At 42.1% G+C, this 144,179-nt stretch overlaps 2 protein-coding genes across 2 annotated transcripts; one reads left to right on the top strand and one right to left on the bottom strand.

Moving 5' to 3' along the window:
* Positions 1-40,853: 40,853 nt before the first annotated feature.
* Positions 40,854-75,295, bottom strand: LOC103104874 (uncharacterized). The gene is made up of 3 exons (XM_056800636.1): positions 75,053-75,295; positions 73,646-73,767; positions 40,854-44,702 (listed from the first exon to the last, which is right to left on the bottom strand). The coding sequence occupies exon 3, from the start codon at positions 41,955-41,957 to the stop codon at positions 40,854-40,856; it is 1,104 nt and encodes a 367-aa protein (XP_056656614.1). The 5' UTR covers positions 41,958-44,702; positions 73,646-73,767; positions 75,053-75,295.
* NUAK1 (NUAK family kinase 1) lies at positions 51,683-133,775 on the top strand. The gene is made up of 7 exons (XM_001374620.4): positions 51,683-52,290; positions 86,579-86,699; positions 104,270-104,421; positions 106,407-106,472; positions 124,288-124,407; positions 125,683-125,815; positions 129,041-133,775. Exons 1-7 carry the CDS (start codon positions 51,973-51,975, stop codon positions 130,180-130,182), a joined length of 2,052 nt encoding a protein of 683 aa, XP_001374657.1. The 5' UTR covers positions 51,683-51,972; the 3' UTR covers positions 130,183-133,775.
* Positions 133,776-144,179: the final 10,404 nt, after the last annotated feature.

Genomic DNA, 144,179 nt, shown 5'->3' with positions numbered 1-144,179 from the left:
CCAATAAAATGGAAGCTCCTTGAAGGCAAAGACTACTTCATTTTTGTCTCTCCCTCCCTTGCCCCCAGAACCCAACTGTGCATGGCACACAATAGGTACTTAACAAATTCTTATCTAGCTGCTTGATTGATTTCACCCCCTTCCTTTTCCAGTGCTGAGTATGGAACTATGCTCCATCTCTGCCCCTCTCAAATTGCAGTTGGTCACTTCAGTGAAGTCTGATGTTTTCCAGTGTTATTTTCCTTTACATTAATGCAGCTATTATATAACTGTTCCCTTCGGTTTCTTTATTTGGTTAAATATATCCTTTTATACAAGTCTTTCTATATTTCCCTGAATTCCTCACATTTGTTATTTTTTTTGGCACACTAATAATATTACATTACATTCACAAACCACAACTTATTGCCATTAATGTGGTTCTTGTTTCTTTGTCTGTCTGTCTGTCTGTCTGTCTCTCTCTCTCTCTTGCTAACAGTCACCATGATTATTTTGATAAATATATGTAAGCCTTCCCTCTGTCTTTGGACTCAGTGAGGCACATGTCCAATATTGTTATCACTATTATAGGTTAAAAGATACACAGTTTAATGTCTGTTCTGGGATATTTCCAAATGAATATTCCAAATAATTTGACCAATTCATAGCTCTACCAACAGTGCATTAGTGTGTCTGCCTTGCCATAGCTCCTCAGACATCGACTCCGTCTTTTATCATGTTTGTCAATATTATGGCTTTGAGGTAAAAGGTCAGAGTTGTCTTAATTTGCATTCCTCTTATTACTTGTGATTCAAGAGTATTTGTTCAGGCAGCTGCTAATAGTTTGGCATCTCAGAATCCCTTCGTCTACCTTTTCCAGACAAGTGATCACCTAGCTTTGGCTTGAAAACCTTCAGGGAGAGTTTCGTAATCTTTCAACCTCAACCTTTCTCACTATCTGTGCTGTAAGAAATGACGATGGTTTCAGATGAACTCGGGAAGACTTGAATGAGCCGATGCAGAGTGAAGTGAGGATGGCCAAGAGAACAATGTCTTTAATATCAGCATTATAAAAACAAATAACTTAAAAAACTCTTAGCAATGCAATAACCATCCATGGTTCCAGAAAATGAAATATAAACATCATCGTGAAGATCACTCATCAGGTCATCAGGACCAAAGTTGTCTCTGCCATTCTGATAGGAAGGCTGAAGGTCAAAGCAAAAAACTCCTCCCCAAACACCCATTTGAAGATGACTCAAGAGCTCAGCCAACTCTTCATTCCCCACTAGCTGCACTGCTTGGATTTGACTCTGCCATCATCATTGGGCTCTTTTGCCAGGTCCCATTTCCCCTCTTTCCCCTTTTCAACTTGTTTTCCCCCATTAGACTTTTTGAGTTTTTAAAGCAGGGACTATCTTTCCCTCATTTGTATCTCCAGAGCTTAGTATAATGACTGGTGCATAGTAGGTGCTTGATAAATGTCAATTGAACCATGTTGTATTATGCTGTATACACTTGCCAAAGAGGTGATGGACTCAGAGTGTTGAATGAGACATACTTGTTTGGTTTGTTTGTTTTTGGATGAGACTTGACTATGCATATTTGTTAAAAGGTTCTCATATTTATTTCTATTTTCCAAGTGAGGGCAAGAGGTGAGAAGGAGAGAAAAGAAAATGTTTAATTAAAAAAAATCATGTTGAGAAATGTTTAGCCTATTCATACTGACTTTTTACTCTTTCCTTTCTATCCCATGCCTTTCTCTTTGATGACTAAATTCTCTCTTTTTTTGGGGGGGGGATATTTTATTTAATCAATTTAGAGTATTTTTCTATGGTTACATGATTCATGTTCTTTCCCTCCCCTCCTCCCACTCCTTTCCATAGTCAACGTGCAATTCCACTGGGTTTTACATGTGTGATGACTAAATTCTCAGTGGTGATGAGATAACATTACATATCTATTTCATTTTAATTTTTATAAATTTGATTTTTCTCATTATATAGATTTTTTTATTTTTATAAAACCCTTACCTTCTATCTTAGGATCAATACTGTGTATTGGTTCAAAGGCAGAAAACTGGTAAGGGTTAGGCAATACCGGTTAAGTGACTTGTCCAGGGTCACACAGCTAGAATGTATCTGAGTCCAGATTAGAACCCAGGATCTCCCATCTCTAGGGCTGGCTCTCAGTCCACTGAGTCACCTAGCTGTTCCAATTTTTATGTCTTTATGATTAGGTGTACAAATACATGGAGGTAAGCTCTTTGAGGTCAGAAACCATGTTTTTGTTGTTGTTGTTGATCTTTGCAGTGCTCAAGCCCCACATGGTGCTTGACACACAGTAGGCATTTATTAAATGGTGACTGAATTGGATTGATTCTCCACCACTAGTCAGGACAATGTTACATTGCCCCTTCATCAATGGATCAATCAACATGCTTTCATTAAATGCCTGCGAGGTGCCAAGATTACAGAGCCCAAAACAAGAACAATCTCTGACCTCAGGGAGCTTACAGTCTGACGAAGAAGACGAGAAATGCATCCATCGGTATACAGTATATAAAATACATAACACGCACTTACTGGATAAGCTGGAGGGGGAAGGCAATAGCCGATGGGGGGACCAGGAAAGGATTCCCCCGGAGAGGCAGTCTAGAGTTGAGCCTTGAAGGAAGCAAGGGAGGCTGGGAAGATGTTTTCAAGATTGGTGTTGGGGAGGTCGGGGAGAATGGGTGGACAGCACTTTTTTGATGCAGCTCCCTTTCCCTAACACTTTCTCCAGCTTCCCAATGGCTGGCCTGGTCAAGCTCCCTCTCCCTAGGGAGCCAGATTGGTTCCTGCCTGACCTATGGGGAATAAAAAGCCCGAGCTACTCCCCGACTGGGTGGGTGAGGGAGACCCTGTGAGTCGCTCTTCCGTGAGGAGACTCTTTGGAGTTGAGAGGGATGACGAGGGGCTGCTCTCTTCCAGCTGTATGCCCTGGGTGTGTATCCTGGCTGCATCTGGGCAAAGCGGACCCTCTCCTTTATTAAACGGTCAGCACTCCCAAGTGCTTCATTGCATCCCAGGACCGAACCAGAACTAAGCCAGTTTTGGAGGCAGAATCTAGAACATGGTGCCAGCCAATGCAAAGCCACAGACATGGAAGATGTGTTGTCATGTGTAAGGAACCTTAAGAAAGGATGTGCTCAATGGATAGAGAGCCAGACCTGGAGATGGGAGGTCCTGGGTTCAAATCTAACCTCTGCCACTTCCTAGCTGTGTGACCCTGGGCACTTAATCCCAGTTGCCTATCTCTTACCACTCTTCTGCCTCGGAACTAATACTTACTCTTGATTCTAAGACAGAACTAAGGCTTAAAAATCAAACAAATAAATGAATGAATGAATGAATGAATGAATGAATGAATGAATGAATGAATAACTAAATAAATAAACAAACAAACAAGTAAATAAATAACAGAAGGGCTGCATGCAGGATGTTTAGACCTCCACTAAGAGGCAATGTTGTGTGGTGGGAAGAACAAGTCTGGGAGAGCTGGGATGTCTTTCTATTAGCTAAGTAGGCAAAATGACCTTTGGCAAGTTACCCTCTCTGGACCAAAGTTTTCTCACCTAAGACTGGACAAGTGCATCTCTAAGGTTTCTGCCAGTTCTAAAATTCTGGTTCTCTAATGAATTTAATCAAGTAGTTGTGAACGGGAATTAGTCACCAGAATAATTTCCCTTACGCCAAAATATGCTTCCTGAACTCAGCTGGGTGATGGGACCTCGAAAGTGGTTACTAGTCCTTAAAAAAAAAAAAAAGTCTTATCTTGTTTTCTTTTCCTTTTCTTACACATTTTTAGGACTTAGCCAACCCCCTTTGCCTCAACATGTGTTTAAAATTAACTTCCTTTTAAAAACTTTCCTTATTACATCTCACCCCAGCTGTCCCACGCTATTGGTTGTGACTCCCTTCACTTGAAACCCCTGGGTATTCTTCTCAGATGTTATTCTAGTTCTCAGAGGAACCTTTGACCCCAATCTCTCTGAGCAAATAAAGATCCAGAAAGTCCCTGGCCGACAAGGCACATTCTCTGCTAGGAGCAGATCCAGTATGAGCGAGGACTGGGGACAATGATAGATAGATATGTGCTGAGGCCCCTCTGGCTGTGACATTTGATGCCCTAACATTCCATGTTCTGACATTCTTTCAAAGGATTCTTTGAACCCTGAATTCTATGTTCTAAGGTCCCTTTGAGCTCTGACATTCCATGTTCTAACATTCTGCATTCCCACATTCTATGTCCTAATGTCCTTAGCACTCAGGTCTTACAGGTTCCTTTTCTCTTTAAAAAATAACATTTATTTATTTTAAAAGCTTTTCTTTTTAAATTTTGAGTTCCATATTCTCTCCCTCCTTCCTACCCTTATGCCGTCCACTGAGAAGGCAAGCAATATAATATCAATTATACATATGAAATCGTACAAAACACATTTCTGTATTGCAATAAGAGCAAAAAAGAAAAGGAAAATTATACTTTGATTTGTACTCAGAGTTCATTAGCACATGTGCTCTCTCTCTCTCTCTCTCTCTCTCTCTCTCTCGCTGTCTCTCTCTCTCTGTCTCTCTCTGTCCTTCTGTCTCTGTCTCTGTCTCTCTCTGCCTCTGTCTCTCTCTGTCTCTGTCTGTCTGTCTGTCTGTCTCTCTCGGTAGATAGCATTTTTTTCATCAAGAGTCCTTTGGAATGATCTTGGATCACTGTATTGATCAGAGTAGTTAAGTCTTTCACAAGTGGATCATCATTATAACATTGCTGTTGCTGTGCGAAATGACCTCCTGGGTCTTCTTCCTTCACTTTTCATCAATTCAAAGAAGTCTTGCCATATTTTCTTCACAAAACCATTCCTCTTGTCTTTTCTTCCAGCACAACAGTACTCCATCACAATCATATACCACGACTTGTTTAGCCACTCCTCAGTTAAGAAACATTCCCTCACCCAGTGGAATTGCTCATTGGCTACAGGAAGAGTAGGGGAAAGGGACGGAAAGAATATGATTCTTGTAACCAAGGAATAATGTTCTAAATTGACTAAACAAAATTTTAAAAATTAAAAAAAGAAACATTCCCTCAATTTCCCATTTTTTTTTGCCACCACAAAAAGAGCTGTTATAAATATTTTTGTAAAAGTAGGTCCTTTTACTTTTTCCTTCATCTCTTTGGAGTACAGACCTAGTAGTGTATTTCTGGGTCAAAGGGTATGCACAGCATTTATAGACCTTTGAGCATAGTTCCAGATTGTTCCCCAGAATGGTTAGTCCAATTCCCAACTCCACCACAATTTATTAGTGTACCTATTTTCCCTCATCCCTCTCAGCATTTATCATTACTAATAGCTGCAAGATGGTACCTTTGAGTTATTTTAATTTGCCTTTCTTTAATTAATAGTGACTTAGCACATTTTCCATATTACTATAGATAGCTTTGATTCCTTCTGAAAATTGCTTTTGACCATTTATCAATTGGAGAATGGTTCTCATTTTTATACATTTGACACAGTTCCCTATATATTTGAGAAATGAGGTCCTTATCAGAGGAACGCTATAAAATTTTGTGATATTACTTCATTGGCTGTGGTACCTTTCAACAAAACATAGTTTCCCTGATGATCTCTTTTAATTAGGTCTATTTTTTCTTTTGTTTTATCTGATATCATGTCACTTCCCCTGCCTTTTTAACTTCAGCTGAAGCTTAATATATTCTGCTTCAGCTCTTTATTTTAGTTCTGTGTGTCTTTCTGTTTCAAGTGTACCTCTTGTAAGCAACATTCTATTGATTTCTGGTCTCTAATCCAATCTGTTTTTTTGTTTTATGGGTTAGCTCGTCCCTTTCAAATTTATAGGATTTATAGGTATATTTACAAACTTTGTATTTCCTTCCATCCTATTTTCTTCAGTTTATCCTTCTCTCTCTCTCTCCTCCTCAAAAGTCTATTTTGCTTCTGAACACTGCCTCACTTAATCCACTCTCCTTTTTATTTTAATTTATTTAAAAACCTTTACCTTCCATCTTAGAATTAATTCTGTGTATTGGTTCCAAGGGAGAAGAGAGGCAAAGGCTAGGAAATGGCAGTTAAGTGACTTGCCCAGGGTCACACAGCTGGGAAGTATCTGAGGCCAGATTTGAACTTAGGACCTCCTATTTTTAAGCTTGTCTCTCAATCCACTGAGTCACCCAGCTGCCCCCACTCTCTTTTTTTATCACCCCCCCTTCTCTTTTCCTCTTCCTGTCCTAGTTCTCTATTGGGTAAGCTAGATTTCTATACCCAATTGAATGTGATTACATATTCTTCCCACTTTGGACCAATTCTGAAGAGTGAGGTTCAAGCATTGCCTGCCACCATCTTCTTATTTTCCTCTCCACTATAAAAGCTCTTCCATGTGTGCTTCCTTTATGCAAGAAAGAAAAATTTCCCCATTCTATCTCTTTCTTCCCCCTTCTTCTAACACATCCTCTTTCTTACTCCTTTATTTATTTTTTTGGAGATCATTCCAGCATAATGAATTTATACTTGTGCCCTCTGTCTATATAGATTCCTTATAACTACCTTAATTAAAAGTTCTCAGTAGTTATATATAGCATCTTTCCATATAGGAATAGAAGCACTTTAACTTTATTGAATTTCTTATAATTATTCTTTCATGTTTGTCTTTTTAAACTTCTCTTGAGTCTTGTGTCTAAATTTCCTCTCCAGTTCTGGTCTTTTCATCAGGACTTGAACATCCTCTGTTTCAGTAAAAATACACCTCCCCCCCCCCAAAAAGATTATACTCAGTTTTGTGAGATAGATTATCCTTGGTTGTAATATTCCCATCTTTGCGTTCCAGAATATCATATTCCTAGCCCTCTGCTCCTTAAATGTGGAATAATATGTGAGCCTATGATCCTGACTGTGGTTCTGAGATATTTGAATTGTTTCTTTCTGGATGGTTACAATATTTTTTCCTTGACCTGAGAACTCTGGAACTTGAATATAATATTCCTGGGAGTTTTCACTTTGGGATCTCTTTCAGGAGGTTATGGGTAGATTCTTTCAATTTTTGTTTTACTCTCTGGATATAAGATATCAGGGCAATTTTCCTTTATAATTTCTTGAAATATGGTGTCTAGGCTCTTTTTTTGATCATGACTTCCTGGTAGTCCAATAATTTTTTTTAAACCCTTATGTTCTCTCTTAGTTTTAAGGCAGAAGAGTAGTAAGGGGTAGGCGATGGGGGTTAAGTGACTTGCCCAGAGTCACACAGCTAGGAAGTATTGGAGACTAGATTTGAGCCCATGACCTCCTGCCTCTAGTCCTGGATTTCTATTCCACCTTGTTACCCTTCTAATAATTCTTAAATTATCTCTTACAGATCTGTTTTCCAGGTCATTTGTTTTTCTGATGCAATATTTCACATTTTCATCTAATTTTTCATTCTTTTGACTTTGTTTTGTTGTTTCTTGATGTCTCATGGAGTCATTAGCTTCCACTTGCCCAATTCTAATTGTTAAGGAATTATTTTCTTCAGGGTGCTTTTATACCTCTCCCCCCCCCCCCCATCCAATTTGGTCAATTTGACTTTTTAAAAAGTTTTTGTCTTCGGTAAATTTTCATGCCTCATTTACCATTGGACCAGTTCTGTTTCTTAAGATGTATTTTCTTCAGGTTTTTTTTTGTGTGTGTCTCTTTTACCAAACTGTTTATTCTCTTTTCACATTTTTCTTATATCACTCTCATTTCTTATTCCAGTTTTTCTTCTAAGACTCTTCTCTTTCTTTAACTGTTATAGGAATTCTTGGAGGCCTTAAGTCCAATTAGCTTTTTCTTTGAGGTTTTGTTTGTAGCTGTTGTCTTCTTAGTTTATTCTTGGTCTTCTCTACCACAATAGTAGCTTTTTATAGTCAAGTTCTTTTTTGTTGTTGTTGCTCATTTTTTTCCAGCCTATTTCTTCATTCTGAATTTGATTTTAAAGTAGGATTCTGCTCATTTGGGGATGGAGAGGCTCTGTGCCAAGCTTCAGACTTTTTTGTACTGCTGTTTTCAGAGCTAGTTCAGGGGTCTGCAAATTTTTGGCGCTTTTAAGGTAGTGTGATCTGGGGAAAGATGTGTTTATTGATCTCCTGGTCTGTGCCCTGGTCTTTACCAAGGAAGGGTCCCTACTTTCCTGTAGAAGCAAGTACTTTTGACCTTTGGATTGTGACTTGACCAGAAGCATTCCCCTTCATTCTAGAACTGTACCACAAAATGTCTCTGGATTGAGATCTCTCAAATCTGCTGCTGCTTCTGCTGTCACCACCTCCAAAACTTACTGCTGGTTCTGTTGCTGTGCTCCAGTCTGGTTCCCACTCTGGTGTCACAAACCTCTCCAGCTGACCTCCCAAGTTGCTCTAAGCAGGAAAAATGTCTTCCTCTGACCTTTTTTTTTTTTGTTCCACTGCTCCAAAGTTTGATGTGTTATTTGAAAGTTGTTTAGAAGTAAATGTTAGGAGAGCTCAGCTGGGTCTTGGCTGCACTCTACCATCTTGGCTTTACTTCCCCTCTTTAAGAGATCCTATAAGTTTTAAGAACCTTCAAAGTTCTGACATTCTCTTTTCTATGGTCCTTCCCAATTTTGGCATTTTGTGTTTTAAGGTATCTCTCAACTCTGACATTGTTTTTTTGTGGTCTCTTCTCTACTCTGACATTCTGTTTTAAGATTCATTCCAGTTCTGACATTCCATGTTCTAAAGTCCCTGCTAGAGCTAACTTTCTATATTATGCTGGAAAGAACACTATGTTGGGAACCAGGAAATATCAGTCATCTTATCTGATCTGTGGCAGTTGTTATGTCAGCATGGACAAATGACTTCAACAGTTTGTGCTGTGGTTTCCTCATGTGTAAAATTAGGAGGTTGGAGATGATTCTGGGGGCCCTTTTGAGCTATGATTTCATGCAGCTAACTTATCTTGCTTCCAAAATAGCAATTGCATGTATTCTGTCATAGCTACCACTCTAGCACAGACCTTCATCACCTCCTACCTGGACTAACATAAGAGTCTTCTAATTTTTCTTTCTACCTCAAATCTCTTCCTAGGTTAATCCATCCTCCACTCAGCTGCTATTATAGATAAGAGAGGGTTAGACCATGAGAGGAAGGTTTGCAAGGGAGAGTGGCATGAGATCAGTAGGAAAGGATTCTGGAATCTTGAAAAAAAGGGGACTAAGTGAAAAACTCAGAAGCAGGGAGTCTCTCTGGGGGTTTGCTGACTGCAAGCATCTAGGAGGCTTTGTTGCCAAACTACCTGGTTTGGTACCTTTACCTGTCTGTTGCTGTTAAGACCTGTGATTCCAGAGAAGATTATCCTTGAACTACAGCTAGCCTGACTCAACATCCTGTCAAGTGCAGCCATTGTGAGTGAGATCTGAGTCCATCTAGACTTGGGATCTTTCCCTGGGCCCTGCTAATCTTGCCAAAGACCATTATCCATCAATACTTACTAAGGGTGGGGTTTAGTCCAAGATTAGCTAGATCAAGGACTAGCTAGATCAAGGACTGGGAATTTTAAATAACTGAGGTGAGGAGTAGTGTAGACCAACTCTGTGAAGACTCTCTATGAAGAGACATTTAGTTCCTGGGGACTTTTAGTTAGAGAAATTTGTATCAGGGTTACCTTATTCTTTTTTCAACCTGTCCCTGTTGAATTAAAATACTTTCCTGTTACTGAGTGGTCTGTGTGTTGATCTTAGATTAGGCTCTGCCCTAGTTTGAGTTTCTGCTGGCCTTTCAACTCACAGTTAACAACATGATACTGACCCAGTACAAATCATCCTCTCACATCTCCAAACCCACCTCCCTTTAACACTGCCAAAGTGATTTTTCTAAAGAGGAAATCTGGCCGTGCCACCTCGCTATTTGATGAGGTCCCAGTGGCTCTCTGTTGCCCTGAGGATAAAATATAAAATTCTCTGGCTTTTAAAGTCTCCCCTAATTTTCTAGACTTTAGTAACTTCCACATACCAAGATGACTCTAACCTTGTGGCTCCTTGAATAAGACAATCCCTGTCCTCAATAGATACCTTTTTATCGCCTCTATCTCATTCTTGGGATCCTCTCCTTCCTTATCTTTGCTTCAATTCCTTCAAGACCAAGACTTAGCTCGACTCTTCCCTTCCTCAAGAGAACTTTCTTTGCCACTAACCCCCACTACTAGTACTATTCCTCTGAAATTGCCTTCCATTTACCCCATTTGTGTCTTGTTTGCAAGTAGTTATTTTCACGTTGTCTTTCCCAGTGGAATGCGAGCTTCTTGAAGGCAGGGGCTGGTTTGGCCCTTCTTTGTTTCCCAGTGCTGAACAAGTGGCCAGCACATAGAAAGCACCCAATAACAGCGTGTTGACTGTCATCATGGATCTCGGTCAGGGCTGGTCTCCCACGTGGTTTTTGTTATTTTTGTGAAGTTGGCAAAAGACCTTCTGCTCTGCCGGCAGCCGCATGCACTCCACCACCGTTCCAAGTGGACTTGGATGTTTGTTATTAGCAGGGAATCCAAGTTCTCTGGTTCTTCTCCTCTTCTCCCCCTCACCCTGGGCTGTCAGTGAACCGACCTTATTATTTCACTCACCATCAATAATTGACTGCTGAGCAGTCTCTGGAGCCAGCTCGTGATTCCACCTGGCACCCTCGGGTTACTAAGGACCGAAAGGCCCCCTTCTAGGCTTTGGGGAAGAGAAAGGAAATGGATTCTGGCCCAAGAATCCATTCCAATAAGTATCTCTTTTTAGCAGGAGAGGAGAAGACGCTTCATTTATCACAAATCCCTGCAAGTCTCCCCCCTTGCTGAGCTGTGAACAGGAGGAATAGGATAGAAATGGTGGGGCAGGGAGATCGTGCTCCAGCTCCTCTTGGTAGGGAGCCAGTCACCCAGGGTGGGCAGCTCTCACCCTAACTGGGAGAACACATAGCTCTTATTCATTTAACTAACTATGCATATCCTCTCAAGGAGAATGGCTGGATTGAGAAAGCAAACCAGAACCAGATAAAGAGCCTAAACGCTGACATCACTAATCAATCAATTAATCACAAACATTTGCTAAATGCCTACTATGTGCCAAGCTCTGAGAATACAAAGAGAAAAATGAAACTGTTTTTTTTTTTAAATCTCAAACAGCTTACATGTCGAGGCAGGAAATAACATGTATTACATACCCACATACATATGCATACATACATACTCCCTTCGTTTTTCCCCACCCACTTTACACATTAAATTTGGGTCTCCTCAAAGAGGATTGTCTCAGTGCTTTGTGAATATATACCCCTAAAACTGTAACTCCTGAGCCCCCACTGGTGTTTATCTTGTCTTTTAATAGGCAGAGGACAAAATTAGGTTAAAAAAAAGTCATTTGCTGAAGTGGCATTTTATGAACAGTTCTAAGAAAACTATCTCCCCCATTCGCTTGGGGCTTATTCTTTCATAAAAACATAGAATGTCGCTTGGTAGAGTCCCCCCCCCCCCCATTTCATATAAGTAGAGGCAAACACATATAAGTATCCGAGGCAACTTATAATCCTATTATCACAAGGTTCTCCAGATATTTTCTTTTGAAATCTTTGTGCTTTTCTTCATGGGCCAGGCCATGGTATCTCTGCTGGGTGAATCACTGTATTGAGTCCTTATTATGGCTCCTGGCCTGAGCACTGACTATGAAACTGAGCCACAGATGACCAAAAGGAGTCTTGGCCCTGGTGCCTGGGACCTTTTATGCAGAATCTCACTCCAGGAACCAGACTCTTAGCTCCTCTTGTTGGCCCGACTTGATTGGACTCTGCCGATGTTTTTTGGGCCTGATATTTGCTGGGTATCACATCTCCTGTGGCCTTGTGCTTCTTTTATAAGACATAATTGGATGGGGTAGAGGAGAGACAAATTTCCTTCTCTCCTGACCTCCAAGATGCATAAATGAGAAGGTGAGGAGTGAACTCCTTAATGGTGCTCCATTAAATGGCATTCTAGCTCCATGTCTGGTTCTCTTTTCAACTGACACCACAATTCTATTCCTCTGTTGTAAGAGGCTCTCTGAGGCTATCCCTAGCCAGTGTCTCTTCCATCCTTTCCTGAGCTCTAGTTCTGCACCACCAACTGCCTTTTGGATAGCTCAAATTGGACATCTCAGAGAAAGAATCCTCTAATGTTATCTACTGGATCTTTAGAGGTTTCCACCCCTTCTATTTCTAAGGAGGAGGAAGATGAGCCTTGCCAAGGAAGACTTGCTGGAGCAAATATGGGGACATGAAGGGTCCTGAAAGATGGAGGACAGTGGAGGAGCAGGGAAGGGGAGTGAGCAGGAGGTGAGTTGATGCCACCACTGAGACTGAAGTGGCAAGGGAGGAAATGTTGAACTGCTCATACAAAGACTATAGTCAAGCCATGTGAACAAGCCATGTGAAAGTCAAATGGAACAGATGAAGAATGAATAGCTGGAACAGTTCATACTGCTGAGAATAGCACTGGTAAATCTTCTCTCTCTCTCTCTCTCTCTCTCTCTCTCTCTCTCTCTCTCTCTCTCTCTCTCTCTCTCTCTCTCTCTCTTCTCTCTCTCTCTCTCTCTCTTCTCCTCTCTCTCTCTTCTCCTCTCTCTCTCTCTTTCTCTCTCTCTCTCTCTCTCTCTCTCTCTCTCTCTCTCTCTCTCTCTCTCTCTCTCTCTCTCTCTCTCTCTCTCTCCTTTCTCTCCCCCCTCTCTCATTTTTCCCAATTTCTGGTTTCTTATAAGTTTGTTTTGCTTTCTATTTCACTTGATTTCAAAACAAGTTTATTTAATATTAAATAAACGAGGTTAACTATTTCACTTCTGATTTATGTATTTCATTAATCAAATGAGAAGAGGGGGGTATTAGATAGTAAACATATCAGAGAGAGAAATGGGAGATTGTTAAGATTAGTAGGAGACAATTAAGACATTGTACATATCTGACAGAATGTGTATATGAGAGAGAGACAAAGAGAGAGACAGAGTGAGACAGAGAAATAAGATAGAGACAGAGACAGAAAGACAGAGGGGGAAAGATAGAGAGATAGAGAGAGAGATACAAAGAGAGAGACAGATGACAGACAGACAGAGATTGCTGGGGTTTTCTTGTCTGGGGGTTTGAGTTAAACAAAAATAAAATACTGTGGATTCACATTATCATAGTTTCCCCAAAGCAGAGAAAGAATAAGTGAATCTGGAACATCCTAGGTAAAAGATAAATCAGTATTTCTGCTAGGCATGAGGTTTCTAAGTAAGCTAGAGTCAACCTTTCTGAGTCAATTGCTCCTAAGAGAGGTTTGAAAGAAAAACCACTGTTTCCTAGACAGAACCAAGATCATTGATCTGATAGGAAAGTCATCCCTGAAGGGAGGAGCTGGGAAAGATTATCTCCACTCACACAAAGGTGGGAACAAGGAAGATCTGTTCAGTAGCTGAGCACCTTTTCTCCCTACACCATCTGTCAGACTTGTAACAAGGAAATACTATTAATCAAGACGAATCAACATACTGGCCATGCCTGACAAGTTTTGCCTCATTCTGTACCTGTAAAATTCTGCCCCTCTAATGAGAAGTAGTTTACCATCTGTCCTTCAAGGCCACAAATGGTCACTATGTAGAAAAGTCTTTCCAGGCTGTTTTCCTTTATATTATTGTGGTGAATGACTTCTTGTTGGGGAGTTTGAGAAGAGATGCCTAATTAGTTAAGTTTGGGGACCCTTTTATCATAGAGACACTGATTCTATGACTCGTCTGTTGGCTGGTTGACCTCTCTCTTAGTCTTTGAAGAGGTACTGAATCATTGGTCTTGCATCTTCAGCAGTGAGAGCTCCTTTAGGTGTAAAAATAGGAATTCTGCAAAAAATTGAGCTTTTGTGGAATGAGCCTCTGTATTTAGTTTTTTTGGGTAAGGCCATTTAAAAAAAAAAGCATCAGAGGTTCTGCATGCAAAAGGTGCTTAACAAAATATTTGCTTATTAACTTACCGTCCTGATTCTTTTAAAACCATGGCTGGTTCTCCTATTGGGTAAGAAATGGGTTTCGCAGCCACAGAGTGGATAGAATATTAATTTCATAATTATATTCATCCAAAGTGGAAAGCTGCACAGCTGTCATACTGTGTGTCCTGCTGGAGAGAAAGCAGGTACTGGGGGCTGCTCACATAGGTTTCTTTTGGGTTTGAGGAGGAGAATACCATAAAGTTTTGCTTCAAGAAGACAAATAGATTTGGTTTTACCTCCATCCACTTGATGGCATTTTTAAAAAATTCAACTTAGTTCAAAAATCATGTATTAAATTAATGCTATATGCTAGGTACTGTATTAAATTTGGGGGACCCAAAGACAAGGAAATAGTTTCTGCCCTCAAGGATTTTCTATTTTACTGATTGGGAGCTAGTCTTGGGGTAAAAAAAAACCAAACAAACCTGAATTCAGCGATTCACATCCAGAGAAAGAACTGTGGGAGCAGAAACACAGAAGAAAAACAATTGCTTGATCACATGGGTCAATGGGGATATGCAAATATCAATAATAAAGAAATAGGTCTGGATCAATGACACATGTAAAACCCCACGGAATTGCACATTGGGTCTGGGAGGGGGGTGGAAGGAGAGGAAGGAAGGAACATGAATCATATAACCATAAAAAAAATTCTAAATTAATTAAATAAAATGTTCCAAAAAAAAAAGAAAGAAAGAAAAAACTTGAATTCAAATCTTGTCTCAGACATTTACTAGGTATAAAACCTTGGTCAAGTAACAATGCCTCTCTAGAGTTATTTCCTCATCCATAAAATGAGGAAGATGGATTCAATGGCTTTTCAGATCCTTTCAACCCTCTAAATTTATGTATACACGTCAGTAAATACAAAGTAACACTAAGTCATTTCTAGAGAAATGTAGTGTAACCCCAGTCCCAAAACCCATTGGTACGCACTTTCTCCTTACTAAGTTCCTTGCCTTGAGTAAGGGGCAAAGAGGGGAGGGATAAGAGGAGAGGGTCTTCATGTCTTCAGCACTCAGCATAGTGTTTGGCAGCTTGTGAGTACTTAAATCCTTGTTGAATTGGGCACCATGATTTCTAAGATGCTTTTAGCTCCAAGCCCCAGGCAGAAATGCTCCCCCTTGATTGGGTTCTGTCGGTCTGATTAAAGATGGATAACCAGATGGAACCAGCCAGCCCTAGGAATCTGTTTCCTCGTCCCAGCCTCTCGATCCATCCCCAGATCTTGGTCAAGGACCTGGGCAGGCTGTAGAAAGTTCAAGTCTTAAGGTTCATACGCTGTCTCAAGTCTGGGGCATTCACTACAGCACTGTAATTGTTAAGAAGGGTGTGTCCTTGTTTTCCCCTCTGCCATCTTTCACTATCCCTGTGCTTTTCCAGGCCAAATTACCCCTTCTTGGCCACCACTCCTTTACACCTACTGTCTCCCCCAGGAGAATGGACACTCCTTGAAGGCAGGGACTGTCTTGGCTTTTGGCTTAACCCAGCTCCTGGTACATAGTAAGTCTTTGATAGGGGCTTTTCCATTCCTTGCTTTCTCTATCCTCTAGATAAGTCATTGTTGCCACAAATGAACAAATGTAGATTGCCCTCTCCCAGACAAAAGTGCCATCCAGACAGTGACCGATGCTGCCCAGAAGTCCTTCGGTTTCTTCTCGCAGTTTAACAGACTGCAGAGGTGAAAGCTTCCTGGACATCTTTGGGGCTTTTTTGAATCTCACTAAATGGAATTCTTCTGGTCCAATAGGCCAGGGAGCAGGGGGGGGGGGGGGGGGGAAGGGAAAAGGTCCAGCACCAGGGGCCAGGGAAGGATCCGAGGAGCTGTCCAGCTTCTCTGCAGCTACGTGCTGACCCCACTTCCCCACCTCGGTTGTTTTGTCTTTCAGTCTTCCACAGGAGGCCATGCAATTGGTCACTCATAGTCTGTGCACAGCTGCAGGAGGTCACATTCTGCCCTTCTGGTCTGGGTTGCTTTCATTTAGCCTCCTTGGGGACTTGGCTTTCAGCATGGCCCAAGGCTAAAGCTATGTCTCTTTTGGGGAGGGACAGCGTGGTTCAAATGTTGAGAGGACAACTCTAGGCAGGAAACTCAGCGCTCAGATTTTTAACCTCTTAGTCAATGGTCTGTAGCAAGATGGCCCTGTCCCTCCTCAGAGAAAACTATTATTTCCCCAAAATGTAATAGTTTATTCACGTGAAGCAGCATGGAAGGAAGACCTCGGTTCCAGTCCTTCTTCTGACATATCCTAGCTGAGTAACCCTAGGCAAATCACGTAAACTTCCAGGACCCCAGGAAACTTTTGAATTCTGTAAATTAAAGATGAATGGCAAATCTGCAAGCAGCAGAGAGTTTACAGCCCAGGAATTTCCTATTTGGATAAAATCAGGAGGATATATCCTCCTTCACAGTGAAAAAACCACACACACACACACACACAAAAGTAAAAAATTATAATTCATGTTGTTTTATCTAGGGAAAAAGGCACTGGGCAGGGAGCAAGAAAAACTGGATTTGATCCATATTTGGAAACTTGATGTGTGACTATGCAAGTCCTCCCAGAGCCTCAGTTTCTTTATCTGTAATACAGAGACAACTGCTTTGTAATGTCATTTTGAGGATCTAAGAAATTAATGAACAAGAAAATCTTGGCAAATGTTAAAGTTCTATACAAGTACAATCACTCAGCCAGAAGGATTTTATAAGCACCTATTAAATGACAGGCACTGTGACAAAAACAAAGCAGCTTTTGCCCTCAGAGAGCTTACATTCTACTGGGGAGATATGACATTTAAGCGGTAAATAATTAAGCACTAATACACTGTGTTACTTGGCCCTTTGAGGCCATGGAAAAAAAAGTGAATTATAGATTATTGCTGTTGATGGTGGGGCTTTTAAACCCTTACTTTCTGTCTTAGAATCCATACTAAGTATTAGTTACCAAGCAGAAGAGCAGGAAGGGCTAGACAATTAAGGTTAAGTGACTTGCCTAGGGTCACAATCCTGAATTCAAACTTGAACCCAGGACCTCTTGTCTCCAGATTTGGCCAGTTGAGCCACCTATATGCTCCTCTTCTCACTTTTTTTTTATTTGATGGAATTGAGATGGAAACAGTCCTGGTGATTACTACTGGGCAGGTAATTAAAATTCCTAATTTTTGTGATTGAATAACATTATTGGAGTGTATACTCATCTTCTGATTGTTGCTATTATTTTGTAGAATCTACGTGGTGCAATGGAAAGAGTGTCAGGCTTGGAGTCAGGAAGATTTTTTTTTTTTAGTTCAAATCCAATCTCAGGTACTTGGGAGCTCTGTGACCCTGGATAAATCACTTAACCTCTGCTTTAGTTTCCTCATCCTGAAATGAAGATAATAATAGCATCTACCTTCCAGTGTCGTTTTGAGGATCCAATGAGATAATCATTGTTTGGCACTTAGCACAATGTTAGCACACAGTAAGCACTATATAAATGCTAGTTATTATTGTTATAGTAAGAATCTAGGAGGTTGAATGGGATTCAGAGACCTTATAGTCTGAGAATGATAGCAATTGCAATTGAAGGGGAACTTGGGAGATCATTCAGCCAACAGACATTTATTAAGTACTTACTGTATGCCAGTCTGCCCTTCAGAAGCATGCATTTTAATGGAGGAAGACAGTACCTAAGAGAGAGTTGAAAGTTTGGGAATGGAAAACTGGAAACAGGAGCAGAGCCAGAAGAAGAATCAAGAATGGCCAGCTTGGACCCTCCCCAAATGAAGGTTCCAGATGGAACTCTCCAATTAAAGAAGGAAGCCAGAGTGTCAGAAGGGGCTCCAGGTGTTATAGGAAGGGCTCTTCATTTCCATCAGTAAGTAGTCTCGTGCCAAAGGGCTTTGGGTCAGAGGTATGACATATGGTAAACTCCAGTGTGTGCTTGGTGAAGACCATACCCTCTCCCAAGGACTTTCAGGGACAAAGTTGTTGAACCCAAATGCATGGGCAAGGGGCTAGGGGACACTAGAGCCATGGGGCAGGTGGTTGTTTTCATCAGTTAATGCATTGGGGGAAGGGGGGGCTTGTAGAGGCAGTTATAAGATTCAACAGTAGGCAGACCATTCATGTTTCGTATAGCCCCCCCTCTCTACCTCTTTTCCTCCTGACCCTTCCATCTCACATTAATAATATCAGGCAGGGCGGCTAAGTAGTTCAGTGGATAGCCAGACCTGGAATTGGGAGGATTTAGCCTCAGACCCTTCCTATCTGTGTGCCCCTGAGCAAGTTGTTTCACTCTGTTAGCCTCAGTTTCCTCATCTAGAAAAGAAACTGGAGAAGGAAACAGCCAACCAGTCCAGTATCTTTGCCAAGAAAACTCCAAATGAGGTCACAGAGATGGACGTGATTGAAACAACTGAACAACAAATTTTCGGGAAGCTTTTCCTCATGTTCCCTTATGTGGAGTCTAGATCTGCATTTCTATTCCCCCCCCCCAACTACTCTTTGGGACAAAACAGACCAAATCTATCCCTTCTTCCTTTGGAACACACCTCCATGGACTTGACTGTAGTTGTCATGTTTCCCTTGAATCTATTTCTCCAGCTAAATATTCCAGGCTCCTTCGGATGATTTTCCTGTGGCACACTCGCAGAGCTCTTCACTCTCACAGTTGCTACTCTCTTGACATTCTCCAACTCATTACCATCCATCAGTTATGGCTCTAGAACTGAATACAATAGGGAGAGGATAAAGGCCAAGACATGGACATAGCCATTGGCTCCTTGGAATTATAGACCAAGAGCTGGAAGGAACCTTAGGAGTCTCCTGGTCCCAACCTCCCCATTTGACAGAGGAGGAAACTGAGGTCCAGAGATGGAAAGTGACTTACCTAAATAAGTCTGGATAGGAACTCATGTTCTCTCACTCCAAATCCAAAGCTCTTTTTACTGTACCACAAAACTAGTAAAATGAAAACAGAGAACCCCACCCCACCCAGGGGAGAGTGAGCTTTCTGAACCACATATTGTCATTTGGCTCAATCGCTGGGGATCGAGATGTGAGCACATAAATGAAGACCAGACCTTAGTCCCCCAAAGATTGTCAAGCCAACCAAATAATGACCTTCTTCTGGATGGAAGTAAGGGAAGTTGGGGCAACGATAGGATCTGGGGAATTCATGCCTATTGGCCTGTGCTCTGCGTGTAATAATATGCTCTGCTTGGATCAGCCACATGCTTTCGGCCCCATTTCAAGTTCCTTATTTATTATTATTTCTCAAAACTGCCCCTGGGTTCTGTTTCTGAGAAATGACTTTTCAATTACACATTGACAGAAAGGTATTTTAATGGCTGAAAAATATTGCCCATTGTCATTTATGTTAATCCTTTGGAACTTGCAGTGAATATCAGACTCTGTCTTTGGAAAGCATGCACTGTCTCATGCTGGGCTATTGATTTTTGTTGTTGATTCGTCTGTTACAGTTTTGTCTGACTCTTTGTGACCTCATTTGGGGTTTTCATGGCAAAGATAATGGAGTGCTTTGCCATTTCCTTCTCCAGCTCATTTTACAGGGGAGTAAAATGAGGCAAACAGGGTGAAGTGACTTGGCCAGGGTCACATAGATAGTAAGTGTCTGAGGCTGGATTTGAATTCAGAAAGATGAGTCTTCCTGACTCCAGATCTAGACTCTATCTATTGTTCCACCTACCTGCCCTAGGGTTATTGATACTTTTGAGAGAGAGTTAGAGAGACAGACAGACAGGCAGGCAGACAGGCAGAGACAGAAAGACAGAGACAGAAAGAGAGAATGAGAAAGATATAAAGTCAGAAAGACTGAGAAACAGACAGAGAGACAGAGATACAGAAAGAGACAGAGAGAAAGAGGAGGAGGGGGAAAGGAAGGGGATGATTATAGAAAGGGGAAAAGTAAAGGAGAGAAAATAATCTTTGGAGAATTAATATTAGAGAAGAAAAATGGAAAAACTTGTGTGAATATAGCTCATATAATTTCATGTAAGCAGATAATATTATATAGAAACCAAAGAACTGTTGATTTAATTAATCTATTCTCTATACAGGACTGGTTCTGATTTGGACACTGAGAGATCTATCTGAGAGGTCACTATTATTTTTTTTATATCAACTCTATAATAAGACTGAAGTAGCTTAATTTCTCCAAATGCCTCATGGTCCTGTCCATCTTTAACATTAGAGAACTGGACTAGATAGCCTCTGAGATTACTTAGAGCTCCAGAGTTAAGATCTTATGAACTTCCCCAAGTCTTCATTTCTATATCCTTAAAAGGAGAGGGTTAATGATCCAGAACAATTTGGAGGGACTTATGAGAAAGAACGCTATCCACATTCAGAGGAAGAACTGTGGGAGTAGAAACACAGAAGAAAAACAACTGCTTTATCACATGGGTTGATGGGGATATGATTGGGGATGTAGACTCTAAACGATCACCTTAGTGAAAAATATCAATAATATGGAAATAGGTTTTGATCAACGATACATGTAATACCCAGTGGAATTGTGCAGCAGCTATGGGAGGGGGTGGGCCTCTGAGATCCTTTCTAGCTTTAAGTGGGTAATCCCAGGATGAGTTTACCAAACTAAGAAGTATGTTCTAGTGGAAAGTATAGTAGGCTTCAGATGAAAAGAACTTCAAATCCCCTTTGATATTTACTAGTTGTATGAGCTTGAGATAGTCCCTTTACCTCCATGGGCCTCTGTTTTCTCATCACTAATCTAGACCAGATGGACTTTACCAGCTCTAGGTCTAGGATCCTCTGATCCAAAATAAAATGCAATTGGAGGAGGAGGTAGCCTGGTCATGTAAGGAGAATAATAGCCCAAATGTCTCCCTGTATTAGAGTTGTCATTCTACTGTGATATATTAATGGAAGGAGAAGATTATTGGACTATATAAAATAATGAAATGAATGTTTTCAGTGAGATATTTTATGTTTTCTTCTATTTTGTCAGTCTTTTGACTTTGCTTTATTAATTCTTGCTGTTTTGCAAGATCATTGACTTCCATTAAGGACTGGTTTTCCTTTTCAGTTTGGTCTATCTTGCTTTTCATGGCTTCCAGCCATTTCTCCAATTGGGAGTTATCCTTTAAACTGTTATTTTATTTTTGAACTATTTCCCACTTTTCTTGCCAGAAGGCTTCCATCTTTTTGGTAAGCTCCAATTTAAATTCTTCAAGAGCTTGTGGACAATTTCCATTTTGGGAGGAAGGTTTTGGTGCATTTATTTGTATTTCTTCTGTATCCTGGGGTTTTGCTCCATAAAAATTATTCAGGGTCAACCCCTTCTTCTTGTTTTTCTTGGTGTTGGAAAGTTGTTGTTCCTGGGCACTGTTTGCCATTACTGTGGTGGTTTTTCCTTCCTTTTCCAATGAGAAATCTTAGTGAGATGGACAGGCTCTCTGTGTATTGAGCTAAGGAGCAAGGATTTTGGCTGAGGCCAGCTCTCAAGTCTCTGCAGCTTCCGCTGTTTGCTGCCCTTCTCTGTGCTGTCTCTCTGCTGGTGCCCATGGTCTGTGCTCCTCAGCCTGCTGGGGCCTCAAGTCTAGCTGCTCTCAGGGGTAGGTCCATGGCAGTCTCAGTCAGCTTCCAAGGACCCAGAGGTTCCCCTCACTTGCTTCAGAGGTGCCCCTCACTCACTCACTGATTCTAGTATGCACTGACTCTGACTCTGGCTCTGTAGGTGGGGTGGGGGAGGGTGGATCAACTTGCATTTTGGTGGAAGCTTTTTCATCCCATTATAGTGTGGAAATGCCCAAATCCCACATGCACCCTACTCTAGAGTCCCTTTGTTCATATGAATTTTCTTTTTCTTTTTTGCTTTTTGAGTTAGTCTGTATTGGAAGGTGGTGAGGAAAGGAAGAGTCTTGTGTCTAGACTGCCATCATGTTTACCCAGAAGTCCTGAAATGAATGTTTTCAGAGGAAACTGGGAAAATTATTATGATCTATTGCAGAATGAAGAGAGTAGAACCAGGAGAACAATTTAGAGAGAGATAGCAACATTATAAAGAAAAACCACTTTGAAAGGCTTTGGAGTTCTGAGTGGCACAATGAAAAAGCTTCTGTCAAAAAGAATGAGGAGCGGTGCCCTACTTTCTTTTGGACAAAGAAGTGAAGAGCAGAAAGAGACACATGTTTGGGGGCAGGGCTAATTTGGGAATTTATTTTGATGTCCCATATGTCTTTGTATATCTATCATTTGTCTATATGTCTACCTACTTATCTATCTCTATCTATCTGTCTGTCTGTCTGTCTATCATCTATCTATCTATCTATCTATCTATCTATCTATCTATCTATCTATCTATCTATCTATCTGTCTGTCTGTCTGTCTGTCTATTTATCTATCTATCCATCTATCCATCCATCCATCCATCTATCTATCTATCTATCTATCTATCTATCTATCTATCTATCTATCTATCTATCTATCTATTCATCTCTCTATCCATCCATCTATTTGTCTATCTACCTACCTACCTATCCATCTATCTATCTATCTATCTATCTATCTATCTATCTATCTATCTATCCATCCATCCATCTATCCATCCATCTATCTATTTATCTATCTATCATCTATCTATCTATCTATCTATCTATCTATCTATCTATCTATCTATCTATCTATTCATCTCTCTATCTATCCATCTATCTATTTGTCTATCTACCTACCTACCCATCCATCCATCCATCTATCTATCTATCTATCTATCTATCTATCTATCTATCTGTCTGTCTGTCTGTCTGTCTGTCTGTCTGTTTTTCTATCCATTCATTCCCCCCTCTCTTCTATCTTAGAAGTGATACTAAGTATCAGTTCCAAGGCAGAAGAGCAGTAAGAGCTAGGAAATTGGGGTTAGGTGACTTGCCCAGGGTCACACAGCCAGGAAGTGTCTGGGTTCACATTTGAACTCAGGACCTCCTGTCTCTGAGTCTGGCTCTCAATCTACTGAGACACCTAACAGCCCCTATATAGAAATAGGGAAGGATTTATTTTGGGGGGTTGTTAATTTGCTAAATGGGAGAGAGAGTGGAGGAATGTGTTCTTAATTAAAAATACTTATTCCTTTAAAAATAACTGGGTCTTATTAATATCTTAAAACATCTATGCATATCTGTATGTATTACTTGAAGAATAGAACTAACTACAAAAACCTGTAAGCAGGTTTGAGTCTTGAACTCAGGCCTTCCGGTTCCCTGTCAGCCAGCCCCTTGCTGGGCCCAGTGCTGCTGAAGCTCTAGTTAGGGCTTCAGAGACAGGCCCTCCAGGCCCCTGCAGCCTGTGTCACCCTGGGAACCATCCTCAGCACTCTGGCCAAGCGTCCGAGTCCTAGTTAAAAGAGCTTTCCCACCGAGAGTGGCAGACGAAGCTGCTTTGGCCGCAGCTCTCTCTCTTTGTCCTAGACTGACTCGGTCCCAGCTCGGGGCTGCGGCTTCCCCGGTTCCCATGACTAATGCTGCTTGGTACCTTTCTTCTGTGAAGCAGCATCCTTGGAGATCAAGGCCGCCCCATTGATGCTGGCAGGGAGGCGGAGAGCAGCCGCCAGCGACCCTTTCGCAGACAGCTGGCCTTGGGCTCCCCCTGCCTCCCTCCTCCCCCCTCGCCGTCTGTGTGTGAGCGCATCTGAGCAGGCGAGCCTTTGACCCCGTCCTTCACAGCCCGCATACATGTGGAGGCTGCCTTTCCTTCGTGGTGGCCCCTATTCTTCAGCCGCTGCCCCAATTGGCCCGAGGCCTTTGTTCACATTAGCTGCCCAGCCGCCCCACTGCGGCTCAGTCCTGGGGGCTCAGCTCATCTAGGAACATCTGATGATAAGAATTAGGGCAAGAGGGAACCTTAGAGAGCACCTCTCCAACGCCATCCTTTTATGGCTGGGGAAACTGAGGCCCGGAGAGGGGAATGGATTGGCTCAAGGTTGCCATTCTTCTTTTGCTTCTAGTGGGGTATAGCGGGAAAAGGATTGGGCTTAGAATCAAGAGGGTAGGGGGCAGCTGGGTAGCTCAGTGGATGGAGAGTCAGACCTAGAGACAGGAGGTCCTGGGTTCAAATCTGGCCTCAGACACTTCCCAGCTGTGTGACCCTGGGCAAGTCACCTAACCCCCATTGCCTAGCCCTGACCACTCTTCTTCCTTGGAGCCAATACACAGTATTGATTCCAAGACAGAAGGTCAGGGTTTAAAGAAAAAAGAATTAGGAGGGAGTGGGGAAAGGTGTGTGATTGTAGCTAAGTTGCTGAACCTCTCTGAGCCTTGCAACCAGAGAACACCATTCTTTTTTTTTACCCTTCCCTCCCACTTAGCCACGTAGCTGCCTCCCTCATGCTCTTTCAATGAAACCATGGTGCTGCTCTCTTATTACTGGTTCTTTTCAAAAGTGGGAGGAATGGGGGCCATTTCTGAAAGAATTTTTTTAGTCATTTTCTTAAAACCCCCATTAGAAACAAATCAACAGGGCAGAGCTAGAAGAGACCAGAGAAATCATCTGATCAAACCTCTTTATTTTAAGTTTGTGGAAACTGAGGACCAGAGAGAGAAAATGATTGGCTCAATTGGCTCAAAAAATATTTCCTCTGCTTCTAGTAGGGTTTCAGTATGCTAGAGTGGAACCTTCATTCTGAGGTGAACCTGGTAGGAAAGAAAATAGTGATTTTAATAGAAACTTGATTTAAAAATTAATTCTAAGGCTCTTTTCCACCCTGAATGATATATAAACTAATATAAACCATATATTAGAATTTATTTATTAGTGAGCCAAGGAGCTAGCTTGAGGGTCACCTTAATTCTGAGGGAGAACATGGTAGGGAAGAAAGCAGTGATTTGAATAAAAGGTTCATTGCAATAAGCTTTATAAGACAGAGATGAAATGTAGTGGAGGGGATCATTTTGAGGCTATCGTGTGGATTAGATGGCTCCTTAGGTACTTTCCAGCCTGAGATTTTGTGTGAGAGGGTGTTCTCCTAACAGAATTGGAACAAAGAGTAGGCAGAGTAGGCCACTACCTAAGAATCAAGTGAATGAAGGCTCGCTCCATAACAGACATGTTTTTTCTCATTATGAATTTGATCAACATGAATATTTTCACATAGAAAAGACAGAAAAACAGGATTCTCAATGAAACTACAAATCTTTATTACATACATCTTGTTTGAAATTTGTATATAAATAAAAATAACATGCTATCAGTGATGTCTTGTTTATCTGAGTAAGGAATCTTCCTTATTATGAATTTTAAAAAAACCAAATGTCTATATTTTGCCCACTGATTTGGGAAGAGTTAAAGGTAAAAGAAACTCATGGTATATGAATATAATGGAATAATACTATAAATTGATTAATATGAAAAATTTTAAAACATATGAAGATGTCGATGAGCTGTTGCAAAGTAGAGGAAGAAACTGTCCCCAAAAGTGATTTAATCTCTTTGTACCTCAGTTAGGTTAAATCTAGGATCCTATAATCCCAAGTTACAACTTCTCTGGGACTCAGTTTCCTCAGCTGTAAAATGAGGATTTGGGTAGGTCTGGATTTATGATGCTGAGATCCATTGCCATTGGTACCCCTTCATCACCCACCATAGCCTCTATCAGAATTTACATCCTGCCATGGAAGATGTCACTTCACTCACTTCTCAAGTGGGTTCCTTACTACATCTTCAAAAAACACAGAACATGTCACTGTGGGACCCAAGGTCAGAAAAACTGGGGGACCCCAGGCTCAGTAGCTACAGCCAAGTCAGTTTTTCAATTTCTTTAAAGAATAAGGAATCTCTGACTGTCTTTGAAGACTTTGCCTCAAAGCCTTCCCTTTAATGTGACAAGCTCTTTGAGGCCCACAATGTCATTCCCTCTTTGTTCACCCTTGTTCTTATATCTATGGCTTTTATTTGTTCAACCTACTTTTTTCTGGAGGGGAAAAGCAGCTGTCTGAACCCTAGAGCAAATAGCAGATAACAGCACATCTGTTGTTTGCCTCTCCAGTCTGGAAAGACTTCCCTCTCCCCTCTTACCCATCCTCCTCCATCCACATCAGCCTACTCTTCCAATTCCATGGGGATAGGAGAGTCTCTTCCATTGTGTCAGGTCTGGGCATACTCACACCTCTCTGTTGACTGTGGAGGTGAACCCTGAGGAAGAGTGTTACAGAGGGAAGACCACTTTGACTGGGAAGCCAGGGAGCCTGGGTTGAAGCTCCAATTCTGGGATGATCAGTTTACCAACTATGTGTCTTTGAACAAATAATTTCGATGCCCTGGGCTTTGTCAAATGAAGGCGTTTGGACTAGGTAATCTTTAAGGTTCTTTTCAACCCCCAGTGATCATAAAGCCTTTTTTTGGAGTAAAAGGTGGCCTTTAGAGTAGGGATAGTTCAGGGGAAAGAGTGTAGAATTGGGAGTCAGAGCACTAGGTTCTGATCTCAACGCTGTTACTTCAATAAATGTTTATTAAATGCTTACTATGTGCTAGGCACTGTGCAAATCAGTGGGGGAACAAAAAAAGGCAAAAGCTAGTCCCTGTCCTCAAGGAGCTCACAATCTAATGGAGACAACAAGCAAACAAGATATCCACAAGGTAAATTGGAGATAATCAATTGGAAGGAAGGCACTAGATTTAAGGGGGTCCTTTAGTATATCATCTAACTTTTTAAGACCTCAGTTTACTCCTCTGTAAAATGAGGAGATTAGGCTAGAAGGCTTTTAATGTCCTTCTCAGTCTTAATAACATATGAGTTAATGTATCGATTTGTTTATTCAACAAATATTTATTGAGTTTGGTGCAGTTGGACTTAGAGGACCCAACTTGAAATCATTGACTTAAGTTCCAATTCCAGCTCCATTGATGACTATCTATGTCCTTGTGAAAGACTTTTAACTTCCCTGTGTCTTAGTTTCTTTATTTGTAACATGAGGGAGTTGCAATGGATGGTTTCTAGGTCAAATCCATCTCTAAGTCTACCTTCTATGATCCTACCTGTATGATGTAGGATAAGGTATTTTATTTGCCTAAGCCTAGTTTTCTCATCTGTAAAATAAGGGGGTTGGACTAGGGGCACTCTAGGGTTTCTTCCAACTCTACATCAAAGGTTCTATGATCAGTGCAAAATAGTCATTGTTGATTTTGCTGGTGATTGGCAGTTTAATGAAGTAGAAAGGTCATTTACTAGCCTGGGAGTCAAAGTTAGCCTGAGATCCAGGACAAGTCACTTTCCTCTAGACCTCAGTTTCCTCTCCCATAAAATGAGGGGATCATGGGGCAGCTATGTGTACAATAGAGCTCCGGGCCTGGAGATGGGAATTCTGGGTTCAAATCTGGCCTCAAGCACTTCCTAGTATGGGAATTCTGGGTTCAATTCTGACCTCAAGCACTTCCTAGTCGTGTAACCTTGGGCAAGTCATTTAACCTAGCCATTTGCCTAGCCATTGCCCTTCTGTCTTAGAATTGTTACTAAGACAAAAAGTAAGGGTTTAAGGGTTTTAAGAAAATGAGGGGATCATTTTATGGAACTCGATTTCTTCATCTGTAAAATGAATACTGTTGTGCAAGCAAGATGATTTCAGAAAAAGCTGGAAAGATCTGTGGAAACTGATGCAGAGAGAAATAAGCAGAACTGGGAGAACTTTGTACACAGTAACAGCAATATTGTACAATGATCATTGGTGAAAAGTTGGCTATTCTCAGCAATGCAATGATCTGGGACAATCCTGCAAGACGTGTGATGGAGAAATGCTCCTCACCTCCAGAGAAAGAATTATTGGAGTCAGATGGATGTAGACCACAGCATACTATCTTTCACATCAGTGGATTTATAGATTTATTTTGGGACTTTGGTTATGCATGAGGGTGCTCTTATAACAATGACTATGTGTGTGTTCTGCATGACAAAAAATAAAATAAAACTGTTTCTTTACACACATATTTTAGCAGGTTTTATTAAACTAAAGTTCTTTTCCTACCTCTTTCAAGCATCAAAATGTTCAGCCTTGACAGAAGCAATACAAACACTTTTACCAGTTGATTTAAACATTTTTCTTTATGCTAAGATACTTTTTCTGCCCCTTCAGCACTAAGCTACTCCATAGGAAAGGGCAATTCCTCAAAGGGATAGTATCTTATGCAAGTCATATAATTTTTGTTGGAGGTTCTCTGGGGACAGAAAGGATTAAGGTATATTTTTGAGAGATTTTCCATTTTATAGATCACTTATCTGGATTCACATAATCTAGAAACTTTCTATGTGTCCCCTTGTATTGCCACTATATCCCTTGTAAGAACATGGTTCACAAATCTCAAAGAATGAACAGGATTTTTTTTTAAGGTTGGGAAAACAAATAGAACTCAAGGCCCTCAGAAGATATTAATGTTGGGATTTGGGAGGGGGAGGAAGAAGCTAGGTGACATTGCCTACCCTTACTCTCTTCTGCCTTGAAACCAAGCATTGGAATCAATGCTCCCTAGTTTAAGAGAGGCAAAACATCCCACAAGGGTCTGTTGCTCCTTACTGCTTCCCTTTGGTTTGAGAGAACAAAAAGAGAAGAGCCAGGTTATGCTGCTGCTGTTCTATAGGAAGAGAAGCTGACATATTTAAGGCAGAAGGTAAGGGTTTGTGAGTGAGAGAGAGAGAGAGAGAGAGAGAGAGAGAGAGAGAGAGAGAGAGAGAGAGAGAGAGAGAGAGAGAAAGCATTGATTATTAGCCTTTCTCCAGAAGGCTGTGTCTCCTTAGCACTTACAGACATGCATTGAATGAATCTCCTACTTGCACCTGGCAAGTGAGGTTCCTCAGTGCTTGCCTCCTAGGGAGGAGGTCTTATGATTCCACCGGCAGCAATCGCTCCTGTGTACTGGTACTACTTCTTGTCATTATCCTTCCACTCCCCATCATCCTATTTTGTAAGGACTGCTAGATGGAACAATGGATAGAGTGTTAAATCTGAAATTAAGGAGACTCAATTCCTTGAATTCAAATCTGACACTGACTCACTGTGTGACCTTGGGCAAGGCACTTAACCTTGTTTGCCTCAGTTTCCTCATCTGCTAAGGAACTGGAAAAAGAAATGGTAAACCACTCCAGTATCTCTGCCAAGAGAGTTGGACCTGACTCAACAATAACAACAATAACATCAACAACAATGAACCATCCTGCTTTGTAGCTCACATCGCCTGCTAGTCTCAGTCACCTGTCCTTAGGTGAAACTTTCATGCTTGCTGAGCTTCTCCATCTTAGCTGGGGATTCGGGGACTCCTTGTATCTAGCTCTCATGCTGTCAAACAAAATGACTCAATGTCTGGTTGTCTTCAATGTGTTACAGTTCTATGGACCTCCTATCTCATAAAGGCATGCCCAATCTCTAACACCATGCAGCAGTCATGTCGCCTAACCAAAGGTTCGATCTCTTTTCTTTTCAAAATCCCATTTCAGCTTTCTGAGAGTGCCTTGGGCAGGGAAAAACCAAGCACAATTCCAGTTGTAGATGAGGTATCTAGCTGGCACAGTGAAAAAATCCTTGGAGTCAGGAAGATTTCGCTTCAAAATCTGTTTTAGATAGCAAATTAGTTATAAGAAAAAAACTTAATCTCTCTCTATTTTCTCATGTACAACATGAAGGGGTTAGACTTAATGGGCTCTCAGATCCTTTCCATCTCTAAATGTAGAGTCTAGTGAGTCCCTTCCTGCACAATAATGATAATAATAATGCACTATACCTTTTCTCACCTCTTTACAGAGGTGGCTAGGACTATGAATGTGGGTGGGATCATTATTTTTTTTTATCAGATTCAATGTATTGATTGGTTTGGCCAAAGTTTTTTTCCTTATTCTTTTTGCCTTCTTTATTACAAGGGATGATGGCTCACTAAGTAGGGGACGGAAGAGGAATACATTTGGAAATGAAGGTGATTTAAAAAAATAAAATATATCAACAAAAATAATTTTTAAGAAGAATTGTGCTTAGAATGGTATAGAAGGAAGGAGGACTTAATTACAATTGGGAACTTGTAGAACCTTTGATGATCCCAAGATTTTTCCTTAAACAAAAGGCCATCTTTTTTTTTTTTAATAGCAACATTACAGTGTTGATGCTCTAAGGCATGAGTCACGAAACACTGAAATCTCCAAAGAATTGAAGTTGTGAGTCACCCAAGGGACAGTGGAGAAGTACATAGTGGGCGTGAGTAGGCAGTAGCATGTTACCTATAATAAAACGAATAGGAGAAAAAGATAATTTCATAGAAATTTGCGACTAGAAAAGGAGGTGGGCCCAGACAAAAACAAAGGGAAGGACTAATGGACAGCAGATGTATTAGTAAGCTCCTTTGATACCCTAGCAGTGTTAAGATATATAGTATAGAAAATTGTGCTGCCCATTGGGTGGGTCCCCTTGAGGTGGACATATTCAAGAAAATAGAGGAGAGACCAACAAGATGGATCTGCACAGATAAGTTGCAATCTTTACCACTGGAAGGAGAATCCAGATGAATGAGATTGAATAAAGAAAACACACAACACCCCTGTGAGTCAGTTGGTACAGGGTCATCACCTCCTTTTTATAGGTGAAGAAATTTAGGATCTGAGAGAAACTATGACAAAACAAAGTGGCATTATTATAGATATCTTTTACTTTTTAAAGTGTTATTGTTCAAGGCATCTAGGTGGCTCAGTGGATAGAGAACCAGGCCCAGAGATAGGAGAAACTGGGTTCAAATCTGGCCTTAGGCACTTCTTGGTTATGTGACGTTGTGTAAGTCACTTAACCCTGTCTGCTTAGCCCTTGCCACTCTGTCTTAGAGTTGTTACTAAGATGGAAAATAAAGGTTATAAAAAAATTTATTGATTTTCCTTTTTTACACTTAATTTCTTTTTTCTTTAAAAAATGTCTAAAATCATCTATCTGATTTCTTCCCTTCTCATTGGTTCCTACCATTGAAATAAAAGAAAGAAAGAAAAATCTTCTTAAAAACATGTATAGTACAGAAAACAAAGTCCTATATTGACCCTGTCCAAAAAATATATTTCTCATTCTGTCCTGAGCCCATCACTTGGGTGGCAGCCTTTATTGTCAGGCCCATGAAATCATAATTTACCATTACATTGATCAGAATGTTTGTCTTTCAAAGTTATTTCTCTTTAGAATGTTGATATTATTATATAAATTCTTTTCTCATTTCGCTCTATCAAATCATAATGATCTTCTTAGTTTCATCTGAAACTCTCGCTTTTTTTCTTATGGAGCAAAATATTCTTTTACATTCATATGCCATGATTTGGGTAGAAATCCCTCCAATAGGTTGGCCCCTCCCTTAGTTTCTAGTTTTTTGCAGCTATGAAAAGGACTATTACAAATATTTTTATGTTTGTGAATCCTTTTCCTAGTTCTCTCATCCTATTTGGGTATGTTACTAAGAGTGGTATTGCCAGGTCAAAGGTATATACAGTTTAGACACTTTTAGGACATAGTTCCAAATTGCTTTCCAGAATGACTAGACCAATTTACAAATCTCCCAGCAATGCACAAGTGGGCTTGTTTTCCTGCCACCCCTCTAATCTTTACTGCTTTCTTCTTTTGGCATCTTTGCCAATGTGATAGATATGAAGTGGAACCTTAGAGTTGTGCTTCTCTAATTTTTGGTGTACATCACTTTCTCCCTCTTCCATCTGAATAGTGTGATGATTAAAATGGTGGGAGTCATAAACTGTTACAGATAAAAGAGTGGTTGGCTTAAATTGTGACTGCAGAAAATATGGTTTCAAGACAGTGTCTTGTTTTAAATCAAATATAAGGTGGTCTCCAGGGGAAAATTCCCAAATATTAAATATACCCAAGTCAGCTGGGTTTTATAGAGATTTTAATTAATACAAATAAGGAACTAATGAAAGAGAGAGAGAGAAAAAAAGGAAATAATGAGAAAAAGGGCTAGACCAGCCTAGGCCAGCATGAGCCAGCCTAGGCTGAAAACCCTAAGAAAGAGATCAGTCAATCTTTTATCCACTCACCACAAGATTTGTCCAAGCAAGATTCTAGGTTCAGAGAGATACCAGCTGCCTCCTCCAATTCAGCTTTTTCCAGCTCAATCTTTCGAGACCTCCTTTTTGACCTCCTTTTAAAGGGAATTTTCTCCTATGTCACCTCCCCTAAGTTCTCACATCTACCAATCACAGTAGACGTTTTTCCAAAGGACAGACCATTCTTAATTCACACCTGAGTAGACTTAAACTTTTGATTAAGTTCACACCTGAAAAAACCTCTGAGTGTTCTCACCTCTTTGCTCCTTGTAAATTCACAAGTTGCCTGACCTTTATAGGTACTTAGCACCCTTTTGTATTAGATCTAAAAATAGGCACAGCTTAAGAACTTTTGCCTTACTATAAGTATGGGTTTAAGTATTTTTCATTGTTCAGCAAGGCGTTTCTTCCCCTAAAGCATGCTTAAGTAGGGGTGAAGTAGAGGTCTCACATTCCTGATCTAAGTTCCTTCATTGTTTAAAATGGTGAATTGTCTTAACCAAGTGTTCTGAAGTAGGGTCTGAGAATTTTTAAGGTTCACAATAGTATAATATAGATTCTTTATAATAATAAAAAAAGGGGGGGAAAAAGACAGTTTTGCAAGATGCAATTACCCATGCTCCCATGTGTAGTGTTCCATATCCATAGTGCCCTGCCTCTTGTTGATACTACTTTTTGTTGTTTCTGTGTAATATTTTGGGAAGGGGTATGTAGCTCTTAGTGCTTGGTAGCAATCCCCTGGTTGTCATAGGAAAAGAACTTGAGTCTTTGAATGAGTTTTCTTCCAAAGTTTTGTTTTAAAATCTATGAGACACTTGATTAGTTCTGAGTCAGTGCTTAGCAACTGAACTGGCCGAGGGCTATACAAGCTTCTTGAAGGCCCTGGACCTCCTGGTAAACTTTAAAAAGGACCTATTTTGGTTTTTCCTTGACCTTCTGGTTAGACCTTTAGTTTTTGAATGTGCTTCCCTCTTAATTTGGGTGAGATGAAAAGGATATATTTTGGAACAGACAACTTTTCCCCCTACAACAGGGGTCCTGCAATTTGGAACAGAGATATAGAGAAGTTCTGGGAAAAGCTCCAATTACTCTTGGGCACTGATTGTTAATTTTTTTTCTTCTTAGAATTGTTACTAAATATTAAGTATTGGTTCTAAGGCAGAAGTTTGGTAAGAGATAGGCCATGGGCATTTAAGTGACTTGCCCAGGGTCACACTGTGTAATTAGAAATGTTACCCTAAAAACTACATTTCCCAGGAGCCCACTGACTTCCTGTCAATATGTACTTCCTGTAGAAAGGGGATATATTGGGTGTGGTTCCTGGTCTTGGTCTCTTTGTTTCCTGTGGCAACTGTGGTGGAATGGGTTTTTTGAACAGGTAGATTAACCATGGGCACATGGTATTATTTTGTTACCTTTTTATTTTGTCACTTCTAATGATCATTAATAAATCTCTTAAAATATAATATTTGAAATTATTTAAGGTTAATTTTTATTTTTACACACAGTGAAGACGTGTCCAAGAACAGATTTGAACCTAGGATCTTTGATCCCCAGGCCTGGTTCTCTATCCACTGAGCCACCCCTGATAACTACATTTTTAGTCCTAGCATTTACACTTTGCTAAAAAATTGTGGCTTGGTTTATTGTTCTTAAGAACATCTGTTCTTAAGAAAGTAATGGAAAAAGTGACAATAATACAGATTAAACATAAAAGTGTGTCTTGCATGCCTTCTTTTTTTCTCTCCATAGAACCAATTGTTAAACATTTACTAGCACACTCTGATTATAAATAACTTTATTTTTTCTGGGACCTTGTTCTGTGTATATGTCCAAGAAACAGACAGATAGAAAGAGACAGGGACAGACAGAGGCAGAAAGAAGGAGACAAAGAGAGACAGAGGCAAAAGGACTTTTAAATTATGCTTTGTCATATACAGTTTCTTCCCTGGTAGTCTCATCAGTTCCCATTAGGCCTGTTATCATCATTAGAGTCATCTTTTAACTCCTAAATTATCCACTTAGTCTTGATTTTTGTCCTAAAGTCAAGTAGTCAATTGCCTAACTTCTCACTGGTTCTGCCCATCACATATTGTTTCCCCTAGAAGAATCTAAGCTCCTTGAGGGCAGGGTCTATTTTTTGCATTCCCAGCACTTTGAAAGTGCTACTACATAGTATATGGCTAATATATGATTACTGACAGACTGACTGACCATCAGCATCTCCAAATGACATGTTCCAAAACAAGTCTCATATTGTTCTTCAATTAACCTAACCTTCCTCTCTAAGAGTCCCAATTTCTGTTTTGGGTCCCATCATCTAGAACTGCCTCCTCTTCCTCCATCTTCAACTTATTCTCTATCCTTCAAAATAATCAATTACCTCAACCACATTTTTCTCTTCCACCCCTTTCTCTACTCCTATTAACTATTCTAGTCCAAATGTTTATCTATAGTCTAGGTCTCTGTTGGTGAACCTATGGCACGTGTGGACTGGAGGGGCCTGCTCCCTTCCCCCTCTCCACACATGTCCTAGGACATGTTTTATATCATCCATCCCTCTAATCAGCAGCCCAATGGGAACTCTTCCTCCTTCCTCTGTCTGGAGTAAGGTGGGGAGGGGGGGTGCCATGTGAGGGTTGTATTTTGGGCACTCGGTCTCTAAAAGGTTTGCCATTACTGGTTTTTTGGTTGTTTTTTTTTTTAGGTGCAAAATTACTTTAATCAGAGAGGGTTTCTATCCCCTCAGCACAAATATACACATTAAAAAAAAATTCAAAACAAAACAAAACAAAACACACACACACACAAGAGAACCAGAGCAGAGAGGATAGTCCTGAAGTTGGGATGGGGAGAACAGGACATCAGCAGAAATGAAGGGTCTGTTTTTCATCCATTCTAGTTGTCTTCTCTTTGGTCACAGTAGGTAAACAAGGTAAGAACAGGGAATGACTCCACTCTGAGTTAAGTGGCGTAGATGCTAGAGAAACGGGCAAACTGTAGCAATGAGGGTCTCTAAAAGGTTCACCATTACTAGTCTGGACCACAGGTCTAGAACAGGTATACTAGTGTGATCAACCAATTAGGAGATAAGAAATGGGTACCATTCCATTGTCCTCTTGTTTGCCAATTGTGGGACTTCTGCTTAACATAGCTTATCTTATCTTTATCTTTCAGCATTCCCCCATTCTTAGACTAGCTTTAGCAATAAGAGAAGAAAAAGAAATTGAAGGAATTATATATAACAGACAACGAAGGAAAAAAACTCTCACTTTTCATAGATGATATGATGGAATACTTAGAGAATCCTAGAGAATCAATTACAAAAATAACTCCGATAAGTATTTTTTCTATTTTCCAGTTAAAGAAACTGAGGCTGAGAGAGAAGTTAAGAGACTTTGCCCAGGGCCGTAAAACTACTAAGAATTTGAGACAGAATTTGAATTTAGGATCAGACTGTATCCATGATGTCACCAAGAAATATCAATCAATGGAAGACTAGGTGAGTATTTTCCCTATTTTATAGAAGAGGAAACTGAGATATTAAGGGATGGCAGTGGAGGTCACACAGCTAAATGGTTATTGGACTGGAGTCTAAATCTCACTAAGCGTCTAACATCTCTCCATAAAGGTTGGAGGCGGCCACATTTTTCTGCCCTTGAGAAGCAATTCCCTCTGAAGCTGCCCTGAATTCTGCCCACCCTTCCATCTGAGCCTTGCCCTCCTTTCCTGTGAGGACCAGCGCTCTGGATTCCACTGCTTGCAAAGAAGGAATGGAATTCACCCCCATCCCCCTTCGCCTGCCCCTAGAAAAGTGGTTTCCTGTTTGTGGGGTTTCTAAGGGGAGAGGGCTGGGGTACGTGCATCCTTAGCCGCTTGGTGGCGCTGGCGGAAGGGATTTCTGCCTCCAATTCCAGCTGTAGCTGCACGCGGATCATTCTCCATCAGTAGCTAGAGCCATGTGCTTCTAACATTAGCACTTACCCGGCTAGGCTGCTCAGTGGAGACTTGCAGGTCAAACATTTGAGGCATGCAAGCGGGAGATTCTTTTAAAGCCTCTGCAGGAGGGAGGAATCGGGATGAAGGTGCCCCTCGCTGCTCTGTCTACTTGGGCACATAGCCGATGGCGAGATCAAAGCCCAGAGACGTGTGCCAAATATTCACTTTACTTCATACCGGGGAGACAGGCTTCCTTCTCTGCACTGCACAGACGGGCAGTCTCTTTGGGTCCTCTTTCTTCTTTGTACCCCTAGTGCTTGGCAAAGTCCTGGGCACATGCTAGAGACTTTTAAGTGCTTCTTGGCAGGCTGACCGGCGGAGAAGAAACAGAATTCTTGGGATTATCGCGTGAACTGATCTTTAGGACTTTCCTTTCTGTTTAATTTGTCACTTTTGCCTCGGAGGGCTGGGTTGGTGGCCAAGGAAGAAGGTAATTATCCACAGCTCGGCCAGGAACTTTCAGAGGGAGCCAGGAGTCACCTCCCTTCTCTCAGCCTCACCCAACCCATTAATCAACAAATATTTCTGAAGTGGGAAGGACTGGGGATAAGAAGGCAAAAGCCAAAAACCAATCCCTGCCCTGAAGGAGCTTACATTCTCAGGACGACCATTCTTACATAATCCAATTAAAGGATTAAGTGGTTAATCATTAATTAAATTAAATATTGGTTAATAATTCATTTAATTAAGCATTCAATTGATGGACTAAATGTTCATTGGGAATGTTATTGTTACATATTAATGAACAATTAACTGGTTAATATGTGCTAGTCTTTGGAACTGATAACACAAAAAGAAACAATCCCCCTCCTTTTCCTTACCTTCTATTTTAGTCTCAGTTCTAAGACAGAAGAGCAGCCAGGGCTAGGCAACTGTGGTTAAGTGACTTGTCCATGGTCACACATCTAGGAACTTGTCTGAGGTCAACTATGAACTCAGGGCCCCCTGATTGGTGCTTTATCTAACATGCCATCTAGTTGCCTCCTATTCCTGATTCTTTAAGGTTTGCAAAGCTCTTGTGATATAGGAATGTAACAGAATACCCCCCCACACCCAGGGCACTAATAGCTTTAGGGATTGGGACATGATCTTCTCTGAGCTTTATAAAAAAAATTGGAAAGTGTTGATCATTTATTAACCACAAATACTTATCAACCTTGTTTTCCAGATGAGGAAAAGGGGAAGTGTGAGGTGAAGAGATCAAGGTGGGATTTGCACTCAGTTCTTTGATAACATCAAGACTGGGTTTCTTTTTACTCTTTACATAGTACAAAAAAGGAATAGCATTACATCAAAAAGAACTCTGTATTTTGAGCTAAGTGACCTTGACTTTGAAACAAGAATTTGTTCCTTATTGCTTGTATGATTTTGAGTAAGTTCCTTCTCTCTTCCAGGCCTCAGTTTCCTATTCTGTAAAAAGGATGAAAAAATGAAATTAAAAATCTAAAAAGTTTAAAATGAGGGTTAGATTAGGTTGGAACTGTAACTAGGACCAGGCAGGTAGGACTTTATCAAAGGGAGAGGAAATGTAGAGTGTGTTAACAGAATATATACAGCCCTGAAGGCTGAAACATCTGAGCTTAGCACCTAGTTAGCAAGGACAGTTGGTTAAAATAGGAAGCTCTTTGGAGAGGAAATACACATCATCTGACAGCTTCCTCGGTTGTATTACCAAATTGAACTCCTTCCACTGTGGCTGCACCCCAGGTGAAAGACCCACTTCCCCTGGTAAGGGGTAAAAAGTATGGTTGGACTGAATATTTGAGAGTTTGGTTGCCAGGAATTTAATTACTAAATTCCAATTAATTACTCAAGTCAGAATGACTTTTTATGGTTGTTCATTTGCAAATAGAGAGAAGAAATTAAGGAAATGAGAGAGAGAGAGAGAGAGAGAGAGAGAGAGAGAGAGAGAGAGAGAGAGAGAGAGCGCTGCTCCGGCCTGGTCTGAACCAGGCAAGAATTCAGAGGCCCCAGCAAGGGTTGAGAGGGTCTAGAGGATTAAATTTAACAAGGCTTCCAGCCATAAGGCCTCCTCCAAGATGAGGGGCCTCTCCAGAGGCTAGTGTCTCCAGAAAGCCAAGGAAAGGGAGTCAGTCTTTTCACTCACCACATGTCAGTCCAAAGGGAAGCAGTCTGAGATCTCAACCTGGGCTCCTCCAAGGCCAAATTCAAAGGTGAAAACCCCTCACAGGAAGTGGCCACCAAATGTAAAGGCTGTTCTTTGCATCACTTCCTGTGCCTTACGTATACCAATGGTGGCTTAAACTTGTCTTTGGCTTGCCCAGGAGGCAGTCAGTTGTTTCTGATTTGTCACTTCCTAGCACACATGGCTCTTAGACCTTCCTGTCCCACACTAAATTCTTAAGTGGGGGTATATACATTCCTGGTGGCTAAAAATCTAAAGAATAAGTAGGGTGGAGTAAATCTCATTTTCACACTGGATGGCCCCAGACTTGGTGAGCCCTGAGTTCTGCCCCGACCCACCATGGGGACCCCAAGGTCTGAGGCCCCTCCCTTCACCCTCTACCACCAAACTTGCTGTAGGTGCCAATATTGCTAATTATAAGATACTCAAGATTCTTTTCAGCACTAAAGTCTCTGGCCTGAACAACCCATAAACATGTATTAATATAATGCATAAGCACAGATGGGAAGGAACAGAGTCAGGAAATAACTGAAGCCTCAGGGAGTTTGCCATTTAGAGTTCAATCTAGGTTCAAATCTTGATTCTTTCACTTATTCTCAGGGTGATCTTAGTCAATAAACATTTTTTCTTGTTTTATTTTAATTAATTAAATTGATTTATTAAATTAATTAATATTATCTATGCACCAAGCACGGAAGATACAAAAAGAGGCACATGACTGCCCCTGCCCTCAAGGAACTTACAATCTAATAAAGGAGATGATAGACAAATCAATATATACAAAGCAAGTCTATATAGGATAAGCAGGAAATAATAGAGAGAAGGCACTAGAAGGAAAAGGGAGTGAGAAAGGCTTCTTGTTAAAGATGGGATTTTAATTGGAACTTAAAGGGAGGTAAATAGGAAGAGTTGAAGAGGAAGAACATTATAGGCATGGGGGACAGCCAGAAAAAAATGTCAGGAGTTGAGAAATGTCTTAAACTGAGAAGGGATGGGAGTCTCAAGAAAGGATATCTAGACATTTGACTGGGGCCAGGATTTTGGGTCCAGTAGTCAGGGCTTTTGTCTTAAAATTAGGAGTGTTTGACTCAACTCTCCCATTTACTAGCTGTGAGACCTCAAGTTATCACTGTGCCCCATGATCTCCCAGTTCTCATTTCACTTTGAAGTCCTTCATTTCCTAACTGTGTGACCCTGGGCAAGTCACTTAACCCCATTGCCTAACCCTTACCACTCTTCTGCCTTGGAACCAATGTGTAGTATTAGCTCTAAGACAAAAGAAAAGGGTTTAAAAAACAAATCTAAACCCATTTCCTTTATTCTTTGATCTCTTTGGGAAATAGACATACTGATGGTATTGCTGGGTCAAAGAGGATACACAACTTAAAATCCTTTGGGTATAGTCTAGCACCCCTATCTTAAGGAAAGTGTATACACCAGCCATGTTCCCTTCATCATTCCTCTCTGGGCTCTACTTCGGTCTCTCTAGATATTTTTTTCTCTCCGTCATATCCCCCTGCAGATCTCCTTTCCCTTCCCTCCTTCCCTTTTCATCTTGCTTTTATGTATTGTCTTCCCTTATTAGAACATAAACTCATCTTTTTTGGCTAGTGTTTGTATTTGTATTTGCATTGCTTAGTAAAGTGCAGGCATACAGTAAGTGTTGAATCAATGTTTGTTGTTGATTTGACTTCATTATTTATTCATTTATTTTTTACAAAGGATTGTTCAATTGCTTCTGCATGTAAATTCATGGGAAATGCCAGTAATAGAAGAAGTTTCCATTTTGAAAACGAAGGGGGCAAGATCAAATGCTCCTTTGGGCCCCTTTCATTGCCATCCCCCTTTGATCTGTGGTCTACAGGCAGAGAGAAGATGTAGGAAAATAATGTATATTAAGAGCAGGAAGAAATCTTCAAGGAACCCTAGTCCAGTTCTCTCATATGACTGAGGAAACTGGGGTCCAAGGAAGTTCAATTGCCCGCTCAGGGTCACATAAGTAAAAAGCAGTTAGTAGGACTTGCCTTTAGGTCTTCTGGCTGAAAATTCTCTGTTCTTTACAGGACATTCTGCTGTGCCAGAGGAAGAAACATCACATAGGTGCCATGAAATACAGGGGAAGGGTACTCATTCTGGTTTTGGAGGGCCTGAGTTCAAATTCTGATTCTCACACACTGTCTATCTGCGGGGCAAATTCCTTAATCTCTCTGAGCCTCAGTTTCATCATCTATAAAATAAAGCCACTAATCTAGACAACCTCTGGGGTCCTTTCAGCTATGATCCTATCAGTGGAACTCTGTATTGCAAAGATTCTTCTGGGATAGGTAGAAAGAATAGTTTCCCTGCACATTCCACAGCGTTATGCCCTGGGAAGGAGGCAGAGTTAGAAATGGTTGGTGATTATGAGCTGGTGACAGTGGAATTTCAGGGGGCAGGGGAAGAGGTGTTGCCTGGACATCGATGAAATGGGTAACATCTTACTCACTGGGCAGTCAGCTGCTCAGCCTGTCTCCACTCAGGCCAGGCGGAGAGGAGCTTTGTACCATCTAAGGGGAACGTGTCACCGCTCAGGAACAGGTGGACAGCATGCTGCTCCCGTCACTGACAGGCCTGCAACATGCCAGAAATGTTCTTGTCCTCATGCCTGTCTTTAGGAGCCGAAATCCCTGGTGACAGTAAACATGACTCAACAGAGGACCTGGCACCAAGGCTCTGGACCTACCATTTTAGTGAATATGGTGAGAGAAGTCAGGGCTACTTGAGAGAGAGAGAGAGAGAGAGAGAGAGAGAGAGAGAGAGAGAGAGAGAGAGAGAGAGAGGGAGAGACAGAGAGAGAGAGAGAGAGAGAGAGAGGAGAGAGACAGAGAGAGACAGAGAGAGAGGGAGAGACAGAGAGAGAGAGAGAGACAGAGAGAGGGAGAGAGACAGAGAGAGACAGAGAGAGACAGAGAAACAGAGAGAGACAGAGACAGAGAAAGTGAGTGTGTGTGTGAGAGAGTGAGTGTGTATGTGTGTGTGAGAGAGAGAGACAGAGAGAGACACACAGAGAGACAGAGACACAGAGAGAGAGACAGAGACAGAGAAAGCCAGAGACACACACACACACACACAGACAGAGACAGAGAAAGAGAAAGAAATGGAGAAACAGAGAAAGAGATGGAGAGAGGGAGAGACCAAGATAGAGATGGAGAGAGACAAAGAGAGGCAGATAGATATATGGAGAGAGAGATGGAGAGACAGAAAGAGTTGGAGAGAGGGAGAGAGAAAGAGATGGAGAGAGACAAAGAGAGGCAGATAGATATATGGAGAGACAGAAAGAGATGGAGAGAGGGAGAGACCAAGATAGAGATGGAGAGAGACAAAGAGAGGCAGATAGATATATGGAGAGAGAGATGGAGAGAGACAGAAAGAGATGGAGAGAGGGAGAGACCAAGATAGAGATGGAGAGAGACAAAGAGAGGCAGATAGATATATGGAGAGAGAGATGGAGAGAGAGAAAGAAAGAGATGGAGAGAGGGAGAGAGAAAGAGATGGAGAGAGGGAGAGGTGGAACTAGAGAGAGACAAAGAGAGGCAGATAGAGATGAAGAGAGAGACAGAGAAAGATGGAGAGAGAAAGAGATGGAAAGAGAGTCAAAGAGAGGCAGATAGATATCTAGAGAGAGAAAGAGATGGAGAGAGAAAGAGAAAGAGATGGAGAGACAGACAGAGACAGAGAGAAATGAAGTCTGTTTTGCTTGAGATATTTTGTCTGGTGGCCAAATTATGCAGATAATTGTCTCAGTTGTCATGAGGTTTGGAACTGGAAGAAACTTGAGATCTAATTTCCATCTTTTATGATTCCTGCTATTCCCCAGAACACAATTCTGTTCTTGATTTTTATATGAGACCTTTTCTGCCCCCCTCCTCTAATTGTTTGTCCTTTACCCCTTTGCAATGACTTTGAAATTATACTTACTTATCTTTGGAGATATTCTATCTACTCCCTCTTCCACCCCCAGAAGGAATATAAATAATGGGTCAATGAGAAGTGGAAAGGGAAAATGTATATTATTTGAGACCACTGAGCCTCAGTTTCCTCATCTATGAAGGGAGGATGTTGGGCTAGATATCATACTTTTTAAAATGGTCTAGTACAGGGATTCTTAACTTGGGATCACAGGAAGAATCTCAGTGGGGCTATGAATTTATTTTGAAGATTTTTTTTTAATAGCTGTATTTCAGTTTAATTGGTTTCCTTGTAATCTGGTATATTTTGTCTTATGCATTTAAAAACATTATTCTGGGAGGGGGTCCGTATTCTCCAGAGGGTCCAGGACTCAACAAGGTTCAGGCCCTCTGTTCTAGTAGATTGAACAATGGATTGAGATTCTGAAGAGCTAAGTTTTGAAGCCCAGCTAGTGCCCTGTTGGGCAAATCAAGTCACTTCTCTGGACTTCAAGGTTCATAAGGCCATATATCATAGGAAAGCTGGAAGGGACCTCAGAGACTGTTTAGCCCTGCTCCCCACTTCTTGTTTTATAGTTGAGGAAACTCAGTGATGCTGCTGCATTTGGGGGTGGGGAGTGGGGTAAGTGACTTGCCCAAGGCCATACCAGTAGTAACCAAGTTGAATGGGGTGGCTTTGGTCCTTTCCCATCCACCCCCCACCACCCCCCATCTCTAAATCTAGGATAATCAGGTCCCACTTCAGGGACATCAGTGAAAGCCAGGGGATTCCAGAAAGCTGGAGTCAAAGGCAACTTTTGGCACCAAAGCACTCCCTAGATTTCCTGGCTGGGCTGGCAGCATTGGCTATTCTTGTGCCAGCCCTCTGACCTTTGATTGTTCCCTTTTTCCAGGGTGGGATTGTGTTGTATTTCTGGAGCATTGCCAGTCCTTCCCCTGTGGCCTGGGAATTTTTTCTGTCTTTATTGCAGTCCTCCCAGACTAATCTCTTCTATTTTATTCACCAGGAAGAGGCTGTATTATTTCTCAGTTTCAAGATACTACTAAAAAAAATAAAAGACACAATTGAAAAGCAAAACAAACAAAACCCCAGCGAAACTTTGAACTAGGAAAGGGAAGGTGAAGGTCTTCTGAGAGGCCATGGGGTAGAACATTGGACCTGGTGTCGGAATGACCCGAGTTCAGATCCTGCTGCCTCAGTCACTTACTAGTTGTCTGACCTAGGAACACCCCCTTAATGCATCTGGTCCTCAGGTTCTTCATCTGTAAAATAAAGAGTTTGGACCTGATTTCCAAAGCTTTCATTTAACTGCAAATTGATGATTTTGTGACTTCTTTAAAAAACAAAAACAAATAAACCTTTACTTTTTTTTCCCTAGTAACAATTCTAAGACAGAAAGGCAAGGATTAGGCAAATGGAGTTAAGTGACTTGCTTAGAGTCACATAGCTAGGAAGTTTATGAAGCCACATTTGAACCCAGAGTCCTCTTGACTTTAGGCCTGGAGCTCTATCAACTATTCACCTAATTACTCTCAGTTTTATGACTTCTTAAAGAGTCTCAGAAGATCAGAAGCTGGAGGGGGCTTAAGAGATTCTACCCTCATTCTTTTTCAAATGAAGAAACTAAGGCTCACAGAGAAGTGGCTTGCTTAGGGTCAGATAGCTAGAATATGAATCACAGAACTGGGAATAAGAAGGCAATCTGGAGAGTCTCTAATTCAATACCCTTATGTGACAGAGGAAGAAACTGAGGCAGAGAGTTAATAACAAAGTCATGACAAATGCCTGTTAATCGATTAACTAGAACCAAGGTTTTCTGATTTGGGATCCATTATATTGTCCTAAGTAATCCAGAGTTCCACTGTGACCTTGTTACAAGATTCCCTTTTCACTGCTGAGTTGTTTAAATAAATTTTCATTATCTAAAATCTAAAAGAAGATACTAATTTTAGTTGACTTTTTAAAAAAAGCCAGACCAGTCAACTAATAAACATTTATTGTTGTTGTTCAGTCACATCAGTCATGTTCAATTCTTCACGACCCATTTGGGGTTTTCTTGGCAAAGACACTAGAGTAGTTTGTCCCTGGCTGGGAAAAACAAAACAAAACACAACTTCCTAATAGTTCAAGCTAGCCCAAAGTGCTGTGAATTGCTTTGGGAGGTAGTGAGTTCTCCATCATTGGAGGTCACCAAGCAAAGGCTAGATGATCCCTTGTCAAAGATGCTGCTGAAGGAACTGGTGGTCAGGTAAAGATTGGACTAGGTGGCCTGAGATTCCTTCGGACTCTAAGGTTCTATACCGTATAAGAAATGGCTTTCTTGCAGCATAGTATCATGGGAAGATGCAATGGAAAGACTACTGACTATGGAATCAGAAAGACTTAATTAAAATCGTATTACTTGCATGGCCATGGGCATGGGGGATTGAAAGCATAGAAGGGACATGCTGTGCCACCCAGGAGCAGGCTCTGTCTTGAGTGCAGAGGGATGAACTTGCATAGTGCATAGAGCCCAGAACCTGGAATCTGCATCCTCCTTCAGATGCTTCCTAGATGTGACTCCTTCCTTGGGCCCCATCTTCCTCATCTGTAAAATATAAGGGGCAGTCTCCATTGGTGGTGGTGTAATGTCCCTGAACAATTTGCAGGGATCCAGGAGAAAAAAACACCATTCATAAGCAAAGGATAAACTATGGGAGTGGAAACACCGAGAAAAAGCAACTGCCTGAATACAGCGGTTGAGGGGACATGACAGAGGATAGACTCTAAATGAACACTCTAATGCAAATACTATCAACAAAGCAATGGGTTCAAATCAAGAAAACATCTAATGCCCAGTGGACTTACGCGTCGGCTATGGGGGGTGGGGGGGAGGAAAAGAAAATGATCTATGTCTTTAACGAATAATGCTTGGAAATGATCAAATAAAATATATTGAAAAAAAAAATACAAGGGGCAGCCAAGTGTTTCAGAAGATAAGACTGCTGGGTATGGAGTCAGGAAGACTCATAATTTTTTTAACCATTTTTTAAACCATTCACCTTCCATATTAGAATCAATACTGCATATGAGTCCTAGGGAGAAGAGCAGTAAGGGCTAGGAAATGGGGATTAAGTGATTTTCCCAGTCACCCAGCTGGGAAGTATCTGAGGCCAGATTTGAACTTAGGTCCTCCTGTCTTTAAGGCTGAAGACATGTTCTTGAGTTCAAATCTGGTCTCAGACACTTCCCAGTTGGGTGACCTTTGGCAAATCACTTTATCCTGTTTGCCTCAGTTTCTTTTTCTGTAAAATGAGCTGGAGAAGGACTTGGCAAACCACTCCAGCATCTTTACTTGGGAAATACCCAGTTTGGATCATGGAAGAGTCAGACATGATTGAAATTCCTCAGTGACAACAAGAGGCAGGCATTGGTGAGATTCCTGTCCAATTCAACACCTCTTCCTCAGCTGTTAGGGCTTTTTCTTGTTAACTTCTTGTTAATTTTGTAACTGTTGATGAGTGTACATTGTCCAGGTTGTAATCACCTTTCCTACTTTTATCTCTGTCCAATGCCTGGCCTGTAGAAGTGGCCTAATAAAAGCCTCTGGATTATTTGAATTCAAGGAATAGTTCCAAAGTGCAAAGCAAGGTGAGCAACCTGGGTGGGGATGGAGTGGGCTTCTGAAATTGAGATAAGATACAGCCCTGGCCCTCAAGAAACTTCCAGTCTAGTAATAAGGTGGATGCAAAGCAGAGAGGTATTTTGTATGCTGAATTCTGACTTCTTTCTGTTTGCTTCAGCAGTATTGTTGGCTTTCCTTCAGTCATCTGTTCTACATTAAATGTCATGTATCCCCCAATGAGTTATTGTGGTTGGATGTCAGTGTAATGCCCCAAATCATATCCATCATTTACATATTTAATTTGTTTTTGACTGTTTACCGATTCTCTGTATTCCCTCTGCTTGACAATGCAAATTTCATCTGTGAAATATCTATATGTACAAAATCATCTAGAGAACCAAGGAAAAAATGGCAGCCAAAGGGAACTGCTGCTTTCCTAATTATGCTAACTGATGTCACAAATGACACAAAATGCCTCTTTGTGGGGAAAGCTAGGTGATTCATTGGATTGAGTGCTATGCCTAGAGACAGGAGGTCTTGTGTTTGAATTTGACCTGATGTTTCCTAACTGGGTAACCCTGGGCAAGTCACTTAACCCCCATTGCCTAGCCCTGACAGTTCTTAGGTCTTGGAACCAATACTCAGTATTGATTCTAAATCAGAATGGTAAGGGATTAAAGAATTCCTTTGGTTCAAGAAATTCTGATAATGTCTCTCTCTTTCTCTCTTTCTCTCTTTCTCTCTTTCTCTCTTTCTCTCTTTCTCTCTTTCTCTCTTTCTTTCTTTCTTTCTTTCTTTCTTTCTTTCTTTCTTTCTTTCTTTCTTTCTTTCTTTCTTTCTTTCTTTCTTTCTTTCTTTCTTTCTTTCTTTCTTTCTTCTTTCTTTCTTTCTTTCTTTCTTTCTTTCTTTCTTTCTCTTTCTTTCTCTTTCTTTCTTTCTTTCTTTCTTTCTTTTTCTTTTTTCTTTCTTTCTTATCTTCACCTTCTTGAGGGTCACACAACTAGGATGTGTCTGAGGCCAGATTTGAACCTAGGACCTTTCATCTCTAGGCCTGGCTTTCAATTCATTGAGCCACCCAACTGCCCCTAAATCCAGATAATTTCAAATCTATGTTGTTTTATTTTTGGAGTATGTATGATCTTAGAATCTTTGTTATTCTGTCGTTTCCATCATGTCTGATTCTTTGTGACCCCATTTGGGGGTTTTCTTGGCAGAAGTATTGTAGTAGTTTGCCATTTCTTTCTCCAACTCATTTTATAGATGAGGAAACTGAGGCAAACAAAGTTAAGTGACTTCTCCAGGGTCACTTAACTAGGAAGTGTTTGAAGCTAAATTTGAACTTAGGAAAGAGTCTAAGATTTCTTCAAACCTGGTACTCTGACCTCTGTGCCAATTAGCTGCCCCTAGAATCTTAGAAGGGAGCTTCAAGGCTGTCTACTTCAACCTCCCTCAACACAGGATTCCTCTCTACTTGATAGGTGGCCATATAAGCCCTTGCTTGGACACTTTCAGTGATGGGGAACTCTCTCCCTAGCAAGGCAACCAGTTCTATTTTGGAGAAGCAGTCTCTAATTGGAAGGATGGTCTATCTTTTTAAAAATTTTAAATATTTTTCCATGGTTCCATGATTCATGTTCTTTCCCTCCCCTAGATCTTCTTTATATTGAGCTGACTCAGACTTTCTACATTTCATACATCATGGACTGAAAGCTAGAGGATAACCTCGAGGTCATCAAGTCATTTTACAGGTAGGGAGAGCTTAGGTGAGCTGCCTGATCTTATAGCAAGGCGCCATCTGAGGCAAGCTTCAACTCCAGATTCTGAACTCTACACACGCTGTAAGCTAGCTGCCCAGCACCAGTTGAGTCCCTCTGGACCCAACCAACCCTTCTTCCAGGTTACTTGAACACATCTTGTCCCTTCCATCTTCTTGATTGTCCATGCTAATCACATTCACATCATATAGTGAAAAATATGCTGCCCCTGGAATAAGAGGACCTAGGTTCAAATCACAGCCCTGCAGCTTACTACTTGCCTAATGGTGGTCAAGCTGGCTAATCTCATCTGATCTTAGCTTCTTATTTATATAATGAGCTTGACCTGTAAGGTCTTTTCCAGTTCTAAATCTTTGACTTCTTGACTCATTCACAAATGATTTTTTAAAAAATCCTTGCCTTCTGCCTTAGAATCAATATCAAATATCAGTTCCCAGGCAGAAGGGCTGTAAGAGTGAGGTAATTGGGTTTAAGTGACTTGCTCAAGGTCAACACAGCTAGGAAGTATCTGAGGCCAGATTTGAACCCACCTCTAGGCATAGCTCTCAATCCACTGAGCCATCTCGATGCCCTCCAGACATGTTCTTGATGTGGCCCTAGTAGGGCAGAGGTCAGTGGGATTACCATTTTCTGCCATCTAGATACTTTGGCTCCATGGATGCAGTCTACAATCCCATTATTTTTTAATGCTGCTTTAGGATGATCTGATTTTGACAAGGGGTCCTTGGGTATCACCAGATTACCAAAAGGCTCCATGGCACAAGAAAAGTGAAGAACCCTTGATGCAGATCAAGAAGGAAGTAAGGAATTGTAAATGGTGAGGACAGATTACATTCCAGAGATAGGGGATAGCCTGTAGGCTAGTCTGACTAGGAGACTGATATGGAGAAGATTGGATAGGTAAGTGGGAGCCAAACTGTGGAGCTATTTAGTTGAAAAATTAAGAATTTTGTTTAATTTTGTGTCACTAGAGTGTGGAAATCATAAGAAACACTTTCTTACTAGTTTAAAGAAATTGACTGAACTTCTTGATCATTTGGAATTATAAGGGTCTGTGGACTCTTCCTATTTTCTACAGAAACATTTTAGAATGTTAGACTAGAGGAGCCTTTCTAGTCCAGTCTACCTATTTTGTAGAAGAAGCTGATGTTTAGAGAAGGGGAGTAACTTGCCCAATGTTATAGTGAGTCAACAGCAGTCAGGATTAGAACCCAGATCATCTGATGATCAGTTTAGGGGGTTTTTCTCATGAGATCATAGAGATCTCTATTCTCCCTCTTTAATATTAAAAGATTTATTATTTTCATAATGATAAATCATTTCTTATTTTTCATAATAGTGTTGGGATAGTTATGGTGTCATAGACTTGGAAAGAAAGGGTCTTCAGAGGCCCTCTAGTCCAACCTTCTCATTTTATGGATGGGGAAACTGAGGCCCAGATATCATGGATCACAGACCTGGAAATCAAAGGGATATCAGAGGCCATCTAGTTTAACCTTCTCTACTGGTACAGCAGAAGGGATGCTGGATTTGGAATCAGATGTCTTGGTCTAGTCACTTCCCATCTTTTTTTTCCTCATAAAATGGAACGGAAATAGATGCCAAGGGCTGTTAATTTTACCTTTGTAACATCTCTCACACATGCCCCTTTCTAACTCTGACATAGCTACCTATCTTGGCAAAATCTCTCATCACACCATGCTTGGTCTACTGTTGAAATAGCTGCCTGCTTCAAGTCTCTCCAATCCATTCTATATCCAGCCACCAAAGTGATTTTCCTAAAGTGTAGGTCTGGCCATGTCATCTCTCTGCTCAATAAACTCCAGTGACTTCCTGTCCCCTTCAGGCCCAAATATGAAATTGTTTGGCATTCAGAGCCCCATTCCCTTTCCAGTCTTGCATCTCCCCCCTCCACATACTTTCCAACCCAGTAACATCAGTCCTCTTGCCTTTGCTCTCTCGAGATGAACTATCCTTTGACTCAGGGCATTTTCACTGGCTGTCCCTGGTGAATGGGATGCTCTCTCTCCTCCTCTCTACCTCCTGGCTTCTTTCAAGTCCCAGCAAAAATCCCACCTCCTCTAGGAAACCTTTCTCACTCTCCCTTCCTTCCCTTTGTTGATTATTTCCGCTTTATTCAGTCCATAGTTTATTTCTAGATAGGAGCTGTTTGCTTGTTTCCCCCCTTATTAGGATTGTTAGCTCCTTATGGGCAGGAATGGTCTTTTTGCTTTCTCTGTAGATATTTAATAAATGTTTATTGACGGACACTGGAAATGGGACACTGACGAGGTGGTAGACGCAAGACTCCAAGAGGATGCTTACTTCCCAACGTAAAATAATACTGATGATTTTGAGGATTCTGGACAGAGTCCAGAGTCCTTTTTATCATGTTAGAAATAGGGATTTGACTGGTGTAGGGCTCTACCAAAACAGACTTCACCTTTGCTGGAATTTAATAGTCTTAGAAGGGGCAGTTGGGCAGCCCTGTGAATCTAGCCTTTACCCTTCTGTCTTAGACTTGTTTCTAGGCCAGAAGGTAGGGGTTAAAATAAAAAACAAACAATAATAGTCTTAGAGAACTGCTGCGGTGGTATAGAAAGGTTAAGGGACTTGTCCAGGTTCACAAAGTCAGAATGTGTGAAATCTGAACCCAGATCTTCCTGATTAGGGGAGCTCTATTCCCTTAGAGCTTCTGCTGCTACTAAAAATTGAGCAAGTCCCACTTTTCATTTCATGTGGCTTCCTGCTCACATAGCCTCCTTTCTCCTTCCTTTCCTGTTCACTTTCTAGGACTGAGGCGGTGCCCAGTTAATGCCTAAGTCTTTCTTAGATCATCACTAGATACTAATTCTAGTGGGGGAGGGGTATGTAGGAACCCTCCCATATCTATTTCCATGGCTTATCTAGGAAAAGTGTCCTGCCATTTGCAGTTGACAGAAAGGAAACTATCTTTCCAAGAGGAGCCCAGGCCTGCTCTTGGCTGCAGGAACGGTGCAGCAGCCCCTGGACCCTCTTGGTGGGGCTTGAGGGCTCTCTCGGCCCTGGAACATTAGCTTCCCCACTTGAATCCATCTGCTCAGGTCACTGTTGCAGCCTGATGGTATCGAAGCATGCCTCTGGCATGCACTCGTCCGGCCCCCAAGCAAAAGAAGCTCCCAACCAGCTGGTTCTACCTGGAAGCCTTTTGGGGCTTCCAGGAAGGGTGGCCAAGGTCAGGGTCCGGCCCCGGGTTCCTCTCCACCCTGAGACCCTCCCTCCGCCTCCTGCTCCAGGGAGGGGCTCGGGCTGGAGGGAAGGAGCCTCTTAGGGTTCCCCAAGTTCAGTTCTACAGCTCAGGGGAGGTGGGGTTCCGAAGATTGGGGTGCGGAGCCGAAGGCCTGGAAGGAGGGAATCGAAGTCAGCGTGGAGGGAGGGAGGAAGGAGGCTGTGACTCACCTCCTGTAACCATACACCCCTCCCGGTCTCCTTCTCTCCTCTATGCCCAATCACCTCCGGGCCGCCGGCCGCCGCTGCCCTCCCCTCTGCCAGCGACGCATTTAAAGGAAAATGAAAGGGCGGCCCCGGCGCCCCGAGTCCAAGCTTCAAGCTCTCCCCACCCCCCACGCCAGCCTCAGCTCGACCGTGACGGTGACGGTGCGCGCTCAAAAGGAGCCCCAGCCGGGGAGAGCTGTGTCCACCGGCAGCTAGAGGAAGCCGGGAAGACTCGGAGAGGGAGGAGTAGGAGGAAGAGGAGGAGGGGAGGAGCACTGAGGCAGCCGCTGGGGCTGGGGGCTGCATCCTCTTCCCTCCTTTTCTTCCTATTCCACCCCAAAGTCTCCATCCTCTTCCCCCTCCTCTTTCCCGGCTGCACAAAGAGCGAGCTCAGACACGCAGACCCCTCCCCTCCGTCTCCTCCTCCTCCAAATCCCGGGGGTCTCCGGGAAGGCTCCGCGGTAGCCGTCGCCGGCGGCGGCGGCGGCGGCGGCGGCGGCTGGGAGGCGGGGGAAGCCCTAGACGCGCCGGCCGCTCCTCCCCGCCCGCCCGTCCTGGGGGGCCGGGGCCAGCGAGCCGCCCCGCCCCTGAGCCCCGCCCCGCGAGCTTTCCCGGGAGGGGCCGGGGGCGCGGCGGCCGGCCAGCCCTCCCCTTACTTCCCTGCCTCCGCCCTCCCCTTCACCAACCCCAGCGGCTCGGCTGCCCCCTCCGCCACCTCTGCTGAGCCTCGGCTGCGGGTGAGCGGACGGGCGAGCGGCCGGTGCGGGCCGGGCCGGGCCGGGCTGGGGCGGGGCGCGCGACTCTGCCAGATGTGCAGCAGCAGCAGCAGCGGCCACAGCCACAGCAACCTCCGCAGCCGTCAGTGACCCTGCGCGGGCTGGAGCCGCTGGGGGCCGGGGGGCGCTGGAAGGCGCCGTTCGGAGTAGCGCTGAGACTGACCAGCCGGGGAGTCCCCGGGACCCTCCAGTTCAACCCAGCCCAGCCCACGCCTCCGGCTCGGGCAGATGGAGGGGGCTGCGTCTCCGCGGCCGGCCTGCCCCCCTCCGTCTCCGAGCTGCTGCGGCGCCGCCTTGGACCCGGGGTCGGGGGCTGCAGCCCCGGCGGGCTTGGTGCCGGGTGCTAGCACCCGGCCGGCCGGGGCGGCCCTGGAGCTGAGGAAACAGCAGCAGCAGCAGCAACCGCAGCAACAGCAGCAGCAGCACGGCGTGAAACGCCACCATCACAAACACAACCTCAAACACCGCTACGAGCTGCAGGAGACACTGGGCAAGGGCACCTACGGCAAAGTCAAGAGGGCTACAGAGAGGTTCTCCGGCAGAGTGGTAAGGGCAGCCCCTTCCCCTTTTCCCCCATTATCCCTTCTACTGGGAGGGAACTGCGAACCGAGGTGCGTGGGTCTGTCTATGTGTGTGTGTGTATGTATGAGACTTGGTCCTTAAAAACTTATCAGGGTACCCCCCCCCCCCCACATGTTTCAGTGTTCATCCCCAAGCACTTGTTACATCTTGTTTGCACATACTTGGGGGGGGGGCGCGTATTGACTCCAGCTGCAAAGTGGAATATTTGATTGGAAAACACTTGGGGGCCGAGGTTGTGCGTTTGTATTCTCTCTCTCGAACACCCATTCAGACCCTCCGGCAGGGATACCTCAGTGCCTCTTCTCCAGACACTTCTCTTCTGGTCAGACGTTACCCGCCCCCCTCTACCTCCCTAAGCTACCGCAGCAGGAGGCACACACGCGGACCGTCTGTTCCAGCATCCACCCATACAGTATGTGCACGCACCCCCTTGGGCCCTGGGGCTGCATTGCTCCTAAGAGGCGGGTGGCAGGCTTTCGGTTTAGCGGCTGGAAATGAGTGTTGGTCTTAGCCAGCCAAGCAGAGCCAGAGGAGGAAGAGCCCTGCATAGAGGGGGCTGCTGATAGTTTTGCTCTCTTTGAGGGTAGGTGGTTGCGTGGGGAGAAGCTCAAGTTTTCTGCCTCTGCAGCCACGGAGAGGCTGTATTCCAGATTCTTTGCTTTAAGAACTCCGTTTGCTCTTGGCTCCAGTGCCTACTATTGATTGTTTCCTAATGGTTGAGACTGATCAAATTTCCCGGCCCCGGCTTCCACCTTTGCTCTGATGTGTCTGATGGGTTTCTAGAACCCCTCCACCCCGCTGCTATCATTCCAAGGCTTCCAGCCATGACATTGAGCTACACTCATTGGCCATTGTGGAAAGTGACAGGCAGCTAGCTGCAGGGAGATGTTTATGTGGCAGAAAAGTCCCTGAATCTTTAAAGCAGATTAGACATTTTCATAGCTTCCAAGCCAGAGCAAGAAACTAGCTAGGAACTCATTTGATGGAGTGACCTGATGCCTGATTTAAACTTGTCGTTGCTGGGGCGCGGGGGTAGGGTGGGGGGGGGGGGGGTGGCGGGGGAGGGGGGGAGTGTTTTAAGGGGTTTGTATTCTCTGCACTGACCACAGGAAAATAGGAAAAATAAATGTTCAATGAAGTGGAATAGCTGATTTTTTTTTTTTTTGCCCTGAGTCTGCACACCCACAGTGATATGGAAAAAATGAGGTAACCATTTGGATAGTCGTGCAAGACAAAAATGCCTTTAAGTATCTGGATATTTCAGGTGAAAGGGTCTTTTTTTTGGAGGGGAGGGGATAGCACTTAAATATCTGGACATACACCTTCCTCTCTTTCACTATGCATGTGTATTCCTGTCTTAAGGGTGCAGCTAGCTGCTCTCAGGGGCCCCTTAAGGTGGGATGGTGAGCCTTGGATGTTGGGCTCAGCTAGGTTGGCTAGTAGCAGCTTAGGGCTCTAAGACTGAACACTGGAGGAGTTCGGGTGTGTTCTGTGCCACACTCGAACTACTGGAGAGGGTGCTCAGCAGAGCAGATGGGTCATAAAGATCCATGGAGGGCTTTAAGAGAGAATACATGCTTCAAAAGCATGCGTTGGCTTCTTGGAGTGGATGTGATTTTAGCTCACCTTTCAGACAATGGAAAGCTGGCTCCTTCCCCCTCCAGATGTGCAGGAGATCCACCAAAAAAAAAATAACGAATCTCATTTCGAGTTGTAGCTGGCAAACTGGGCAGTGAGGGTGCATAGATCTGGCTAGGGTTGGAGATCAGCCAGTGGGAGGGGGATGGTCTGGGGCCCCGGGAGCTCCGGAGCTCAAGACAATTGAGCTTTTTCACTATGGGGATTTGTGTTCATAGCTGAAGGTGAACAATCCTTCTCCTCCCGGCCGATAGTCCTGGGGGGAGGCGGGGGCGCAGTAGCGTGGAAGGGGTCTGTATCTTTGGGCACTCGGCTTTCTTCATGCCTATTTGTCCTTAAAGAGAGCGATTCATGCCTTAGCCACCAGGGGGTGCACTGAGAACAGGGTTGGTCTGCGCCCCGTTAGTCGGGTACCAGAGGCAGGAGGTCACTCGGTAGCCCAAGCTCAGTATTCCTGCTTACTGCTGGTTCGTCCGTCTCCTGCTTATAGGGAGTCATCATTCAGATTTATTTGACAGCTTCAATCTGTAAAGGGCGTACAGTGCAGAGGCACAGGTTTGCTGGCGTTCTTGTGGTGGATTTTTTTTTCAAAACCTTTCAAACGTATGTATGTATTTATTTAAATTTACTATCTGTCTTAGAAGCAATTCTTAGAAAGAAGGGCAGCAAGGGCTAAGCAATTGAGGTTAATCAGCTTGCCCAGGATTAAATGATTAGGAATTGTCCGATTTGAGCCAATGAGTGGGCATGGGAGGGAGGTACTATTGTTACCCCCATTTTACAGATGGGTAAAGGGAGCCATAGAGAGATAATGTGACTTACCGAGGGTCATACCAGCTAGCATGTATCTGAGGCAGGATTCAAACTTGGATCCTAACTGCAAAGCTAGTGCTTTTTACCCCATTGCACTTTGCTGAACTCTGTTTATCTGGCCACGATGCCCCTCTGACATGGTGGCTGGAGAGTTCTGGATCTGGATTCAGGGAAGTCTTGTGTTTGAATCCACATAATGGCTGTGTAACCATGGACAAGGCTCTGTGATCTACATTAGTGGAGGGAGTTTTCACACTGGGAATTCTCTGTTAAGATCACAAATCTGACTCACCCCTTCCTCTAACAACAAAAACATCACCACAGTTACTATTCCTCAGAACTACCTCATGAGGGGATATTTGAGGGGACCCGCTTTTGCTTTATTGTGGTTTAGCCCCTACCTGTGGGTAATTATCCACACAGAGTAAGCCCCACATATGGGAACCCCCTTGGCCAATGCCCAACAGCCACTGTCCTGCAGCTCAGAATTAGTTTTTGGGGTAGCGCTTCTGAGATGAGACTTGAATCCAGGTCTTCTCCTGATGCCAAGATACTCCTTGCTTTCTCTCTGTGCAAACTCAGTATTATCATCCCCATTTCATGGATGATGAGGCTTGGAGAGGTTGTGACCTGCCCTTAGTCACTCTACTACCTTATATATGAGGTAGGATTTGAACCCAGACTTCCCGGGTCCCTCTTTCCAACATACAGGGCTGACCACAGGATTCAGTCATGCCTTGGAGGAGGGGAGGCAGTTGGGCTCATCCTGGAAGTTTAATTTCTTTATGATTTCCTCTATTTGGGGATGGTTTGATTGTCTAGTTGGAGGAGGGGGGTGTTTATCCATACAGTGAAAGTTTCTCCCCCTAGGGCATTAAGGATACAAAAACTAGATCTGTAGGCGAAGACAGGCCAAATTGAAACAAGGACTGGGAGGAATTCCCAGGATGTTGTGTGTATATTCTCTGAGCTGGTGGATTTCTGAATCTGGGTCTCTTGGCTTTTTTGATGCACAATCTCCTGGGCTCCTTCGGAAAAGCAGGACAGAGAAGCCACAAATTTCTTTCTGCTTTGGACTGGGACAGGGTTTGAAGTCTGGTCTTGGGTCTCCTCATTGCCTGAGGGGGTGAGAGGGAGGGAGCAGCCCCCCTCCGGGACTGGTTTCCTTCGGGAATATCTCCTAGGTTTACTGGGACCCACGGGGACAATTAGTCAACCCTTTTCTTTCCTTCAGATGATCACAGGAGTGGGATCCTTTCACTTTACAGGGAATAAAAATGACTTGCCCAGCATCACTAAGGGAGAAAAACAAACTGGGATTTGAACCCAGCTCCTCTTACTCCAAAGAGAAAATCCTCTCAGTATATCCTGGGTTTGAATAGTCCACCTAGTAATGTCTTTATCAAAAGACAAAGGTAGCTCTCCTTGATTTCACTTATAACCAACTCCTTCCCCAACTCCTACTTTCAACAATCCAGCTCACCTAAATTTTATTTTCATTTTGTGTATAATAGTAAATAAATAATTTATTTACTTATTAAGTGCCTACAGTTCAGTATTAGCTAGGCATACAGTGGCTAGAGCACTGGGCTTGGAATCAGGGGAACTCAAATCCAGCCTCAGACCCTGACTAGCTGTGGGTCCCTGGACAAGTCCTTTACTTTACCATTGGCCTCAGTTTCTTCTTCTGCAAATAAGCTGGAGAAGAATATGGTGAAGCACTCCAGCATCTTTGCCAAGAAAAGCCCAAATAGGGTCCCAGAGAGTTAGGTACCACTGAACAAGAATACCACCTACTGTGTGCCAGGAGCTAAGGGTACAAAGGCAGAAGCCAACCAGCTCCCTAACTTCAGTGAAATTCCGCCCCCTCCCTCCACTTTTCTTATGTCCTTTTTTTTTTTAAACCCTTAACCTGCTGTCTTAGTATTAATACTAAGAATTGGTTCCAAGGCTTGGCAGTGGGGTTTAGTGACTTGCCCAGGGCCCCACAGTTAGGCATCTCCCCAAACTTATAGTCCTGGGGATGATTCTTTCCATTTATCCATTGGTACATTTAAAAAGGAACATGAAAAAATAGTTACCAGATGATGAGCAAGACCTGACTGTTTAACTGTCTGTGCCAAGAATGGGTCAAATCAGTTTCAGACATTGACCAGCTGGGCAAGTCAGTTCATCTCTGTCTGCCTCAGTTTTCTATCCATAAAATGGGGATAATCATAGTACCTACCTCCCAGTATTATGGTGAAGATTAAATCATACTGGTTAAAGACTTTGTAAATCTTAGTATAATCTATAACTGCTGGCTATTATTATTTCTTACTAAATAAATATTACATAAACATTATATAATAATAATAATTATAAATAAATAATTTTGACTAGTAAGATGGGTTTTTCACTTCCTTTTCTGTCTCATTCTGACAATGGGAGGCAAGCCACTGATTAGAGCTCCCATTTCTAAAGCAGTTTAAAGGTGAATGATAGCTGCTGTTTCTGGAAGGCTTTAGGATGGCAAAGAGTTTTGCAAACATAATCTCGTTTGCAGCTCACCACATTAGTCCTGGAAAGTAGGAACTATTATTATCTCCATTTTGGAGGTAAGCAAGACTTCAAGAATTCATAGAGACCTGGGTTCAAATCCTGCCCACAGGCCCTAGTTGGCTGGGGAACCAGAGACAATAATAGCACTGTTAGCTAACATTTTGCAGAGCATTTTAAGGCCTGTTTGGTATTTTACACATGTTTGGTTCTCACAGTCTTGCATTTTATAGATGAAGAAATTGAGGTGCACAGAGAGCAAAATAACTTGCGCAGTGGAATTTCGAACCCTAGTCTTTCTAACTCTCAGGGGTCATAGGTGCTCAAAACTACTTCTGTAAGGAAGGCAATGCAAGTACTATTATTCTATCTATAACATAAATAATATATAATACACAAGATATTTATATTACATATATTTATGCAGAATTGATGTTTATATTGTGTATTTATACTTATAAATTATTTCAATTCTTAAGAGCCTACTGTGTGCCAGGCTTTAGAGGTTACAAAGTCAACAATAAAACAATCTCCACTTTATATTCTATTGCATTTAGAAAGCTGGAAGGGATGGAGAGCTTTTTATGCATATTCTTTTGTCTGACTCTTGTTAAACCACCTTGGGTGGTGGATGCTATTGTTATCCCCCATTGAAAGATGAGGAAAGCAAGGCAGACCAAGCTTAAGTGACTTGCCCAGGGTCACACAGCTATTGAGTATCTGAGACTGGATTTGAAATCGGGTCTTCCTGACTTCTCTATCCATTGAGTCACCTGCCTGCCTCTAATCTGTTACATTTTAATTCCAGGCCTGAATTTGCCACTTTGCCTCAGCTCACTATGAACATTGGAGATGATCAATGCATGAAGACATTTATTTTATTTATTTATTTTTAAGCCCTTATTTGCTATTTTAGAACAACCCTAAGACAGAAGGACAAGGGTTAGGCAAATGGGTTGAAGTGACTTGTCCGGGGTCACACAGCTAGGAAGTGTCCAAGGCCAGATTGAAACCCAGCATCCTCCTGATTCTGGATTCCCATCTTTACCTACCAAGCCCCCTACCTGACCTGCTTCCTAAAATACCCATTTTTCCAGATAAAGAAACTGAGCCTCAGAAAGTCAGTCACATGCCCAGCTAGTAAATGTCAGAGCCAGGACTAATCCAGCCAGCGCCCATCAATCCCCCCTCCCCCCCAGCATGCTCCCCCCTCTTCCTGTCGCCCCTCTCTCTTAGTTGATGAGACTGGAGTTTCTTCCTTGGATTTCAGTAAATAATCAAATAACTGAGAACACGCCCAGTGTAATTAGTAAGGTGAGATCACAGGAAATAGCCAAAGAAGCTTTGGGTTCACAGTGGATCTTGGGGCATTTCTGGCTTCCTTGGGTTGGTTTCGAAACTTCTATTATGAAAGCATGCTGGACGTTGCCGCTGGGTCAGCTTGGATGACACAGTTCAGTGTTGATTTGCCCTTGGAGTAAGACTCAGTAGGTATCGCATACAAGTGCATTCCATGGAGGAGGGCATCACGAGATCATGGAGAAGGGCCAAGTCCCGGCTGTCCCTCCTTGTCTCCTGTCAGCTCTGGGACGCATCAGGAACCCCAGGAAGGAGCCAGAGCAAGTCTAGATTCTCTCTGGGGAATACCAGTGCCGCCATCTTGGGGCTGGTGGCCTGCTTGAAGTCCTGGATACGTGCTGGCAAAGGGATCCAGCTGACCGAAAATGGATATTTCTAGCACCAGACCAAAGTTATTCATAGCCATGGGTTGGAAAAATACAGATCTGGGAGGCTAACCAGTTAGCTGGTGCATTTGGGGGGGCGGGGAGAGCCTGGGATGGAGGATGGTTGGCTGCCACCAGTAGTGACGACCCTTCTGTGAAAGGGAAGAGACCTTAAACATGATGCGGTCTGGCTGCTTCCAGTAACAGACAAGGAAGTTGAGGCCAGGGAAAGGAAGTGATTTGCCCAAGAACATTAGAGCTAGAAGGGGGTAGGACCAGATCACCTGACTTCTAAATTGCTTAGACTTTCCACCATCCATTTCAGCCAAATGGATATTGGGGAGTTTGCTGTGTGCTCTGTTGTCTAATTGTAAAAGCTATGGTGCCCACTTTACAGATGAAGGGACTGAGCTTCGAAGGAATGAGAGGATGTTATTGGTGAGGATACTATTGAAGTGGGAGGAAGGGGAGTTAACCCCCACAATACTCACATATTTGCCCAGATTATAGAGAACCAGGAAGCTGTGGTATGGATCCAGGGCAATTTGGGCTCACTTTATCCTGGGTCTGGGTCCTTCTGGCTCAATTAATTACAATAATAGTTTTTAGGATTTTTGGTAGGAAGGTCTTGAGCTTCCAAGGAACTTCCTTTCTAGCAGCTTTTATTTTATTTTTTTTTAACTTCTCTTCAGTGCCTAACCCTTTACCTGGGAGTATTAAAATATATTTATAGTAAAAAATTTATTTGAACCTTTGGGCATTGGGGTGATACACCGTACCAATTACAGAACCACATCCAGTGCAGGGGACCTAGGTCCAAATCCTCATTCTCCTTTTCCTCTGAGCTACCTTGGACACTGAACTTTTCTTAGCCTTAGTTTCCTTGATAAAATGAGAGAAGTAGCCTAGATGGCCTTTGAGGTTCCTTCTTGGTCTCTATCAATGATCTTCTCTGTGTTACCTTGAATAAGTCACTTAACTTTCCTGGTCCTCAGTTTTTTCATCTGTAAAATGATTTTGATGGCCTCTAAAGACCCTCTTGGTTCTAAAGGATCTCGAGAAAGCCAAAGTGTAGAATCTGAAATGGAGACCCAGAGTAGCACCAATATGCTGTGGGATGGTGGAGAGAGAATCCCTAGCAGAGGAGCATCAAGGAAGGCTTTATAGAAGTAAATTCAAATTCAAGGTACTCAGTGGGTCCAAAAACCCTCAATTCCATAACTCATGAGCCCCTAGCAATGGTTCATCTTTTTCTTTTTCAGCCAGAGGATGCAACAGATTCAAAGCAGAGGCATTTAATAAGTCATAAGAAAGTTGTAATAGAACATAAACATTGAACATTCCCCTCACCCTGGAGCATATGCTTTCACAAATACCCATACTACCAGTGGAGAGAGTGGGCATGCATTGGGGACACATGGGTCCAAGGCATCATGGTTGTCTCCTAGATGACATTTCCTCTCCTGACTCTTCATGATTGCACAGACTGGCACTCTCTTGCCTCTGTCCCTACAATACTTCAGCCTCTTAGAGTCTCTACTTTGGCCCTGAGCCCACTTCAGGTTCCACCTCCTACAGGAAATCTTTCATGGTCTTGGCTTCCTTCATTCCCAGTTAAAATTCCAACTTTTACAGGGAAGGCTTTCCTGACTAACCTCTCTTTATTCTAGTGTCATCCCTTTGAATAATTTCCTATTTATCCTGCCTATACATTGTTTGTACATATTAGATTATAAGATCCTGGAGGGCAGAAACTGCTTTTTGCCTCTTTTTTGTATGCACATTTATAAAATGGGAATAATAATAGCATCTATATCACAGGGTTATTGTGAAGATCAAATGACATGTTTGTAAAGCACTTTGCAGACCTTAAAGCACCATATAAATGCTAGTTGATAATAGAACAATTGACTTTTTATCCATGTTGTATTTAATTAGGAATTCAGGCCATACCCTAGAAGACCTGGGTTCAAATCCTAAATCTTGTGGTTGTTATTATTATTATTATTATTACTGTTATATGTCAGCTGTGTTTGAAGGAAATTAAGGGGGAGGACAGGTGGTGAATAGAGAACCAGACCTGAGATGGGGAGATCCTGGATTTACATTTGACCTCATATGTTTCCTATCTGTGTGACCCTGAACAAGCCACTTAGCCCCAATTGTCTTACTCTCTTCTACCTTGGAACGCTTACTTAGTTTCAGTTTTTTTTTTTAAACCCTTACCTTATATCTTGGAATCAATACTGTGTCTTGGTTCTGAGGCAAAAGCATGGTAAGGGCTAGGCAATAGGAGTTAAGTGACTTGCCCAGGGTCACCCAGCTAGGAAGTTATCTGAGGCCATATTTGAACCCAGGACCTCCTGTCTCTGGACCTGGCTCTCAATTCACTGAGCACTGCCCCTCTTAGTATCAATTCTAAGACAGCTGATAAAGATTAGAAAAAAAAATTTTTTAAAGAAAGAATTTTTTTTTTACAAGAAAGAAATTCTAAGATTTAGAGATGAAAATGATTAAATTCCAGACATCGGGAAAAGGCACAATGGAGATATGATGTGAGTAGGTCATGATAGACCATAAGCTCTTGGAGGACAGGGAGATTCAACAAAGCAAGTTGTTTTTATAGCCCAGCGCTTAGTACAGCACCTGGCACATAGTAGGCATTTTAACAAATATTTGTGGAATTGCCCTGAATTAAATATGGTTGAAGAAATAAGCCTAGCCTGGGAAATCTGACTGGCTAGAAGACAAAGTCTACAAAGGCAGGGCCACCTCCCAGCTTTTATATTCAGTGACCCCAAGCATTAGAGAGAAGATCAGACAGACCTTCCTTCAGTAGCATTCATTTCCTGTCATTGTTTCCTGTCCTCTGAGGCTCTCCCCAGCAGACATGGTGACCCTCATTTCTTCTACCCACATGAAAGTCTGGAAGCATGTGCGAGCTAGGATGTGTTAAATATCTTCTCTGAAACAGAATGGACTTATCATCGGGTGCTCAGACAATGGGGAACATCCTATGAATTAGGAGGAGATCCTGGGCCATTGAACACCAGGGGGCTGGGCTGGGCTGGGCTGGATGATGCATCACTGTGAATAGAGTCTGGCCATCTTGGTAAAGGATCCTGGCAATTTACCAGGGACGCCAGATGTTTAATTCATGTAGAACCCTGCAGTAACCTTTAAGTGAATGTTAAAGCTAGAGATGGTGGGAGGAGGGGAGAAGGAATGGGGTTGAAGCCTCCATCTATCAGACCCTGTTATCCTCTTCTATAGTTTTTATTGCAGAAAAAATAATAAAATTAAAATTAAAGAAAAGAGCCTTCATTTTCCTGTTGCTTCCAGGAGGCATGTAGGAGGAGTGATCTATAGGTGCAATAGGAGACACTTGAACTCAAATCCTTCCTCTAACTGTGTGACCCTGGGTGAGTCTCTGCACTTCTGTTTTCTTGTCTGCAAAAGGGAGGTGAATCTCCAATCACAAGGTCCTTAGATTCAATTATTGGCAGAGAGGTGGAAAGGGATGGGGGAGATAATTGTCAGGGGTGGAGGATTAGGAGGGGGGAAAGAATCTGCTCTGATGAAATATAAAGCTTTGGTCTGTGTGTCAGTGAATGAGTTCCACAAGTATTTCTTAAGTGCCTACAATCTGGGAGAGAGCATATACATCGTGGATATGCAGAGGAATTCCAAGAGACAAAACCCCTAGCAACCACGGAATCATGAAGGGCCTTCTGGAAGAAGTGGTCCTTGGGATTTGTGGAGAGATTCAGAGAGGCAGAAGTGAGGAAGGGGTGCATTTCAGAGGTGAGGCTTGGAGATGGGAGATGGTTCTATTGTAAAAAGGGCAATGTGACTGAAATGAAGAGTGTGTGAGGGAGAGTAGGGATAAGGGATTAACTTGTGATTTTTTTTTTTACCTGAGGGAACCCCCTGAATTGGGAAACTCCCTCTACCACTTAGGCTAGCATCTCTTATGACTTAAAAGTTGTCTGGGACACCGAGAGGGGCATTTGTCCAGTGTCCCCCAACTTTTTGTTGTGCTCGGTAGTCTGATCCTTTGGAATTCGATTTGGAGTTTTCTTGGCAGAGTTACTGGAATGGTTTGTCTTTTATTTTTCCTCCAGCTTATTTTACAGATGAGGAAACTGAGGCAAACAGGGTAAAGTGGCTTGTCTAGGGCCACACAAAGAGAGGAAGTGTCCAAAGTGGGATTTGAACTCAGGAAGACAAATCTCTCCTGACTCCAAGGCCAGCACTCTCAGTACTATGGTGCCATCTAGTTGCTTGTCACCTAGCTAGTATATGGCAAGGGAAGGAACTGAACCCAGACCTCGTTGCATTTGAGGCTGGTTCTCTATTCACAAGGTTATGCTGCCTCTCACAGAGGGAGAATAATATGCAAGAGGAGCAGAATGTTCATCTGAGCCAGAATTCGGAGGCTTGAAGTGCTAGGCTGGGGAGTTTCTGTTGTACCCAAGTCCCAGATCCTCCCATTGCCCCAGCCTCAGGTTACAGGAGGAGCCATCTTTGTAGGTGTTAGAGATGGAAGCGGAGCCAAGCTTTTCCAATTGCAGTGCATGGAATTTTTCATTATTTACTAAAGAGACAGCTAATCCTCTGACAGCTGCAGATGGAGATTGTCCATCAGCTGCTTGTTGTGCGAGTCTGCCTGGGGTCTCTTCCAGCTCAGGGATTCTACTGGATCCTGAATCCCTGTCAGGTCACTCACTGTTCCCCAGCTGACAGGGAGAACCAGAGCCACTCTTGACTTGCCCAGCTTTGCTTTCCCACAAGCCTAGTGCCTGATATATAGTCAGCACTTAACACTTGCTTTTTGACATCCCACCACATTTTCTATCCTTTTATCTTGACAAGTCCATAGAGGAACTTGAGCTTTTTTTTAACGATGACTAAAGATTATGAATTCATGTGCTTGTTATTTATTTTATTTTTGAGAAAAAGCAAAACTTCTTGTTCCTTCTATCTTGGAATCAATACTAAGTAATAATTTTAAAACAAACACACATAAAAAAAACCCCTTACCTTCCATCTTAGAATGAATACTATGTATTGGTTCCAAGGCAGAGAGAGGAGTGGCAAAGGCTAGGCAATGGGGGTTAAGGGACTTGCCCAGGGTCACACAGCTAGGAAGTATCTGAGAACAGATTTGAACTCAGGACCTCCCATCTCAAGGCTTGGTGCTCTATCCATTGAGCTACCTTGCTGCATACATTTTTTAAATGGGTGCAATTTTAAAAAATGAAAATACTAAATAGTAATTATTAATTTGGGGTCCACAGTTTCAAATTGCTTTCTAGAGTGGCTGGACCAATTAATAGTACAATAAATAGTATACTTGTCTGCCTATTTTCTTTTAATAACATTTGATTCTTTTAGTTTTTCACTTGTCAAACATTTCCTTTTTTTCCCTCCTACTTCTTTTTACCTTCTAAAAAGTTAGAAAAGGAGAGAGAGAGAGAGAGAGAGAGAGAAAGATTTCCTATATTGTATAAGCAGAGAAAAAGAAAACATTCCCTATCGGTCAAATCCAAAAATGTATTTTTTAGTCTGCATTTTAGCTGGTCATCTCTCCATAATTGGAATCATGGTTGATTGTTTACTGAACAGAGTTCTTCAGTTTTTCAAAACTGTTTCCTTTTCTAATTTGTAATAGTGTAATTTTTTTCCTAGTTCTGCCTAACTTGACTCTGCATCATTTGACATTAAGTCTTCCTAGGTTTCTCTGAAACTGACTCCTTCCTCTTTTCTTTCAGCACTAGAGTTTTCTGTTATTTTCATTTTTCCTAATTTGTCCAGCCATTCCATCGATGCACAGCCCCTTAGCTTCCTTTTTTTTTTGCCACCACAAAAAGGACTGCTTTGAAATGTACCTGTTTTTCTATGATTCCTCCATCATTTGTCATTTCTCTTGTTTCATCTTTGCCATTTTGATTGATGGGTGGAAGGTGGACCTTTAGTTGTTTTAATGTACATTTCTAGAAATAGTAATGATTTTAACATTGCTATGGATCACTTGGGTTTCTTCCATAGAGTGGGGCAGCTGGGTGGATCAGTGGATTGAGAGCTAGACTTTGAGACAGGAGCTCCTGGGTTCAAATGTGGCCTCAAACACTTCTTAGCTGTGTGACCTTGGAAAAATCACTTACCCCCATTACTGCTGTTCTGCCTTGGAACCAATACATGCTGTTGATTTTAAGATGGAAGGTAAGGATTAAAAAACCAAAACCATAAAGCAGCCTGTTCCTATCTTTCAACAGTTTATCAGTTGGGAAATGGCTCTTTTACTTATGAATTTGAACCATTTCCTTATATGCCTTTGAATTGAGATGCTTATTAAGAAATCTTTTGTGTGTGTGTGTGAAATGTTTTCATCTTTATTGAAGGTCCCCAAGGTGTTGGTTTGGCCATGTCCAGAGTCCCTGGGTGACATTTTCCCCTGGCTTCAGACACACAGATGATTGGGGTGGCCCCACTGGTGCTAAGAAATCTTGTTGAAAGGATTCTCTTTTCTTCCCAGTTTTAAAGAGAAAGGAAGAGTGCTGATAATAAGAACTCTTAGGAAAGGCTTCTTTGGGTTGGGAGGGAACTGATGAATTGAACCAGGGATTCCAAAAGGTGCAATGCATTCCAGGTATGGGGGACAGTGTGCAAAAACATGGAGGTGGGAAATGGAATACCAAGTCTGGGCAACAGCATGACTTCCGGAGGAAGCTAAAAACAGCATTTCCCATTTGGTGTGCTCCAGGCACAGACATCCCTATGTGTGTGACACTGATGATGCATTTGCTGAATTTTTTTCTCCCATTAGCTTATCGCCCCCAGCCCCCAGTTTCACCAGCGGAAGGAATGAGCTGTGTGGGCGGGCAGATGGGCAGCTAGTGGCTGAAATTTGGAAGTGCAGAGGCCTGGAAGGATGCATGCACTCAGCACTTGGCCTGGCCTGAGCATCAGCTGGAGCTGCTGACTTTTTAGGCAGTGCCTGAGGAAAATGTAGGCTGTTTGGACAGTGGCCCCGGGAGATTCTGTGATGTTCCGTTTAAACTTAAAATCCCAAAGGCCTATCAAGGCATGATTGGAATAACTGGGTTCCATGTAGAATTCTAATTTTTTCTGTACTGAACATGGCAGCAAGGGGAGATTCATTCATCAAGTGACTTGGCCAAGGGCATTCCACGGGTTGGTAGAGATGTCAAGATCCCAGACGTGGAGCTTTGAAGGGTTCTTAGGAGGCATTGAATCCAATCTCTTTATTTTGCAGATGGGAAACTGAAGCCCAGGGAGTTCAGTGGTTTGGCTATGGCGGGACAAATATTGATAGGCTTCAACCCAAGTCCTCTCTCTTTAGAAATAGTATTTTTTCCAATGTATCTTTTCATTTAGGGTGAGTGACTGTGGATAGAGTTCAGGCCTCATCTTCCTGAGTTCAAATCTAGCCTCAGACAATACTAGATGTGTGACCCTGGACAAGTCACTTACCCCTGTTTGCCTCAGTTTCCTCAACTGTAAAGTGAGCTGGAGAAGGAAATGGCAAAACACTTCAGGATCTTTGCTAAGAAAACCCCAAATGGGGTCATGAAGAATCAGACAAACATCCTTTCATTATCTGGTCTTAAGATTTCTGTATTTCCCCTTGGATGAGGTTATTGACAAGGGTAACTGGACTGCCCTGGGAAGAGGCTTTTCACTGACTACCCCATATTAGGGAATGAATTGCAGGAGAAACCATATGGACTCTCCCAAATGATTGTGGTCATTTAAATGCATGGCCTGGAGGCACTCTAAAAGGCATATTATCTCTCTTCCTGCAGTAATTAAGATGTAACATCCCTCTGGAATTCTGGGGCAGGAAATGCTTCACTAGAAAGAAGCCACTCAGACACCCATCTTCTCTCCTCTGAGATTCTCACAAATCCTTTTTCCTATTTAAGTCAATAGAGGAAAATCATAGCAAATAGTGCACATCTCTCCCTCCCTCCCTCCCTCTCCAAATTCCTTTTGGTCTCAGAATGAGGCCTAATTGTACGAGCTGTTTGGATTAGCTACCCGATTTCCAGTGGCATTTGGAATGGTTGCCTTTGGCCTCAGATAGATCCTTAGGTTGGTTTGGCATTTAGTGCCCAGACCCATCCTGGGATGGATACCGGGCATCAAGGGGGGCGGATGGGACTGAGAGAAGACCCCTGTGCATTTGAATCCTTGGGTGGAGGGGAGCTTATTTTGGAGTCACATCTTCGCCCCAGGCTGGGGAGAGTTACATACCAGTTGGAAACACTAATGGCTTATAAAAATACCAGCTCAAAATAAAACACCATTATCTGTCCCTGTTGTTTCAGTTCTTTGAGGAGGAGTTGGGGGGGGGGGGAGAGGGAGGAGGTACAGGATAGTTCATTGCCATGGTGGAAATTGGTAAATTCCACATTCGATTTTTGATCCTCTCTTCTTCTTGATTGACTAGCAAGTATTCATTTATTTAATGCTTATTGTGTGCCAGTTGGCACTTCCTTCTACTGTAATAAGGGACTGGGTCATTCCCAGGGTCTTATAGGAGGTCTCCTACAGATCTTATCTCTTCTCAGTCTCCCTTGCTGACTCATCATCCATTTATATAATTTTAAAATCAGCGGGGGTGGGGGGGGGAGTCAGTGGAAGGTACAGCTGGGTAGCACAGTGGATAGAAAGCCAGGATTGGAGTTGGGAGGACTTGGGTTCAAATTTGATCTAAGATGCTTCCAAGCTGTATGATTCTGAACAAGTCACTTGACCCCAGTTGCTTAGCCTTTTTCCCTTTCCATGCTACAGTTATTAGGACAGAAAGTAAGGGTTTTTTAAAAAAAAATCAGTGGAGAATTCATAGTAAATATTGTGTATCCATTACTTTCTTCCCTCTTCTTGAAATTCCATCTGATTTCTGTTTGGTCCTAAAATGAGGCTTAATTGTATGAGTTGTTTGGATTAGATACCAATTTTCCTGTAGCATTTGAAGGGTTGCCTTTGTATTTATATGCTGAGTTCAGTAGATCCTTAGATTGATTTGGTCTGGTAACTCAGTGGGATGGCCCAATCCTTATTACTACTGTTCAGGTACCACCATCCTAGTTACCCTAGTAAGGCTTTCAACCTAGGTGTCACGCTTGACTCCTCATCATTCCTTTATAGCCAATCTGTTACCAAGGCCTGTCAATTTTACCTTCATGACATCTCATTTCTATGGCCCTCCTGACACTGCCTCCACCCTGGTGTTGGTCCTCATCACCTCACATCTAGACTATTGCAATAGCTGATGCCTATTGCAAACTAAATAGGTTTGCCTGCTTTAAGTTCCTCCCTCCTTCTCTTCCTTCCTTTTCTCCCTTCCTCCCTCCCTCCCTTCTTTCCTTTCTTTTTTCTCTCTCTTCCTTCCTCCCTTCCTTCCTTCTTTTTCTCTCTTCCTTCTATCCTCTTTCTTCCTCCCTTCTCCCCCTTCATTCCTTCCTTTTCTCCCTTCCTTCCTTCCTTCCTTCCTTCCTTCCTTCCTTCCTTCCTTCCTTCCTTCCTTCCTTCCTTCCTTCCTTCCTTCCTTCCTTCCTTCCTTCCTTCCTTCCTTCCTTCCTTCCTTCCTTCCTTCCTTCCTTCCTTCCTTCCTTCCTTCCTTCCCTTCCTTTTCTTCCCCCCTTCCTTTTTTGTCACCTGTAATACACTCCCTTCTCACTTATATTGCATAGAATCTGTCTTCAACACACCCCTCATGTGCCACCTTTTGCATGAATCAGAGTCAGGGTGGGGATAGCGGGTGGAATACTGAACTCAGGGTCAGTAAGACTTGGATTCAAATGTTTTTCCTCACATTCAGTAACTGCATGGCCACAACGAGGCCCCTTAAGCTAAGTCTCCATTTCCGGGGTGGGGGGGTGGGGGGTTGGATGTGATGGCCGCCGGTCCCGCTTCTCCCTCGGGATGAGCGAGCTGCTCCCAACTAGGTAAGCCCTCCTTTTCACCCTAAGGATCTGGAGAGTTCAGGTGAAAGTATTAACCTTGGCCGGGGCTCTCCTGGGCATCTTCGGCCCTTTTGTTTCAGCCCGGGCTGGCTTAGCCTGGGGATGGGCGGGAGATGCACTTGAAAGCTGTCTGCTATTGTCTGCAGCCTGGCTTACTTTCGCTGGCCCGCCCCCTCATAAAAGCTGCATAAATCACGGAAAGCGCTCTCTCCTTTGCCTTCTCATCTTTCCCTCAGATGGGCGCACGCACACACGCACGCATGCATCCCCGCTGGAGTGGGCTTGCATTCAGATGGCCGCTCCAGGATACTTTAGCTGAACCGTACAAGCCCATTAAGCCAATGTAATGGCTTTCTGGAAAGCAGGGCAGGGTGTTTCCAAGCGCAGAGAACATCTGGGGAGGATTGGTATTTGGGTGGACGGCAACATCAGAAGGCGGGCGGCTTTCCTGAGCTGGGCTGTGGCTGCGGCTGCTGGCGGTGGCCGTGCTCTTGTTAGGGGATGCTTCGTTTGAAGTATTGCCATGGAACGGGGGCCAGCCGCTCCCCTGGCATCCCCATTGCTCAGCCAAGGCTGGACACTCTGGGGTTACCTGAACCAGTCTTCCTGGTGGCGGGGACTGAAGAGATGTCAGCTCCTCCCTCTCTCCCCCTTTCTTTGCACGAGCGGTGCTCATGGTCCTCCGGTGCTCCCGGCTCGCAGTGCCCTGCCTCCTGGGCTTCCTTCTCCTCTAAACAAAACCGGAACTAAACACCCAACACCTTGGTTTAGTTGGCCTTTATTTTATTTTGTCTTCCCTTCCTTTGCACTTGTGGTTTCCCCTGCTAGGTTGGAATCTCCTCGAGGGCAGGGACTGCTTTATTCTTGTCTTTGTAACAGTCTACAATGTAGTAGGCATTTAACAAATGTTTCCAATGGAAGGAAAGTTGTCCCCAGTCCCAGGGGTGAGGAGCTCTCTGGCAGGCTTCTCAGAATCATACTTACAAATGTATAAAATAAAATGCATAGAATTACAAAGGAAGTCAATACCATTATCAAGATATTCTTTTAAAATTTGCTCAGACACTTCCTCACTGTGAGACCCTGGACAAGTCACTTAACCTCCATTGCCTAGCCCTTACCACTCTTCTGCCTTGGAACGGGTTCACAGTGTTGATTCCAAGAAGGTAAGGGTTTAAAAAGAATAAAAAAAAAACCAAAAACAAATTGATAAGTCCCTAGGTTTAAGAACCTGCTCTGGATCCTAAGGGACTTCATGTCTCTTGGCCTTGGTTTCCTTATCTGTTCTAGGACTAGTTGGTTTCTGAGGTCCCTGCCTGCCTAGAGCTCTGATCTTACCCGTACTAAGCTTGGATCTTTTATTTGGTGGGCAGAGCATCCGAGGGAGAGAGACAGACTTTATGGGCTGAGTGTGCACCAGGGGGAAGGCTTCTGCTTGCTTGCTATCTCCAGTGAGTCTCAAGGCTTACCCAGTGCTGCTTCAGGACTAAATAAAAAGCCTCCCTTTTGCTGGAGGCTCACTTCTTGCTGATCTTCACGCCCAGGCAGACTCGCATACTTTTGCCCAGCCTGAATGCTGTAAATCAAGGGGGCTCTGCTCATAAAAAGGCAGTGCTGAAAGAAATCAGCCTTAGATTCCAGGGAGTGTACAGTGCCGAGACACCAGATCATGTACTTGGAGAAGGAGAGGTCATCTAGTTCAACTCCTTTATCTCCTTCTGAGACTCAAACGGGAAGCAACTTGTTCCAGGTCTCACTGGTAGTAAATGGCAGAGGCTGGAAGGGGCCTTCGAGATCAGAAGTCCAAATTGCAGATAGAAGACTTAGGGGCCCAGAAAGAGGAAGGGACTTGCCCAAGAACACAAAGGAAGCTTGTGGTAGGACACATCCCAGAACCTAGTTTGTCTGACCTTTTCCACTCAGTCACTTAATACCTGCGTGTCTTTTTGTTAGTCACTTAATCTTTCTGGGTCTCCATTTTGCCCTCTGTAAATTGAGGGAGTGGACGAGAAAGCCAAGGGAGGATCCTTTGAACTCTAGATTCCATGAATGACCCTATCAAGAGATCAATCTGTAGGTTTTTCTACAGATTTTTCTCTTGGCTAACTAAAGTAAAGTTCTTATTTAAAGATAGACCATGAGTTGTTGATTGCAATCTTTGAATTTTCTCCATGCTTCCCCATTTTGGATGTCAAAACCAGACCGACCAGTATCAGGTTAAATAAAAAAGGAAGTTTGATTGATTCCCTTTCCCCCCTCTATTAGAGTCCCCTACGCCAACAGAGCTCCCCCTCAAAACAAAGAAAAATAATTAGGCAAAGGTAACTGTGACTACACCTTAGTGTGTATGCAACTTCCACCCAAAGAGCCATCTCCTTGTTTTTTGAGACCAGGATTTCAGACCGGTTGGGGGTTCTGTCTGAAAGCATCTCCATTCCTAGCTTGGGTCTGGTGTCTCACTAGTCCTGTGTTCTTGAGGCCGGTGAGGCCAGTTAGTTCAGTTATAGTATGAACCTGGTATAGTACTAAGTTTGGGGGTACAAAGGAAGCAGAAAGATAATCCTTATCCGTAAAGAAGGGGCTTACACTCTGATGGCAGAGAAAACATACAAAACAAGACAGATATAGGATAAATTGGAGCTAACAGAGGGAAGGAAACTAGCATTTGGAGGGATGGAGAAAGACTTCCTTATAGAAAGAAGGTGGGATTTTGGCTGCGATGTAAAGGAAGGCAGAGATGAAGAAAAAACTTCCAGCAATGAAAGACAGCTAGAGAAAATGCCTGGAGTCAAGAGATGAGTGTCAGCCAGGTGGCAGTGGATAGAGTACTAGACTTGGAATCAGAAAGTCCTGACTTCAAATCTGGCCTGAGACATTTACTAGCTTTGACCTGTGAGCAAGTCATTTAGTTGGCTTGCCTTAATTTCCCCATTTGTAAAATTGGGATAATAATAGTATCTAGCTCACAAGATTGTTGCAAGGATCAAATGAGATATTATTGTAAGGTGCTTCGCAAAGTGCCTGACACAAAGGCGAACACCACATAAATGTTAGCTGTTATTCTCTTTTGGGAGCAAGGAGGCCAGTTTTACTGGATCACAGAGAATATGGAGGGAAGTTACCTGCAGGGAAAGGTAGGGAGAGGCCAGGACGTAAAAGCTTGAAAAGCCAAACAGGATTTTCAGTTGATCCTGGAGGAGATAGGGAACTATTGGAATTTTCTGAATGGGGCATGACAGGGTTCAGACCTGTGCTTCAGAAAGATCATTCTGATAGCTGAACAGAGGATGGGCTAGAGTGGGAGGAGACTTAGACTTAATGTGCCTTCAGAATGCAGTTAATATTTAAAGAAATGTTCCCAATGAATTAAACATGCGGATAAAAACGTTCCAGCAATGTGTCTGTTCATGTGAGCTGCTGTCAAATGGGGCTTTGGAAAGAAGCAGAGAATTTTGATGGAAAACAACATCCTGGGTGTGTCAGACTTGGAAGAATGCTGCCCTACCTTTCTTTGGAGACAGGACATCGGTTTATCAGGTTGCCAAACAAAATAAGATTTGGAAAGAGGTTTATGACTATCTGTCACTCTCCATCTTTGCTTATTATTGGTGGAATAGAGGATATTTGAGCATTGGATAGGGTCTAGTCAGAGGACTTGGGTTCTATATCTAGGATACTTAGATGTGTGGTGGCATCTGTTGCAACATGGTGAAAAGAGACCAGGGCTCTGAGTTCAAATTATGCTGTTTCTTTTACTCACTAACTGTGTGACCTTGGTGTAAATCACTTCAAAACTCTGGCTTACTTCTCCATCTGTAGAATGAGGGTGTCCGATTAGATGAGCCTTCTGAGGTCCCTTTCAGTCCTAAATCTATGATTCTAAATCATACCTTCTTTGGGCCTCAGTTTCCTCTCTTGTAAAATGAGTGGGTTGGGCTAAAGGAGGTCTAAGGTTTCATTTAGATTCCAATCTGTTAGCCTAAAGTTTCTTCCCCTCTCTTAAGCTGAAATTTCATAAACTCATAGATGTATATACGTAGTAAATGACGGAAGCAGGATTTCAACACTGGTCACCAACGCCAACACTAGTGCTCTTTCTGGAGTACCTTCCCACTTCTCTGTGAAAGGAGAGGGCTGGGTATTATGGAAGATATCCTTACTGCTTTTCACCTTGGAAGATCCTTCTATTCCTGATTCCTTTTTTCCCCCCAATTGGGGGACTTCCTGGAACTGTCATTTTAAAGCTGTATCCAGGGTAACCATCATCATTTCTCTCCTGACTCTCAAAAGTCCTCCCTGGTACCCTTTTCTCTTCCCACCTGGCTTCATCTCCCTTTTACATATCCCCTTCCTCCATTAGAATTCAAACTTCTTGAAGGCAAGACTATCTTTCTTTTTTGCTTGTATTTTTACTTAGTGCTTGGCAAATAGTAAATACTCAATCTGTGCTTCCTGGATAATCTCCAAGGAAGGTTCTTTTCATCAATTTATAAATCTAAGGTCTTAATTCACTTTATTCTTTCTGGGCCTCATTTTTCCCCTTTTGTAAAATGAGGGAAATGGGTTAGATGATCTCTAAAGACCTCTCCAGCTCTAAATCCTAGGACTCACCTTTTCTGGAAGGAAAGCTTCCTCAAAAATCTTTTCCAGGGTAGATGCAGGACCAGGTTCTGGGACATTAAACTTGTCTCTCTGCCACGTGTACACTGGCTTCATTTCTCTGTGCTTGCAGGCTGATAGATAAAAGTTGTGTAAGCTTGGGCTCTTCCAAGCCACGACATAAAAACAGACAGAACAATCAAACGCTACCCGTTTTGTTCCTCCAGTTTACATGTAACCTTAGCCCTGTGTTGTTCCAGGAAAATTGTAACCTGGAAGGAAAGTGACTTGACTTGTCTTCTGCAGAAATTCCAATCGGATATTACATTTGGCTTTGGACAGGGGGGGAAGGCTGAAGTAAGCAGCTGTTTGGCAACTGGAGAAGAGAAATGCACTTGAGATTGCCTCATTTTTATGCTCTGCTGCTGGCCTTCATAGCCACATCTTAAGTTGAATTAGGGGAATTTCTCATGTTGGCCTTTGTGTTAACCCACAGTAATGGCAATATGGAGCCAGGAGACTCACAGAGACCAGTTAATGTATGACTCAAACATTATACCTGCTGAATAAAAGCCTACACTCTTCCCAAGGAAGCTTTCTTTTGGGGTATGTTCCGCCCAGACTGGGTGCAACTCTGCCTCACTTAAATCCAATTTACCTGCATGTCAGGACATCACCCTGTGATGTCATTTGGGTCCTCTGAAAATGAAGGCTGAACAACAACAATGTTCAGATTGCATTGCCTACTTAAGTTAAAAAAAAAATTATTGATATCTTTAGTTTTTACATCACTTTGGTTTCCAAAGAGACACTTCCTTCCCTCCCTACTAATTGAGCCATCCTCTGTATTAGGATCAAAAGGCAAGAAAAATAAAAGCAATTGAGCAAAATTAATAAATATATCAACCAAATCTGACAGTAGTTGCAGGGTATTGTACCCATAATCCCTCATTTCTCCAAAGCAGAGCAGAGGTATGCTGTCTTATTTCTCCAAGTTTCTATTATTCTTTCTATTTACATTTTTGTCTTGTGCATGTTATGTGTCAGAGGTGGGACTTGAACCATCAACTTTAAGGCTATCAGCTTTATTGTGCTATGTGTCTAAGACACACACACACACACACACACACACTCAATTTCACAGAATACTTTCCTCACATCAGTCCTATGAGGTAAGTAGTACAAGAAGTATTATTGCCACTTAACAGATGAGAAAGTTGAGACTTACAAAGATTAAATGGCTTGTTTATGGTCAGCATGAACCTAATAAGTGGCAGAAAAAGAGTCTGAACACAGACAAATCCAGCATTATTTTTCCCCACTACCTCGTGCTTCTCTCCATAGAATCACTTCTTCTCCATCCCACCATAGCTATATACAGAGACTCTAGTTGTACCCTGGCTCTCTCCATCCACTCACTTCTGAGTAAACTTGTCTGTTCATGAACTCTGAAATCTCTTTATCTGATGACAATCTTCTTCTGCATTTCAACTCCAAAATCTTTGCCACGTATTCCCTCTCCTCTCTTCTCCTTGATAATAAAGACCCTCTTCCGTGCTCTCTGTGGTTCTCCTTAGAACCTTTCTGACCACTCTTTGTCAGTTCATTTAGGTCACAGTTGATGATTATGAGGCGCTGTCCCCTCCATCGCCATGGCTCTGGCCCAGGCTGTCTTTTCTTTTTCTATATAACTTAGTGATCTCACCAGCTCCCATGGATTCAAGGAGCGTCTCTATGCTGATGATTCTTAGCTCTATTTTCCCAGCCCTCATTTCTCTTTTCATCTCCAACCTTGGATCTCCAACTGCCTATTAGATGTTTTGAACAGCATATTTTGTAGATATCTTCAATTAGATGCCTCATAGACACCTTAAACTTCCCAAGTCCAAAATGGAACTTTTATCCTTGACTCCTCACTAGCTCACTCTCCATATCCAATCATTTGCCACATCCTGTCAATTTTAGTTTTAGAATTTCTCTTGATATGTCCCCTTCTCTCCCCTGACCCTGCCACCACTAGTCAGTGGAAGCCCTCATTACCTCATCACTGGATTATTGCAATTATTGGTGTGTCTGCCTGCCTCAAGTCTTTTCCCACTCCAGTTCATTTTCCCTTCAGCTGTCAAATTGAGCTATTTATTGCCTCCAGGATCAAATGCAAGATCCTCTATTTGGACTTTTAAAGTCTATATAACCCAAATCTTTACTTCCTAGCTGTATGACCCTGGGCAAGTCACTTAACTCTAATTTCCTAGCCCATGTCACTCTTCTGTCTTAGAACAGACACTAAGACCGATGGTAAGGGTTTAAAATTTTAAAAAAAGTCCATATAACCTGATTTCTTTCTATTGGTCCAGGTTTTTCCCATCTGATTTGATTTAACTTCATTCTGCTGCCTAGAGGAAACTCATTCCAGGCTTAGCAATGCCTGGCACATCACAAACCATTTATTTTTATTTAAAAAAAATCCTTACTGTAGCTATGTGTTGGCTGCAAGGCAGAAGAGCAGTAAAGGCTAGGCAATGGGCTTTAAGTGACATGCCCAGGGTCATCCAACTAGGAAATGTCTGAGGTCAAATTTGAACCCAGGACCTCCTACCTGTATGTTTGGCTCTCAGTCCACTGAGCCGTCTAGCTGCCCTCTCACAAACCATTTATATTGTTGGTTGGTTGATCCAATCCCTTCTTCTGGCCATCATGAGGTTACTAATCAAATGTATTATAGTGTAGAGAAAAAAACTAACTAGTACTAAGCTGTTTCTGTGTCCTGAAGGATTGCTGAATGCTGTCAGCATCCCCTAAATCTATATTCTGGAGCAAAGCCCTGTTTTCCAGTCTTGGTTTTTTTTTTTTGCTTTATTTTTGGATGGTATTCAGGCACCATCTAGCATTAGCCTTCTAATAGATTTCCTCAGAAATTTAGTTTTGGCCTTTGCCAAAGCTGTCAAAACTCAGACCTGAAAGAGAAAATGCAGAGGAAAAGGACACAATTCCCTACTATCCCATAGTTCCTCATGCCTTCTCTAGTGGAACCTCTCTTTACAATATTAGGCTCCCATTTTTAGCTCAATCCTTGAAGGATGAGTAGAGGGAAGGCAATAAATCTTCATGTTCTTGTTGATAACTCTTTGAGAATCCAAGCTACTTCAACCTCTTCAAATACAATCAGAAAAAAGTGTCTCTGGGCAATAGGACCACAGAAGAATTAGTCAGTCAGGCTTTCCACCTCTCTCTCTTAACCCTTACAACAAAAATATTTTGTGGATGTAGTTTGTCTTTTTCTGAAATGGCCCATCTCCATATTTTACCCTTCCTGGTTGCAAAGAAAAAAATTAAAAAAGACGTAATACTGTACTGCAACTCTCTCATTCTCTCTGTACACACACACACACCCCTACCATTCTGCCCTAATAGTGCTCCACCTTTCTGTTCATATCTGTTCTCAGGGACTATCATTGGTTTTTCAATTTCTTAGTTCATCTTGCTATTAGTGATTTTTTTTTTCATTTACATTGTTGTAGCCCCTGAGAGGCAGCTACGTGGCTCAGTAGATAGAGCTATGGCTCTGGAGTTAGGAAGATGAGTTCAAATCCAGCCTCAGACATTTACTAGTTTAGTGTCCCTGGTCAAGTCACTTAATTTCTGTTTACCTTAATCTACTGGAGAAAGGAAATGGCAAACCACTCCAGTATAGTCCACTGGGTCACAAAGAGTCAGACACAAGAGAACAAGAACAAAAACAACAGTTTCTGAATGTATTATTTTTCTATATCTGCTTATTTTTGTCTATATCAGTATATACAAATCTCTCTTTGCATCTAGGAATTCTCATACTTGTTACTTCTTATTTTAAATTAATATTCAATTATATTCAGAAGTGCCAAACTCAGAGTCTGTAGGAGATTAAAATGTAATGGAGAAATGTTTAATGTAATAAATAAAAATACAATTCAACATAGATAATGTTAATTTATGGTTTTCTAAATAAATATGTAGCACAATTTGAATTTGACACCACTTTGGTAACTGAGTAAGCCTTTCCTCAATGCATAGGCACCCACTTTGTTCTCAGTTCTTTGTTTTCAACAAGATTTCCCCTGTGAATATTTCAGCACATGTATTTATGTCTTTGATCCCCTTGGGTTATGTGCTAGAAGTCCAAAGTGTCAATTGTCATGAATGGATCTAAAACATCTTTTATATGATATTTTGGGAAGCAGAAAACTTATGGCTTAATCTGTCCTTCCATTTTTTCTTCTTCTTTTGATAAGCTATACAGAGTTGGTGATGAAAGGGTAAAACCTATAAACTTTTAAAGTGCTGTATAAATGTGGGCTATAATTATGACCATTACATTAGTAATTGTCTGAATATGTTGACTTCTTTAAAGGGAAAACAACTCCCTGAAGGTATTTCCCTTTTACCTTTCCTACTATTGCCATGGGTGGAACCATCCCCTGCCCAGTCTACACCCTCCTCCATCCCAACCCTCTGGGGATTGGGGCTTTGTTGTCCTGGCTCTCAGATAGATTTGCTTCCAGAAAAGGTCCAAAGGAGATGAAAAGGTCTCATGAGCCCCATGGTGGAGTTCCCTGAACCCCTTGAGGATGTACCACATTATGGCTTGCTCCCAGGAAAGTGATTTTAAAGAAGCCTGCCTGTAATAGACTTGCCTTGACAATGGATCCCAGTCACTTGTCAATGGTTAATTTTTAGGTCATGAGTTTATTGAACTAGAAGACCTCTGAGATCCTTTCTAGCTCTAGATCAATGACTCTTTCAAAGGGTCACCCTTTCCCCTTACTAATGGCTCTAACTCTTAGGAAGTTTTTCCTCCCATTAAGCCTAAATTGACCTGTTTGCAACTTCTGCTTATAGTTCCTGGTTGCATTCTCTGAAGCCAAGCAGGACAAGGCTCCTGAGACATCCCTCTTCCTAAGTCACTCCTGTATGGTGGAGCCACTGCTGCTTAGTCTTGGACAAAGCCAGGAGCCCAACTTAGATTGGCTTCTAGTGTAATTTTCCTTTCTTTGTGAAGAGTGATCTCCAGACTCTTCTCTCTCTAACTTCCCCCTCCCCAATATCTAGAAAGATCTTGACAGTTTATGTAGTTCATGGCCTGTTCTAAAACATACAATATGAATGGCCAGGAAACTGCCAACTCAGGTTTCCTGGGATTAAATAAAAGTGTATGTCTTCACTTATCTGAAATACTGATAAGGTAGAAACAAGTTTTCTTGCAGAGATTCCTAGAATCCCTGAATCTTAACAGATATGAGAGACAGGTTAATCCAAGTCCTCCTTTGTTGCATTCCTGAGGAGTGCTCAAAGACCTGGAGATGGGCAGCTCTCTACTTCTTCAGATAGCCTTTTCATCTTCAGATGTCTTTGAGATATTTATCTTTAGATAATTCTAATTCTTAGGAAAGATTTTTGGTTATATTGAGCTGGGTTTTCATATAAACAAAAGTGATGCAATTAGAATGGAAACAACAAATTGGAAAAAAAAATGTATAGCAAGTATCTCTGCAAAGGCCTTATTTCTCAAATATATAGAGAACTAGGTCAAATTTATAAGAACACAAAACAATCCCCAATTGAGAACTAGTTGAAGGATATGAAGAGGCAGTTCTCAGAGGAAGAAATGAAAACTATCTATGGTCATATGAAACAATACTTCAAACCCCTATTGATTAGAGAAATGCAAATTAAAATAATCTTGAGATACCACCCCACATCTATTAGATTGGCTAATATAACCAAAAGGAAAATGACAAATGTTGGAGGGGATGTGGGCAAATGGGATACTAATACATTGTTGGTGGAATTGTAACTGGTATAGCAATCCTTTTAAAAAAAAGATTTATTTATTTAAAAGTATTTTTCCATGGTTACATGATTCCAGTTCTATCCCTCTCCTTTTCTCTCCCCTTTCCCGGTGCCAACAAACAATTCCACTACGTTATACATGTATTATCATTCAAAGCCCATTTCCATATTATCCATTTTTAATAGAGTAATCCTTTAAAAACCAAGACTCCAAGTTTGGGTATAGCCATTTTGAAGAGCAATATGGAACCATATCCAAAGGGCCACAAAAATACACCCCTACTGGGTCTCTCTATACCAAAGATATCAGAGATAGGGGAAAAGGGCCTACTTGGACAAAAATATTTTTAACAGCTTTTTTTATAGTGGCAAAGAATTGGAAATTGTGGAGGTGTCCATTAATTGGGGAATAGCTGAACAAGTTGTGGTATATAATTATAATGGAATACTATTGCACCATAAAAAAATGACAAACAGAATGAGTTCAGAAAAATCTGGAAAGACTTCTGTGAACTGATGCAAAGTGAATTGAGAGAACCAGGATAGTGTATACAGTAACAGAAGCATTGCATGATGCTCAACTGTGCAGGACTAAACTATTATTAGCAAAACAAGGTTCCAAGATAATTCCAAAGGATTCATTATGAAAAACACTTTTAGCAAAGAAGGAACTACTAGAATCTGATTGCAGATCAAAGCACATCATCTTTAACTTAATTTTCTTCATGAGTTTTTTTTTTTAATTGTTTGTGTGATATGTGTCTCTTTCCACAACAGGAGATGGAAATTGTACTGAACATAAAAGCTAGTAGTGTAACCTTTTATCAGACTATTTACTTCTTCAAGGAGATGAGGGAGGAAGGGAGTGAATCTGAATCATAAAATATAAGAAAACAATTATTAAAAATTGTTTCTACATGTAATTAAAAAAATTTAAGTTGAATTTAAAAAAAGAAAATGAAAAAACTGACCCTGAACCTCAGCTTCTGTGTCAGTGTCCAGGAGGGTACCTTTGATTTTAATGTCCCTTGGTTTCAAAATACAGTGCCAAGAACACTGGATTTAGAGTCAAAGCATTTGAGGGGAGTTCCATTCTACATTAGCTTCTGATTGGTCTTGGACAAATCATTTGAATTCTCTGGGTTTCATTTTTCTAATTTCAAAAATGTTAACTAGATGTTCATTGAAAGTGTGTGTGTGTATGTGTGTGTGTGTGTGTGTGTTGGGGAGTGAGGAGGCCTGAGGTTGGGGTAGGATATGATTTGTCCCAATCCTGTTTATCATGGGAATGGCTCTGTGCATTGAAGCACAGACGTAGAGATTTATAACTATTGTCTGTGATCATCAAAGCTCGTCCCCTTTAGAGTAGCCACAGTGAGGAGAAATTCAGCAAAATTGAGTATATAACTGTTCCAAATAGAAAAATGTTCAACCTCAATGTAAAGGAGCTGGATCTATTGAATTTGACAAGAGATGGGAATTGGCCTGACCAAATCTCTCTTAAATTTTCAGGCCCTGAAAGTTGGGAAATCCATGGATCTAATATTAAACCAGGTGCTCGTTGAGATTTGAAGCATCAAACTGTAGGGTGGCCCATGTAAAAGAAGTCCTTTTACAAGCCACACTGCAATGTCTAGACTCCAGAATGTATTTTAAATGGACTACCCTGGGCAATTTTAACTGCAACACCTGATTTCATGTCTCCTTTATGGATGAGGTTCTCATGCCTTTACTCAACATTTTGAAGAGTTTATTAGAACAGACATTTGAAAAAAATGAAATTTTAACTCAGAAACCATCTGTGGGGAGAGGAAAGAAGGCATAGGGGGAATGCAAACTTGCCTGAGAATTGGGAATTCCTAGGTTCAACTTTAATTTTGGACACAGAATGACCAAATCACTTAACCTCCTTATGCCCCAACTATAAGATTCTATATTCTGTAATTCTATACAGATTCTATATTCTGTGCACAGTAAGAAATGATGAGTAGATTTATTTTTAAAAATTTGGAAAGAACTACATGGAACAATGGAGAGTGAAATGAATAGAATCAAGAGAACATTAAATACAACTACAGGTTTAATATTTCAAGAGTAACTTATTAATGTTCACCTCCAGAGAATGAACTGAGAAGTAGAAACATGAAAGATGTTCCTCTATATATTTTGCTGGATGATGCCTTCCATGGGCTGAGGAGGAGTGGGAGTGGATAAATTAAAAAAAAAAACATAAAAAGAAAAAAAGATTCTGTATTCTAAATAAGTTATAATATATAAGATTATATAATTTTGAGTATATTCTATTTAAGATTCTATAATTCTATATATGATCCTCTATTTTATGAGGTTCTATATTCTATATGTCTATATAAGATTCTATCATATGTGATTCTATGTTATGAGATTCTACATTCTGTAATTCTATATAAGATTCTATAAACCTATATCAGATTCTATAATTTATATGATTATATCATTTTATAAGATTCTATGTGAATTTCTATATTCTATAATTTTATATAAGATTGCATATTCTATAAGATTAGACATTTCATTTATTTATTTATTTTGTCTTTGTTTCTTCCTGGCACGGAGGGAGGGACGTGCCCAGACTGAGGAAAGGAGAGGGTAAGGGTGTTTCCCAGGTTCACAGTTAATTGGGGCAGAGGTGGGACTGGAATCCAAGTCTTAGAGTCTCTTATCTGTTCCTGATGGAATTTTTGGGTTTGTTTGTATTTGTGTTAATCAGTAAATCCTTGATGATTGGTTGATTGAGCTTATGGAATGTAAACTTCTGGAGGACAGGGGATGTTTGTCTTTGACTCCTCCATACCAGAGGGTGACTGGCACATTTCTTTTTTAAAAAAAACCCTTGCCTTCTGTCCTAGAATCCATCCTAAGTGTTGGTCCCAAGGTTCCAAGGCAGAAGCGTGATATGGGTTAAGAAATGGGAGTTAAGTGACTTGCCTAATACAGCTAGGAAGGATTTGAGACCAGATCTGAACCCAGGTCCTCCCATCTCCAGACCTGGCTCTCTATCATTCAGAGCCACCTAGCTAGGTGCCCCTGCAAATTTCTAAATGCTTATTGATTGATTGATCCAATGGAACACAGGCTTCTTATATGATAGCTAACATTTTTAACAGTACTTTATAATCAGTATCTCTGAATCCTCCTCACAACCTTGGGAGATGGTTGCTATTATTATCTCCATTTTATAGATGAGGAAACTGAGGTACCCAAAGGTTAAATGACTTGCCCAGGATCACACAGCTAGTAAGTGGCTGAGGCTGAACTTGAACTTGGTCTTAGATCTGGAAGGGAACCTTAAAAGCCACTGAATCTTAATTTTTACAGATGAAAAAACTGAGGCACAAAGAGTTCAAGTGACTCACCCACTACTACTAAATATCTGAGGCTCAATTTACCCAGGTTCTCTGCTGCCAGAGCCAGGACTCTTTCTACTGTGCCATCCTGCTTCTATTTCTAGGGATGGTTTCTGAGGTCCCTTCCTGCATGAATTCTCTAGGATTTCTCCCCAGGAAGCATCTCCTCACTTTGTACTCCCTTCACAGCAAGCTTGGAAGGTGAGCTGGAGCTAAAACCATCCTGTATATTTTACTAAGATGATGGGTGTGTTATTGAGAGGCAAGTAGGTGGCCCAGTGGATAGAGCACCAGACCTGGAATTCAGAGTCCCTGGGTTCAAATCTAGCCTCAGATATTTTCTTCTAGCTTGGTGTCTTTTGGCAAGTTACTTAACCCCATTTCCATAGCCCTTGCCCTTCTTCTGTCTTAGAGTTGTTATTAGGGGTTGAAATAAAAATAATGGAAAAGGAGAGGCTTTGGTGGAGCTTCGGGGAACAGTTTTATCCAACATGGATTAGACACCATCAGTTTCCCTGGCACTTAATGGAGTTGTATTTCGGATCCCAGAATTCTCCCTTTTGTTCCCTGGCTTCATCACCCCCTTTGGCAGATGGGGGGGGGGTTGCCTATTTCTTGACTATTAGTTGTGATTCAGAGGCCAGCTGGTTTTTTCCCAGTTAAGTCTCTCTGCTTCCCTCTTCTCTCCCCCCCCCCCCCCCCCCACACACACATCCCCAAAATGAATGGCATTATCCCTTAGACCGTGGATGGGGAGAGAATTTGTCCCTATTGTATATCTGACAATAGCGCCTTCTTGAGTTCTTCTCCAAGGCCAAGTGCAGGCCTTTGCATAATCAGAGGGGTGTTTCCCCACCCCCCCTCCACCCCCAGGCCTGTATTTAGTTCATATAAGAATGCAGGAGTGAGTCCAAGAGCCACCCACATCCTGGTTGTCTACATGGTCTAGACATAGGTTAACAGCCTTTCCTCCTTCCCCCACATCCCCAAGAAAAAGTATCAAGGATCCCCGGGGTCAAGGAAGAAAAGGAAAGGATTTTGAGACCAAGTTTTGCCATTGTTGTGGAGACTAGGGGTATTTAGAAAGGGTGATCCCGGCTGATGATGGAGGCCTGGGGCTCAGCTGGGGGAGGATGAGATTCTGTTTGTTTCTGGTTTAGTCTGTGAGGCCCCCTTCACCCTGCTGGTAATGGGGAGGGGGGGGGGGGCTGAAGAGGAGCCAGGCTTGCTCTCCTGTCTGTAAAATGAAGGGATTGCTCCAAATAACCATTTCTATTTTAAAAACGACAATTTTTACTGATATCTTTTATTTCTACATCACCAACTTCTCACAATGTATTTGCCCCTCCTAGAGAGCTATCAAAACAAAAAAGAGAGGGGAAAATCGCCTGGCAAAGGGACCAGATGGTCTTTAAGGTCTTATTTTTAAAAATTCAATTAAAAAAATTCAGTTAACAGTCTATTTTCTCTCCTTCCCCCTTTTCAATTCCCCATGGGGGGAAAAAAAAAGAAAAACATGACCTTTAAGGCCTCTGTAGATTCTATAAACTGTGGGGGAGAAAAGCACTGAATTTGAAGCAAAAAAGGGACTGGATTCCACTCATGATTCTGCTCCTTATGAGCTTGGTGGCCTTTGGGAAGTCCCAATTACCCTCAGTTTTCTTATCTGTGAAATGAGAGTATTAAAACTTCCTGTCTTAGAACATTGAGAACAGAAGGAGTTTAGAACATGGAATTTCAGAACTGGGCAAGCTCATAGAGGTAATTGATTTCAACCTCTTTGTTTTATTTGAGAAGGTAAATGTCTCTGTGGTTGTAGCCAGGTAAACAACATTTGAACTCAGGTCTCCTGACTCCAAGTCTCTCAACTATAGAATGCCTCATTGATTGATTGATTTGATCAATTAGGTTCCAATAATTCAGTTTGGTTCTTAATAGATTAGGGCTAGAAAGAAAACCAATCCCTTGATCTGTAGAAAGCCAAAAAAACAAACAAAAAATAAAGGAATCTAAGAATTCTTTAAGCCAGTTGTTATTCATCTTATGAATTTGAAATACGGCTCAATTGGCTAGGATAGAGCATCACTGACCAAGTCTGAGGACATGTTTTCTCAGGGGAGCTCTGTGCACCACTCCTTGTCCAGATGGGTGCCTGACCTGTCTGCCTTTCATGAAAGGAGGCCTGAAGTCCAGAGCTGAGGTCACCAGAGGGAGAGTCTCCCGGGAGCTGGGGGTCAAGCAGAATGAGGATTTCTGTAGCTGGCAGCAATTTTTCTGGTCTTCTACCCAAGTAGCTTTTTTTTTTTTTGATGCCAGAACAGACTGATCCCATTACCAACTTGTTTACCAACAGAGACACTTCCATGGGCAGGAAAGCCTTTCCTTGTTAGGTTCTCTATTGCCATTTTTTTGGTGACTAATTTGATTTAATTTAATTTAAATTTTGCCAATTATGTGTATTTATTGCCTTTTTTTTGCCCTTTATTACCACTTTGATTCATACAAAGGTTGAATAAACATATACATGGTGGTCTTCTTTCTGAACTATTTCATTTATCAGTAACTCCCCTCAGAGACCACATTTACCTAGAGCTTTGGGCATCTGATTTTGGGTAGCTACTCAGATTCTTTCTGGCACTGGTACTAGACTGTGAGTTCAAGTCTTAAAATCAAGAAGGCCAGGAGTCAGGAAAATTTGCTTCTAGTTCTTCCTCTGAGGCAGTCTGACTGTGCCCTTGGGCAACTCTCTAAAAGACAATTCCCCAGAAGGTGTCCATCTCCTTTGGTGGAGGGGTTTCATTCATTGGGAATTCCTTTTATTGGTGACATCACAGATTTAGTCAATCAATAAACATTGTTAAATGCCTTTTTATGTGCCTGGATGCAAATGCAAAATGTTGATGAGATTCTTTATGAGCTGGGTTAGTGTACATTATAGGGATGAGGAAACTAAGGCCAGGAGGGCCACAGTGAGTTGCCTGTGGTCATAGAGCTTGACTGGATTCCCTGTGTAGCTTGGGCTCCGTGCTCCTACTCAGGGATTGGTGTCTTTTTTTAGGCACACAGGATTAAGTGATTTGCCCAGGGTCACACAGCTAGAAAGTGGCTCGGGATGGATTTGAACTGGACTATGGATTGTACTGAATTATTAACTTGTATTTGTATTGCATTATAGCAGTTGTATTGAATTATAGCTGCACTGAAGCTGCCTCTGGTGCCTTTTTTACTTATCAAGTCAATGGCTAAAGTTTCAGAAACATGGCGCATAGAAAAAAAAGTGATTCCTAAATTGGCCATTCCCATTGCATGTGATGGAGGCTTTGTTCCATCGTCACAGATGTAACAGCTGTCTGTGTGTATTGGCCGGTGTATGTGGCCCCCTTAATCCGTGGCACTCTTAAACTGGGATTTCTCTTACTTTGTTTCAAGATGTTGGCATTCCATTGTCAGTGGAACCATCAGCCCCCATCATTGTTTTAAACATTGGCCATGGGAGGACGCCGTGCCCATCACTCTTCATGCTCCCTGCCTCTGTGGGAAGGGTGTTTTTGCTATAAATGAAAGAAATGACATGACAGGGGTTTTGTGTTTTTTTTTTCCCCTTCCAATTTCTGTTTTCCTCATTGTGTATCATGCCAAGTGACATCTGTATTTATTTTCCCAACTCCTTCAATGGCTGATTTGCATCTGTTTAGATCCCCAAATAACATTTCATTTCCTGACTTTATAGGTTGCCATAAAATCCATCCGTAAGGATAAAATTAAAGATGAACAAGATATGGTTCACATCCGACGGGAGATTGAGATCATGTCGTCCCTCAGCCATCCTCATATCATCAGCATTTATGAAGGTCAGTGGCAGCTTTCCTCACACCACCCGCAGCCATTGGGAGGTCTCTGACCAAAGGGTCTTGGGTGTGATGGAAGCCATTCTTCATGGTTTGGTTTACAGAATGGCCAGGTGGCATGGCAGCCTACTTAACCCTCATGGTGACCTTGGATGTACCTGCTTGCACCTAACTGTGAAATCTCATAGTCCTCTCAGTTCCTTGTTACATGGAAGCCCCACAACCACTGCTGCTTTAGAGAAGAGATGGGGGGGGGGGGCAGCTGGGTGGCTCTGTGGATTGAGAGCCAGGCTTAGAGATGGGAGGTCCTGGGTTCAAGTCTGACCTCAGACACTTCCTAGCTGTCTGACCCTGGGCAAGTCACTTAACCCTCATTGCCTAGCCCTTACCACTCTTCTGCTTTGGAACCAATACATAATATTGATTCTAAAACGTAAGGTAAGGTGTGTGTGTGTGTGTGTGTGTGTGTGTGTGTGTGTGTGTGTGTGTGTGTGTGTGTGTGTATCTCTGAGAGAGAGAGAGAGAGAGATTCTGCCTAGAAAGTTAAAAACAAACAAACAGCTTTTTGCAGTGAGTGGGTTATATTTAATTTAACAAGTAGTTAATCACCTATTTTTAATGTATATTCTGGATATCTTTTGATTTTATATGATGGAAATTCCTTCTTTCCTCTCAAAGAGCAATCCCTTATAACTAAGGATTTTTTAATAAGCAAAACTGATGGATATTTTGAAAGAATTTGATGGGGCAGCTAGGTCATAAGTAGACATTTCCCACCCTCAGTGCCCAAGAGCCCAAGAGAATGTAAGCTCATTGAGGCCAGATATTGTTTCTCTTCTCCCTCTTCCTTCCTTCCTTTCTCTCTTTCTCTTTTTCTTTCTTTCCTTTCTTCTTTCTTTCTTCCTTTCCTTCTTCCTTCCTTTCCTTCTTCCTTCCTTCCCCCCTCTCTTTCATTCTCTCTCTCTCTCTTTCATTCTCTTTCTCTCTTTCATTCTCTCTCTCTCTTCTTTCATTCTCTCTCTTTCATTCTCTCTCTTCCATTCTCTCTCTCTCTCTCTTTCATTCTCTCTCTCTCTCTCTCTCTCTCTCTCTCTCCCTCCCTCCCCCTTCTCTCCATCCATCTATTCAGTTAGCACAGTGCCTTATAAATATGTCTTATGCTGACTTGTGCCTGACTTGAGTATGGATAAGCAAGCTAATTCATGGAAAGAGATTATGAACCCAAGCTTGGGGAGAATCAAGGTAGGCTTTTCAGAGGCAATGGCACCTGGGCTAGGATCCCATTTCAGAAAGGAGGCAGCTTTGGGATGGAGTTGTCTTATAGCAGCCGGGAGTTGTTTAAAAATGTTGTTCATTTGATAAACACATGCCCTGATCTTGAATAAACCAATAGACTCCAAACAGACCCAAGGGATACCAGGAGAGAGGAGGGGGCTACTCAAGGCCAGCAGATGGTTTGCAAATGTAGCCTGAGTTATCTCTGATGAGATTGAGAGGGGGAAAGAGAGGGAAGGAAGAAAGACAGAGGGGAGAGGGGAAACCAAGAGAAAAGGGGGAAAGCAGAAAGGGGAGAGGGGAAAGGCAGCTTTTGACCAAGTTACTTAAACCCTTCCTCATCTGTAAAATGGAGCCAGTAATCTCTGGAGTAGCTACTTCACTGAGTTGACATGAAGATTAAATGAGGCAGTATAGTGGCTAGAGAATCAGAGCTAGAGATGGGAGGGCCTGGGTTCAAACCTGACTTCAGATACTTCTTAGCTGTATGACCTTGGGCAAACTTATCCCTGTTTCCTTCGCCTAGCCCTTGCCCTTCTATCTTAGAGTTGTTACTAAGACAGAAACTAAGGATCTTTAAAAAAAAAAAAAGATTACATGAGAAAATTGAGAGTCAGAATGGTATAATAGATAAGAGCCCTTGATTTAGGAAGACCTGGGTTCAAATCCTGTCTAAGTAAGTTACTTAATCTCTTTGGAACTCAATTTTCTTAACTATAACATAGAACTATGTAAAAGTATAAAATGCAAAGGGTTGGCCTCGATGGCCTCTCAGGTCTCTCCTAGCCCCAAATCCATGCTCCTATGTTATTGAACATTTTGTAACCATGAAGTGTTAGACAAGTGATGTCAGCTTTTACTAATATTAGAAACTAATGTTGGTAACATCTTATCCTGAGTGTTTTCCAGAGCTCCTTTCTCAAGTGTTTTTGGAGTGTTTTGTTGTTGTTTTTGTTGTTATCAGACTGTGCATATGTTCATCTATTTCTATTAACTGCTGCCAGAAGGTCAAGTTGGGTCAGAATTTGGATGGTATGGATAATAATAGGCTCATAGAGTGGTTTAACATTTTTAAAAATTAAAAATTTTAAATCAATAAAAGCCTGCCTTCTCTCCTTTCCCAACAATGAGAAAGGATGACCCACAAACCCCTGCTACAAACATGAAGTCAGAACAAAATAAATAAATTCTTACATCAGCTCTATCCAAAAGAAACAATGTCTCAGTCAGCACTTGGAGGGAGATTCATAGAACATTAGAGCTGAAAAATGTTCTTTCCTAAAAACTCAGAGTATTTTCTTCTTCAACTCTGCTCTTTTTACAATGGGATAAACCAAGCCTCAGAGAAAGAACTTGTTCCAAGTCGTACAGCTAGTCGGTGGCATCTTTCTAGAGCTAAGACTGGTGGTATTCTCTCTGAGATGCCATCCTCATTTCATAGATCAGGAATCATAAGCTTAGAAATGGAAATGACTTGCTTAGGGTAATGGATTGGAACCCAAATGTTCCCTCCTATCCTCTGTTGCCTCTTATCAATTCCTTTGTTGGAGGTGCCCTTCTGGGGTGGATTAGTAGAAAGGCTATCGCACTGGTCTTCAGAAAGATCCTGGACAAGCCATTGCCCTCCTTCTCCCTAGACAAGTCAGCTTCTTCATCTAAAGAAAAGCGAATGAGTCAGCGGCTCGGTGGCACCCAGAATAGACAGTCAGACCTGGAGTTGGAAGGACCTGGGTTCAGGTGTGACTTGACACACTTCCCAAATGGGGAACCCTGGGCAAGATCACCTAACCCTGTTTGCCTAGCCCTTGCCTTTCTGTCTTAGATTTGTTACGTAGATAGAAAGTAAAGGTTTAAAAAAAGAGAGAAAGGGAGACAGGGTGGTGTAGTAGACAGAGATAAAGCCTCACCTCTGTCTGACCCATCTCTGGGGAAGTCCCAACCTTTTAGGGCTCTGGGCAGCTCCCTGGGACTCTGAGCTGCTAAGGTGTCCATCTGAATTGGGAGAGGGCCAGTCCCTATGTGAATGATCACCCAAAGCAGGTCCAGAAAGGGTGGCGATCAAATATACTGCCTACCTCTTGGGAATCTTTATGAGGGTATTGCTTTATAAACTCTGAAGGGCTTTAAGATTGGGCAGTTTTGGTTACGATTTTACAAACATTATTCCCGCTGAGATCCCAGGTAGGAGTTTGGATGTATGAAGTGTGTAGGCGTATAAAGACCTATGGATACTGGCACTTCACCAAGACCATATTTAGTGGCCATGCTGGGCAGTCGGAGCTCACTTAGCTCAAGCTCCTGATTCTTTTTTCTGTGGCAAACACATCGTATGTTGGTTGAACAACTGCGATTTGAACTCTTCTTTTGGCTCTCAAGTCCACAATGCCATGTTGTATTGGAGGGCAGGAGAAGCAGCCTACCTGCTGTGGGAACGATGTCACCTGTTCATCTCCTAGAATGCTCTTCCTCTTTACGTTCACCTAAAATCCTCAACTTCCTTCAAGGCTTAGCTCAAAGCCTTCTAGTGTCTCCCTGACCTACAGTCTGATTCCCCCCATCCCTGTTTTTAGTTCCCCTCCAAGTACTTCCTTGAAATTTTTTTCTTAAGCCTTACTTTCTGTCCTAGTAACAACTCTAAGAGCTGGGCAAACAGGGTTTTAAGTGACTTGCCCAGAGTCACCCAGCTAAGAAGTATATGGAGGTCAGGTCCTTCTGACTCCTGGTCTGGAGCTATTTAACTGCCCTTCTTCCTTTGCCTTTAATTTTAAAATTGAACTAATTTTAATTAATTAATTTTAATATTCTGAATTGACACATCTGGTACATGCATATATTGTTTTCTCAGGGAGAATGTAAACTCTTTGAGGGCAGATGCTGCCTTTTTCCTCTCCTGCCTGGCAGAAAAGAGATTGGACCTGTGATTTCTTTTGCAGAGAAAGGAAACTCCTTCTGCCATTGCAAGTTGTCACCTTCTGAAACTGACAGTCTTAGAGAGGGGCCCTTGAGCCTTGGGAGGCTTTTAGGGGTCATCCAGCCAGTTTGTGGCAGAGACTGTTTTCTTGAACCCAGGTCTTCCTGGCTCCAAGATGTGTTCAGTATTATACAGACTGGTGATTCTATGCTACTTTGCACACAGAGTGGACACTTTATAAATGTTTGTTGAGGGGCATCTGGGTGGCACATTGAATAGAGCATTAGGCTTGGAGTCAAGAGGACCTGGGTTCAAATCTAGCCTCAGGTGCTTCCTAGCTATGTGATCTAGGCCAAGCCACTTAACCCTGTTTGCCTAGTTCTCACTTCTGTCTTAGAGTTGTAACTAAGACAGGACAGTCAGGCTTTTTAGAAAGAAAGGAAGGGAGGGCACTGCCTCTAAAATAAGAGAATTAGGTTCTAAAGCTCCCTTCTACTACCTGTGTGACCTTGGACAGGTGACTTCATTTCTTGAGCTTCAGTTACTTCAATTGTAAAATGAGGGGCTGGATTTGTGACTTCTGAGGTTCTTTCCAACTCCAGGACTATGATTCTCAGAATAAAAGAAGGGCAGCCACCAGATGATCTAAAAACAGCCCATCCAAGGAATGTACAACAATCAGTATCTTTTTTTAACCCTTATTTTCTGTCTCAGAATTGATCCTAAATATCCCTTCCAAGGTAGGAGAGTGCTAAGGGCTAGAGCTGGGGTTAAGTGTTTTGTGGAGGTTCACACAGCTAGGAGATGTCTACCTAGCTGCCCCCAGTCAGTATCTTTTTGACCCCATTGGGTTGGTGGGAGGTGATTAATCCCCAAATTTGTCAGGCTGCTCCAGCCTGAACTAGCCCCTATCTTAAGTGCTAAGTAAATACAAATGCATTTCAGTGAGCTTTCTAGCCTGGCTGATATATATTGTAATGGGGGCTGGGGTGGGGGGGATTATCTGTCCTCTTGATCTTCAAGAGGTGGGACCCCTGTTCTCAGTCAAAAGAAATTCCATCTTCTCAGCAGGAAGGTAATTGGCGATATGGAGAGAGGGGCTGAAAAGGAAGGGCTTTGGTGAACCTTTGAAGTTCTGGGAATCAGCCGGGAGAGATAAAAACAGATCTTTGCATCCAGTTCTCATTTCAGGACCTGAGCTCTGACTTCAAAGCAGGATGCTTCGAGGGACCCTCCCCAGCCCCCTCTCTCTGAAAGCCCATGATATCCAATCTGCAGAATCAAGCTATTCACAACCCTGGGGAATCCCCCAATCCCATCTGGTCATCATCCCATGCGTGAAAACAAAACAAAAAAAACGGAGGAAGTCTGGTGTCTGCCCCCCCCTTGGTGATTTACAGGCTCTCATTTCTGCAGCCAGAAATTTTTTGTCTTGGTTTTTCAGGGTGATGGTAATAACAATTCCCACTTCTATAATTAATCAGTCAATTAGCAAGTATTTAAACTGAGCACTTATTATGAAGCAGACACACATAAGAGGCAGTATGCTGAAGTGAATAGAGTTTTTCTCCAGTGCAGCAACTCTTAGTTTTGGGACACACATACTTCTCAGCTTTCCAGTACCCCATTTCCTGATCTGTATTGGTAGAGTGAATTTTCCCTCACTGGGAGTTTCCTAACCTTGGTGAAATCAGATTTCTTTTGTAAGTCTTATTTTCTTTCTTAGTCGCAATTCTAAGACAGAAGAGCAAGGGCTAGGCGAAGGGATTAAGTGACTTGCCCAAGGTTACCCAGCTAGGAAGTGTCTGAAGCCAAATTTGAACCCAGGACCTCTAGACTCCAGGCCGGTTGCTTTATCCATTGAGCCCCCGTAGCTGCCCCATAGATTTTGTTTAAAAAAAGTTCCAGGTGCTGCACTGATCTCTGGGGATATAGAAATAAAAGCAATACAGTTACAGCTTTTAAGGAGCTTACATTTTACCAGCAGAGAACACATGGCTTAAAGTTTATGAGACCTTTTCCTGTATTGGCAGGTGTTAGAAGTATTAATAAACTCATTTTACAGATGTGCAAACCAAGGCCAAGAGAACTAGAGTGTCCGTTATTATTGTTATAATGTCAGTTCTTTCAGGGCAGAGTCTATTGTATTTTTGTCTTTATATGCCCAGTGCTTGGCACAGAATAGGTGTTTAATTAATGGATGTAGATTGGTGGACTGACCATGGTCTCACAGCTAGGAAATGTTATTTTCACTTGAATAAATATTGATTAGCAATAATAACAAATGTTTATTACTAGCCAGATGTTTATGAGATGTTATGCTCAGTTCTAGAACATTCTGGACCTAGGGCCTGTTCCCTGTAAAATGAAGAGTTTGGACACTCTGACCTCTGAGATTGCCTCCTATCTCTAATTCTTTGATCCTAAATTGACCAGCTAAGAACCAACTATGTGCCAGATTCTGTTCTCAATGCTAGAGATAGGAAAATCACAGGAGCATGGATTTTTTTGTGTTAGAAAGCATCTTGGGAGTCATCTGGAGTTGTCTAGTATCTAGTCTGATGTCCTTATTTAATAGATGAGGAAATTGAGGCTTATGGAAATTAAATGACTTACCTCAGGTCACACAGTCAATAATAATATCATTAACTGCATTTCTGTAACATTTACAATTAGAATAAATATCTATATATTTCTGCCTCTGTCACTATCACTGACCCTGTGCAGGTCTACCTTTGTCTATATCTATGTCTTTGTCCTTGACCCTGTCCAGGTCTATCTATATATTTATATCTGTCTATATCTGTCTATGTCTATATTCATATGTCTATGTCCATATCTGTGGCTATGTCTATGTCAACATCTGTGTCTATGTTCATGTCTATGTCATGTCTATGTCTGTGTCTATATCCATGTCTGTGTCTTTGTCTGTGTCTATGTCCATGTCTATGGACATCTATCTGCATCTATGTCTATATTCATGTCTTTTTCTGTGTCTATGTCCATGATTATGTCCATGTCTGTCTATGTCTATACTCTGATATGAGCGGAGATGACAATATTTGTGCTGTAGATAGTCTGACTAAAATGGAGGGTTTGTCTAGAGGAGTTATGGGAGATCAATTTGACAAAAACAGATTTAAATTATGACCATAGAAGATTGCTGGTGAAATATGTTTTGCCTTTCCTCAGAGAGGTGGTGTCAGACATGGCCAGTGGGCTGATTTTTTTTTTTTTTAATGTATCAGCTTTGCTAGTTACAGTTTTACAGAGTTGCTTGGGGAACTACAAAGTTTGGTGACTTGCCCAGGATGACACAGTAAGCATGAGTCAGAGTTGTGGAACTTGATTTCTTGATTTCCAGATTTCAGATTTCAGAACTCCAGATTTCTTGACTGTAAAGTCAAAATCTTTTATCTGCTGTATTATACCTCATTTCAACTTGCCCTTAGTAGGCTCTTAATAAATATTTGTTGAATTGCAGTAAATTAAATTTATCCCTTGGGGAAATAAGTGCTTACTATGTTTTTACTACCTTGTTAGGCACTGAAGGGAAGGTGAGTTTGGATAAGACACAGCCCCTGACTTCACATGGCTTAGCCTAATAGGAATAATCAGGCAAGCTTGTTATTTTTGGCTATTAATTGTATCCAATTCTTTGACCCCATTGGGGTATTTTTGGCAAAGAAATTAGAGTGGTTTGCTTTTTTCTTCCCTGGCTTATTATCATACAGATGAAGAAACCAAGGCAAACAGGCTTAAGTGACTTGCCCAGGGTCACACAACTACTAAATGTCTGAGGCTGAATTTGAATTCAGGTCCTCCTGGCTCTATTCACTGTACTACTTAGTTTACTATTATTATTATTAAATAATATAGTAAATAAATATTATTAAAATAACATATTAAATAAGTATTTTTAAATTTTTATTAGTATTACTAATCAGGCAAGCACTCTATTTATTAAGCCCCTACTATATGGGGAATACAAAGAATGGGGAAAATGCCCACTGCCCTCAAGAAGCTCACCTTTGAGTGGAGGAGACAATATGTTAACAGCCATGTGCATACAAGATATAGACAAAATAGATAGGTAATTTCAGAAGTCACTAGTGGCTGGGAGGAAGGGAGAAGGGAGTAAATGGGACAGACTTCCTGTAGTTTGAGTCAAGGCTTGACAGAAACCAGGGAAGACAGTGGAAGTGAGGAGGGAGAGCGTTGTAGGCATGGGAAACAGTTGGGGGGCAAAGATCCATCCCTAAAATATGAAAATGGGAGAGTTGGACCAAATAATTGCTAGGGTCCTATCTAGTCTTGTATTCTATGATATTTCATTGACAACAATTATGTGATATAATTCATATATTATAAAAAATTATAATATATAAATATATATCATACATGTGATTATACGTATTTAATCTATTATATGATTGTCATATGTATAAATATACAATAAATTATAAAATATGGTATATATGATTATATATTTTATATATATATTTTATATATATATATGTATATATGTTTATATATGTATATATGTATGTATATATGTATATATGTTTATATATATATATGCATTTATAATCTATTATATGATTAGGTTAACAGAGGTAGCAAACAAAGTGCTAAATCAGAGCCCAAGGCAAAGATCCTTACTGATAGGGGCAAAAGAGAACAAAATCTTTTGGTCTTAATTCATTAATTTCGATAAAAATTCACCCTGGTGATTCGAGAGATTTGGAAATAGGAGTGACCCAAGTGGCCATTGAGGATGAAAGGATTTCAGATCTAAAGTGGAAGCGAGCCGAGAGACCCTGTAAATCAACCCCTTAATTTGCAGAATGTGGAAATGAGGGATGAGAAACCTGAAGCCTGGGGAATTGAAACAACTTGACCAAGGTCATGGGTAGTAAGCATCAGAGATGGGAGTTAAATCCACGTGCTCTGGCTCCATAGCTAATGTTCTTTCTGGCTTGGCTCCTGCAGCAATTGGCAAATTGCTTTTGTAGCCTAGTTCTCAACCTAATGGTTTGTTTAGTCCCCCAATGTCAACTACTCTTCTCGGGGACTCCGAGAACACCAAAATAGGTTGTCGAGTTTGGCAGAGAGTTGCGTTGTACTTGTGTTTACTTTTTTATTCCCATGGCTAATCGTCAAGTAGTTGGGGGGGGGGGATTATCCTTTGATGTCAAGTTTCACTAGTTCCATACTAAGTCCCCATGGATTGGATCAAAATCAAGGTCTCACATAGGTTAATGGTGGGACTTTAGAAAGTAGTGATGGATTTTCTCCACCTTCAATCAAGAAAGACCCTTTTTCTTGATGCTGTTCAGCTACTTTTCTAATTAGTTTCCTATTAAGTGAGCTGTTTGACCTTCAAGTCTATTATTTTCTTTCTTTCTTTTTTGTTTTTTGTAATTAAGGAGAACTCAAAGAAAGGCAATGCTTCTCCCCAGCTATCCTGCCTCACCCTTTGGGGTTGGTTTCCTGGAATTCAGTATTTTCTAGTTCTGAAAGAATACGACTTCTTATATGAGCAAGTTGTGTTTTGTTTTGTTTTTTAAACCCTTACCTTCCGTCTTGGAGTCAATACTGTGTATTGGCTCCAAGGCAGAAGAGTGGTAAGGGCTAGGCAAAAAAAAAAAAAGTCAAGTGACTTGCCCAGGGTCACACAGCTAGGAAGAGGCTGAGGTCAGATTTGAACCTAGGACCTCCCGTCTTTAGGGCTGGCTCTCAATCCAATGAACTATCCAGCTGCCCCCCCCCCCCCCCCCCAGTTGTGTGTTTTTAAAGGAGAATAAAACATAGAAAATGTTTTAGACTTTAGTAACTTTGGAAAGAGTCTAGCATTGATTAGGTGCTTAATAAATGCATGTTGATTTTCCTTGGCCAACTGTGAGATTCAAATGCAGGAGAAACAATCATTTGTAGGCAAGTTCCTAAGACTAAAGATTCAGAGCTGAAAGAGACCTTCGACATCATTAAATAATGGAGTGAGTGGGAATTGTGCTTAGTTTAGAGTCAGATAACTCAAACTCAGTTCTCAGCTCTATTATCTGTGTGAACTTGGGCATCAGTGAATGAATAAAAAACATATCTTAAATGCTTACTACATACCAAATACTGTACTAATCCCCGAGGATATAAAAAGCAAATCAAGACTATCTCTGATCTTGAGGAGTTCACATTCTGATGATCAGTCATTTATTGGCCGTGTATGACTTTTCATGACCCCATTTAGAATTTTCTTGGCAAATAGGCTGGAATGATTTACTATTTCCATTTCATTTTATACATGAGGAACCTGCAGCAACCAGGGTTAAGTGACTTATCCCAGGTCAAATGGCTAGTTTGCTATTTTCTTCTCCAGCTCATTTTATACATGAGGAAACTGAGGCAAACAGGGTCTAAGTGACTGGTCCAGGGTCACATGGCTAGTTTGCCATTTTCTTCTCTAGCTCATTTTATACATGAGGAAACTGAGGCAAACAAGGTTTAAGTGACTTGTCCAGGGTCACATAGCAAGTATCTTGGGGCTAGACTTGAATTTGGGAAGATGAGACTGCCTGATTCTAGAACTGTTACTCTATTTACTATGGTGCCTCAGATTCTGCCTCAATACAATCAAGGGGTTGCATTAGCTGACCTCTAAGGTCCCATTGAAACCTAAATCTGAGATCTTTTCCAAACCCAAGTTCCCCATTCTCTTAAATGAGGATGTTGGACTCAGTGGCTCTTAAGGGTCCTATGATGCTATGATCCTCTTCTGTAATTTTAGGGAACTGAACTAGGTGGCCTCTCTGAGGTCTCTTCCTGCCCTAGATCTATGACCTCTCCCTGAGTCCCTATTTGAAAAAAATAGTTTTCTCTGTAAAATGAAGGAATTAGACTAGCTGACCTTTAAGGTCCCTTCCCAGCTTTGAATCTGATCTGAGTTGCAAATGATTGGATTGGAAGGATACATTGCTCCCACTCTGTGATCCTTAAAGAAGAGGCTGGACATCTGGTTGGATCCTGCAGACCTTTAATCAAGCAAGTCTCTTTAGCAGTGGAAAGGTACTTAGAGTTTGGGGCTGTTCCGCAAGTAATAAAAATACCATGGAATGGAAAGACACCAGATGGAAGGAATGTCAACATACTGGAACTGTTTTAGAAGATTGCCTTGATTGAAGAGTGAGGCATGAGGAGAATTTGGATTGTTCCAAGCCTAGGTGCTTGTCCTTCTCTTTTAAAACCAACAAATGAGGAATCAGCCTGGGGTTATGTGAAAAGCATAGGGAACCAGGCCATGATGAAGCAGCCTCCACTTAATTCTTTAAAAAAAAAATATAAAACAAAACTCATCTCTTGAATTTTTTGGCATCCTTATAAAAAAGATCTCTCTCTCTCTCTCTCTCTCTCTCTCTCTCTCTCTCTCTCCTCTCTCTCTCTCTCTCTCTCTCTCTCTCTCTCTCTCTCTCTCTCTCTCTCTCTCCCTCCCCTCTCCCTCTCCCTCCCTCTCTCTCTCTCTCTCTTCCTCTCTCTCTCTTCCTCTCTACCTCTCTCTCTCTCTCCCTCCCCACTCCCTTTCTTCCTCTCTCTCTCCCTCCCTCCTCTCTCTCTCTCTCTCTCTCTCTCTCTCTCTCTCTCTCTCTCTCTCTCTCTCTCTCTCTCTCTCTCCCCTCTCTCCCTCCCCCCCCCCCACTCTGTCTCTCTCCCCACTCCCTCTCTTCCTTACCTCTGTCTTGAAATCAATACTGTGTATTGGTTCTAAGGCAGAAGAGTGGTAAGGACTAGGCAATGGGGGTTAAATGACTTGCCCAGGGTCACACAATTAGAAAATATATGAAGCCATATTTGAACCTAGGACCTCTCGGCTCTAGGCCTGGCTCTCCATCACTGAGCCACCCAACTGCTCCTAAGATTTTTCTTTAAAACATCACTTTTTTCTCTCCCTACTCTCCTCTAGAAATTCACTTCTTCCACAAAAGCACCCTTCTGATTAGTTCAGAAACTAACCAGGAAGATGGACCCTTTAAGTTTTCTCCAACTTTCACTCTTCTCTGGGATTAAAGCATTAGCCCCCCCCCCCCCTTTTTTTTTCTCCATGTGAATTTAATAAGGATTAAAACTAGGAGGGTGGTAGAGGAAGCTGGGATCTTTTCTCACACTTACTTAAAAACAAACAAACATAGCTTCTGTTTGAAAACAGGTAGTAACAAAGTTGCTTCATTTGCTTGGCTCCCCTTTGGCCAAAGCATTGTTTTTCTTCTATGAAAGTCTTCTTCTGTTACATAAGTTTGGTATTGACCTTCAGGGCAGCAGGGGAGGGAGGGAGTCTTTAGGGGTTTGGTCTTGAGCTAGTTGTGAACCAGATAATCCTGAGGCAAAAGCAAAGGTTAAAATCAGCTTCTGATGAAATCCACAAGAATTCCCCTAGTTTCTAGTTGGGAAGGAGGAGTCTTTTCTAGAGTTTTTGGTGTGTGCCCAGACGTGAGGAAATCACTAGGGAATAAGAATTATGCCCATCCTTCAAGACCTAACTCAAGCCTCACTCTTCCCAGGGAGCCTTTTGTGCCTATTACATTTCTCATAAAGATTACATGAGTGGCCCAGCTCAGAACTTTGCAGCAAATTGACCCAAGTTCGGTCTTTTTCAGTTCAGAGTTGGAGCTGGAAGGGACCTCAGAGACCGGCTAATTCAAGGGTCCTTAACCTGGGGTCCATGAACTTAAAAAAAAAGTTTGAAAAAAGAATTTTTTTAAATTTAAAAAATACATTTTAAAATAACTGGTTTCCTTGTAATCCTATATATTTTGTGAATTTAAAGACATTCTTTTTTTTTAAAATTTTATTCCAGTAACAAATTGATACGTAAATTTTCCAAGGTCACATGATTCATGCTATAAAGACATTATTCTGAGAGGGGGTTGGTAGGATCTACCTGACTTCCAGAGATGTCCATGACACTTACAAACCCTTGCTAGAGTCCAACTCCCTCATTTAATGGAATAGGAAACTGATGCCCAGAGAGGCTGAGACTTGCTGAAACACCCCCAGAAAGTTGGTATTGGAGGACGAATTTGAATCCAGGTCCCCTGACTCCAGAGCCGACAGTCTTTCTTCATGGACATGCTGCCTCTTTCTAGTTGCTTGACTTTGAGAATCTTCCTCTAATTCTTTAATCCCCTTTCGCTTTCATTATCTGTAAAAGGAGAGTTAAGACTTGATCCTCCACCCGCCCAGCTTTGACATTCCATGGCTGTGATTCTCATAATATGGTCTGGGGTCCCTGAAGGGAAGCCCCCCAAGATCCTTTCAGCAAGGGGTCAAAGCTCTTTTCATAATAAAATGAGATCTTAATTTTTAATACAGTAAATATAAGCCACATAAACAAAAGTTCTTGAGGATGGATTCTCAATAAATTTAAGTTTAGAGTCCTGAGATCAGAGGTTAGGGATGGCTTTTTATGTGTCATCCTTTCTAGCTCTGACAATGAAGGGTTGTAGCACGGAGGATAGCCGTATTGTTCAGGCTCTGGAGTGTGAGTACAAATTCTGATTCTTATGTTACTTAGGAAACTGTGTCACTGCAGCAAATCACTTGATTTCTTTGGACCTCAGTGTCCTCATCTGTAAAATGAGAGGGTTGGACATGGTGACCTTTAAGGTCCCTTTTGGATCTAGCATTTTGGGAAACTCTTTGTCTAGAGACAGGAGAGCACCTTGATCTGGGGCTTCCTAGAGGAGGTAGGTTAGGTTCTTCCATGGATTAAGCTTCCAGTGACTTGATACTCCTGCCCTCATGTCTGATGCTGCTGTCCCAACGACTCTAAGCGATGAACTAAGTTTCTATATTGGCTCACATAGCTTCCCACTCTCTCTGGCCATGACAGGCGCCTGTCCTGCTCTTTTGGGGGCTGTCAGGCTCCTGATTAAATGGTCTAGGCAGGAGACACCGGTTTTGGCTTTTCAGAAAGGAAACCTTTCCCTAATTGTGGAAAAGAAAATTTTGCCTCGTGACAAGTAATATAAACACCCGCTCATAGACTCTCTGAGCCTTATAATAGCTGGCTGCACACTGACTCAGGGGAAGTCACATTTTTTCTGCCAGGAGAGTGGTGGAGTGTCCTTTGATTTATTCAGCCCAGTTGCAATTCAATTCCATTAGTCATTTTTTGAGGCAGCTGGGTGTTGAGGTAGATAGAGCACTAGCCCTGAAGAGAGAAAAATTTGAGTTCAAATCACCCTCCTAACCCTTGCTATTGACTTAGTAGGTAGATTCTAGAGTCAGGAAGTCAGTATTGTCGAACTCTTTGTGCCTCCCCCCCCCCTTTTTTTTTTGCCAATTTTTTTGCCAATTTTTGCCAAAATACTGGAATGATTTGCCCTGGCTCATGTGATGAATGAGGAAAAACAGGGTTAAGTGACTTGCCTAGGGTCACACAGCTAGAAAGAGTCTAAGCTGAAGTGGAACTCTGTTTGCTCTATCTCCAGACAGGGTATTCTATCCACTGTACCACCTAGCTGCCCTTAGGAAGACCTGAATTCCAATCTGGCCTTGAACTTGTACTAGTTGTGTGACCCTGGCCAAGTCATTTAGCCTCTGTCCACCTCAGTTTCTTTAGCTGTAAAATGAGAATCAAGTAGCATTTCTCTCCCAGGGTTGTTGTGAAATAAAATAAGATTATATTTGTAAAGTGCTTTACCAATGCTACACGATGAATGCTAGCTATTGCTATTTTATTTCTGTGTAAAGACCTGCTAAAGGAGAGATTCTCTCTCCCCTCCCCCCCAGTTGATTATATTTTGGGTCCTTTATCAACCAAGTATGATCAAATTATAGGATTAAAGATCTTCAGAGGTCATCTAGTCTAGCTTCTTCATTTGCAGATGAGCAAACTGAAGCTCAGTCACTGGCATGCTTTACCTGGAGTTATAGAAATGGGAAGCATTGTAGGACCAAACCCTGAAATCTAGAAGGGACATTTAAGTTATCTTGTCCATTGCACTCATTTTGTAGATGAGGAAACTGAGGTTTGTAGAAAGGAAGTAGTGTCTTGGCCTGGGATCAGCCAGGGAGAATCATAGGGCCGCAATTTAGAATTAGAAGGGACCCTAGGTATTATCCAGTCCAGCCCCCTTATTTTACTGAGCTCCAAGATCACTTTAGTAGTAACTGGAAAAGGTAGAATTTGAACTCAAGCCCCCCTGACTCGTGATCCATTGTTCTTGTCCCACACTTGGCTTTTGAGTTCAGGTTTGCTGACTAACTCTCTTTCTGCAGCCCCAGGGTTATTGATGCTATCTCTAACAATGGAAGGACCATTCCATTCTCTTAGACCCTTCTTGCTCCATGTGCCCTTATAATTTTTAAGTAGATGTTTGGAGACATTCTAAAAAGTGATCCTTGGCCTCATCTTCCCTCTAGGCAATCCCTCGCCCCCCCCTCTTCCCCCCACGTGTCAGTGCAGAACCAGAAGGGGGCCAAGTAGCACGGAAGATTGTTTTGTATTTTTCTTTGTTTTATTGGTTGCCATGGACAAGGAATTTATCCCCAAGTGGCCAGCCTATTGGAGATGAGCATCAGTATTTAGCAAGGCTGGCCCTTGGAAAGCAGACCCAGACTGCTACCAGGATTGTATGGGAAGACTCCATCATGGCAGGACTGGTTAGAGTTTGTGCTTTTCTGGCATTCAAAGCCTTTGAGAATTCAGGGTCCTTTCCCTGCCTCTTGGCAGCATCAGAACAGAACCTTGGGAATACAAACTTGAATTTTCTTTGCTACTTTAAACAGTACTTTTAACAGTTCAGTAGAATAAATAAGGGTCAGATACCTAATTTACGACTGGGGTGAAAATTCCTGGAGATAGTCATAAGTCTTGCCTGAGGTGGAGATGCAAGTAGACTAGATGATAAGAAGAATGATAGTAATTGCTAGCCTTTATATTGCACTTTCAGATTTGCAAAGTCCTTTTCAGATGTAAATTTCCTTTGCTTCTCATAACTACCCTGTCTGGGGAAAGGGCTAGGATTATCCTCCTTTCTCAAATGAGAAAGGTAGGGCTAGTTAAGAGATTTGTTCAGGACCACAGATAGTAAGTGATGGCTGGGACAGAATTCAAATTCAAGGTCTTCTGACTCCAAGCCCTCCCTCCCTCCTTTCCTTCCTTCCTCCTTTCCTTTTTTCCCTTTCTTCATGCATGCTACAAACATTCTTAGGTATCCTCATTTTCTTAGGAAGTTTCAGTGGCTTCCTGTTACTTTGAGGATGAAATTAGAAACTCCTCTGTTGGTCAACTCTTCCCAGTCTAGTTCCAGCCTATCTTCCCAGGTTAATTACATTTTATGACCCTTTTCCATCTCTGTCAACTGCATTTTAGCCCACCTGTCCTACTTGCTAATTTTCCATTTCTTCTTATCATATCTTTGCATAAGCTTTTCCTCGTGTCTGGAATGTCCTTCACCTCAGACTCTTGGCATCCCCAGTTCCTTTCTTGGCTCAGTTAAATGACATCTCTGATAAGACACCTTTCCTGATTCCTCCCACCTAGTGCCCTCTTCCCCTCCAAACCACTTGATATTTTAGAATTGTATTTACTTCTCTCTAGACATGTTGTTTTCTTCCAGGTGAACGTTATCTCTTTCAGGACAATGACTGAGTCATTTTAGTCTTTGGATCCTTGGCACATTGTAGATCCTTGATAAATACTTGATAAACTATGAATTGATTTAACCTCTGACTAGTGGAGAGTGGCTTGGCAGACTGCTTTGAAACCCAAACCTAGAAACACAAAGGATCCTTGCCTTGGGCAACATAACATTCCCTTTCCTGATTTGAGTGGCCCAGAGTGAGTAGTTCACAGTAGCGTGGATGTTTCCTGTGTTATATCAGAATGGAAGAAATAGAAAGAACATATGATTGAGTCAGAAGACCTCGGTTGCAGTCCTGCCTCAACCCCTTACTAGCTATGTGGTCTTGAGCAAAGATGCCTGGTCTTTAGTTTCCCTCTCTGTGAAATGAAGAAATTGGTCTAGGTGGCTTCTGACATCCCTCCTAGGGTTCAGAAGAAAGGTCATTCTAGATCTAAGATTCCAAGATACTTCACTTTTCTCCGAGTATCAGTTTCCCTATCTGTAAAATGACAGAGTTATACTTAATGACCTCTAAGGAGGTCATTTTTTATAACTCTAAAACTTTTGATTAAGTATGTTTCCTTCAACTTCTACTAGGCTATGGGAAGATGACGTGATATTCTTGAATGGCATATTCCTTTTGGCCTTGTATGGACCCTTGTGTTCTCTGGAAGACTTTTTGGTCTTCTCTAGACAATCTACCAGTTTTGTTTCCTGGTGAACTTGTTTCCTGAAATTGGATTTCTCTTTCTTGTTGTTCCCTCCAGTGTTTGAGAACAAGGATAAGATCGTGATCATCATGGAATATGCAAGCAAAGGGGAACTGTACGACTATATCAGCGAGCGGAGGAGACTAAGTGAGAGGGAGACAAGACACTTCTTTCGGCAAATAATCTCTGCAGTGCACTATTGCCATAAGGTGAGGGGCAAAATTGGCTTAGGGGATTCCTTTCTCTGTTACGTGTATCAATTGAAAGTCAATTCAGTGAAAAATTGATTTAAGCTTATTAGAACAAAGGAACGTTTGGCCTAAATAGGAGCAAGATTTAAAGAACTATAATACTTAGTTAGCTACAAGTTACATACCAGTGACTTAAATTGAGCTGTGATTTTTCCTTGAGACAATTTGTTGTAGTGAAATGGGCGACTTTTCAAGAGTCATTAGGCTTGGACATGTAACTTTATTCTCTAACTATATCCTGGGCTAGTTGCTTAATTTTTTTGTTTGTTTCATTCCTGCCCCCCTGTAAAATGATGAGATTAGAACTAGCTGGTCTCTAAAAGTTCTTTCTTGTTTTAAGATTCTATGGCCCTCAGTCTTTTAAAAAATGTTTTTTTTTTGACTGCTTAGGAATCATGAAAATCCAGTTTCAAAGGCAATATCTGAAGGTTTTTTAATTTTCCATTGGAAAAAATGATGGCACCTCAAAAGTGCCATTGTTTGCTTGGGTCAGGCCAATGGCTACATTGTTATCATCCTCTTCTCCCCTCCCTCTATTCATGATCTCCTCCTGCTCCTTTTGCTGAATTATGCTCAACAGAGCAAGGCATGTCAAGGACCTGCCACACAGCCCAGAAACCCTCTTTGAATGCTGTTGAGGCTCTGTGTGACTTTGGATGATTTAGAGAAAGGCTTGGGAGCTTTTATTCTTCCTATTGCCAGTCTTCAGTTTGGTAAAGATAGAACTCCCCAGGTCTGAGAGGATCCAAGAGGGGGAAATCAGTGCTTTCCGTAGAACTAATGTCAGTGGCAGATACTGTTTGCTAGTGTCTGGGAAGAATATATTGTATTCACACTGGAACTACATTCCAAAAAAGAATCCCCCCCCACCGTTTTACAGGCATTGGGGGAGAAATGGATTCCAGTCATTCTTCCCTTAACCACACACAGCAAGTGACTAATACTGCTCTTGTCACTAGTCCCTGGGCTGGGAGTGTTATGACCGTAAAAACAGCCCCAAAGTGTAGATACAGAGACCACCCCTGCTGGTTCAGTTCTTTAATCTGTCCAACATTTCTCTTTGTTCCCAGTCCCTCTTCCTCCTTCTTTTTCTCACTCTCTGCCTGTCTCTTTCTGGCTCTATTGCCGCCTCATTCTTCTTGTCCTTGTTCCCTCTCTCTTTGTTTTTCATCAACCTTGTCTCATTCTTTTGGTTTCTGTCTCATTTTTTTCTCTCTGTCTCTCTCATTTTCATCATCCAGATCTCATTCTATCTGTCCCTGTCTCAGTTTTTCTGGCTCATTCCTTTCCCCCTGTCTTTCTCTGTCTCTCTCTTTATTTCTTCCTGTGCCATTCCCTGTCTCAGTCTATCTATTCTCATCTATCTTTGCCTTATTCTCTCTGTCCCATCATTCATTGCCCCTGTCTCATTCTTTCTGACTCATTCCCTTTCCCCTGTCTCTCTCTGTTTCCCTGTCTCATTCAGCTTATTCCCACTGCCTTTGCCTTATTGTATGTGTCTCATTTTCTCTGGTTCTGTCTGCTCTGTTTTTCACTGATCTTATCTCATTCTTATTTTATTTCTCTCTCTCATTCTTACTGTTCAGGTCTCATTCTGTCTTATTCTATCTGTCCCTGTCTCATTCTTTCTGACTCAGTCCCTTTTCCCTTCCCTTGTCTTTTTCTGTCTGTCTCATTTTCTGTCTCATTCCATTGATTCTCATCTGCTTTTGCCTTATTCTCTTTCTTGTTATTTACTATCTTGATCTCATTCATTCTGACTCATGCTCATCTCTCTTGTGTCTCTGTCTGTCTCTCCGTGTCTCTGTCTCTCATTCTGTCTGTCCCCACTGTCTTTACCTTATTGTCTCATGATTCACTACCCCTTTCTCATTTTCCTTGTTTCATTCCATCTGCCTCCTCCCAGCCTTCCTCTCATTCTATGTCTTGTTTTCTTGTTTCAGAATGGTGTTGTCCACAGGGACTTGAAGCTGGAGAACATCTTGCTTGATGATAACTGTAATATTAAGGTAAGGCTCTGGAGTAGTTGACAAATAAATGCACCAGCCTTAGGTATTTCAACAAGGGAGTAGCTTCATGCTGCTCTTCATCAACTTTTGCTTTTTGACTGGTTTCCAATGGCTCAGGGATAGCCTTCTTAGAGTCAGCTTTTTTGTGTGTGGTCTTTGGTTGCCACTGAGCAAGAGCCCACTATGCATGGCACAGCCTTTTGGGCATGGAGGAGTTCAATGAGGCTGGTGCCAGACCAGCTCTAGGCTGCCTTCTTTTTTTTTAACTTTTATTTTTTTAAGCCCTTACCTTCCATCTTGGAATTAATACTGTGTATTGGTTCCAAGGCAGAAGAGTGGTAAGGGCTAGGCAATGGGGGTCAAGTGACTTGCCCAGGGTCACACAGCTGGGAAGTTTCTGAGGCCAGATTTGAACCCAGGACCTCCCATCTCAAGACCTGGCTCTCAATCTACTGATCTACCCAGTTGCCCCCTCTGGGCTACCTTCTTGAATAATCTTACCCATTAATTCTCTAGGTAAAAGGGTCACTACCTCTATGAATTAGCAGTTAGAGGACCTGGGATCACATCTTAGGCCTGCCACTTACTAGCTCCGTGACTGCAGGCAACTTCCTTCCTTCCCAGGGTCTTAGTTTTTTCATGTTTAAATGAAAGGGTTGAAAGTCTCTTTGGGCTCAGAATCCCACATTAGAAATTCAGAGTTTGGCATCTTTGCAGGGTTGGGAATCATTTTTGAGGAGCATTTTATTAGGAAACAGCTCAGTGGCTCAGTGGATTTGGGCACTGGAGATCCTGGAGATCCTGGGTTCAAATCTGGCCTCAGATTTCTCAGATTTCTAGCTGTGTGACCCTGGGCAAGTCACTTAACCCCCATTGCCTAGCCCTTACTGCTCTTCTGCCTTGGAACCAATGCATAGTATTGATGCTAAGATGGAAGGTAAGAGCTTTGAAAAAAAAAGAAAACTTTTTTTTTATTAAAGCTCTTTTTAAAGCATTGCTCTCCCCATTCAGCAACCTTACCTTCTCTTCCTCCTCAACCCTTGTAACAAAAGAAACATGGATCAATTAAGCAAATAAACACATTGATTCTGTCTGGTGAAAGCATGCTTGCTGCCTATTTGTAGTCCAACTTCCACTAAGATAGGGAATAGAATGTAAACTCTGTGAGGGCAGGATTGATTTTATTCTTTTTTTTTCTCTACCTAGAGCCTTGTTGAAGCTTGTTTTTTCAGTTACAATTGATCATTTCATTGTTCAGAGTTATGAATTCTTTTATTGTTGTTTTCCTTTGTATTATTCTGGTCATAATGGAAACTGCTGATCCTGCTCCTCTTTATCAATTCATTCAAGCCTTCCCCAGTTTCCCTGAAATCTTTACACACATTGTGTTTCATAGCCCAGTAAAAAAAAAAAAAAATATATATATATATATATATATATATATATATATATATATTTTTTTTTTTTTTTACTCTTACGTTCTGTCTTAGAATCAATACTAAGTAAAGATTCCAAGGCAAAAGAGCAGTAAGGGTCAGGCAATTGGGGTTAAGTGATTTGCCCAGGTCACATAGCTAGGAAGTCTACCTTTTGTTTTTGTATCACCTGTATTTTCCCAATGTATCCTTCCCTCCCATCTCCCCCAGAGAGACATACCTTATAATGGAGAATAATAAAGAAGGGGGGAAAGTAACAATTCAGCAAAACTAAACAAGACTCTAAAAAGTCATTAAAAGTAACATTCTATAGCCATCATCCTCCACCTCCATCAAAAATCCTGAGAGTAAGAGAGACTAATAACTCATTCTTCTAATACTATTTCTTGGAGCTAAGCTTGGTCATTATACTTTGCATGTATTTGTTTTGTTTTGTTAGTTCTTTTTATTTACATTGTTGTATTCATTGTAGGTTGTCCTTCCTGGTTTTTCTTCCTTCAGTCTGTATCAGTTCATGCAAATCTTCCCAGGCTTCTCTTGATCATTTCTAACAGTCGAGTAATATTCAATTCCATTCATGTACCATGATTTCCTTGATTCCTTGATAATAATTTAAGTCATTTCCCGTTCTTTGCAATCACAGAAAAGATAGCAAAATAATATTCCTTTACAGCTATACACTGATTTGTTCCATCATTCCCTAGGCAATGTACACCCACTTTCCTTTCAGTCTTTTGCTTTTGTCCTAAAAGCTGCTGTAAATATTTTAGGATCTATGAGACTCCTTTGGTACTCCTTTCTTGTCCATCTTCTAGTTCTGCTTTATTCCCAGCTCTCTACCAAGTCTCTGATAAAACAAATCCCAGAGATAGTATTGGCATTTGCTTGTGGAAAAGAGCAAAGCATGTTCATTGAAGAGTTTACTTTATAGATAGTATTATTGCTGGCGGCTGCTGGGGTTAGAAAAAACTTTCTTGGTCTCCAGGGTTCAAGTGCCTCCTACTGACTGCTCCGAATGTCCTTTTGATCACGTCTAGAAAATAAGCAAATGCAGTTTTAAAATAAATCTTGTACACCACATGAGCTTTAGTATGGAATGGCCTTAGGTCTCCAGACACCATTGGGGCTTCCCAATTGGCCATCCATGACGTCAGAAGCATGTCAATGATCCCTAGACAAAGCATGGGAAGGGTTCTTCCCTGCCTCCTTTGTTGTTGTTTCTTTCTGTGGAACTGAGAAGCATGGGGAGAAGATTTCCTTTACTCAGATGGAGTTGCTTTGGCCTTCCGGGTGTCTGTTTATGCACCACAACTCTCAGCTCCCACAGCTCAGTTACCTTTTTCACCCTCAATGAATGAGTGGCCATCCTGACTCAGTTTTCTCTTTCCCCAGACTAGTGGGGAAAAAAGGAAATGTCAGACAAGGACAGCTGTCCCTTGAAACACAGAGGAGTGGAATGGAAATGGAATAGGAAAACTTTGGATTTGGGGCCAGAGGATCTTGGCTCAAATTCCAGTTTTGAAAGTACCAATATGATCTTGGTCAAATCTACTGAATCTCTCCAGGCCTCAGTTTCCACCTCTGTAAAATGAGAATTCCATAGCCTCTTTCAGCTTTAGATTCACAATCTGGTGATTAGACTCATTCATTCTTTCTTTAAGAGGCTCTGTGACTTTGGACAAGTCACTTACCCCCTCTTAGTCTCAGTTTCCACTTCTATATAATGAGTGGTTTATATTTGATGACTTTTAAGGTCCTTTCCAGCTTTAAACCTATGACCTAACAATTGTAAGAGAATGCAAAAACACATGAGTTGGAGTCAGAAGTCCTGGGTTTAAGTCACCTCTTCTTATATAGTTATGTGACCTAGGGCAAAGCATCATCTCTAAGCTTTAATTTTCTAAGCTATAATAGTGATAATGAAATCCATACTCTCATGGGGTTCTTGTGAGGATCAGATGAGATAATCAATTAGAGATCAATTAAAAAGAAGGCTATTTCTGAAATGAGAGGACTTGGGTTTGTATACTGGCTTTACTACTTATTGTGTAACTATAGGAGTCACATCAATCTGCTTGGGCCTCAGTATCCCCATATCTAAAATTGAGGGAGTTGGACTAGATGACCTCTGAGGTTTCTTGCAGCTTAAATCTGTCAGTGTTGGGTACCATGTCTTAGGAGGGACATTGACAAATCAGAGATGATTAGATACCTGAAAACTAAGTCATATGGGCTGATAACTCAAAGAGCTTGGAAAGGTGTTAAGCCTAGAGAAGAAAAGACTTAAATGGGGGCCATGATAGAGGTCTTCAGATATTTTAAGAGTTCTCTGAAGAAGAAGGATTAGTTACATGATTTTCCCCCCCAGATGGAAGAGCTAAGAAGGACTTAAAAGGAAGGAGCTTTTAATTTAGTGTAAAATATATACATATATCTATAATTATATAATATAATAAATAATTAATAATGTCCAACAGTCATGGCTACTTCATGATGTGCTGAGTTCTTATGGCTCTATATGGCCACTGTCAGGAAATCCTTGATGCAGGTAGAATATGATCTTAGACAATTCTGGAAATCCTTTCCAACTCTAAGAGTCCATAATTTTTATTACATGGGGTAAAACTACAAGAATATAAGTTTGATTTAGCCATTGATTTGAAATAATATTAAAGAAATTTTTTCCAAACACAAATATCTTTGTAGCCTCTTGAGGATGAGTTGACCTTATTGTCTAAAGAATAGAGGTGAAGTCTTCTAAAAAGTTTATCTTATTTTCATATTTTGTTTTGTATTTTATTTACATTGCACTCATTTTCAGATATAACTTCCCTTTCCTCCCCACAACTTTCTCTTGAAAGAAAGAGGAAAAAGTTAGGAAAACTCAAGTGATGTATCTGATATCATATACAACATACCATTCCCATAATCCCTCACTTCTACAGTGAAAGGATGGAGGTGCATTTCTTCATCTCTTCTCCATGACTGAGGTTGTGCATTATAATTATATACAGTTCATTTGGGTTTTAGTTGTTTTTGTTTGTTTACATCACTGTGATTGGCTTGTGTATTATTATCCCGGTTCTGCTTACTTTGCCCTGCATCAGTTTAAAGAAGCTTCCCCAAATTACTCAGGATTTAGCATTTTTAATGTTATAGTAGTATTCCTTTAATTCATGAATTCTCTATTCAGTCACTCAGCAACTGATGGGCACCCATTTTTCTTTCATTTTTTTCCTGCCACGAAAAATGCTCCTATGAATGTTTTCTTGTATATGAACCCTTTCTTTCCTTTGGTGCCTTCCTATCTTTTCAATAGGAGGGAGGCACTTGGGATGTTGCTTCCCTCCCCCATGACTTTCAAAACAAAAAAGAGCCTTTTTCAAGGCAGTGAATGAGCTGGGATTGGGTCTTCCAACTAGGCATGACCTTTTGGTCTGCATGATGTAGTCCTCCTAGAGGTAAGCCAAATATCTTTCCAGCTAGTCATAAAATTCCACAGTGGGAAAGAAGAATGGTTGTGTGGGGACAATGGGGAATCCTGGGAGAATGGCTAATTTGCATAAGCTCCAAAGGAAACTATGTCGGGTCAAATGGTTCAGTGGGAGCTGAGTGCATCAAGCCCAGGACCATTGTACTTCCTGTAGTGAAACTGCCTGGAGTAGTGCTTTGAAAATTACAGTTCTGTTGAGCCCAGACTCCAGCTTGTACTTGTGAATTATGGCTCTTCTTTAGCATTTGCCAAATTTAAAGGAAAGAATGCAAAATGTTTCCTTCACCCTAAGAGCCACTGTATTCTTCTTTCCATTTGTAGGAGGGATAGCATTAGCTTCATTGACTTTTTATTTTTATTTAAATTTTTGTATTCACATGTTATATTTCTTTTATTTTCATTTTCTTCTAAAAAGAAATTTTTGATGCCTTTTTTAACGTGATCATTTTCATAGATCTCTATGTCCCCTTCCCCCCCAATCTCTCCAGCTCTCCCTAGTAACAAAGAAAAGCAATTAAGTAACACCAAAGACATAGTTGATTAATTAAGTGTCAGGTACCAATTCGTAGGCCCTGGGGATGTATACAAGCCCAAAGTGCTTTCTTGCTACAGTTTTGCATTTTAATGGCAGAATGCTCTAACCTTGGAATCTGACAATGTATACAGTGTTCTACCCCAGCAGTTCCCCACCTCACTGCTGAGAGGGGAGAAATAGCTTCATTATCCATTCCCTGGGAACACCATTGACTTTTCAATTTGGCATTTCAGTTTTCAGTTGGTCTTTTAACATCACAGCATCATTGTGTATAGTCTTCTAGTTTTGCTTATTTCCCTCACACTGTAGCAGTCTGCAGAAGTCTTCCCAAGTTTTTCTGAATTCCTCATCTTTGCCATTTCTTACTTCACAGTAATATTCTATCATTCTGGTTTTGAAACAGCAGGATACACTGAAAACAGCCCTGGCTCTGAGTCAGAAAGCTGGATTCAAAGTCTTCCTCCCATACTACCTGCGTGATGCAAACAAGGTCCCTCCTAGAAGCTGAGTTTTCTTATCTCTTCAATTAGACAGACTAAAGTTTCATTCAACCCTACAAATATGATCTTTTTTTTTTTAACCCTTACCTTCTGCCTTAGACTCTACTGAGTGTTGGTTCCCAGGCAGAAGAGCATTAAGGGCCAGGCAATTGGGGTTAAATTGGATTTAGCATTTGTGCTCAGGGTCACTCAGCTAGGAAATATCTGAGGCCAGTTCTGACCCCAGGACCTCCCATTGCCAGGCCTGGCTCTCTATCCCCTGAGCTACCTAGCTCCCCTCTACAGATGATCTTGTCCTGGGTCCCTGTTTGTTTCTCTGGACTCACCACCCACAAATGGAATGATAGAATCGAAATCCCAGCTCTGATTCTTGATACATTTGTGGCTTTGGGAAAGTCATTTAAATTTTCCAGGCCTCAGTATAAAAGGAAAGGGATTGGATTGGATGGCTTCTAAGGTCTCTTCTAGTTCTTTATCTATAATCCTATGGCTTTAGGAGCCAAAGGAACCCTAGCTTAATAGCCTCATTTTATAGGAGAAAACTTAAACCCAGAGAGGAGAAACCAACTTGCCTCTCTGATCCTTGAGTGCCTTGTTTGGGGGGGCTGGGCCTTGCCTCTGGACCCTCATACACTGTATCTTCTTGCTTCCCAACTTTTATTCCATCTCCTCCTGGCTTGGATTCTATGATGGCTCTCTATTCTCAGCTCCTCCTGACTCAGCCTTTTTGCAGGAAACATTAATAAAAGGCATTTGCACCCAAAGACAGACACATGGTCACAGGCTGGCCTGCAGGCTTGTGGTGTGCACATTGGCCTTGCCTTCAGCTGGTCTGCAGCCTAAACTGGTTTAGAGGAACCATTTCAACAGATGGTCTCTTAGGCAATCAGTGGGGTGGCAGCAAACAGTTTCTATCTGGAAGCCCACCTCTAATAATACTTTTAGAAACTGGAACTTGCTTTCCCCTGTAATGATCAGGGGGGGTCTTGTGACTTGAGAACCTGCTCACATCTTGTGGATGCCCACTTTGTCCTGTCTCTGTGGTCTCGATGTTTGCAGGGCAGCTTCACAGTCAGTCCACTGCTCTGAGCACATCTGGAGCTCGAAATGAGCTCTCTGGCAGTTGTGTGAGGGGTGTCGATTCTAAAAATATTCGCCTCCATTGGTTGACAGAAAAAAAATGAGAGAGAAATGCACTTCTTCCTGTGGCGGCATTCTGTACTCTGTGGAAGCCTGCCTCTAAAATAAGAACCTGGCGTGGTCCTTAGCTTGCAATTAATAATGATGGGAGAATGGAATGCCGACAATTCCCATAGCATTTTCCTGCAAAGTGGCTTTCAATGAGTACATGGTTCCAGTGGCCCCAGGCAAGGTACTTTCCTCCAGAAGGACTGGGAAGTTTTTTTGCTGCCAGGTTAGTGTCCAGAGGTGGTATGGCCAGGCCTTGTTGCCCCCTTGCTTCGGTGGAAATGCAGTTCTATAAAAGAAAGGAGGACTTGAAGGGATTGACCCCAGAAGTGAAGTGGAAACCTGCTCAACTAGGGCTGCTTACACCTGACAGAGCTCTGGGCTTTGGCTTCATACAGCATCATCAATTTTAGAGAAGGAAGGTCTGGCCACTTCATTTTACAGTTGAGGGAACTCTGAGAGTCAGTAAATTAAGAAACATAGGATCATTGGTAAAAAACTGCAAAGGACCTTAGAGGACACCTAAACTTTGTTCCAAAAAAGAAACACTGAGAAATATGCCCAGAGTCCCATGGAAATGAGATTTAGATTTAATACTTGCCCCCTAATGACTATTCTTTTCATTGGACTTTAGGATCATGGGATCATAGACTTAGAGCTATAAGAGGCCACCTACGCCAATTTCCTCATTTTATAGATGGAAAAAACTAGGACCTAGAAAGATTAGGCAGCCTGATAGCCTGATAACCCAGCTAATAGTCTGCAGTAGACTGAATCCAGGTCTTTTTATCTCCAAGTTTAGCAGGGAGACAAGACTCAGCCCCAAGATAGGTTAGTAGCCTCTGTTAAGGGCCTTGAGAAAAGTGACACCATCTTTGATGTCAAGTATCCCTGACTTGTTGATTAGGATGTGGCCATCCTACCCCTTGTTTTGTCCACCAGGACTAGTCTCTCTATTTCTTCCTACCTTGTATCCATAAAAGCTAACCCCAAAGTCCTATTAAAGATTTTTAGTTGTGGAGACTGCCCTGAAGTTATCCATCCTACACTGGGATAGCTCTCATAGTTGCTTTTTCCCTTTTTCTTAAACATTTTAATTTTTATTCTTTTCGGTTTTAAAATTCCTTTTTTCCCCCCTGAATGGATCCCCCCCTCCCAGCCCCCCCGTTCCCTTAGTTAGTGAGTCATTCTTTATCACAAAGATTATAAAAGAAAGGGAAGGATGGAAGGAAACCATTTATCAAAATCAGACTAATACACCAGTGGTATCTGACAGTCTGTGTGATATTATACATCTATAGGACCCCTCACTTTTATTTTAGATCCTTACTTTCTATCTTAGTATTAATTCTAAGGCAGAATATTTTTCCATTGTTACATGATTCATAATCCCCTCTCCCCCATTCTCTCCTCCCCCTCCCAGAGCTGACAAGCAGTTCCACTGGTTATCCATGTATCATTGTTCAAAACCTGTTTCCATGTTATTCATATTTGCAGGAGTGATTCTTTAACATCAAAACCCTATTCACATCTGCATTGAACCACATGATCGATCATATGTTTTACTTCTGTGTTTCTGCTCCCACAGTTCTTCCTCTGGATGTGGAGAGCATCTTTCTCATCAGTCCCTCAGAATTGTCCTGGGTCATTGTATTGCTGCTAGTAGAGAAGTCCATTACATTTGATTGTGCCACAATGTATCCATCTCTGTGTACAGTGTTCTCCTGGTTCTGCTCCTCTCGCTCTGCATCACTTCCTGGAGGTCGTTCCAGTCTCCATGGAACTTCTCCACTTTATTATTCCTTTTGGCACAATAGTATTCCATCACCAACATATACCACAGTTTGTTCAGCCATTCCCCAATTGATGGGCATCCCCTCATTTTCCAATTTTTGGCCACCACAAAGAGCGCAGCTATGAATATTCTTGTACAAGTCTTTTTGTCCATTATCTCTTTGGGGTACAGACCCAGCAGTGCTATGGCTGGATCAAAGGGTAGACATTCTTTTAGTGCCCTTTGGGCATAGTTCCAAATTGCCCTCCAGAATGGTTGGATCAATTCACAACTCCACCAGCAATGAATTAATGTCCCTACTTTGCCACATCCCCTCCAGCATTCATTACTTTCCATAGCTGTCATGTTAGCCAGTCTGCTAGGTGTGAGGTGATACCTCAGAGTTGTTTTGATTTGCATTTCTCTAATCAGGAGGGATTTAGAACACTTCTTCATATGATTATTGATAGTTTTGACTTCATCATGTGAAAACGTCTTACTCATTGACAGGCGTTAAATAACTTGGGTTGTCCGAGGTCCTATGGTAGCTTCCCTGGTTAGTCGGGTATTGGTTAGGGCAGAATAAAAAAATCGCCGAAAAAGGAGTCAAACTCCTTAAGGGCAGTGGCTAATTTTGCTTTTTGTTTGTGGTTCTGTCAGAGCTCAGCATAGTTCCTGGCATATATTAAAGCTTTAATGAATGATTGTTAATGGATTGCTAGAGAGTGAAGGAACTTAATTCCATTCCAAGAATTGTTAGATTAAGTTTTGGGTTTGGAATGGAATAACTTTTTTGGTTATGCTTTATTTGGCCCTTTTCAATTGCTTTATACCTAACAAGCTAACTATGAATTAAGGATGGATGCTATGCTACTGTCCCCATTTTATAGATGAGGAAAGTAAGGGTCAAATCTGTATTGGTAAAGGAAACTTTCTACACTGGATTTAAAATCTCTATTCTGTGCTAGGTGCTGGGGGTTGGAGAGGGAGTTATAGAGAGGTTAGACTCCGATCTTGCCCTAAAAGGGCATACAGTCTAGTTGGATGGTAAGATATGATTATAATACAAATTAATCTATGATCAAAGCATAGAAGGAGCTTGTTCATTTGTTTCTGTCTTGTCTGATTCTTTTTGTTCCCATTTGGGGTTTTCTTGGCAGAGATACTGGAGTGGTTTGCCATTTCCTTCTCCAGCTCATTTTTCAGATGAGAAAACTGAGGCAAAAAAGGCCAAAGTAATTTGCCCAGGAATCACACAGCTACTAAGTATCCAAGGTCAGATTTGAACTCATGTCTTCCTGACTTCAGATCTGGCTCTAAGAAGTACAGAGGTTTTATTTTTTTTTTTTGTAGAGGAAAGAGAAGGCTCTATGGACAATGAACTAGGATTTGATGGATGGACGGGGCTGTAGACACCAAGCTACATGGGAGTGGAGGTCTAGAGGTAGGAAGGTTAGGTAAAATGGGTTCTGGCAATGCCACATAATCCATTTGGGCTAGAGCTCTCTTGAGATGAATAATGGGAAGTAGGTTGGATCCCAGTTAGGGAGGAACTGAAAACTCCTGCTGTTTGATCATTTGAGTTATTCTTGGAAAGTTGCTGCTTTTGTCAATGAAATCCCAACTCCCTCACAACAATCCTGTGCAGTGCTTTTCACCATTAAGTCCATTTTACAAATAAGAAAACTAAGGTTTGTGGGAATAGATTTAGAACTGGAAGCCGCTGAGCTCAATCATATCATTTTACAGATGAGGAAACTGAGGTTCCCATCTGTGAAGTGAATTGACCCCCTCCACGTACCTCACAAGTCAGAATCAGTGTTTGAGCCTGCATCTTCCTGCCTCCAAGGCAAGCCCACCTCCCACCACCGTCTCTGCTTGACCATGGCTTGGATGTCACTTGGTACATCAAAGACACCAGACAAATGGCAGCTCTAACAACGGGGGAGGGGGGGGAAGGGAGATGGTTTTGTGCTATGACATCAGTGGGAACTAGAGAGTATATACATTCTTCTGAGATTCCCAGCTGGGTCAGTGTAATGTCTTGAGCCCTATTGCCCTCCCAAAGAGTCTTCTGACAAAACAACTGGGATTCTGTAGGAGAGGAATTGCCGGCATTTCAGAGAGCCTCTACTCCCTGGCAGTCATCACTGCTGCGTGACCTTGGTCCAAGCCCATCTGAGAAATGAGGGGGCTGGACAAATTGATCTCCAAAGATCTTTTCAGTGCTACAGAAATTTCTAGAATGTTTCTGGGCTGTGGAAGTATCAGCACTGGTTTTAAAGTCTAAAGACCAGGTTTGAATTCTCATGAACAGATGAGGAAAGTGATGCAGAGTGCATATTGACTAGATTGAGTCTGGGAGACCTGAGTCCAAATCCAGCCCTGGATATATATTGGCTCTTTGACCCTGGGCAAGTCACTTAACCCAATTTGTTTCCGTTTTCTTAATTTGTTAGGTAAAGCATGCCTGTATCTTTTCTTTGCCAAGAAAACCCCAGATGGGGTTGCAAGGAGAAGCTCATGACAGAAGTGGCTAAACAATAATTTTCAGTGCCTAGAATAGCTCCAGGCACACCATGGGCACTTACTAGGTTAGTTCCCATCCAGAATTCCTGATTTCCCCCACAATTCTTAGTGCTTGGACCATTTGAGATTACTTTTGTTTTGAGGTATCCAGAGCATATGTGTTAGTGTCCTGGGAGAGTATAAGCTCCCTGAGGGCAGGGCTTTTCCCGTTTGTTTTTGTTATTGTTGTTTTGTCACAGTGCCTAGTTCATAGATGCTTTTTAAGAAATACTTCTTGATTAATAGTTTGAAAGCAGATCTGTAATAAATGTTTGAATGAACGAATCGCTTGGATGTCATCGGTCGTAAATATGAATGATTCTTCCCAGTATGTTGCTGCCTGGAGTTACCATCCAAGCTTTTCAACTCCGCAGACAGACTAGGGAAGTTTTGTTTTTTCTTGTTTTGTTTCAGTTTTCTGGAATTCATACATTTCCACGGAAGGGCCCAGAACATGAAGTCATCTTGATTTCTATTAATCTTGTGTCAGGGGCTCTGACAGCTTTAATGAGGGAAGTGGATAAACATCAGTGTGTGAGGATGGGAGTTGGCTTTAATGTAAATATTCTGAGCCTGAACCCGCCACAATGAAAACAAGGCTGCCCTGCCCTGAATGATCACTGCCTGTGTGTGTATGTGCACATGTGTACATGGGACTGGAGTCCCTCTGTGAATGTGTGAGAGAGAGACAGAGAGAAAGGGGTGGGGGGGGGGAGACAGACAGAGATGGAGAGGGGAGAGAGAGAGGGAGGGAGGAAAGAAGGAAGGCAGAAAGAAAAGGAGAGACAGATGGAGAGGGGAGAGAGAGAGGGAAGGAGGAAGGAAGGGAGAAAGAAAAAGAGACAGAGAGGAGAGGGGAGAGAGAGAGGGAGGGAGGGAAGGAGGAAGGCAGAAAGAAAAGGAGAGACAGATGGAGAGGGGAGAGAGAGAGAGGGAAGGAGGAAGGAAGGAAGGGAGAAAGAAAAAGAGAGACAGAGAAGAGAGGGGAGAGAGAGAGGGAGGGAGGGAGGGAAGGAGGAAGAAAGGAAGGGCAAAAGAAAAGGAGAGACAGAGGCAGAGAGGAGAGAGAGAGATGGGATGGGGGAGCACCAACATTTGTACCCACAGATTCAGGAGACATTCTGGCCAGGGTGGGGTTGTTAACTCCAAGAAGCTTGCTGCCCAGCAGCATCAACCCTGGGTTTAGTGGCATCAAGTGGAGCTTGAGAATGGCCCTGGAGAGTTCTATCCTGAACTCATTCCATTCACCCTCTGATTGACAGGGCACACTTCATGTGCCTTCAGACCAGTTTTCTGCCAGCTCCTCAGGGGGGGCTTGATAAGAAAGTGGAATTTCAGTAATTAAGTGCAATCCATGCTCAGTCAATGGGTTCTCAGACAACCATCATGCTCCAGCTGCTTTCAATGACATTCCATTCATTCAGCTGAAATGTCTTTTTTTTTTCCATTAAAACACACACACACACACACACACACACACACACACACACAATAGGCTCATTCCAGAGTCTGCCTTTGCAATTGAGCTTTTCCAGTGTTCAAGTTGGGCTCTAGACTACTAGGAATGGAGATTTTTCAACCAAATTTCCTCAGCAGCATATAAAAAGGGAAATGCATGGTGTGGAAGAGAGGTGGAGGCAGCTGGGGAACAAGCATTTATTAAACACCTACTAAGCGCTAGAGGCAGTTAGATGGTGCAGTGGATAGAGTACTAAGCCTGAGGTCAGAAAGATTCATCTTCCTGCATTCAAATCTGGCTTTAGATACTAGCTTTGTGACCCTGAGCAAGTCTCTTAGCTCTCTTTGCCTCAGTTTCCTCATCTGCCAAAAGAGCTAGAGAAGGAAATGACAAGCTATTCTAGTATCTGCCAAGAAAACCCCTTAAGGGTTCATAAAGAGTCAGACACTACTGAAATGACTGAACAACAATGTGCTAGCCACTATCCTAGGAATTTTGCAAATACTATTTCATTTGATCCTCACAACCCTGGGAAGAAGGTGTAGCTATTATCCTTATTTTATAGTTGAGGAAACTGAGGCAGACAGGGGTTAAATGACTTGCCTAAGACCATATAGTAGTAAGGGTCTGAGCCCTGATTTGAACTCAGGTCTTCCTGACTCCAATGCGTGCAGTCTACCTTCTGTGGCACCACCTAACTAACTTTTGGCTAGTTGTTTGCCTTCTTGAACTTCAGGTTCCTCACCCATCTCTTTCTCCAATGACTATTAATTCCCCAGTCCTCTATTAATCATGACCAAGAACCTTAATCGAGCATTCAGAGCCATTCAAGGCTTCATTTTCTTCAGATCCTTCTTCCCCAAGGTGATGGATTTGGATTAGATGACCCTAAGGTCCCTTTCACCCTACATCTGTGTAAACCCTTAGGGTTTATAAGGGCAGTAAAAGGAAGAGTACCTGTGATTTCGAGGGAATTCCCAGGTGAGGGAACTTCCTTTACTGGTTCAGGTTGGCACTCTCACTGCTCTTAGAATCTTAGCTTCCTGGAACACTAACAAATCATTTGCTAGAAGGTTACATAGCTAATGTCAGAGGGAGGATTTGAATCTGGGATTCTTTGTTCACTAGGCTATACTGCTTCAATGCCTTAATAATAATCACAAATTTGTGATACTGCCTGAATGACTTTGGGTAAGTCATTTGATCTCATCTTTCCTCAGTTTGGTCATCTGCAAAACGAGAGCATTGAACTAGGCAACTTCTTCCTCTCCAGATATCTGGCATCCTCTGATTCTCTATCTTTGATTCCTAGATTATTGCTAATTAACCATTTGCCTGAAGTGTATAGTGTCCCTTGAGGGGATTCCCTCCAGAAACCCAATACAATTCAGTCTTTCTCCAGTAAGGGCTGCTCAGGTTTTGAGTAGGATGAAGAAAGTCTCCAATTTCGAGTCTCAGCTTTCCCATTGTCTTTAAATTTGCCTGTCACAAAAACAGCTCATTCAGAACAGAAAAGTGTCAAAATACAGAAGCCTCGCAGATGGTCCCTGGGTCTGTTGAACCGACATGGGAAGGAGGAGAGGGGCAGGGGTGAGAGAGGGAGGCAATGCATATGGCTGGTGGTTTTCCTTGGACAGGTGGAAAGAAATGATGCTACCTTTTAATACCAGCAATTAAGAAACCACAAATGATCAACTGTGATTGATCATTGATTGACTTGTGATTGACTTGGCTGTTCTCAGCTATGCAATGATCTAGGACAAGGAATATTATCTCTCCACCTCCAGAGAAAGAACTGTCGGAGTCAGAATATAGATGAAAGCAGATGATTTTTCACTTTAGTTTATTCCAGGGTTTTGGCTTTATATAATTATTCTCTTACAGAAATAAACAATATGGAAATCTGTTTTGTGTGAGAATCTATGTTTAACCCAGATCAAATTGTTTACCAGCTTGGGGAGGAGGGAGAGAGGGAGGTGATTTTGGATCATATAACTTCAGAAAACCTATGTGGAAATTTGTTACATGCCATCGGTAAAATAAAATATATCATTAAAAAAATTCAAAAACCACAGGGATAATAATAATAATTGCATACATTTCTTCTTGTTCAGTCATTTTACAGTCATGTCCAACTCTTCATGGGTCCCTTTAGGGTTTTCTTGGCAGAGATATTGGATAGGTTTGCCATTTAATCCTCCAACTCATTTTCCAGATGAGGAAACTGAGAGCAAAGAGGGGGAAGTGACTTGCTCAGAGTCACACAGCTAGTAAGTGTCTGAGGCTATATTTGAACTCAGATCTTCCAGACCTCAGGATCAGTGCTTTATCCCCTTGTACCACTTCACTATCCTAACTTATATTTCTAGAGTACTCTAAAGTTTGTCGAATACTTTACACGTTTTATCTCATTCCATCTTCTTGGTAACCCTGTGACTTAGGGGCTATTATTATTCCCATTTTACAGAAGAGAAAACTTGAGAATTTTGACAGCATGGCAACTTGTCTACTCTCACACAACCAGTCAGTGTGGGGATTTGGTGAAATTTGAACCCAGGTTTTTCATGATTCTGAATCAATAGACATTTGTTAAGACTTTGTGCCACACCCTGTGATAAGTGATGGAGATACAAGGAAAGGCAAAGACAGATGTGACTGGGAATACTAATCTCTACATGGGAAAACATGTCTTTCAGAAGCAGGAAAACTGTAGGTTACTCAAAAGGTTATAGAAAGATATGTGCCTGGAAGATCATAGATCTTGGGTTCAAATCCCCTCTCAGACACTTACCAACTGTGAGACCTCTAAGGTCCCTTCCAGTTTGTAGCATCATAGATTTAGAGCTGAAAGTCATCTCAGGGGACATTAGCTCAACCCTCTCTTTATTTACAAATGAGGAAACTGAAGTCTACAGAGTTTAAGTGACTTGCCTAGGGAGATAAGGCTAGTGTCCAGCCTCTTTGTGATACTTACTGTTCACTCTACTTTTAACATTTCTTTCATTAATCCCTTCTCCTCCCTTATCATCTATCCAGCCAATTCTGATAACAGAGCTTTAAGGAAGGAAGGAAGGAAAGAAAGAAATTCAGTATAGCCAACATACCCATTAATTGTCTCTGACCAAAAATGCAATATTTTAAAACTATAGTTCTGTTCTACCCATAGTTACCATTCAATGCAGATGCCAGTTTTTGGTTTTATAAAAAGCATTTTATTAGTAACTTGGGCTTTTACATCACCTTCCTTTTTCAAAGACTACCTTTCCCTTAAAAAATCTTTGGCTGAATCCCTCTTTAAAATATTTTATAATGTTTCTTAAAATCTGGTACTTAAAAAGAAAACAATTCTAAATTTCTCCAAATAACATATGAATATTTGTCTTTTCAGATAAATTTTATTATGAATTCTGAACAATGTTAAAAATGACTTAATAATGGGTTCAAATCTAGTCTCAGATATTTCTCAGATGAGTGACCTGAGCAAGTCACTTAACCAAATTGCCTAGAACTTACTGTTGTTCTGCCTTGGAACTGATGCTTATATCTATTATAAGACAGAGGATAAGGGAAAAAAAAGAAAGAATACTGAAAAGGGGGTAATATACAAGTTAAAAGTTCACATTGGCTAGAGAGTGTAGAAGACAGTCAGTGTTAGACTTGTAGTTAGATAAGACATGGGTTCCCATTCTTCTTGTGACATTTACTGGCCATGGGACCATGGACAGTTACTTAACCTTTCACACCCTCTGTTTTCACATTTGTAAAATGTCAAAGAAAGGATGCTTGTTCAAGTATGGGTTGGACTAGAGGATCCCAGAGGAACCTTCCAACTGAAAAAAAAAAATCCATTTTTATTAGCCTTTTTTATCCCTCTAAACCAGAGATTTTTAGCCTTCTATGTGTCATGGATCCCTTTGGCAGGGTTATGAAGTCTATATACTCCTCAGAACAATGTTTTTAAATACATAAAACAAAGCACAAAGGAAGCAAATTATAGTGGAATACAGTTATCAAAATATATATTAAAAATAAACCACGTTCACAGACCCAGATTAAGAACCCTTGCTCTAAGCTTTATTTAAACCAATTATCCAAAATGAGAGTTGATACAAAACAATATTTATAGCAAATTTAAAAATCATGCTAGCAATGTAAATGGGAGCCCATTATTTTTTATTCGTTCTACTAGACAGATGTTCAACTAAGTGATTATGCTCCGCATGTCATTAGACAGTTCTATAATTATTTATAGGTGGATAAGAAGCCAACTTTTTGGTCATGTAATTTTTAAATCAAATTCTGATAAATGACTCCATATAAGCTACATACATGACAGTGAAAATCTTTGATGTGAATGTTTATCCTGGAATGCAACTTTTTCCTTCCCCAAGGTGGTGCAGTGAATAGAGCACTGGGCCTGGAGTCATCCTGAGTTCAGATCCAGCATCAGACACTCACTAGGCAAAACATTTCACTCTGTTGGCCTCAGTTTCCTCATCTGTAAAATGAATTGAAGAAGGAAATGGCAAACCACACCAATATTTTTGCCAAGAAAACTTCAAATGGAGTCTTGGACATGGCTAAAATGACTCAATAACAAAAGTCAAATGGATATTCTCCTGGAGAAAGAATGCCAAAGAGAAAATAGAAATGCAGCCCAGTGGTCTAATGGGGAGCCCTCCTATAGGAAATGAGCCCCTCCCAACAGATAGCAAATAATTTGGTGGGGAAAATGTTGTAGATATCAGAAATGTAAGCCAGAATTCCAGTGAACTAAGTGGTCGGCTTAAAGGATGTTCATTGAATTGAGTTGTTATGAATTGAATTACTGAGCAGAATGGTTGTCTTGGTTGCCTTTTCAGATTGCTGACTTTGGTCTCTCCAACCTCTATCAAAAGGATAAATTTCTACAGACTTTCTGTGGGAGCCCCCTTTATGCATCCCCAGAAATTGTCAATGGAAGACCTTACCGCGGCCCCGAGGTAAGTGGTGATGTTATAAGTAGAATTTAAGTACAAAAATAGGTTTCCTGAATTCTTCTAGAGAATGAGAAATATATATACATACATACATACACATTTTTTCTTTATATTGTTTTTTTTCTCTCAACCCCTTCTGTGTCATAATGATGCTCTAAACAAATTGGTCTGAGACTTAAGGTTACATGTCTTACTACATTTGTAGATGGCACAATTCTTGGGGGATATTTTAGATGATAGCCAGGATCCAGAAAGACCTCAATGGGCTTAGATATATGTTGGATTCTAAATAAGAAGATGAAATACAGTAGGTATAAACTCATCTATAATATGATAGAATTGGACTTGAAGGTCTTTGAAGACCCATCTGTCTCTAGATCTGAAACTGTATAAGACTGTGAAGGCACTTTTCTCCAGTCCATATGTGAACAAGAATCCCCTTGATAGAAGGCTGGATAAATGGTCGGTCATCCAGTGAGGGGGAACTCTAACTATGGAGGCAACCTAATTCACTTTGGGCAGCCAAAATTATTAAGATGTTTTTCCCCTAAAATCTAATCTAATCTTTTTAAATTTTAAATTAAAAATTTGCTTGAAATCTAATCTAATTTTTTTTTTTTAATTTAAAATTTTCTTGAAATCTAAGCTAAATTTCCCTCATTATTTCCACTCATTGCTCCCAGTTCTGCCATCTGGATCCAAATACAACAAATCTAATCTCTCATCTGTGTGGTGATCCTTCAAATCCTTGAAGATAGTCACGTTTTCCCAAGGTTTCTCTTTTCTGTCTCAGATGGCTCCTTTGGTTGGTTCCACTGAGGCAGTGTAAGCCTTTGCTTTTTGGGTTGCCGTATCCTTCAAAGATTAAGCATAGATTATTTTTGTATTTCCATATTCCACAAAGACTAAACATAGATTGGGGGAGCAGCTAGGTGTCTCAGTGGATTGAGAGCCAGGTCTAGAGATGGGAGGTCCTGGGTTTAAATCCAGCCTCAGATACTTCCTCGCTGTGTGACTCTGGACAAGACACTTAAGCCCCTTTGCATAGCCCTTATTGATCTTTTGCCTTGGAACCAATACACTGTATTGATTCTAAGATGGAAGGCAGGAGTTTAAAAAAAAAAAGCTAATCATCTATATTTTATATATTTAAAAACATCGAGGTGGGGTCTGTGGTCTTTATTAGATTGCTGAAAAAGGGTTAAGAACCCCACGTCTAAGTAGATTTCGATGGGGCTGGCTTTCATCTCTCTTCTGTTTCTTGCCCTCCTACTCCAGGTGGACAGCTGGGCCCTGGGCGTATTGCTTTACACTCTGGTTTATGGGACAATGCCTTTTGACGGCTTTGATCATAAGAATCTCATCCGCCAGATCAGCAGTGGTGAATACCGAGAGCCCACGCAGCCTTCAGGTGTGTAGCCGAGCTGGGAGAGTGGCTACCAAGGGATGATGACAAGGCTCAGGATTGTTGTCTTCCCAATTGCCTTGGTTTTTTACAGCAAGTATAACGGGGTCTCTGGTCTCCCAGTTGTCTCCCCAAACCCCTACTTTGACAGATTGACAGCGGTGCCCTACAGAAAAAAGATGGGGGAGACAGCTTCCCGAGAGATTCCTTACGACTTCCTTGGGAAATTCTCTGCCCATCCCAACCTCATCTCCTGCTTCAGGAGCTTTATGGACCCTCCTCTTGCTCCCTGCCACTTTGAAATAGCCACAGAATTATGGAGAAGGGAGAAAGGTTCCGGTAACAGTCCTGAGGATGGTTGCTAAGGTCACGGAAGCCAGGCCCTCCCTGTGCTGGTGACTGCTGTTTTCAGCCCCTGATGTCTGTGGTCCCACCTCCCTCCCCTTTTATTCCTCCTTCTCCCTTTTAAAAATTAGTTAGCCCTTCCCCATTGCAGGTGTTAGGTGCACAGTCCCCCTGCAATCAGGAAAATCCACAAAGTTTTTGGGCTGCCCCTCAGTACCATGGAATTCTGAATTTTTTTCTTTTACGGAATGTTTATAGTTTACAATTTACTTAAATTTTGGGTGAAGGATACATTTCTGAGTTTCTAAACCTTTTCTGTGTTATCTGTGGCTTCCTTAAAACACCCCCCAAATTCTCATTTAATGTCTTATGCTGTATGACTCATCACTTGTTTGTATGGGTATAGGATTGGGGTTTTGGTTTTAAAAGGTGACTCTAATACAAAAATGAACAATATGGAAATAGGTATGGAGTGATAATACATGTATAACCCAGTGGAATTGCTTGTCAGCTCCCCAAGAAGGGGGGAGGGAAAGGATGAATCATGTAACTATAGGAAAGGATTTAAAAATTTTTTTAAATGAATAATTTCTCATGCTAACCTATAATATATTGATGTCGTGATGGGGAAAACTGCGATACAGAAGGGATACGTATATTTTTATTTGGTTGCAGCTGTCCTATCTTACCATCTAAATTCAACCTGACATTTTTTTGGATCATAATTCTGGTCAGCCTATAAAGAAACCTCTTTCCTTTGTCCAGCTGTAGCTAATAGGTAGAGAATGTAGCCCAAGAACAGTGGCCTGAATCGGCCAGGAGGGGTGGAGGCTGGGGTCAGGCAGATCTTAGCTTCTGGAGAATTTGGCCTATAAACTGACCTCAATTGGGAGAACTTTGTTTTTTTCCCCCTTTAACCTCAAAAGGTCGCCCCCATAAACCAAGATATATGGTAGGTTTGTCTGGCTTCCAGAAGTTCCAGCAGGGTCTTTGCAGCAGGGGCTGGGAGAGCAGAACTTTCCCAGCTGTCATTTGAGAGTAGTCCCCGACACAGATCAGTTCTCTTGCCTGACCCTGAGGTGGGAGGTGGGTTATATGAGAAAACAGAGGAGATGGAGAAAAAGCATGACACCATGAGCTGGCCTCAGAGTCAGCATAACCCGTGTTCGTGTCCTGCCCCTGACTCCCACTGTCGGGGTGATCCTGAGAAAGTCACTTAAGGTCTCCATGCCCCAGACGACTCTTCAAGACAGAAGATGTTCAAAGACTGGAAGAGATCTCAGAGGGCCACTTTGTCCTGAGGGGTCCAACACTCACAGCCCCTTGTGACCTGAGCCAGATTAAAATGTAACTGAGAAATATTTTAGAAAATAAATAGAAATAGAGAATGCTGGTATGTGGTTTTCTAAGCCACTATGTGGACTCCCACTTCTGTTTGAGTTTGACACCAGTGACCTGGTCTAATTGCCTCATTTCACAGTTGGGGAAATTAAGGCCCATAGAGGTTAAATGATTTCTCTCAGGTCACACAGGCAATTTACACTGAAATGAGAATTTCCTCCCCTACTCTTTAAATAAATAAAACGTGGTGTGAGCAGCAATGGAATAGGGAACCATGACCCACCCCAACCAAAGTATCGACATGTCCTCAATTGGCTGTTACCTTCCTGAAGTAGAGAGAAAGTCTTTGCAGTTGTGTAGATGTTCCTGACCTCAGTTTGTCTCTCTCTGATATCTGGGTATGGTTTTCTAATTAATTAGTTATTTACATTTTTGTTGTCATGCAAAATGTACTCCCATATTGATTATTGTAAGAGCCACATCATGCATAACCCAAACCCCCAAATAAAACCAAAGATACCCTGATGTGGAAGGCAGTTCTTTCTCTGGAGGTGGCTGGCATTCCCCATCATAAGTCTCTCAGCATTGTCCCAGATCATGCATTGCTGAGAGTAGCCAGGTTTTCACACATAATCATTGCCCAATATTGCTATTACTGGGTACCATTTTCTTCCAGTTCTACCATTTTGCTCTGCATCCGTTCCTGCGGATCTTTCCAGGTTTTCCTGAAATCATTTTGTTTATCATTCCTTATAGCACAATAGTATTCCATAATTTATTCAGCCATTCCCCAGTTAATGGGCATCTCCTCAATTTCCAATTCCCCCCAAAAGAGCTACTATAAATAATTTTGTACAAATAGGTCTTTTCCCCTTTTTTATTATCTGGGTATGTTTTGCCCATGCCCCACGCTCATTTCTCATTCCTCTAAAGGAAGGCTTTGCCTGTCATTTCCAAATAATGGTGTGTGTGTGTGTGTACATGTACATATATTAAACATTTTATGCACATAAAATATATATTTATATATTTTTAAATATACACACACGTGTGTGTGTGTGTGTGTGTGTGTGTGTGTGTGTGTGTGTGCATGTACAAGTGTCCCCTCTAAGTGATTATTTGGTCATCTGTTTATGTTTCCTTTTTGGGGAGGGGGGAATGATACAGGAAGACTCTTGTAGGCTTATTCCATAGGTCACAGCTTTTTTCCCCCTTTCTGCTCATTTTTCTCCTTTTTCCTAAAACAAAAAAAAAGGACCAGAGTTGATGGAAAGAGCAGAAGCTCCATGACATGCCTCCATTAATATGGAAAACCATTCCGCTCCTTGACAACCCACTAGCACATTACCCAGAGGAGATGATGAGCCTTAAATAAGAATTCTGAGGCTGTTTGCCTCCAATTCTGTAGTATGTCTTGGCTCACAGCTTCCATGACGTTTTGCCTTCATGGCTCCTCTTTAATTGTTTGCCCGTCCCGCTATCACTCTTCACAGCTAAATTTTCATCCTCTTTGTTAACCAAAGACTTTTCTGCTCTTGGTCTTAGATGCCCGAGGACTGATCAGATGGATGTTGATGGTCAACCCTGAGCGCCGTGCCACCATTGAGGACATTGCCAACCACTGGTGGGTCAACTGGGGCTATAAAAGTAGTGTTTGTGACTGTGATGCTCTGAGGGACTCGGAGTCCCCCCTGCTGGCCCGCATCATCGACTGGCACCATCGCTCGACTGGCCTTCAAGCAGAGGGGGAGACCAAGGTCAAGTGCTTGGCCAAACCCGGGGCCTCGGAAGGCGCATTGGAAAGACAGCGGTCCCTGAAGAAGTCCAAGAAGGAGAATGACATCGCCCAGTCTGGCCAAGATGGGCCGGCGGAGAGCCCGTCCAAGTCCGGCTCCAAGAGGCCCAAGGGCATCCTGAAAAAGAGAAGCAACAGTGAGCACCGGTCTCACAGCGCAGGCTTCATCGAAGGGGTGGTCAGCCCCACGCTGCCGGCTGCCTTTAAAATGGAGCAGGAGTTGTGCAGGACTGGGACCCCCCTGAAGAGCCCCGTGGAGGCCGAGGGAGCAGGCACACTTGGACCCAAGCAGTCGGCGACGATGCCCAAGAAAGGCATCCTGAAGAAGACCCAGCAGCGAGAATCTGGTTACTACTCCTCTCCGGAACGGAGTGAGTCGTCGGAATTGCTGGATAGTAATGACGCGCCGGGGGGCAGCAGCCTCCCCTCCCCGGGGACCTCGGACTCGGCCCGGGGGGGCTACCGGAGGAAAGGCATCTTGAAACACAGCAGCAAGTACTCGGCAAGCAGCACGGACTCCACGCTGGCCAGCCCGGGGGGGCCCGCGCTGGAATCCATGGAGGAGCGGGGCGGCCCGGGCGAAGGGCTGTCTCGCAGCTACAGCCGCCCCTCCAGCGTGATCAGTGACGACAGCATCCTGTCCAGTGACTCCTTTGACCTGCTGGACCTGCAGGAGAACCGGCCTGCCCAGCAGCGAATCCGGAGCTGCGTCTCCGCCGAAAACTTCCTCCAGATTCAGGATTTTGAGGGACTTCAGAACCGGCCGAGACCTCAGTACCTGAAACGGTATCGGAACCGGATGGTGGACAACAGTTTCTCCCTGCTCACGGACATGGATGATGTGACTCAGGTGTATAAGAAAGCCCTAGAAATCTGCAACAAACTTAATTAGCGGCTGGGGCGGGGGGTGGGGGCACAGGGAGCAATGGGTCACCTCTGAGCTGGTGGGGATACCTGCCTGGTTACCGGCTTATTGATAGATAGCAAAGATCTGAAAACCTCCTGAACGGGTGTCGTCCTTTGCCAGAGCCTGTGCATGTGCCAACTGCATGACAGAGAACACCTGCCCACTTGCCCAGAGCTCATTTGGTCTAATTAGCATCTACCTGACACCGTCTGTCCTGAGGACCCAGCAGCGGGCACGAGGGTCGTGGAGATCTCTCTCGAGAAGCTTCGTGCAGGCTCCTTCTGGGCGGGGCAGGAGGGGACAACAAAACTGGGGAGACCGCCATGGGTAGAGTCAGTCCCCAAATGAGGCTACTGATCCTCCTTCCCGGGCTGGGGTCCGTGTGAGCCACCCCTGAGCTTCCCGAGGTGCTGGCTGTGCCCAGGCCCTCCCCAAGCCTTCTCCGCGAGCTGGGAGCAGGAGCATCAGTAACTCCGGCTCCTAGGAAGCCATTGGATAAATGCCCTGAGAGGAGGCAGGCACCCCCAATGGAAGGCTTGACCTTGGTCACAAGAGTGTTTTGGATTTTGACGGGACAGATGCATAACCAGCTCTTGGTTCCTGGCCCCATATGTATGCCCTCCATCTCCTTCTTGCTGCCCATCATCTCTTTGTCCATCTCACTGCCCCATTCTCATGGCTGCCTGGGGGAGCGATGGGGGTGGGGTGGGAAGAGGGAGCAAAATTCTAGACTCTAGGGGGCTCCCCCACTCGTTTTAAACTCTGAGGCTCCAGGGGAGCAGGGAAGTAAAATGAGCAGCAGACACAGAGCTGGGGGAGCAGGGTCTTGGGGTTTAGCCGAGATGACTAAAGCTGACTCCCCACCTCAGGAAACGACGTCTTGTTAATCTTTTCTAAGGTTGCAGTATTAACTGGAATGCTGCCTCTCAGGCCCCCAGTCACACAGTGGACATCCTCATTCATATCCTATCTGTAATCTCCAATGGGTTAGCTGGTTTAGTCCCGCCATGTTTACTGTCTGCAAGCCTTGCTGGAGGGAGTGTGCCTGTGAGTTGGAGAAATTAGAGTAGGTTGCTTCTAGAATGTTAGCAAATGGGAAGGGTATAGCATGTCGGGTCAAGTGATGGAAGGGCCATCAGAATGTGCATCCCCCCAAACAGAATGGAGCCCACTGGGTTATAAGGGTTTGGAGAATGCACCAATTCTGGGCTTTTAAAATGGAAGCTGCTGACTTCTGCTGGATCATAGATTTAGAGATAGAAGGAACTTTTGAGGCCAAGTTTGAATCCAGGTCTTCCTGCCTCCCATGCCTAGAGTTAGCCCCACCCAGCTGGAGGAAGAGTTAGGGTTCAGAACCCTTACATGGGTGAGGATTAGATGGCTGAGCTCAGAAACACCAAGGTAGCAGCCTTAGAGATTCTCCATCCTCCTCCTGGGTTCTCTTAGTTGGGAGGGTATCACCAGGCTCTGTGTAAGAGGCATAGCTGTTGAAAAAGGCCTGGGAAGATGAAAGAGACTCTCTGGAGCATCCGTTATGCCATCCAGAAAGGGATCTGACTCTTCACCAGGAGGGTACTGGTTTGCTCCCATCTTAACCCATGCATCAGCCAGCCAACCAATATTTATGAACTATTTACTATGTGCCAGGCACAGTGCTAAGCAATGGGGATATGCAGAAAAAAAACAAAAACAAAAAAGAATCCTTGCCCTTCAAGAGATCAGCCTCTGGATTCCCTAGACTGGTGGTGGATGGGGCCAGAGGAAGGGGCTAGCCCCCAGGAACGTTTGAACCAGAAAGGATGCGTGGGATTCTAGCACCCAACATCCGTATTTTACATATCAAAGAAAATCAGATAAAGAGGTGTGAAGTGCCTTCCTTAATGTCCCACAGAGAGTTATCTGGAGAGGCAAGACTTGAACTCAGTTCTCAGAACTGCCAATCAATCTATGCTCTTTCCACCACATACTAACAGTGTTGTCCTCTAATTTAATTCTTCCTCTCACATGCACTCCCCAAGGAAAATGGCTATTTCCTAAAAATGCATGCCCCAGGGGTAGAAGCTCCAAGTAGCTTCTCCCCACCTCCTGCCATTTTGTACCTCCCAAAGTCAACAGATTTATGATAAACTGAACCTTCTTTGCTGCCAGCCCTTCGTAGACCATAGCTGGCCTGGTCAAGAAGCCCCCTTGCATGATTCAGGTACCAAGGCTGCAAATGTGCCCATTGCTTGTAGCACCCCTTTTTTTCCCTTTTGCCAAACAACTGTTAATATCCTTCAAAGGATTTTGGTGCAGTATCCAAACCCATCAAAATCCCAATTTGCTCCCATGTACTCTTACCCTCTCAACACACCCTTTACCCTTCCTGTACTGTACTTCTGTATTCCATGTGGTGGGCAAAGATCATAACTTCAGAGCTGGAAGGGACCTCAGAGGCCATCTAGTCTACCCCCCCCCCATTTTACAGATGGGGAAACTGAGGCTTAGGAAGTGTCAAATACCAGTTCAAAATCACAAAATGTCATAGGATCATTGATCTAAAGCCAAAGGAACCTCAGGGGCCATTAGTCCAACCTCCATATTTTCAGATGGGGAAATTGAGGCCCAGGGAGGTTGTGACTTTTCCATGGTCACAAAGGTAGTTTCAGAGGTGGGATTTGAACCCAGAACCTCTAATCCCAGAGCCAAAAGGTTCATGGATTCTCTTGAAGGGAATCTTGAAAGAGAAAGCAACATCTTAAACCAACTTTTTTTTTTGCTGGATTCTAGCCTACCTGTTAACCAGTCCTCACAGGAGTGATGTTTAATTAATTTCCATGGAATTAATGATGCTGGAAAGGGAACCTGGTGTTTCAGGTATCCATCCCTCATAGGCAAGACCCCTCGGTGTCTCCGTTTACACATCTGCCCAATGGGTATACCAATCCTTCCTTCCCTTCATGGGTGAGCTGCAAATCTTCCCTAATGTTCAGAAAGTGCTTTGAGATGCCAGGAGAAAATCAAGTGTGGTTACCTGGATTAACCTCTATGTTCCAGTGAGCTGGTCCAGGTATCGGAAGCATTTTTTTTTTTCAGGTTGAAACAGAGGGGAGGAGGGTGTTACCCAGGCCTGCTCTCTCAAGTACAAATGTGAATGAATGATCAACTGCTTATTGCCAGACTGGAAATGTTCTGTAGGGATTTTACTGGCATGTTATCATTCCTAGAAGATTAAAAAAGAAAGAGAGAGAGAGAGAAAGGGAAAAAAAAACTTGACTGCACATAATTGTTTCACTCAGTGTTGTGATTTTTATTTAATTTCTATTTTTTTTTGTAATACAAAGTTGACTTTTTTATTTGAATTTGTCTTTTTTTATTTATTGGTCTGAAAGCCATTTCAAAGGTATAATAATATATTTGGTGTAATTTAATTGGTGCAGTGCGTTTGAAGGCTCCAGCCAACATTGGTTTTCTCTCATTGGTTTGTTTGAGCTCAGCAGCACATGGGAAAAAGCTGGAGAACTCACCCAAAGTGTATTTTTCATTGAATACTGATTTTTTTTTAAGGTTAAATAAAAAATGCAACAAGCCGAATGGAATTGCTGTGACCTGGTGTCCTTTTATCATATTTTGTCTGTTCTTTGGTCTCTTCTCTTCTCTTCTCCCCTCCCAGTCCCGTGGATGTCCCATAATTTAAGATTAGCTGGAAGAAAGCATGAATGAATTTTCTATCACAGAACCAGAGGGTCTTTGAATCGGTGGGGACCGTCTAGTCCAATTCATACAAAGGACCATAGATCTAAAGAGAGAAGGGACCTCACTAGCCATTTATACCAATTCTTTCTTGTCTAGATGAGGAAACAGGCCCAACTGTAAAAATTAAAACTTAATACCAAAAGTTATTTATTTTAAGAGTTTTATTAATGATCATTAGAAATAAAGGAATAAAAGGGATATAAAATAAGGACCATAAATATAAAATAAGGCTGATCAGCCAGTTTAAAAAGCCCACTTTACCACCACCAAGCTCCCTGTCATAATACCAAAGAGGGAGAAAGTGGGACTGCCCTACAGTAAGTAGATAATGACAGGAAATCAGTAGACTCCTGGGAAATGTAGTTTTTTTTAATCCTTCCCTTTCATTTTAGAATCAATACTGTGTATTTGCTCCAAGACAGAAGGGTGCTAAAGGCTAGGCAATGGGGGTTAAGTGACTTGTCCAGGGTTACACAGCTAGGTGTCTGAGGTCAGATTTGAACCCAGGACCTCCCATCTCTTGACCTGACTCTCAATCCACTGAGCTACTTAGCTGCCCCCTGTAGTTCTTTTTTAGGGTAACAGATTTTCAGTTATACACAAGGAAGTAAGTGACTTGTCCAGGGTCACACAGGCAGTGAATGATAGAGCTAGGATCTCAATGTCCCCTGACTCTAAAGCTTAAAAACTTTCCACTATTTCTTATTTTGGAGCTGGAGGGTTTTACACGAATATCCACAAGTCATAAAAGGATCGACAAGGCAAGGGTGAACTGTGGAGACTTGGACTTTGGCAAAGTGATCCTAGGACAATTCAGATTCATTCGTCATGTAGCCATTGAGTATTTACTGTGCCTACCATTTTGGGGAAGAGAAAAGAAGCCTATGAAATTTTCCTCGTCTTCAAGGAGATTCCACTCTTACTGGGGAGACAAGACAATGTCAATGTAACCAGTGGCATTTCAGATTCAATGGGACACCAGCAGAGAATAAAATTCTTCCATAAAAGATGTTGAGGAAGAAGTTGATTTAATGTCAAAAGGTATGGTCATTTGGGGAGTGTATGGGTGTGATGCTCTGAAAGACTGGGAATCTGAAAGGTCAGTGTGGAAAGGAGTCTTTGGGGAAGGTTCAGTGGAGAGCTTATTTTTTAGATGAAGTTTATTCATTGGTCTTCCACTGGAGCAGGGATTCTTCTTTGTCTAATTCCTTATACCTTACCTTTTATCTTAGTATCAGTTTAAGATAGAAGAGTGGCAAGGGCTAGGTAATTGGGGTTAAGTGACTTACCCAGGATAAAAGCTAGGAAGTGTCTGAGGTCATATTTGAACCCAGATCCTCCAGATTCCAGGCTTGGTGCTCTGTCTACTGTGCTACCTTACTGCCCTTTTTTCCCCCTACTGAACATTGGTGACTTTATTGATGATAAACAACATAGGACTCTATGCTCCTCCCCTCCTACTTCCAGGGGTGTTTGGGGGCAAAGAATGCGAGTGGGGGATGAGATCTCCAGTAGAGATGCATAGATTATGGATGTGGGCTCCCCAGTGGTGGAATTTCTTTTTCTTTTTTCTTTATTTTTTTTTGGCTGAGGATGAAGATCCAGGACTGGTATGGGTTAGCAGAGACAGTGAGAGGTCTGAAATGAGAGGAGCTAGATTTACTTACTGGTATTGTGGGCATGAACTGACCATTCCTTTTAGTCTCACTTTTCCCATCTGCAAAATGGGAATTATAAGAGCCATCACTAATTTCCTAGGTGATTGTATATTTTGTAAACTCTGTAGCATAATAAAATGGGATGGATTTGTTTCCTGGATCTCAAAGAATAGGTATCATTTCATGGAGGAGGGACATTAATGATAACACCTTGTATTTATATAGGTCTTTCAGTTTTCAAAGGGATTTAGATTTTCTCAATTGAGTCTCACAATCACCCTGTGAGATAAGAATCATTATTTCTCTTTTTCAGAAGAGGAAACTGAAGAAGACAGGGGCAAGTGACTTGCTCAGGATCATACAACTAGTGTCTGAAGCAAGATTCAAACCTAGATTTTAACAGCCTAACCACTAACTAAACTTGACCCAAGGGGGTCCAGTAGTTTCATTCTTCTTATCCCAAATTGGCTAGGATAGAAGATGAATGTTTTAGGTTAGCTAGGTAAGGGGAAGTCAAATTTTAGTACTTAAAATGATGGGACACTATGGTGGGACTAGGGTGGAGATGTTGTGAAAGCATTCAATTCAACAAGCTTTTATTCAGCACCAACTGTTTGCAGAGCACTTTTATTTGGTGCTGGGACAGTGCAAAGTTTAGCTAAGATATGGCTTGGAGCTCATAGTCTGGTAGAAATCATTTCAAGGTTAATCTAGTGATAGTACGTATGATAAATTGGAGGAGTTGAAGATTCTGGATCACAGATCTAAATGCAGAAGCCTCCAAAGTCTTTTTAGTACATGTCCTTATTCCCTAGCACCCTTTCACAAATGAGACAACCAAGAACCAAGGAGGCCAAGTTACTTGCCCAGTCATATAAGTAGTAAGTAACCCTACAATATGTTTCTAGGAAATTTCATGGCAAAGCAGACCATTGTGACAAGAATTTCAATAGCAGTTTACTCTTCTTTTCTCATGTAGCCTCTCCAGCTTCCCTCCCTCTCTGTCTCTCTCCTTCCCTTCCCTTCCTTCTCTTTTTTGCCTGCCTCTCTCTCTCTCTCTCTCTCTCTCTCTCTCTCTCTCTCTCTCTCTCTCTCTCTCTCTCTCCTTCTCTCTCTCTCTCTCTCTCTCTCTCTCCTTTCTCCCTTTCTCTCCCCCACCCCCTAATCTCACTTTCTCCCCCACCCCTTTAAAAATGAGATCCCAACTTCATCTGGGGACCATGTGTTGAGGAAAGCAGCCATCTTTCATTAAAACAGTACAGTCACAGCTGATCCAATTTACAAGATTGCCACACATGCCTAACAAAATATTGTATGACCAATAAAAATACTGTGTTCCATGTAATGCACTAGTAATTAATGTTGTAAACCAGCTTTTTGAGCAGCCCTCATATCTTGCACACAAATGAAAAAGAACCTTTTCTACATTCTTATTCCTAGGGATTGTGCTCAGATGGTTTGCTTATTCAAGCCAGGTAGCCTGGCAAGAGACAATGCTGAGTACCTTGGATTTGCAATGATGGCTTCCCATCTGTTGGTGACTGCCATCTCCCTCTTTTTTCAACAACTAGGATCATGTTTTCCTTCAAAAGAAGAGACTTCTTCCTTGATGCTCCATTCTCATTGTTGCCTCTCCATTCCCTCCCTGTGCTCTAAGCTCTCACTACTGACATTTTGATGACCATCATAGCTCTAGCTGGTGTTTTTGACCTCAGGAAGCATGGGACAATGGAAAGGAACTGGCTTTGAATGCACAAGACTTGAGTTTATAGTTTGCCTCTGATGCCTAACTTAATCTCCCTTGGCCTCAGTTTCCTCACCTCTAAAATGAAGTCATTGGATTAGATGGCCTCAGAGGTCCCTTCTAGTGTTAGAACTATGAACCAGTGACCCTGATATTATCATAGAAGTGGACACTCATGACTAATGCTCTTGGTTTTGAGGTCCTCTTCAAGAGGAAGGATTCTAGACTAGCTCCAGTGAAAACAAAACAAAGCACTGCCATGGCCAGAGAGAAAGAACTGTAGTGAGATTTGGTGGAATGAGTACTGGATTTGGAATCAAGAGAACTTGAGTTCAAGTTATAGTCCTTCCACTCATTCTTCATTCCACTCATTCATTGATTCATATGAATTATATATATATATATATATATATATTATATATATGTATGTATATATAGTAGTTCAATACTAGTTTGGGAGAGAGGGCATTAGCAAGTAGGAGGACTAGGAAAGGCTCCTTGTTTGTGATAGTACTTGAGTTGAGTCTGAAAGGAAAAGAGGGATATTATTGGGTGGAGGTGAGGAGGGAGGGAATTCTTGGCAATAGATTTGGCCAGTGCAGATGTCCAAAAGATGGGACATGGAATATCATGTGTGAGGAATAGAGAGAAGGAAAAATTGACTAGATCATAGAATTCAGGAAGGGCAGTGGTGTCCAATGAGTCTGGAAAGCAGAGGTATTTAGATGGCTCAGGAAATTAAGAGCCATACCTAGAGGAAGGAGGTCTTGGGTTCATATTTGGACTCAGATACTTCCTAGCTTTGTGATCCTGGGCAAGTCAATTAACCCTTGTTGCCTAGCCCTTACCATTGGCTCTTCTACCTTAGAACCAATACATAATATTTATTCTAAGTCAGAAGGATTTTAAAAAAATGAATCTGGAACTAATTTGTATGGAGATTTAAAAGGTAAACACAGGAGGCCTTACATTTTATACTAGAGACAGTAGGCAATCAATAAAGTTGATTGAGTAGAGTAGTGCTCATATGGAAAGTCTGATGGCTTTGTGTAGGACATCTTGAGAGATTTTGAGGCAAGGAGACCAAGCAGCAGGATTATTTTGCAATAATCTAGGTGAGAGGTGATGAAGGCCTGAGCAAGGGTGAAATCTATGTGAGTAGAGAAAAGGGAATCACCATGAAAGATGTTGAGAAAGAAAAACAAGATTTGGCAACTGATATAATTTGAAGAGAAACAGAGACAAAGATAGAAGCTGACAAATGGAGGAAGAGAGAGACAGAAAGAGAGAGGGGTGAAGGGGTGGAGTGGGAAATTAAGAATAATCCCAGGATTCTGAATCTGGGAAAATGGAAGGATAATAGTACTTTTGACAGATACAGTGATACTTGGGGGAGAGAGACAGTTTAGGGGGAAAGATAATGAATTCAGTTGGAGAGAGGAGTGTCCTGCCTCAGAGAGAGGTTAGCCTTAAAAAAAAAAAAACCTAGGAGAAAGAAGTGTAATGGTGGGAGCTGATTGAACCAATCTTTAATCAACTAGTCAGGCAAAGACATTAAACTATGTATCCAAAACTTTTTATTGGGGGCAGCTAAGTAGCTCAGTGGACAGAGGGCCAAGCCTAGAGATGGGAGGTCCTGGATTCAAATCTGCTCTCAGACATTTTCTAGTTGTGTGATCCTGGGCAAGCCATTTAACCCCCCCCCCCCCCCCCCCCAGGGCCTAGTCCTTATCACTCTTACAATATATAGTATTGATTGCAAGATAGAAGGTAAGGGCTTTTTTTTTTTAAGCTTTTAATCCATTTGGAAGGAGTAAAAGCCATTGAATGAAATGAATTGATGGTACATAGGAAGTATTTTGAGATCAATTAAGGAGATTCAGTCTTACCTTTGTATAAAATAGTAAGCCTATACAGAACCTGGACTTTTGAGTGATAGACTAGCTCAGTTGTGGAATTAGTTCTAGCTAAACCTTTGAGAGGAAATTCCTTGGGGGTGGGGAAGGATTGAGAAGAAGAATCTTGTCCAGAGAGTGACTTTGTGGACTTCAAAGATTGGAAAGTCAAGAAATGAGGATGTTTGAAAGTAGGAAGTGGCAGGATCTCACTTCCAGCAACTAGCTCAGTCTGCAGAGGAATAATAAGGTCAAAGGGGAACCAACAATTCTCCTTATTCAGAACCAACAGAACTTCTCAACTGGGTGATAGGGAGCATCTGTTCCTCTGCTCTGACCCTGATCCAAATCCATGTCAGGAACTTGTAGAGTTCACACTAGTAGAGCAATAATCAGACTTTACCTTGAATTGGACTGCCTTGGAAGCCCTGAAAGCATGCAGGTCCCATCTTGTCTTTCAGAGCTTGGAATAACACAATACTCAATACGCTAAGAAATTAGAAATAGGACTGGTCCAGATCTTCCCTCCAGCAATGCTATAGAATGCAGACTTAATATCAAATCTGAAGTTAAGAATTAGGTTGGAAGAATAGGCAAGCAAACAAAGAACCCTACCATAATGATCCTTTATGATGGTAAGGATGCTCAAGACACAAATGTAAAAGAAGAGAGTGACTCTGAAACATTTATAAGCAAAGCCTAAGAGAAAAACACAATCTAGCCACAAACTCAACTAGAAGTTCTTGAAGACATGAGTCAAAAGCTTAAAAAAAACTAAAATATGTTTACAAGTTGAATGAGATCAATTGAGGAAAAAATTGGAAGAGAAATGAGAACTATGGAAGAATGAATTAGAAAAGGAATTAATAGGTTGGCCCAGAGGTACAAAACCTTGCCCAAGCAACAAACTCCCTGAAAACTGGAATGGATTGAGTAGAAAGCAATGATTTTGTGAGGCAACAAGAAATATCAAAACAAAGTAAAAAAACTGAAAGAAGAGGAGACATCTATGCAAACAAGAAAGGAGGGGTGGGAGAAACAGCTGACAAACATCATTCTGATTTGGACTCGTCAAAAGAAGGAAGAGTACATGCATGTAATCTGGTACAATAGAAGGGAAAGGAGAAAAGAGGGGAAGGAGAAATTAGGAGGGTAAATTAAGTATGGATTATTCCTAAGCAAATCAAACTCTGAAGATTTACAAAAATGTTTATTACTCTCTTTGAGGTAGCAAAGAATGGGAATATGAGATAGTGCCCCTAAATTGAAGAAAGGATGATCAAGTTAGGGTACATAAATGTGATGGAATGATTACATGGATCAGCATAATAACTAACCAGAAACCCAGAGACCTAATGCTGAAACATGCTATCTGCCTCCTGAAAGAAAGATGAAAGACTCAGAATGTTTGGGTTTTTTTACATTGGCCAATGTGGAAATCTGATTTTATTCATTATACATATTTTAATGAGTTAGGGTTTTTCGTGTGTGTGTTCTCAGTTGAGTGAGTTGGGATAAGAGGGCAAGAAGATATAATGAGTTATTAAAACAAGCAAACAAACTCCTAAAAGTTGGATAATTTTGGACTTCTTTGGTTGTTCTAGCAATGTCCCTGAAACAGCAGTGGCTGCTGGAAGCCTCTAATTTGGAACAAAAGAGATACTAGACACACTGAAGAAAAGTAGCTTTAATACTTTACAAAGAGCTCAGCAGAAAGCTGTATCATACCTAAAGGTATTTTCTCTCTCTGCAAAAGGAAAAAAAGATATCCATCAAACAAGAGACCCAGTTATCCCTATTGTCAAAAGTATTATGGGGAACTGACTCTAAAGTATGGAGGAATCAGTATGAACTTGGGCAAATCATTCCCTTTTGCTAGTCTTGTTTTTCTTCTTTTTTCTCTACTACACTGTAAAACAAGGGAGTTGGACCAGATGACTTCTACTTTTCTTCCTTGTACTGGACTGATGATGCTATGCCTCCGATAATGTTTTAAGACAAAAGTTGCAGAGCAAGAACTCCTTGGCATGGCTGGAGGAAGCCCCTCACTGATAGTTCTCTGTCTCCCACCAAAAAAAGCATCAAGGTCAATGGTTCTATGCTTTTGTGAACTTTTAAAACCTCTAATGTCACTGAGTGTATTACTATTCTTACCCAGCTTTGCTAATTTAACAAGGCTGCCTTTCTATGCCTTTTGCTAAATCATTGATGGAAGTGTTAAACATTCAGCCTATAAAAGAACTGCATGGATATAATCAAGACTTAAGAAAGTGGAGGCCAAAGGGAGAGGATCATTTCCCATCATCTTCCTGATGACATTGACCAGGCTCTATGGTCTCTGTTTTCATCTCTTTAATTCTCCAGCATAGAATGGGAGGAGGGAAAGAATGTGCCTCTTTCTTTTTTCCACAGCAGCTTGTCCATCTGCTATTCCTTAAGTGTCCATGGAAAGGGAGACCTCCAGCTGATGGGACGCTCCCACCAAGCCATTTGATTCCAATAGCCGTGAGCATCTAGAGTTGATTGTTCCCTAGTCAGTGGAAAGCAGGCATCACCCACCAGCAGCCCTGCACATGTTTTCCACTGCAACCTTGCCTTGAGGGTGCTGAGATTTCTGGGGCCTGGATGCTTAGGGGGTCCTTCTGAGTGACATTTGTTTGGAATTGCAAAGTGCCATATCCCAGACATAGAAATCCAACTAGAGATGGGCATGGTTAGAGCTACTTCCAAAGCCAGGCAGACCTAAAATTTTTCAGTCAAGGCTTGTTTAGTGATGGGACTCCAAACACTATTTCCAGAAAAAAACATAGATTCATAGAGTTAGAGCTAGAAGAAACTTTATCAATCTAGTCTGTCCCCTCCCATTTTCTTCCTTCCTTCCCCAAAGACAATCAAGAGAATGGAAACAAATGAGGAAACTGAGGCTCATGGAGTAGAATTTGAAATAAGATTTAAATCTTGTTTTTGGCTACTCCATGGAGCTGGAATGAGTATTTACAAAATCTATTGCCAACCATTTTTTTCATACTGACTTCTGATCAGAGTACCCTGACCCTCTATTTATGTTCCTGTCAAACTCACCTATTTACTGTTTCTTTCCCATAGCATGCCACCTCTGTGTCTTTGTATGTAGCTGTCCCCTGTGCTTGAAATAATCTCCCTCTTCACCTTTCCTGCTTAATTTAGGTGCTACTACTTATGGGAGATCTTTTCCCACATCCCCCCCAGGTGAAGGTTCTCATAGTGTGTGTGTGTGGACATGACAATGCAAAATATGATTTGTATTTTTTGATTCATGTTCCCTTATAGATTAAGCTCCTAGTGGTCCAAGAATGCTTTTTGGTTTATTATCTCTGTATCCCCAGATTCTAGCATAGAGCCGTGCACACAGTAGGTGCTTGATAAATATTTATTAGGTTGAATTCAAGTGAATCTAGAGAGTTAGTTTTCTGGAGCAAGTCATGGAGAAAATGAACCCAGAGATCTCATTTCTGGATGCAAAATAAGAAAGGCCTATGGACCAGAATTTGTGAATCACCAAGGAGAAAAACATGCCAAGTCATCAACCATTTGAGCCAGGAGGGAAATCTTTAAATCATTGAGCTTTGGTCCACAAGGCAAGTAGATATATATGAAGCAGAGCACAGTATATGTGCTAGGACTAAGGAAGCCAAGGTCATTGGGTACATCCTCATGTGCTTCATTTAGCTGGGTTCTTTTCCAGGTCTTTTTCCATAGACATTGTGCTTAACTCCAATCAGGCAGCTCTCAAATGCTGGGCACCAAGGGGATGAAGCCAAGGGATCTGGGTGGTCCAGCTTGCCATCCTGAGAACTGGGAAAACAACTTGTTTCATAGATAGAGCAGAATGAACATGGTTTCTGGAGTCAGAGGGCCTGATTTCAAATTTATAGTCATGGACAAGTCACTTAGTTTCTCTAAGCCTCAGTTTCTTCCTCTGTAAAGTAAGGAATTTAACTAAATAACCATTAAAGTTCCTTTTAGTTCTAAATCCATATTCCTGATTCAACAAGTCTTCTATGTAACCAGGTATGTGCTAGGAATTGACAATATAGAGAAACAAAAAAAAATCTTGGCCTTCAAGAAGCTTATCATCTATTCAAAATTAAAGGTCCCACTGATGATGTCTGAGCAGACAGACATAGGTAGGTCCAAGTTATTTTTTACTAGATGGAAGCTGACTATTTTAGGTAAGAGCTTGGGGCTCAAGGAACAAAATTGAAAAGTTAGTTTTCCAAGGAAATCATACATTTGTGTATCTTGTACCCAAATTTGGATCAATAACCCATGATAGAATCTGCAGAGAAGTGTAACAGAGTCCTAGAATTCATGTAGTAAGATTGCTCTGGCAAATGGGACACTAGAGGGTAATGGGAAGTCCTCAGCAAGAAAAGTCAGGAGATTTTATTCTTTGCTTTGTTGCCAACTCTCAATATTACACTGGCTAAGTCATTTCTGTGCTGCGGACCTCAATTTCCTCCTCTACAAAGTGAGGGGTTTAGAAAACACGATACCAGGGTCCCATGATCTCTGACGGCCAGGGGTCTGTGACTTATTACCCTAGCATAGATGAAAGATCAAAGAAGTGCCCCAAAGCTACTCTGAAGGAAGTTGTCACTGCTGTTACATAGTCACAGCTGCTCAGCCCTTTGGTTAGCTCTGTTGAAAATTTCCAGGACTTTGTTGTACAGTTGAATGTGGGAAATTTTCTTGAGGGATGCATGAAGCATGGAAATAAAAATACATTCAGGAAAAGCTCCCTAGGTAGGCAGACTCCAGAGCTTGGACCAAAGATGTTTCCCCTTTTCTTGATCATAGTGGTAAGAGCCACTTTCAGAACTCCAGCCCAGAGGATTGAGCCCTCCCTGCTTTTTATATGTTGCTTAAAGGCAATCTCAGGCTGTGCTTCACATCCAGACATCATTAACC

This window comes from Monodelphis domestica, chromosome 5 (assembly GCF_027887165.1).
Source record: "Monodelphis domestica isolate mMonDom1 chromosome 5, mMonDom1.pri, whole genome shotgun sequence".
NCBI lineage: Eukaryota > Metazoa > Chordata > Mammalia > Didelphimorphia > Didelphidae > Monodelphis > Monodelphis domestica.
The sequence above is the reverse complement of the archived record's forward strand: the minus strand, read 5'-3'. Positions and strand labels throughout refer to the sequence as shown.

Excerpts from the sequence above, each read along its gene's own strand:
- NUAK1 (XM_001374620.4), top strand. The coding sequence starts at position 51,973 with ATGGAGGGGGCTGCGTCTCCGCGGCCGGCCTGCCCCCCTCCGTCTCCG. Across the intron at positions 86,700-104,269 it reads TATCATCAGCATTTATGAAG|TGTTTGAGAACAAGGATAAG; the intron begins GTCAGTGGCAGC and ends TGTTCCCTCCAG. Across the intron at positions 104,422-106,406 it reads CAGTGCACTATTGCCATAAG|AATGGTGTTGTCCACAGGGA; the intron begins GTGAGGGGCAAA and ends TTCTTGTTTCAG.
- LOC103104874 (XM_056800636.1), bottom strand. The coding sequence starts at position 41,957 with ATGACAACTGAGACAATTATCTGCATAATTTGGCCACCAGACAAAATA.